The 144179-nt window shown below is 42.9% G+C and overlaps 6 protein-coding genes and 1 long non-coding RNA gene across 9 annotated transcripts; 3 read left to right on the forward strand and 4 right to left on the reverse strand.

The window, feature by feature from the left end:
* Positions 1-4632: 4632 nt before the first annotated feature.
* LOC134101936 (uncharacterized) lies at positions 4633-5873 on the forward strand. Its single transcript, XR_009941466.1, has 4 exons — positions 4633-4676; positions 4963-5209; positions 5396-5570; positions 5791-5873. It is a non-coding gene; the product is annotated as an uncharacterized LOC134101936 (long non-coding RNA).
* A 26812-nt stretch (positions 5874-32685) lies between these two features.
* On the forward strand, positions 32686-54954 carry cpeb2 (cytoplasmic polyadenylation element binding protein 2). 3 transcript variants are annotated; one of them, XM_062556214.1, is made up of 11 exons: positions 32686-34183; positions 36551-36820; positions 40969-41059; positions 44657-44707; positions 46879-46902; positions 47910-48083; positions 48338-48427; positions 48759-48877; positions 49098-49212; positions 49363-49544; positions 50634-54954. In XM_062556214.1, exons 1-11 carry the CDS (start codon positions 32969-32971, stop codon positions 50859-50861), a joined length of 2559 nt encoding a protein of 852 aa, XP_062412198.1. In that variant the 5' UTR covers positions 32686-32968; the 3' UTR covers positions 50862-54954. The 3 variants fall into 3 exon arrangements, with proteins under 3 accessions (XP_062412198.1, XP_062412199.1, XP_062412200.1); XM_062556215.1 differs by lacking the exon at positions 46879-46902; XM_062556216.1 differs by lacking the exons at positions 44657-44707; positions 46879-46902.
* Positions 54955-56160: 1206 nt separating this feature from the next.
* Positions 56161-68459, reverse strand: fbxl5 (F-box and leucine-rich repeat protein 5). Its single transcript, XM_062556217.1, has 11 exons — positions 68272-68459; positions 66792-67007; positions 65192-65287; positions 64644-64839; positions 63947-64129; positions 62755-62880; positions 62419-62567; positions 61849-61931; positions 60934-61701; positions 58711-58859; positions 56161-57314 (listed from the first exon to the last, which is right to left on the reverse strand). Exons 1-11 carry the CDS (start codon positions 68353-68355, stop codon positions 57238-57240), a joined length of 2127 nt encoding a protein of 708 aa, XP_062412201.1. The 5' UTR covers positions 68356-68459; the 3' UTR covers positions 56161-57237.
* Positions 68460-68556: 97 nt separating this feature from the next.
* On the reverse strand, positions 68557-86345 carry cc2d2a (coiled-coil and C2 domain containing 2A). Its single transcript, XM_062556219.1, has 34 exons — positions 86212-86345; positions 85626-85723; positions 85265-85366; positions 84976-85077; positions 84421-84660; positions 83960-84119; positions 83438-83574; positions 83108-83239; positions 81586-81795; positions 80566-80672; positions 79994-80134; positions 79494-79650; positions 78508-78764; positions 77335-77512; positions 76607-76760; positions 76380-76527; positions 75923-76061; positions 75263-75466; positions 74981-75073; positions 74747-74838; positions 73351-73518; positions 72966-73071; positions 72719-72828; positions 72388-72484; positions 72162-72263; positions 71889-72065; positions 70843-71046; positions 70650-70739; positions 70405-70518; positions 70119-70253; positions 69890-70012; positions 69678-69736; positions 69266-69443; positions 68557-69155 (listed from the first exon to the last, which is right to left on the reverse strand). Exons 2-34 carry the CDS (start codon positions 85698-85700, stop codon positions 68967-68969), a joined length of 4680 nt encoding a protein of 1559 aa, XP_062412203.1. The 5' UTR covers positions 85701-85723; positions 86212-86345; the 3' UTR covers positions 68557-68966.
* A 3641-nt stretch (positions 86346-89986) lies between these two features.
* On the reverse strand, positions 89987-96796 carry LOC134102083 (complement C1q tumor necrosis factor-related protein 7). The gene is made up of 3 exons (XM_062556065.1): positions 96547-96796; positions 92562-92801; positions 89987-90942 (listed from the first exon to the last, which is right to left on the reverse strand). Exons 2-3 carry the CDS (start codon positions 92791-92793, stop codon positions 90314-90316), a joined length of 861 nt encoding a protein of 286 aa, XP_062412049.1. The 5' UTR covers positions 92794-92801; positions 96547-96796; the 3' UTR covers positions 89987-90313.
* A 2455-nt stretch (positions 96797-99251) lies between these two features.
* Positions 99252-109278, forward strand: LOC134102472 (calcium-activated chloride channel regulator 1-like). The gene is made up of 13 exons (XM_062556579.1): positions 99252-99407; positions 99531-99668; positions 99796-99943; positions 100270-100378; positions 102254-102422; positions 102547-102771; positions 102907-103039; positions 105185-105291; positions 105552-105767; positions 105994-106261; positions 106592-106753; positions 107572-107802; positions 107982-109278. Exons 1-13 carry the CDS (start codon positions 99252-99254, stop codon positions 108335-108337), a joined length of 2418 nt encoding a protein of 805 aa, XP_062412563.1. The 3' UTR covers positions 108338-109278.
* Positions 109279-112253: 2975 nt separating this feature from the next.
* Positions 112254-135733, reverse strand: LOC134102473 (calcium-activated chloride channel regulator 1-like). The gene is made up of 12 exons (XM_062556580.1): positions 135587-135733; positions 135318-135455; positions 135069-135219; positions 134817-134925; positions 134427-134586; positions 133125-133302; positions 132847-132953; positions 131454-131669; positions 130681-130951; positions 130222-130383; positions 113339-113569; positions 112254-113168 (listed from the first exon to the last, which is right to left on the reverse strand). Exons 1-12 carry the CDS (start codon positions 135731-135733, stop codon positions 112819-112821), a joined length of 2220 nt encoding a protein of 739 aa, XP_062412564.1. The 3' UTR covers positions 112254-112818.
* Positions 135734-144179: the final 8446 nt, after the last annotated feature.

The raw sequence follows: 144179 nt of genomic DNA on the forward strand, positions 1-144179 counted from the left end.
AGATTCACAGTCCTCTTTTCCCATTTCACCAGTTCATGTGCGTTTACATCCCATGTGGCCTACCAAGAGTTTCAGGCGTCTCTTTTATGAATAAGTGTAATATCCCCATCTAGTGGTCAATTAAATACCTCAAATCCACAACATCTATCATGCTTCTGATATGAGTCATACAGGAGAAGATGAAACACGTTTCCAGAGAACTGAGATATGTTTTTATAAGTTAAGGTTTTCAATAGAGATTTTCTTCACTTGAAAGTGGGAAAGTTCAGTAGGATTCATTGTAGCAACTGGCATGACATTACTCATGTCACTAGACAGGAAGAGGAAAAGACAAGAATAACACTGCCAAAATAGCCGATGCCAGAGACAATATTAAAGTGTAACAACAAGTCAGATTCACGTTTTGCCGCGGTCAGCTGAACGATGCAAGAAACAAACTTTCAATGCACATAATCACAAATATTGCAGGCCTGCCCTGTATTTACGTATGCATTCATTTATTATGCCTCTTTTATGTTAAGGGTTACTTTACAGTCATCTTGACTACATCATCATAACACGCCTACTTTCAGAAGCATGGGTGGACAAAATGTAAATGTACACATCTTAAGTTTGAGTCCAATGCTTCCATGGTAAGCCGAGATATCATCACTTTGACTCAAGCATTTTACCTTAATTGACTTTGCCTAGAAGTCCGTACGAGCAGAGTATTCTGCAGAGGCTGGCAAAACATCACTTATTTGAAACTATGTTGAGGGAGCTTCCCATTTGCACAAATGGCAGCGAGCATCAGCAGAAAGTTTGCAATGGAAGGCACACACATGAACACATCTCTGAGTTATTTAGTGCACCCACAGATGCCAAAATACACCCACACACACACACACACACACACACACTTACTCTCTCACTCTCTCTCTCTCTCTCTCACACACACACACACATATAAACACACACACACACACACTCAATCACACACAGACACACACGCATGTCCTTCTTCTCTGAGGAAGCTCTTCCTCTCCTCTCTGGACTGCAGCTGAGAGGAGAGGACACCCTCGCTCCTTCTCCGTCCCTCGCGGAACCCGTTAATCATTAACTTCTCGAAAAAAGATCTCGCCATGACAACAAGCCCTTCTGTAAACAGCCCTGGTCATTTATGGTTTCCCTTTCCTGTCCTCTTCTTGTGTGTTTGTGTCAGGAACACAAGGCAGTGAGGACACAATGGGTGACCTTTCACCTCTCACCCCCCAGTGGGCACAGATGCCCCCAGCAGTGATCCAGCTTGCCACCACTGTCCTAGAGAGTGAATTTACATTGAGACCAAATGGAGTAAAGATACATAAGCCTTATTGATAAACAAATGAGAACACACACACACACAAACACACACAAATACAGAGAGAAAACAAAAAGAAGAAAGGAAGAGGTGAATTATCATGATAACATGAAATCAGGAAGTTGGGTGAAAAGAATGACTCTTTTTTTCTGTTTTGTTTTAGTTATTTAACTAAAGATGCATCTCTCTTCCTTTCCCCCTGGTTCTCTGGGCATGGACAAGGATGACCTCCTGAGAAGCAGGCTTGCATCCGGCTACTTTGATGGCCGGCCTCGTCTCCTCCCTATAGCAATCCTCAGCCGTGGCACGCAACGGCAAAGAATTCCGCACCGGGAGACAGGAATTTTCCAATTCACCGTCTTAAATGATTTTAACAGTTTAACAAAAACACGCACACACACACTTAGATAAACATCGCCGAGCCGTCTGTTGACATGAGTGGATTCATCCTTTCTAAAATTAGTTACCTCTCTCTCTCTCTCTCTCAAAGGGGGCTCTTTCCCTCCAGGGGAAAAAAGGGGGGAGTGTGTGTGTGTGGGGGGGGGTTGCGTTGCGGCAAGAGAGAAAAACCTCAACTGAAAGCAGATGAGAGAGAGAGAGGAGACGAGCAAGAAGCAAATGCCAAGTCAGGGTCTTACTTCATCTACTTATCCAATTACAGCATAGCCGGAGTAGAACGCGATGGGGCGCCATCATCCAATAAGAGCGCACCGTAGCAGCCATGACAGACCAGCCAGGGGACAGTAGACATAAACATGAATGAAAGCTCAGAGTTTGGAGGATCACATGCATTCACTACACAACACACACACACACACACACACACACACACACACACACACACACACACACACACACACACACACACACAGACACGCACTATGGTTATCTGTGTGTCAGTTTGCGTGCATGTATACTTCAGCACACGTGGATGCATAAGAGGATTTACATATTTTTAAACATGTTTTCATACACTATCCAATCAAATGCACAATGTGATGCACAGTAATGCCACATTCTCGCTTTATAATTACAAAACGATCTGGATTAATGTAAAGTACAGAATACTGAAGAGCTGCCAGTACTGATTACCATGGGGCACTGATCTTAATGGATCTTCACATGGCCAAAGGGGTAATATTGTATCAAATGTATAACTAGTTGTGAAGGGTTGCTCTAATGTGACACTGTGCAATGACTGTTGACTCAGACAGTCCTTACACTCAGTAATTGCATTCTAGATAAGTTTCCTAAAGGTCATTCCCATTATCTTTTCCCTCCCTTAAAATACATCAAATGTGTTTAGATATAGGGATGTGTTTAGATGTTTTCACATCCTGTCCTGTAACAAAAGATCAAGATAACATTGATATTGGTAATGGTTCAAATCATCATACATGATTAAAGAAAGCTTTAGAGGGAGCTTCCCCTGTTGATAATGATCATTATGTCTTTAAGATAAAGACAATTGATCTTTATTAACCAGAGGATGCATCTAAATGACCTCTACTAGGTCTAGACACATTCTCACATGTGATGGCCCATTTGTTTAATGCCGTCTTGTTAGACATTCTCTGTGCTCTCATTGAAAAGCAATTAATCTGGAAAATAAATACCGTAAATAAATCAAGTAGGCTATTACACAACAGTTAAGTTGAATGCAGCAACATACACTTACACTAGATAGCCTTGTCTGTCTGTATGATGCACTTGAAACACAGAGAAGCACATATTGTCATCCTATAGCAATGTTTATGTCATTAAGACATCAAAGATCCCACAGAGGTCTTTAGGCTCTCTTATAGTTGTTCTGTGTTTATCGGCAGAAACATCAAACGCAACATGTCTGTGTTTCCACGCACATTCTCCTCCATTAGGAAGAACCTCATAAAAGGATCTGTGGAGCAGATCCAATGACAACATCCCAGGCCGGACAGACCTGTCAGCCACTATCTGGATGAAAGTTTTCACCATATAAACACAGACGAACAGGCATAGACACACACAGAGATGATTTCATGAGTGTGTGTGTGTGTGTGTGTGTGTGTGTATGTGTGTGTGTGTGTGTGTGTGTGTGTGTGTGTGTGTATGGGAAAGTGCTCCCTGTCTGCTCACATGTATAAAGGTTGTTATGAAAAATTATAAAAATTGACTGGATGCTGGGCAATACCCTACAGAATTGTCTACAAGGCTATATGCTTCTTCTGCATTCACACTCATTCCTTTGAAATTGAGATCCCTGTCCTTGCATACAGTACATAATAACATAAGAGAAACAGGAAATATTTGTGGCATGATGTGACTCACAATTAAGAGTGTGTCCTCAAGAGATCTAGCCAGTAAGACACCCCAAAGTGGCATATTCCTCATTTTTAAGAGGGGTTTATGCATGGTGTCCTTGAAAAAAACAAAAATGGATTTTTGATTCGAAGCAGCATGAAATAGTGTGATGAAACAAGTAATACATTGATTTCATGATTTACACTCTAAGAATTAGAGGTGCTTCGAGGCACTTTGGGGATTCTCCAGGAACCTTCCCATCTTTGGGGTTCTTTGAGGAACCTGCATGGCCATTGTTTGTCCGCGAGCGTGGAACATTTTGAACTGCCGTGACGGACTTTCCAACGACTTTCCATTCAACGAACAACTCAAAGGTGGGTAACATTAACGTTAGCGAGTCTATACTGCTAAACATTAACTTTTATATCTGTCAATTAATTTTAGACCCAGAAATGTCTAGTGACAACATGTCCGGGGTAGTCAGCGTCGACATGAATATTCCCATAGTCCAGCTGCTAAATCGGTTTTGGTTATCACTTATCATAGCTAGCTAGCAGCTAATCGTTCCCTGAATGCTAGCTTAGTTAACGTCAGTCATAATACACAAACATACATTTAGCCTAGGCTACTATATTCTCCTATTTTTCCCGTTTGACTAAAGATATGTTTAAAGCTGTCGTTGAAAATGACACCACAGTTTGTTTGATACTTGGGATGCCAGCACCAGCTAGCAATGTCGCCACAGTAGTTCGTACAGTCTGCTGCCTCTGCTAGTTGACAGCTACAAGTAACGTTAGCAGCTAAATGGAAACATTGTTATCATGTTGTTACATTGGACTAGTGTTGCGCAGTGTTGTCGCCACTAGGAATCCTGTTAGATTTTAATCCTTTTTTTTTTATCACAATGGATTTATTTGCAAAGTGAATTATAGAATCAAAGGGGTGTAGAAATCTGACCTTTTCTTTACCTTTCATTCATTTCAGAATGAACAAATCTGTGGAAGAAGAAGTGTGTGACTGGCTATCTCCCCCATGGGTCTGCTTTAAGCTGCATGTGGTGAGCTTATTGCCCTTCTATGCTTTTATCAACTATTCCTGTTTGCTTTTGTTTATGTAAAGCACACTGAATGACCTCTGTGTATGAAATGCGCAATATAAATAAAGTTGACTTGACTTGCCTTGACTTATACAACAGGACTATGGGTCAATTTACGCCAGACTTACACTTTAACATCCAGGATCGTCATGAGTCCAATATTGCTTCTAAGCAGCCGTTCTCCTTGCATAGGACCTCTCAGAACCAATCGTACTTTGCATTAAACGTGTTTTTTTATCATTTGCAGACTGGACCGAGTAATCAGACAGCCAATGTGCAAGGAGAGGATGCAGCCAGCGTGCAAGGAGAGGATGCAGCCAGCCTCAGGTGTCACCAGGAAAAAAATGCAGGCCGAATGCCTTAAGAAACATCCCAATCTATCCATCCTGCAAGACAAAATGATCCGCACACGAGTAGAGAGGAGAAAATACTTGCAAACTCATTCAACTATGGAGGCCCTTGAAGAATATCCTGGGCTAAGATTCCCAGTTATAGTAAGTACTATAACTAACTATTCCCTCATCAGCTCTAAAATCAAATGTATCTCACATAGTATTTAATATTTGTTTTCTCTCTCTCTGTGGCTGTCTCTCTCTGTCTATCTGTGTGTGTGTGTGTGTGTGTGTGTGTGTGTGTGTGTGTGTGTGTGTGTGTGTGTGTGTGTGTGTGTGTGATTACAGCTCCTCACAGAATCACAAAGCCAGCTAGATGTTGACATAGACCGCAGCATCATGACAGGAATGGGTCAAATCACAAAGAAGGTCATAGAGGAATGTCAGCGGCGAGCTACTGGACAGGACCTCTTTTGCATGTATGAGGAGGCCAAATCAATGCAACATGAGGAGTGTCACAGAGGTGAGAGTTCAGGGTATCCTCTCTATTATATTAAATGCATGTGCCATGTCATCTAAGTTAATCTTATTAGTCATTCTTAAATATAATTCAATTTTACATTTGCAAATGTAAAACATACAACAATACACTGTATACATGCAAGCACTAGTGAATGAATGTACATGTGGGAAAGTTCTTTCTCTAATATATTTTGAATTTCTATTTCTCTTTTAAACAAAAGGTCTGCAAGTCATCCTGGGCACCTTGCTCCTTCCATACCTGTTCAGAGAGAACCCCAAAGCACTTTATGTGATCAATAGAAAGGTAAGGTTTGTCAATTAGCCAAAATTATGTTTGTTGCTTGTTATTGATTTCCCATTTGTAACATCTCATTGTCATTTGTATGTGTTAATGTATGCATTTATGTATGTATGTATGTATGTATGTATGTATTTATTTATTTACTTATTTATTTATTTGGTTGCTAGGATCCAGAAGTTCCAACGCCGGTACTGGTCATTACAGGGAACCCCTTCATGGAGGCTTCTTTTGCTGTTCAACTCGACTTTCAGGATGTCCTTACCCAAGAAGTTGATGAGGTCACCCAGGCTTTGGCCACCCTAATGTCTATTTATTTTGTTTTTAATATTGAATACCATAAGAGTGTAAAAAACACCCTCTGTTTCATACAAAAATACCTAATGTCAAACACACCAGAGGGAAAGATCAGCCCCACTGTAATTAAAATGGCCAATTATTTATTTTCTTAATTTGTTTTGTATTGGTCGAAATATATATATCTTTGAGGATATAATGCAAAAAAAAAAGAGTCTCACACACACACACACACACACACACACTCAGAGTTTGACTCTTTGCTCCGCTGTCTCCTTTAGGTAGTAGGTAGTGTTTATTATTAATCATTTATTTATTTTGTTTGTTTATTTTGTAATTATTATTATTATTGTAGGCTATGTATTTATTAATGTATTAACTTTATTCATTCATTCATTCATTCAATTATTTATTCATTCATTTATGTATTTATGTGCCAGGATCCAGAGAATACTTGTTAAATTATTTAATAAAAGCTGTGGAAAACATTCCTTTGTTGTCAGTATTGTCAATAATAATAATAATTAAAGCTGCGAGCAGCAATGTGGGGGCCAAGCTTTGGAAATTTGGAAAGACAAACTCCCCTCTGCCCCTCCCCCTGTGACCACCATAGAGGAGTATTTGTGTGCTTTTGTCTGGGCTTGAGAGAGAGAGAGAGATGAAAGCGTTACTGAAAAATGAGCTGACTTCCTGTGATTATAGCACCCCCCTAGTGGTCAAAAGACATGACATGGGAGAGTGGGCGTGTGCAAATGGAACGCCCCCCCCCCCCCCCACGACCACCATAGAGGAGGGTGTGTGTGCTTGTGTCTGGGTTAGAGAGCGAGAGAGATGAAAGCATTAATGAAAAATGAGCTGACTTCCTGTGATTATAGCGCCCCCCTAGTGGTCAAAAGACATGAAATGGGAGAGTGGGCGTGTGCAAATGGAACCCCCCACCCTACGACCACCATAGAGGAGGTTGTGTGTGCTTGTGTCTGGGTTAGAGAGAGAGAGAGATGAAAGCATTAATGAAAAATGAGCTGACTTCCTGTGATTATAGCGCCCCCCTAGTGGTCAAAAGACATGACATGGGAGAGTGGGCATGTGCAAATGGAACCCCCCCACGACCACCATAGAGGAGGGTGTGTGTGCTTGTGTCTGGGTTTGAGACAGAGAGAGAGTAGATGTGAAGAAAATAGCCAAAATTAATTTCAATTTTTTTTTTGTGTGTGTGTGTCCTTGGGATGTGTTCCTAAGTCCACTTACCAAGTTTTGTTTCGATAGGTGAAAGTGTTGTTTATTATAGCGCCCCTAGTGTTCAAACGTCACCAAATTTAGTGTAGGTCCTCAGGATGTGCTCACAAGTCCACATACCAAATTTGGTGTTGATACGAGAAAGTTTTGCTAATTATAGCGCCCCTAGTGTTCAAACGTCACCAAATTTAGTGTAGGTCCTCAGGATGTGCCCACAAGTCCACGTGCCAAGTTTGGTGTTGATCCGAGAAAGTTTTGCTAATTATAGCGCCCCTAGTGGTCAGAGTACTCCAAATGTATTGTGCGTCCTCAGGGTGGGGTCCCAAGTCCATATACCAAGTTTGGTTTTGATACTTGAAACCGTTGCTGAGATATGAGCCTACTTCCTGTTACTATAGCGCCCCCACAGTTGTCAAAGGGCACCAAAGTTATTGAGGCCTCTCTTAATAGGGTTCTGAGCCCATGTTCTAAGTTTGGTCTTGGTACATGAAAGCCTTGCTGAGATATAGGTTCACTTCCTGTGTGGCGGCTTCGCCGCCAATTTGGATTGGCTGTTAGAGGCCAGCACTTCCGTCAATTGTTCCACAAAGCAAGGCAATAAGAAAGCATGGTCTGAAGATGATGTGTGCAAATTTTGGTGAGAATCGGATGAAATTTGAGACCTGTGAAACTTTTTGGAAGTTTTGACCTTGGTCTGTTGGTGGCGCTACAGCAATCATGGAAAAGTCTTGTTAATTGGTGGGTGGGGCCTTGACTTTTGCCTTAATACACTGAGCAAGTTTCAGCTTGATAGGTTCAAGCATAGCAGAGATATTTGCATTAATGTTGTTGCTTGGCTCCCAATAAACTCTTTGGGAGGGATTTACCCACAATGCTCTGCTCCAAATCGTCCAAATTTTCACCCACCGTCGCAGAGAAAACTGTGGCGAGAGTGGGCTATATATAGAGAATGAACCAGCAGGATGTTTAACAGTGAGTAAGTCCCTCTATCCCTTTCGAGGCTGTGGCATTGCTAAGATTCACATGGCCTCCGGCTGAGGCACAGCAGTGGAAAATCCCAGGTGTCTTACCACCCAGTAGGTGGACAGACGTAGTGGTCATCCAGGAAGTTCATGGGAAAATGTGGGAAAGCTAACCCCCCCCCCCCCATGACCACCATAGAGGAAGGTGTATGTGCTTGTGTCTGGGTTTCAGAGCGTGAGATGAAAGCATTAATGACAAATGAGCTAACTTCCGATGAAAGCATTAATGAAAAATGAGCTGAGTTACTGTGAATATAATGCCCCCCTAGTGGTCAAAACACATGAAATGGAAGAGTGGGCGTGTGCAAATGGAACCCCCGCCCCCCACAACCACCATAGAGGAGAGTGTGTGTGCTTTTGTCTGGGTTTGGGACAGAGAGAGAGTGGATGTTAAGAAAATAGCCCAAATTAGTTTCTAATTTTTTTTTTTTTGTGTGTGTGTGTGTCCTTGGGATGTGTTCCCAAGTCTTGATACGTGAAAGCCTTGCTGAGATGTAGGTTCACTTCCTGTGTGGCGGCTTCGCCGCCAAATTGGATTGGCTGTTACAGGCGAGCACTTCCGTCAATTGTTCCATAAAGCAATGCAATGATAAGTCATGGTCTGAAGATTGTCTGTGCAAATTTTGGTGAGAATCGGATGAAATCTCTGACCTGTGAAACTTTTTGAAAGTTTTGATCTTGGTCTATTGGTGGCGCTACAGCGTTTGTGGAAAAGTCTTGTTAATTGGTGGGTGGGGCTATACCTATTGCGTTAATGTACTGAGCAAGTTTCAGCTTGATAGGTCTAAGCATTTTTGAGTTATTTGCATTAATGTTGTTGAAAAATTGATGAATTTTGACCTGTTGGTGGCGCTGGAGTTTTGGGCTCTGGGGTCTGAAAATTGAGGTATGTGGTCATTGGCTTAGGGAGAATAAGTGTACCAAATATCCCAACTTTTTACTGTATGGTTCTTTGGTTACATAGAGAATAGGTTCACATGCTGTTTTTTGGTGCGTCACCAACTTTGATTGGCTGTGACAGGCAAACGCTTATGAATGTTTATTAACAAAGTGATAAGTCTTGAGTGGCCTTGTCTGAAGGTCATGTGTGACAAGTTTGGTGAGAATCGGATGAAATCTCTGACCTGTGAAACTTTTTGAAAGTTTTGACCTTGGTCTATTGGTGGCGCTACAGCGTTTGTGGAAAAGTCTTGTTAATTGGTGGGTGGGGCTATACCTATTGCGTTAATGTACTGAGCAAGTTTCAGCTTGATAGGTCTAAGCATTTTAGAGTTATTTGCATTAATGTTGTTGAAAAATTGATGAATTTTGACCTGTTGGTGGCGCTGGAGTTTTGGGCTCTGGGGTCTGGAAATTGAGGTAAGTGGTCATTGGCTCAGGGAGAATAAGTGTACCAAATTATCCAACTTTTTACTGTATGGTTCTTTGGTTACATAGAGTATAGGTTCACATGCTGTTTTTTGGTGCGTTGCCAACTTTGATTGGCTGTGACAGGCAAACGCTTTTGAATATTAATTAACAAACTGATAAGTCTTGAGTGGCCTTGTGTGAAGGTCATGTGTGACAAGTTTGGTAAGAAATGGACAAAATTTGAGACCTGGGTAACTTTTAGAAAAATTCAGCCTGACCTGTTGGTGGCGCTGGAGTTTTGGGGTTTGTTGTCTGTAAATTTAATAGATTCGGGCAAATTTGAAGTTGAATGAGTGTGCCAAATTTCAGAACTCTGGAGTGTATGGTTGGCTGGGAAATGGGCAATGTGTAATAATAATAATAAATATAGCTGCAAGCAGCAATGTGGGGGCCAAGCTTTGGAAATTTGGAAAGACAACCCCCCCTCCCCCCCTCCCCCTGTGACCTCCATAGAGGAGTATTTGTGTGCTTTTGTCTGGGCTTGAGAGAGAGAGAGATGAAAGCGTTACTGAAAAATGAGCTGACTTCCTGTGATTATAGCGCCCCCCTAGTGGTCAAAAGACATGAAATGGGAGAGTGGGCGTGTGCAAATGGAACCCCTCCCCCACAACCACCATAGAGGAGGGAGTGTGTGCTTGTGTCTGGGTTTGAGAGAGAGAGAGATGAAAGCATTAATGAAAAATGAGCTGACTTCATGTTATTATAGCGCCCCCTAGTGGTCAAAAGACATGGCATGGGAAAGTGGGTGTGTGCAAATGGAACCCCCCCCTACGACCACCATAGAGGAGGGTGTGTGTGCTTGTGTCTGGGTTTGAGAGAGCGAGAGATGAAAGCATTACTGAAAAATGAGCTGACTTCCTGTGATTATAGCGCCCCCCTAGTGGTCAAAAGACATGACATGGGCGTGTGCAAATGGAACCCCCCCCCCCCACGACCACCATAGAGGAGTTTGGGAGTTTTTTGGTGTGTGTGTGTCCTTGGGATGTGTTCCTAAGTCCACTTACCAAGTTTGGTTTTGATAGGTGAGAGTGTTGTTTATTATAGCGCCCCTAGTGGTCAAACGTCACCAAATTTAGTGTAGGTCCTCAGGATGTGCTCACAAGTCCATATACCAAGTTTGGTGTCGATACGAGAAAGTTTTGCTAATTATAGCGCCCCTAGTGGTCAGAGTACACCAAATGTATTGTGCCTCCTCAGGGTGGGGTCCCGAATCCTTATACCAAGTTTGGTTTCGATACGTGAAAGCATTGCTGAGATATGAGCCTACTTCCTGTTACTGTAGCGCCCCCACAGTTGTCAAAGGGCACCAAAGTTGTTGAGGCTTCCCTTAATTGGGTTCTGAACCCATGTTCTAAGTTTGGTCTTGATACGTGAAAGCCTTGCTGAGATACAGGTTCACTTCCTGTGTGGCGGCTTCACCGCCAATTTGGATTGGCTGTTAGAGACGAGCACTTCCGTCAATTGTTCCATAAAGCGATGCAATTATAAGACATGGTCTGAAGATGGTGTGTGCAAATTTTGGTGAGAATCGGATGAAATTTGTGACCTGTGAAACTTTTTGACCGTTTTTGACCTTGTCCTTCTGGTGGCGCTACAGCGTTTGTGGAAAAGTCTTGTTAATTGGTGGGTGGGGCTATACCTTTTGCGTTAATACACTGAGCAAGTTTCAGCTTGATAGGTCTAAGCATTTTAGAGTTATTTGCATTAATGTTGTTGAGAAATTGATGAATTTTGACCTGTTGGTGGCGCTGGAGTTTTGGGCTCTGGGGTCTGAAAATTGAGGTATGTGGTCATTGGCTTAGGGAGAATAAGTGTACCAAATATCCCAACTTTTTACTGTATGGTTCTTTGGTTACATAGAGAATAGGTTCACATGCTGTTTTTTGGTGCGTCACCAACTTTGATTGGCTGTGACAGGCAAACGCTTATGAATATTTATTAACAAAGTGATAAGTCTTGAGTGGCCTTGTCTGAAGGTCATGTGTGACAAGTTTGGTGAGAATCGGATGAAATCTCTGACCTGTGAAACTTTTTGAAAGTTTTGACCTTGGTCTATTGGTGGCGCTACAGCGTTTGTGGAAAAGTCTTGTTAATTGGTGGGTGGGGCTATACCTATTGCGTTAATGTACTGAGCAAGTTTCAGCTTGATAGGTCTAAGCATTTTAGAGTTATTTGCATTAATGTTGTTGAAAAATTGATGAATTTTGACCTGTTGGTGGCGCTGGAGTTTTGGGCTCTGGGGTCTGAAAATTGAGGTATGTGGTCATTGGCTTAGGGAGAATAAGTGTACCAAATATCCCAACTTTTTACTGTATGGTTCTTTGGTTACATAGAGAATAGGTTCACATGCTGTTTTTTGGTGCGTCACCAACTTTGATTGGCTGTGACAGGCAAACGCTTATGAATATTTTTTAACAAAGTGATAAGTCTTGAGTGGCCTTGTCTGAAGGTCATGTGTGACAAGTTTGGTAAGAAATGGACAAAATGTGAGACCTGGGTAACTTTTAGAAAAATTCAGCCTGACCTGTTGGTGGCGCTGGAGTTTTGGGGTTTGTGGTCTGTAAATTTAATAGATTCGGGCAAATTTGAAGTTGAATGAGTGTGCCAAATTTCAGAACTCTGGAGTGTATGGTTGGCTGGGAAATGGGCAATGTGTAATAATAATAATAATAATAATAATAATTAAAGCTGCGAGCAGCAATGTGGGGGCCAAGCTTTGGAAATATGGAAAGGCAACCCCCCCTCCGCCCCTCCCCCTGTGACCACCATAGAGGAGTATTTGTGTGCTTTTGTCTGGGCTTGAGAGAGAGAGAGAGAGAGATGAAAGCGTTACTGAAAAATGAGCTGACTTTCTGTGATTATAGCGCCCCCCTAATGGTCAAAAGACATGACATGGGAGAGTGGGCGTGTGCAAATGGAACCCACCCCCACGACCACCATAGAGGAGGGTGTGCATGCTTGTGTCTGGGTGAGAGAGCGAGAGAGATGAAAGCATTAATGAAAAATGAGCTGACTTCCTGTGATTCTAGCACCCACCTAGTGGTCAAAAGACATGAAATGGGAGAGTGGGCGTGTGCAAATGGAACCCCCCCCCCCACGACCACCATAGAGGAGGGTGTGTGTGCTTGTGTCTGGGTTTGAGAGAGAGAGAGATGAAAGCATTAATGAAAAATGAGCTGACTTCCTGTGATTATAGCGCCCCCCTAGTGGTCAAAAGACATGACATGGGAGAGTGGGCGTGTGCAAATGGAACCCCCCCCCCCTCGACCACCATAGAGGAGAGTGTGTGTGCTTGTGTCTGGGTTTGAGACAGAGAGAGAGTGGATGTGAAGAAAATAGGCAAAATTAATTTCTATTTTTTTTGTTTTTGTGTGTGTGTCCTTGGGATGTGTTCCTAAGTCCACTTACCAAGTTTGGTGTCGATAGGTGAAAGTGTTGTTTATTATAGCGCCCCTAGTGTTCAAACGTCACCAAATTTAGTGTAGGTCCTCCGGATGTGCTCACAAGTCCACATACCAAGTTTGGTGTTGATACGAGAAAGTTTTGCTAATTATAGCGCCCCTAGTGGTCAGAGTGCACCAAATGTATTGTACGTCCTCAGGGTGGGGTCCCAAGTCCATATACCAAGTTTGGTTTCGATACGTGTAAGCATCGCTGAGATATGAGCCTACTTCCTGTTACTATAGCGCCCCCACAGTTGTCAATGGGCACCAAAGTTGTTGAGGCTTCTCTTAATTGGGTTCTGAGCCCATGTTCTAAGTTTGGTCTTGATACGTGAAAGCCTTGCAGAGATATAGGTTCACTTCCTGTGTGGCGGCTTCGCCGCCAATTTGGATTGGCTGTTACAGACGAGCACTTCCGTCAATTGTTCCATAAAGCAATGCAATGATAAGTCATGGTCTGAAGATGGTCTGTGCAAATTTTGGTGAGAATCGGATGAAATCTCCGACCTGTGAAACTTTTTGAAAGTTTTGATCTTGGTCTGTTGGTGGCGCTACAGCGTTTGTGGAAAAATCTTGTTAATTGGTGGGTGGGGCTATGCCTTCTGCGTTAATACACTGAACAAGTTTCAGCTTGATAGGTCTAAGCATTTGAGAGTTATTTGCATTAATGTTGTTAAGAAATTGATGAATTTTGACCTGTTGGTGGCGCTAGAGGTTTGAGGTTAAGAGTCTGTAAATTGGGGAAAGTGGTAATTGGCCATAGAGGAATATGTGTGATAAATTTCAAAACTTTTCACTGTATGGTTCTATGGCTTCCATAGAGATGTAGGTTTAATGTCAGTGTGGCGGCTTCGCCGCCGATTTTGATTGGCTGTTAAGGGCAAATAATTTTGTCAATTCTTCCAGAAAGCAATCAGATTAGAAGGCATGGTCTGAAGATGGTGTGTGCAAATTTTGGTGAGAATCGAATGAAATCTCTGACCTGTGAAACTTTTTGAAAGTTTTGACCTTGGTCTATTGGTGGCGCTACAGCGTTTGTGGAAAAGTCTTGTTAATTGGTGGGTGGGGCTATACCTATTGCGTTAATGTACTGAGCAAGTTTCAGCTTGATAGGTCTAAGCATTTTAGAGTTATTTGCATTAATGTTGTTGAAAAATTGATGAATTTTGACCTGTTGGTGGCGCTGGAGTTTTGGGCTCTGGGGTCTGAAAATTGAGGTATGTGGTCATTGGCTTAGGGAGAATAAGTGTACCAAATATCCCAACTTTTTACTGTATGGTTCTTTGGTTACATAGAGAATAGGTTCACATGCTGTTTTTTGGTGCGTCACCAACTTTGATTGGCTGTGACAGGCAAACGCTTATGAATATTTATTAACAAAGTGATAAGTCTTGAGTGGCCTTGTCTGAAGGTCATGTGTGACAAGTTTGGTGAGAATCGGATGAAATCTCTGACCTGTGAAACTTTTTGAAAGTTTTGACCTTGGTCTATTGGTGGCGCTACAGCGTTTGTGGAAAAGTCTTGTTAATTGGTGGGTGGGGCTATACCTATTGCGTTAATGTACTGAGCAAGTTTCAGCTTGATAGGTCTAAGCATTTTAGAGTTATTTGCATTAATGTTGTTGAAAAATTGATGAATTTTGACCTGTTGGTGGCGCTGGAGTTTTGGGCTCTGGGGTCTGAAAATTGAGGTATGTGGTCATTGGCTTAGGGAGAATAAGTGTACCAAAAAATCCCAACTTTTTACTGTATGGTTCTTTGGTTACATAGATAATAGGTTCACATGCTGTTTTTTGGTGCGTCACCAACTTTGATTGGCTGTGACAGGCAAACGCTTTTGAATATTTATTAACAAAATGATAAGTCTTGAGTGGCCTTGTCTGAAGGTCATGTGTGACAAGTTTGGTAAGAAATGGACAAAATTTGAGACCTGGGTAACTTTTAGAAAAATTCAGCCTGACCTGTTGGTGGCGCTGGAGTTTTGGGGTTTGTTGTCTGTAAATGTAATAGATTCGGGCAAATTTGAAGTTGAATGAGTGTGCCAAATTTCAGAACTCTGGAGTGTATGGTTGGCTGGGAAATGGGCAATGTGTAATAATAATAATAATAAGAATACGTACAATCACTAGGGGTTGCCTCGCAGCTTCGCTGCTTGGCCCCCAATAAGAATACGTACAATCACTATGGGTTGCCTCGCAGCTTCGCTGCTTGGCCCCCAAATATAGCTGCAAGCAGCAATGTGGGGGCCAAGCTTTGGAAATTTGGAAAGACAACCCCCCCTCCCCCCCTCCCCCTGTGACCTCCATAGAGGAGTATTTGTGTGCTTTTGTCTGGGCTTGAGAGAGAGAGAGATGAAAGCGTTACTGAAAAATGAGCTGACTTCCTGTGATTATAGCGCCCCCCTAGTGGTCAAAAGACATGAAATGGGAGAGTGGGCGTGTGCAAATGGAACCCCTCCCCCACAACCACCATAGAGGAGGGAGTGTGTGCTTGTGTCTGGGTTTGAGAGAGAGAGAGATGAAAGCATTAATGAAAAATGAGCTGACTTCATGTTATTATAGCGCCCCCTAGTGGTCAAAAGACATGGCATGGGAAAGTGGGTGTGTGCAAATGGAACCCCCCCCTACGACCACCATAGAGGAGGGTGTGTGTGCTTGTGTCTGGGTTTGAGAGAGCGAGAGATGAAAGCATTACTGAAAAATGAGCTGACTTCCTGTGATTATAGCGCCCCCCTAGTGGTCAAAAGACATGACATGGGCGTGTGCAAATGGAACCCCCCCCCCCCACGACCACCATAGAGGAGTTTGGGAGTTTTTTGGTGTGTGTGTGTCCTTGGGATGTGTTCCTAAGTCCACTTACCAAGTTTGGTTTTGATAGGTGAGAGTGTTGTTTATTATAGCGCCCCTAGTGGTCAAACGTCACCAAATTTAGTGTAGGTCCTCAGGATGTGCTCACAAGTCCATATACCAAGTTTGGTGTCGATACGAGAAAGTTTTGCTAATTATAGCGCCCCTAGTGGTCAGAGTACACCAAATGTATTGTGCCTCCTCAGGGTGGGGTCCCGAATCCTTATACCAAGTTTGGTTTCGATACGTGAAAGCATTGCTGAGATATGAGCCTACTTCCTGTTACTGTAGCGCCCCCACAGTTGTCAAAGGGCACCAAAGTTGTTGAGGCTTCCCTTAATTGGGTTCTGAACCCATGTTCTAAGTTTGGTCTTGATACGTGAAAGCCTTGCTGAGATACAGGTTCACTTCCTGTGTGGCGGCTTCACCGCCAATTTGGATTGGCTGTTAGAGACGAGCACTTCCGTCAATTGTTCCATAAAGCGATGCAATTATAAGACATGGTCTGAAGATGGTGTGTGCAAATTTTGGTGAGAATCGGATGAAATTTGTGACCTGTGAAACTTTTTGACCGTTTTTGACCTTGTCCTTCTGGTGGCGCTACAGCGTTTGTGGAAAAGTCTTGTTAATTGGTGGGTGGGGCTATACCTTTTGCGTTAATACACTGAGCAAGTTTCAGCTTGATAGGTCTAAGCATTTTAGAGTTATTTGCATTAATGTTGTTGAGAAATTGATGAATTTTGACCTGTTGGTGGCGCTGGAGTTTTGGGCTCTGGGGTCTGAAAATTGAGGTATGTGGTCATTGGCTTAGGGAGAATAAGTGTACCAAATATCCCAACTTTTTACTGTATGGTTCTTTGGTTACATAGAGAATAGGTTCACATGCTGTTTTTTGGTGCGTCACCAACTTTGATTGGCTGTGACAGGCAAACGCTTATGAATATTTATTAACAAAGTGATAAGTCTTGAGTGGCCTTGTCTGAAGGTCATGTGTGACAAGTTTGGTGAGAATCGGATGAAATCTCTGACCTGTGAAACTTTTTGAAAGTTTTGACCTTGGTCTATTGGTGGCGCTACAGCGTTTGTGGAAAAGTCTTGTTAATTGGTGGGTGGGGCTATACCTATTGCGTTAATGTACTGAGCAAGTTTCAGCTTGATAGGTCTAAGCATTTTAGAGTTATTTGCATTAATGTTGTTGAAAAATTGATGAATTTTGACCTGTTGGTGGCGCTGGAGTTTTGGGCTCTGGGGTCTGAAAATTGAGGTATGTGGTCATTGGCTTAGGGAGAATAAGTGTACCAAATATCCCAACTTTTTACTGTATGGTTCTTTGGTTACATAGAGAATAGGTTCACATGCTGTTTTTTGGTGCGTCACCAACTTTGATTGGCTGTGACAGGCAAACGCTTATGAATATTTTTTAACAAAGTGATAAGTCTTGAGTGGCCTTGTCTGAAGGTCATGTGTGACAAGTTTGGTAAGAAATGGACAAAATGTGAGACCTGGGTAACTTTTAGAAAAATTCAGCCTGACCTGTTGGTGGCGCTGGAGTTTTGGGGTTTGTGGTCTGTAAATTTAATAGATTCGGGCAAATTTGAAGTTGAATGAGTGTGCCAAATTTCAGAACTCTGGAGTGTATGGTTGGCTGGGAAATGGGCAATGTGTAATAATAATAATAATAATAATAATAATAAGAATACGTACAATCACTATGGGTTGCCTCGCAGCTTCGCTGCTTGGCCCCCAATAATAAGAATACGTACAATCACTATGGGTTGCCTCGCAGCTTCGCTGCTTGGCCCCCAATAATAATAATAATAAACATAAACATGCATGATAACAACATGCATGATAAAAGGCCTAGTAGTAATAATAAGGCCTAATAATTGAAGGGTTCCTTGAAGAACCTTTCATGAAGGATCCCTGAGGAACCCCTGTGAGCTGAAAAGGTTCCCCCACAGTGGCAATGGTGAGGAACCCCAAAAGGTTCCTCGAGGTTCCTCTAATTCTTAGAGTGTATTTAAAAGAGAAAACGCCTCTCTGTCCTCACATGACCGATCTCTTTTAAGGCATTTCTTACGAGAGTGAATAAATGGAATGACAATATAATTGTTACAGAGCGCTTTGGAGACATACAGAGGAAATCAGCCAAGACCTTCCATGAAAAAACACTTACAGAAGAAGGAAACTGCCTTTTTCTTCTTGCCTTTGCCTCAGCCACTTCATATTCAGGATTGCTGTTTGCTCAAGCTGTAAAAATGATATCAGTTCACACTTACCATAGACAGCCACTCAGAGCTATGAGTGCCATAACCTCATAGAACATCAGAATCAGAATCAGCTTTATTGGCCAGAATTTGCGTAAACAAACAAGGAATTTGACTCCTGTTAATCTTTGCTCTCAAGTACAACACTCAACAATAACATAAAAAAACCCCACTAAGACTAAGAATACGAATAAGAATAAATACTGTATGTACATTTAAAAATAAATAGATGCTATGGGTGGGGTGGGGTAATGCGTTTGTCCGGAGGGGGAGAGCAGCCTTGTTGTCCCTGTCAAGGTTGTATCAGTCATATTCATGTAACGGTGAGTTGTTTCATTTCATTACATTGAAATAGCATTTGTATGTATTGATATGGATATATGGAAGGTGTCCATTAGGCTGATCCACAAACAGTATTCCTGTAGCCAAAGAACAGTCATTCTCTGTAGCTTATTTCTTAGTTAACCCTTTATATCAATATGCATGATCATGTCTAGATTCAAGATTCAATACTTTAATTGCCATACAACAGAAGTTGTTTGGGATTTTCTGCGGTGTGCTCCACAACAGACAAGACAACACCACACAAAAAACAGGAAGCCTGAGACGCAGACATAGACATAAGACAAAGTACATACAGTGCATGATACATACGCTCCTACATGGATCGTCCCTACATAGGCAAGTATAAAGTGGCTGCGGAAGTTTACCTAAAGGGCAAATTTTAGGTACACAACCAGAAGAATAATTAATTAAAAAAAACACTATCCAAGACCTGTGCTGGATTGATCTACCTCCATGAGGTATTGGTGCAGGGATGGAGAGCTATTTAAAAATCTAATTGCACTACAGTATGTGCTATTTAAAAAGCGAGAGGTCTTTGTACTAATAGCCCTAAGCCTTTTGCCTGATGGGAGGATGCTAAAGAGATGGTTGGCAGGGTAAGTTACATCCATCAGGATTTTCATGCCCTTTCGTTGCATGTGGGCCTTGTAGATTTCTGGTAAGGGGGTAACTTTGCAGCCTATGATCCTCTCGGCCATATGAACTCTCCTGTCTAGCTGTAGCCTGTTCTGGACAGTGATGTTTCCATACCAGACAGTGATAGAGAAGGAGGGAATACTCTCGATAGTGGCACGATAGAATTGCAGCATCTCCTTGCAGGCCACCACAAATTTCCTCAGCTGCCGGAGAAAGAAGAGCCTCTGGTGGGCTTTTTCAGTAATACAGCTCAGGTTGTCAGGTTGTCACCCCATTTCATTGAGGATGAAACTGTGGTCTATTATAATTATAATGTCCAAAATGTATTATATTATGTCATGTATATGGTACCGGTAATTGTTCCACCTTTCTTTATATTAGAATGATCAAATAAATATTGTTTTGTTTAACCTTGATGATATTGTGTGTGTCTGAATAATGCAATAATTAAATCTGCAAGTGTGGCTGTACTTATCTCCATCAGCTGGTCCTGGGTAATTGGAGGCTACAGGGGCCAGGAGCACTTCAGGATGATCTTGTCTGTTCAGCACGCATCCCCAGCATGATGACCTGAAAGAAACCTGAACTTGAAAGAGAACTTGGTAAAAAAAAAAAAGCAGTGCCTTTGCAAGAGAGTGACATTTAAATCTGCTTTACCAAGACAATTGGATAGCCCTGTTTTCCTCTAAGTTGATGCTTGCTGATTTGATTTTCTTCTGTGAGCACTGTTTTCATGACATTATAATGTAAAGCTCATCACCTGTTCATTTGTACTGTCAAGATGACGAGCGTCAACTCGATGGTGTGAACTGAAAGGAGACATCTTATCCATGTTTGGCTGTCTGCCTGGTCTTGCTTTGGTGACCATATGCAATGGTCAAAAGTTCTTATCATTGTTATTTGTATGACAGGATTTTACTTATTTCTAGGTTACTTTTGCCTACTGTATGTCTATATCGATGAGTACGCAACAGCTTACTGTAATGTGAGGATTCATAAACATATGCTTGTGATTAGCTATGCAGTTGATGATGAAATGGAAATACGGAATTTTCATCAAAAACGAACTATCTAAATATTGAAAGGCATGCCAAACAACAACAATAGCTAATAGTAGCCTACAGTTGATATGGATGCTAGTAACTCATATTTGAGTGATATGGCATTGTCATCCTGTGAATGCTCTTCTTCTTTTGAAAGCCGGGAGGTGTCATTGCAAGATATAATTTCTATATCGAGACAGGGGGCGCAGTTAGAAAATGTGCCCCCTGTCATTGCTGGGCCGATAGAATCTGGGCGCATGTTCTCTTGATATACAAAATTAATCTGGCAAAGGCACCTTCCGGGCTCCATGCATTTCTATAAGGTGTTCCACAAGATCACATACTGCCTTGGCAACTGAGCAGTTCTTATTGCTTGCAGTTCTTATTACTGTAATAATGTTGGACACTGTCTCTTCATTTGCATTGACATGAAAGCAAAGTTTACTTTTGACCAAACCTAATAATGATCAAGTAAGTGTTTGAGGATCAAATCAATGGTCCTCTCTGTCATAGCTAAATCAACTGAAATGGGTTAGCCAAAAGAAGCATCCCTTTTCAAGTGAAGTCTGTGGAAACTCTCTAATTTGGTGTGTGATGGTTTGCCGTAGCAACGAGTTCAACTTCAAGTTTATTGTCACATACTTCATAAGGTTGTCACATTCATACCACTAATGACATTTTTAGACTCTGAGACAGAAATGATAAAAATAGAAATAAAGGTAACAGTGCAGTGTGTGGTAAACAGTGCAGGCAGTAAGTCACTCACTGTAAACACTAAAGAGGTCTGCAGGGAATGTGTATGCTTTTAATAGTTAAATGTTGTCAGCCAGTGTTACTGTAATGACTGAATAATGGATAACAGGATCAGTCAATATGGATCAGTCATACAGGACACCGCTTTTGTAGTGAGGTGTGCCTTTTTACTGTAATGTTGTTTCGTATTGGCAGTAAGTGTTTTGTGGGCCCAGAGCATCTCACTGTTGTGTGGATGCAGCCTGAGCACCTCGAATGGGAAAAAGCTCAACTCCAAGTGGATAAGCGCCTGCGTTTTTACAAAAACATCACGCACCTCACATTGTATAAGCGGTAAAGTGTGACCTGCCTGATCGATCTCACCCTTAGAGGCTTTGAGACCCGGGTTGGAGGCTGGGTGGAGTGACTGCTCTCTCTCTCTCTCTCTCTCTCTCTTCACTAGGCTACATACAGTGTCATAAGTGGTATGGCTTGTCGTGAGGCCAAGTGTATCCGATGTGTGAGCTGCGTGAACTGAAGGACCCTCAGTATAGGATGACCCCTGTGTGAGGGACTAGTGTGATGGGCACCCTTGAGTGGGCAAAGTGTGGCTGGTGGATGTGAGAGGCACCAGTGTATGCAAAGCACATGGGTGTAGCCTACTTCCCTGGCTCTTGTCGTTGTCTTCAAACCGGTTTGTAATACATTGGAGACTTGGGTTTGTGGCCGGGTGTGTGGTGACTGCTTCACTGTATGGTGCATTATTAAATATATCACCGTCTTTGTTAAGAATTGGCCCCAAAAGCAGTCACATTTATATACTTTTCATTCACACTTCCACAGAAAAAGGGCACAGGCTCCCTATTTCCCTTTCATCTCCACTGTATTGTAGCAGTCCACAGCTTTTACAGTAATCTATGTAAAATTCTCGGATAGAATATTGGCAACTAGTCTTTGCAGAAAATTCTCGGGTAAAATATTGGCAACTGCAGCCTTTGCAGGCAACACAATGGCAAATAGTTACAGTTGGCTATGTGTAGGAGCAGCCAGCCCATGTGTGTGGGTGTGTGTTTGTGTGCATGATACATATATGTTTCTGTTCATGGGTGTGTCTGTGTGAATTCCTCTGTGTGTGTGTGTGTGTGTGTGTGTGTGTGTGCACACATGCGTGTGCGTGTGTGTGTGTGTGTGTGTGTGTGTGTGTGTCACTGAGTGTGAATTCCTATGGCTAGATGGGTGTGGGCAACTGGGCATGTATTTGTGGTTAGGTGCTGACTTTGCATGTTTTATATATGTATGTATACATGTGTGTGTGTGTGTGTGTGTGTGTGTGTGTGTGTGTATACGCGTGTGTTTTGACTGGGAGAGGTCCAGTGTATATGTTTTATTGCTGTGGGTGTGTCTACCCATGGTTGGCATCTGCATGTGGGCGAAGACCTTGGAATTAGTCTGTATACGATCATCTAGAGATGTTGTGACCTGAAATGAATTGTTGCTTGGACAGAAAAGTACACACTCACACAAACACACACACACACACACACACACACACACACACACTGAAGATTGCATCCATATGACTGGAAGAATAGTTAAGAAGACAGTTCAGGCACTTGGTAAACAGTAATAGACTCCAATCCAAATCCAAAATGCATCCATATGACCATATACACACGGTAAATAGTATCAGACTACAATCTAAATCCAAAAATACTATCCAATCCAAAAGACACACAAGGTATGTGACGTGAGCTTATGAAAAAAATGTCTTCAAATTTCTAGTTGAATCGACTTTTTAAACTCACCCTTGACACAAGAACATTTTTCATCTCACAACATGATTATTACACAGTAATTAAATGTGTAATTCATTAGTTTCATTGCTGGGAGTGAAGTCATTGTATTTTCTTTTAATCAAACACTAGCATAAAATGTCAAGATTATAAAACATGCTTACTCACTGCTACATGCAGTTCAGTATGTCTAACTTCCCTCCAGTAACGTATTAACAGGATTCACCAGCAGATGGAGACAAAGTCTGGATAGAATGCCATCACTGTGCAAATCAGACCAGATTGAAGAGAAGGTTCTAGTCTCACTTCACCTGACCTCACTTGAGGCCTGTGTAAGTAGATTTAGTTTGCCACATCATGATAGATAACACATATAGTGAAGTTCTATATCTAATGATAAAACTGATTTCATGTAGAAGTATGAAACATAAGGGCTTTGAAACCTTAAAGGTCCGCTTGAATGGAGAGGTGAGGGTATTCGGACATAATGTTCTCTAAAATTCTCTTAAATCTTTTGCGGATAGGTTTCCCTTCTCACCTTAGATATGGATCTTTGCTAGAGCTGCGTAAGACTGGTCATATAAAAATGGTGTGGACTGCAGTATTTCAACACGAATCTCATTGCTACCAGTTGTTGGCAAGTGAACGGCAACAGAAGCCATGAAAGAACAGAGACATTTCCACCATGTTGCAGAAATGGCACATGCACATGCTCTGCAACTATTTGACTGTGCAATATGAAAAGAGAACCCTGATTAGCACCCACTTGGGATGTGATCATTGTGGAGCGCGGGAGGTGGGGTGGGGAGGGGATGTTACATTGAGGAGACTGTAACTCTAGACAGTGACTAATTTCAGACTTCATAGCTCTTGGATTTCATGGCCCTGTGTTATAATTTAAATGCAAATGTGTTTTTTTTTCTCCATTCCCCATTCCCCACAGCAAGGGTACTGGCTTTGAGTGTGCAAATTGTAATTATGCGGATGTGTGTTAGTGTTTGCTTTTTATGTGCTTGTGTGTGTTTGCCTGTGCCACACAAATACATTAACAACGCACCAGACCAGAGGCCAAACTCATTTTATTCACGGCCAAGATGGAAAAACTCTATCTGAACCGATGTGTTTGAGGAATATGCTTGAGGAAACAATCCATAGCGATATTGCTATATTAGTGCACTTTAATTGCGACCTATTAATCTTGATTATTCTCAAATGCTACATGACACTTTGTTAAATTTGAACACATATTGTTATTGTATGCAGTTGTACTCCCAAGGCTTATACCAGACTTTTTTGTTGATCTGCAGTTTTTGATTTCAAAGGATTTTTTTGTTTTGTTTTTTTGTACCAATCTTAAACAATGACAGCTCACAGAGCCAGAACTCCAGTGTCGTCTGTGACGCTAATGGAAAAGTTCAATCAGGGTTTCCACCAGAGAGTCTAAAACTGAGTCATACCTCTGTCCTTATCCAACTCTTTCCCATGCATCAATTATAGAGGACCTTCCACCTTCATCTCTATGCCCTGCTCACTAAATGGAAGCAATTCCCCGGTGTGGTGTCAGTACATTTGGGTCGCTTTGGAGCATTTGGCAAAGGCTGGCTCTTCTGTGTTTGTGTGTTTATGCATCTGTGTGTGTATGTGTTTCTGTTTCATTGTAGATTTTATGTGTCTATTTGTTTGTTTGTGTGTGTGTGTGTGTGTGTGTGTGTGTGTGTGTGTGTGTGTGTGTGTGTGTGTGTGTGTGTGTGTGTGTGTGTGTGTGTGTGTGTGTGTGTCTGTGTGTCTGTGTGTCTGTGAGTGTGTGTGGCCAAATATGCATTATTCACTGCAAGAGGCTTGAGTTACACAATACATTATTCAAAGAGTAGGTCTCCAATGCTGATAGATGTAGTTCAAGCGTTTTCTCTGCCTTCCATGCCCAAGATACCTTCCATTTTGATCCATACTTTTTAGAGCGTGACTTGAGTTCCATCTTTTGCCAGTGGTGTTATATGTGAAAAGAGAGAAACATAAATATTATGTAATTTGAAAAGTAAAAAATCCCTTTGCACAGGCAATTGTGTCCTGAAGGCAGGTACTGGTGAGTTGCAGGTTCACAATTTGTCGACAAGAAAGGATGTCCATCGCACACCGGTAAATGTGCTTGTCTTCACAGCAATGCATTTCGAATTGTCCTTTAACAGGCTCTTATTTTGTTACCCTACTTTTTACATGGATGATGAGAGAAAGCAAACTTAAATGGAGCAAGCATATTGTTTCTAGGTTGAGTTGATAAATGGTAAGACATTAAAGGCGATGTCATAAAAATCTGATAATCTATGAAAAGAATGTCTTGTGCCAATATGGAGCACTTTTACTAATGCTTTAGCAATACATCAGATTATCTAATTTACTAAATGGTATAGGCTTCTGTTTTATTTCATAAATGGCCACTGACACAGCAAAGGCTATCTGGCATCATTGTTTTTCTCTTATATCATTAAGACAAAAGCAGTGGCCTTTGCTCACAATGCTGTTAACAGCACCTGCTGACCCCCGATGTGCATCTGGAGCTCCTGGACACCTGTCATGCTTGACCTCTGACCCCCAGCTGGAGCTCGGAACTGAACATGTAAAGGCCACTGACAGTGATAATTAGACATATATCTAATAAGGCACCCATACTGAAGACACATTGTAAAACAAGGATCCTTTTCAATAGAAGAAATACATTTACATATTCAGTTTTTTTTTTTTCAGGTCAAATAACCTCAGTGCGGAGGATAGATGCACAGATGTATATGTGTCTTCTAGGGAATAAAACCATAAGGTCAGTGCTTCTAGACCCTCAATTCATCATTTTAGCTGAGATACGAACACTAGATTTTTAAGAAGAAAGCGTTAAAGTTAAAAAAATAAAAATAAAAACCCACACCATAAACAACCAGGTCCTATTACAAATGTAGGGAAAAGGAAACACATTGACATCCATATGAACACAGGCTGTGAATTTGAGCCAGTGTTATTCTTCAGGGTTGGGTGGGGGTGTAGGAGAGTAGCAACAGGACTTCTGCTTAATTAGCCAGAGGTCTTAGAGGAGGGGTGTTGTGTGTCAGTGGTCTCCACAACAGTCATGTAAGAAGAAAAGCCCATCAAGTAGGTGTTTGCATTGACTGAGCTCTGAGTAAATCTGTCAGCTCTGTATTAACATGTATCTAGGAAACACTAACGTGAAAGGGTCCTTTTGGCCAGCAGAGAAAAGCTGTCGAATCAGTTATTCAGCAACTAAGACATGGGCAAACATTATTACATCTATAGAGGCTTGATATCTATCTATAATATATATATTATATATATATATATATATATATTATAATGGCATACAACGTATGTAGGTGATGGTTCTTTACACTGACGCATGCAATGCATGGTACAATAGCTTGAAAATAGAAGTAAATATATCGACAACAAAATACAAATAGAGATAGGTATAAAGACGTATTAAAGGGATAAACATCTATACCACAGCCTATTACAATATAATAAACACCAGTAGTGTACTAGTAATGATTATCACTGGTACATTTCACTATTGTCCAGCATCATACTGATGTTTGAGAGTATTGATGGAATAATATATCTAGTCAAGGATAACAATGTCCTATTGTGTATGTGTGTGTGTGTGTGTGTGTGTGGGCGTGTGTGTGTGTGTGTGTGTGTGTGTGTGTGTGTGTGTGTGTGTGTGTGTGTGTGTGTGTGCGGGCGTTGCCTTTGTTTGTTGTTTAAACAGCGCTACTCTCCCAGGTGTGCATGCCTTACATCAAAACCAGCCATGTTAATGTCATACTGTTTTGTTTGTCCTCAATGTGTGGTGTGTGCGTGTGTCGGTGTGTGTGTCTGTGCGTGTCTGTGTGTGTGTATGTGTGTGTGTGTGTGTGTGTGTGTGTGTGTGTGTGTGTGTGTGTGTGTGTGTGCTCCTCTGGTGTGCTCTCTATAAATACAGTAGACGGAGACCTGTTGGCCCTTCCCACGTTTGTTTGCACTGGTAACAATGTCTGGTCTGGGTATATGGTGAGGAAATTTACTCTGGAAAAATACTACAGCAATTGGAAGTCAACTGAGGAAAACCCCAATCAATCTAAGTGTCCCCTGTTCAGGCCTATACTACAATGTTGTGTTATCATCGTTACTATCATACAGCAATTATGTCCTTGTTGACTAGCTGCATTAAGCAAGATTAAAAAAAAATGCAGGAAGACTTAATCAGTGTCATGAGATAAGCACTACCTTGTCCGAACATGTGAGCACAGATGCTATGTCCTGTCATTGTTTAACATGACAATCAATGCCCAAATATATCACAGCTTCACTATACCACCACTGGTAATGGTCACCATAGCTGTTGCCATTTTACAGTCCATCTATATGCTATTAATCAGTGATAAAAATGATGAGCTTTCATGATAGTCCAGGATGATGGCATCATAGCTATTGGAATACTATAACATTAGACTGAATGTCATTAGAACTAATATACCTTGCTAACCTTTCAAGATAGCATTGCATGTAAGCCTTGTCTTTGGATGGAAGGTTCACGCATAGTGCTGTAACACAACCTTATAATGAACCTTTGGATCATGGTTGTTTATATTTTAAAGCCTATATTAATTGCAATAGTCATGCTTAGGCTACAGTAATTGTGTGTAATCAAAGACTTATTGAACGTATAGAAATTGAAATGGAGAGCCTGGCTGTTCCTCAAGTGTGCGTGAAGAATGCTCATTCATTCATCTTCATTTTAGTCGGATGACGGTGCATGCCACTTCTGATGCTCTCTCCTTCATTATCACCCCGCCCCCCTTTTTTTGCTGATGGTGCAGGGCAGAGGAGAAGATGGGGGCGACAGATTGCGCCTCCACCCCACTTCCTGTGGCGTCCTGGTGCTGGAGGCCAGTCGGTCTCACAAGCCTCTCCGCCACCGGGCCATAAAATGCTAATGCGTTCCACTCTGATTGCGACAGAGCAAGATGAGGCCGAGACCAATAATTGAAAGCTGTGTAATATGTGTGTGTGTGTGTGTGTGTGTGTGTGTGTGTGTGTGTGTGTGTGTGTGTGTGTGTGTGTGTGTGTGTGTGTGTGTGTGTGTGTGTGTGTGTCTGTGTGTGTGTGTGTGTGTGTGTGTGTGTGTGTCTGTGTGTGTGTGTGTGTGTGTGTGTGTGTGTGTGTGTATTTGCAACAACCATTGGGGAGGAGACATAACAAAAGGGCAGTTTGCAGGAACCAAGCCAACGCCGCCAATAGACCAAGGCAAAACAAAACAAAACAAAACACAGAGGGAGAAAATCTAACCCATCAGCATCAAACCCATAACACAATCACTCCACAGTCATTGTGATGTATGAAAGCTACCTGCCTACTGTGACTATATGCTCCTCACTAACCAACAGACGGGCTAGCTGGACCTGAAGATGGTGGCTGAAAGTGGCTATAGCAGTAACCGAACCTGATAAGCAGGTTTTGATTTGAAAATGAACTGATCAAAAGTAGGTCTTTCCAATCAGTCTGCTTAATGGTCACCGAATAGCACAGTCATTAACACTCACACTCATGTAAACACACACCCACGAACACCTCTCCCAAATTACGCAATCACACAGACAATGGGGAGGATAGATTATCTGTTGCTGTGGAAACATCTGAAGATGAACAGGAGCAGAATCACACATTCAGACAAGAGAAGACACACACACACACACACACAAAGTCATAGAAAGAAAGAGAGAAAGAGAGAGAGAGACAGAAAAGAAGAGAGAGACAGAAAAACAGACAGACCGACAGACAGACAGACAGACACAGAGAGAAACATAAACCCTCACAAAGACTTCCATTTCTGCTCTTATACTATACTGTAGCATGGCCTCTCTCCTCAGGGGACACAGAATAAGCTTGTTTGCGTTCATGTTCACAGAGGCTGTAATCTGATATCAGGCCAGATCAGAGAGGCAGGTGCACACTGGGCCTAATAGGTAACACTGTGTCCATGAAACCTAGTTAACATCTCCAGCTGGGAGTGTATCTACAACACACGCATGATTATCTCTTACTCTGTGTGTCTGTGTCTCATCTGTCACAGAAGCAGACATGGTGGATGCTTTCTATCTTTCAGTGGACGAAAATCACCCAATTCCCTTATATGAGAGAGCCAAAATAACATTAATTTAAAAAAACATTACTGATATAGGTCACTTATATAATCGAAAAAAGCAAAACAGCAGGTGGAGAGACTAGTGAGTTTTAAATTCAGATTCTTTGCTCGGTGTGTAGAGAGGACTGTGAATGTGCCCCCACTGTGGGCCCTAAATATGGAGAGGGAAATAGGTTACGCGCAGGTGCTAAAATTACTTCTGTGAGCACATGTGTGCTGGGGGAGGATATCTGTGACTATATTTATTTGTGTGAGTGTGGGTGGGGTGGGCAGGGGTGTGTGTGTGTGTGTATATGAGTCAGGGTGAGTGTATTGTATATATTTATGTGGGTCAGGTGATTGACGATGTATATGTGTATACATTCATGGATAGGTGAGCAACAGCATGTGTATAAGTGTCAACAGGACTGTGTGTATGAGCGTCCATGCGTCTGTGTGTGTGTGTGTGTGTGTGTGTGTGTGTGTGAGAGTGGCAGTGTGTGCGCGTGCGCAGAGTTGTCAAACTGGGATTGAGGTGTCATGTTCAGGCTGTGCCAGGGGCAGAGCAGCTGGGAGTGGAGAGCTCTTAAAACCCCCACCCTCCTTTCTTAACCCCCCCACACACACAAACCCCGACCCCCCCATCAAGGCAAAAAATCCCTTTCCTTCCCTAGTATGTCCAAAGACCCCCATCCCCCGTGCCTTCTCCTACTAATCAGTGTGTGTGTGTAGAGTAGGATGGGCGGCAGCTGGCAGCCTGCCCCATTATGACAACGCCCCCCACCCCCCCAACCTTTCACACACACAGACACACACACACACACACACACACACACACACACACACACACACACACACACACTCAAACACACACACACACACACTGCACCCCACCCTTAATGCAGTCAGCCCAATCTTAGGCAGTGATTCCTCGGTTCCGTCCAGGGCTCCCACACCTGCCCCCCGTGCTGGTGGGACTGTCCCATATGGGACACAGGAGATGGGGCAGGGGTGTGGGTACGAGTGTCTGTTTACAGGACTAACAGCTGAAGAGAATGGACCAGGGAAGGAGAAGAGGAGCACCCCCCTGGGACACGGATGGTGCGTGAGATATCACCGAATGGAGAGATGTTTTGCAGTTAAGACATCAAGATGAATGCGTGACGCGACGGAGGACATTTACATTTACGCTCGATGCGGCACCGGCATCTCTTCTCATGTTTAATCATCAGTGTGCTTCCACTGAAGGAAATTCAAATGTTGACATTTGGGATGACCTCGTCAGGCTCGTCTTAAATCACTCCCTACAGAAAAAAATATTATGTTCAACGGCTTCAAAATGTATGGAAACCTAATTATTCTCAAGAAGTCAAGTAATGTGTGGTTCGAAATGACTCGACGTGTAGGCCAAATTAAGTTATGAATGTTTGCATTTTACAGTCATGACATTGTTCCATGACATCAGTATTGTCACTTGTTCCACACTTTGGCAACAGCAAATGTGCTGCAATGGAGAATGAATTACAGGACATCATAAGTGAATGAGATTATGGTGCACTCTTGGGGTGCTATATCGAACCATGCAGGCTTTAAAGAACCATTAGGAGTTCCTTTGATGGACCCTTCCAACAAGGTTTAAAGAACCATTTAAGGGTACCATATGGTTTTTAGGTTCTATTGTATATAGCACCTATTTTTTGAGTGTACATTCTGTATTTTGCAGTACAGCACCAGCTGAAAAAAAGTAAATTGAGTTCATGATGATTCCTGGTGGCATCCTGGTTCATCACAGATAATATATACACATGCATAATATGCTATATTCAGTGATTTAAACCAAACTCATTAACATGATATATGAACTCTACAAAAAACAAGCACAGTTAGACTATTTCTCTTGCAGTACCCAGAAATGATGGCCTTCAACCATGCCCTGTCATGTGGAAGTATACAATGGCTTAGATATTCACACCGAGTGACTATGGGGGGAAAAAAGAATAAAAGGTTAAAAATTGCACTGTGAAATTGCTTAAAATGTTCAGTCATTAGGCACACCCAATCCCCGTAGAGCTTTGGGCTTTATCAGGGCCTTTCTTGCCCGCTTTGCTCATATGTTGCCTTCATTTTGGTACACTCCCCTTGTTCTAGTCAAAATTAATATGAAATTGACCAATTAACTTATAGAAATTCCACATCTATTGTGCATGAACTTACAATCCGTCACCTATCAAAAACCTGTGTTTTTCAATGCTGCATTCAATAAATGAATGTTTGGGCTCTTCTTCACATAAGTGCTGTCTGGGGTCTGGTGGAATAGCTTTTATCAAAATATGAACAAAAGCAGTCTTTGACTTTTTACTAGGATAGGCTGCACTAGAAATGTTCACTCATTTTCAAATTGAAAACAGATAATTTAGGAATGTTTCTAGGCTATGCTGTTAAACATAGTGGTGGAACATTATGACTTGTAGATTTACCAAACAAATGTGTGTCCATATATTTGAATGTAAAGCAGCAACACAAATTTGATGTTTTATCTTATCTAAAGTTATGGGTTGACGTAATAAATCCCTGTGGAAGCCTATGAGGTGTCAATGAAGGACTAACGTAATTACTTTATTTACAGATAACCACTGTTCTCCCTGAATCCAATCAAAATAGGACTCTACTCTACTCTGAAATCTCTCTCACGCACCGCACACATGAGATACACTGGACATAGTATATGCTATCTCTGTGTATATGGATCCCTTTGGTGTAAGAGAAAAATACACATTTATACCACTGTGAGACGTGCTCTTTTAAATCCGAATTGCACTTTGGGCTTGCATATGCATGAAGAATAAATCTCTTTGACATGCAGCTGCATTTTAATATGCTATTTTTAGAAGCAAGCGTCACTGCTCATTGTGACGCGTCGGCACAAGCTGGACAGAAGTCTCCAATGTCGACTTAGTAGTGGTGGGGATGTGTTCAACGCCATATGGTCACAAGTAGCTACCTAAAAGTGAATACGGAATAAGCCATGCTATATCCAGCCAACGCCTCAACCAAAAAATAAAGCAACTGTTGTTAATATTAAACACTTTGGATTATTTATTCTATCAGATACATTAAGCGGCCAAACAATGATAGGCACTAAACTAGAATAGCAGGCTAGGCCTACCCTTAATTTTGAGCAAAGAGGGATTGGTTGTTAGGGAGATGTTAGGCTGCGTTCCCTTAAATTACGCCTGGACATGAACTAGTTAATTACTGGCTTATTACGAGTTTCTTATTATGCTATCCTTTAAGGGAAATGCATTACTTCAGCCAACGCGTGAGTCCCGGGAACAGAGGGGTGCTTTTTAGTGTGATGCAGGTGTCCTCTGCTGGCTCCAGAAATCCTGCGGCGGTACAAATGTTCAGCCAAAATATTTCTGTTCAATATTCAGAAATCCTGACGCTGTACCGCACCTTCTGAATAATTAATTAAATGACGTAACCAATGCAGTGTCAGCTGTAGCCCAAACTGGAGGAGAGGCGGGGCCAGAATAAATCATGATGCAGTCGTGACGTCCATTCGGGAGTTTTAATCCTTTGCCGCAGCATATCAGCAGGTAATGAGAGGAGGGGGACGTTCGGTCGGTCGGAACGAATTTACGACGATACGACCAAATTAAACCGGATGCTGGACAAAAATCATTAACACGTTAAACGTAGGAATACTCAGGTCGAGGCTACTACAAGGAAAAACGACCGTCTCGACCTTGGCCCCTCCTCTTTCGTTATAGGAAGCTGAGCTGTATTATCTAACACTACTGTACATAGCCTATTCTTATTGTCCTAACTGAAAAGACGCAACTTTTTTTATAGTGATCAAATAAATGGGGGATTACGGATTTGGCTTGCTTCAGACAGTAAGTATAAACAACAGCAGCACTACACTCTTGGGCGGAGGCGCTTTCAGGTCCTACTCGACCCCCTCTCCGGTGTCCACCGGCCAGCTATCCCCCAACTCGACTCCTGTTTCTGGCAACACCGTCCCCGGCGTGTCCTCTCTATTCCTGTCAGCTGCTGCGCATCAGCAAAACATGCAGGATGAGCCTGTGGGGGTGACAACCTCGCAGCAACCCCCTTCAATCGAACAAACCAACGGCAACAGCAGCAAACACGGGTATCTGCAATCTAACAGCAGCAACAACAACCACCACAACCAGCTGGGCTTTAACACACAGGACTACAACGCCTTGAGTCAGAACCAACAGCAGTTCGACGATTTTAAAGCCACTGTAGGTCACGAACAGTTCTGTCCGACGCAGTCGATCTGTGACCTTCAGCACGACCGGAAAATACATCAGCAGTTAAGTCAGCAGGCTGAGTTCGGCTGTTCGGAGCCACCCCCACCCCAAGGAGAATTTAGTCACCTGCCTCAGAAGCAGCCTTACACCACTGCCGGCTCGAACGAATCCGATCCAAACACGGAATCGAGCCACGATCAAATTCGCAGCTTATCGGTGGAGAAGGCAGAAGCCGATGTGGTTGCTGCCGCGTCGCCATCGCCCACTTCCGTGAATCCAAACAAGGTAAAGATCCAAATGGACTCCCCTAACTCCCATCACATAAACAACGGCAATGGCACCGGTACCGGCAATAACATACTGCCCGGAGGTATCGGAGCCGGCTTCTCCAACCTCCCACATCAAGAAATGCAGAATGCGGGAGGTGGCTCGGCTTCGCCGACTCTCCCCGGTTTCGGAACTCCCTGGTCCGTTCAGACGAGCTCCCCACCACCACCTCTCTCCAACTCAGCCAACCCCAGCCACGCAAACGCGATGAACCCGATACCTAACGCAGAACACGAGAACAATTTCTACCCGGGGATTCCCTCCTCCATCAACCCGGCCTTCTTCCAGAGCTTTTCGTCGGTGTCTACTAATCCTTGCGCCGGGATTAACGTGCAGGGCTTCAGCAGCCCTTTCTCGCCCCAGATCAACATCCCCCAGCAGCAGCCCCAGAGCCGCCGGTCCCCGGTCAGTCCCCAGATGCATCCGCAACAGGGAGCCTTTCTGCAGCAGAGGAACAATTACAACCATCACCAGGTGAGGCTACAGTTTACATTCAACCGCAGTGTTTTACTGTGCGATATCAACCCTTAACCTGGCATCATTAGTCGCATTACAAAATACCAGTTGCATCTCTTGGACAATGGGCGTAACAGAATGTATTCTCTCACCCTGATTATAATATGCTTATTACAAATATACGTTTATGCTCAAGGTGGAATTTGATGAGTGAACAATTTAATGTATCCACTGCCAAGATAATAGAGCATAGACAATGCACCATTCCTCCCCTGCCACGCTCAAACCCCAAGCCATTGTCAGTCCTATGTGATGAATACAAATGCGGCCTTGTCTGTGCGAAACAGCGCACTCCAGAGTAGCATTAGACAATCGACTGCTATGCGCTAGTTTCTCTAGCTTGCATTCCACATTTATATCGCCATTCTATATGGCAAATGCAACGTTGAACCATTGAGCTGATACATAGACTGCATTTTATTCGTTTATGTATCAACATGAGAGCTCTGCCACTGCGAGCAGTCGTGACATTGTAAGAGACACTCACGTGACATTCCAGAGATAACATGGCCTCAAGGACGCCTGTGTGCATGTGTGTGTATGTATGTGTGAGATAGATAGATAGAGAGATAGATAGAGAGAGAAATATTAAACGCGTTGTAAACGATGTAAGAAGTATGTTAGTGTTATTATGATTGTTATTTGATCTTACGCACGCATTGCGCACGGGAGAACTCTACTCATATTAATGACATGGGTAAAAGGAGATAAAAAACGGCCACATGAAGAACAGAGGTCACTTCATTAGTACTAGATTAGTACTAGATTAGTTTTGGTTTAATAAAGAACACTGGTTGGACGTGCCATGACCTCTCTCCATTGTGGCATGTGGGGTTCACAGGGGGTCTGTGTAGAGGAGGCAAGGTGGAGGAGAGGTGGAGGAGAGATGGGGAGGGAGGAAGAGAGTCAGTCACATGACAATGTCAGGGAGTGGTCCTTTGTGTATAGACGTGTAGACATATTGAGACATCACAGGCCCCAGTTGCAAAATCACTCTGTGGTGAAGTTATAGGCCCAGTACCAGTAGAGTGTTGAGGATGACCTTAGTTGCTTAGGTCAGTAGGCTATCTCAAGTCTTGAAGGACCTGAGTGGTGTGTGTGTGTGTGTGTGTGTGTGTGTGTGTGTGTGTGTGTGTGTGTGTGTGTGTGTGTGTGTGTGTGTGAGTGTGTGTGTGTGTGTGTGTGTGTGTGTGTGTGAGAGAGAGAGAGAGAGAGAGATATGAGTCTTGTGTTTTTGTCTACTGTCTCTGTTTAACATTAACTGTAAGGATTATGAAACAGCCAGTTAATAATAACTTTCATTTTGCACGTATTAATCTCTCTGTGTGAGTGTGTGTTGGACTAAACTCAGCAAATCTAAGCACTTCTGCAATCTTGCCCTCAGTCTAGACGTTGTCACACGGAAATAGACAGTATTGAATGACAAACACGGCCTAACTTACATTTTATCTCCTAAATCACAGAAGCAGCCAGCTGCAAATGGTATTGCTACAAAATACATTTATTTTGTCCCATTACAGGCGAGGGCTCTGTAGGCAGTAGGCTTCAGTGATGACAATGATCTTAAGTGAAGTCATACGTTATTAGTTTACATTATATGCATAACGTAATGTCATCTTTACCATATTTACTCAAGAATGACAATGTGAGTCTGACACAAGTGTATGTTTTATAGAATACAGCAAGGGTGTGTGCAGGCCATCTCAGGGCGTGTGGTGCATTGCGCATCGCGAGTCGGCCCGTGTGTGTGTATGTACGAGCGAGTGGGAGAGTGCTTTGCTGGAGTTCGAGTGCACAGGACACACTGTATTAGACCTAAAGCCCTAAAGCCTCTTAGCCCTGTCGTCACTGCAGGGCCGGGTATGCAAGGCCACTGTTGCTGGAGAAAATGTGTTGTGGGAGCGATTAGGGCAGTGGAGACAGCGCACCCAGCCAGCTGCACACACACACACACATATATATATATATATATATATATATATATATATATATATATATATATATATGCCAAAACAAATACAGAACACAAATGCTGTGCACTCACATGTATGCAGTATATAATTGTGTCTAGGGCGTGTGCGTTTTATGAGTGTTTCTGCACATGGATGTTTTTTTTGTCCTTCTTTCTTTCTCTCTCTCTCTCTCTGTCTCTCTTTCTTCCCTAAGCACACAGATGTTCATGCATGCACGCAGCACCGAGGCACACACACACACACACACACACACACACACACACACACACACACACAACACACACACACACACACAATTGTCCTGAAATGACACATTCAGTGTTATTAAATGGTCCCCTTTGCATTCCTGCAGCCCATGATGAAGCAGTCTCCCTGGGGGGGCAGCCACCAGGGCAGCGGCTGGACCTCTGGAGGGATGTCCTGGGGAAGGGACCACCGCCGCGTTGGCATGGGGGTTCCCGGCTCCATGAGCCAGGTGTCCCCCATGAAGAAGCCCTTCTCCAGCAATGTCATCGCCCCTCCCAAGTTCCCCCGCACGGGCGGCTCCCTGGGGCCCAAGTCCTGGATCGAGGAGAACGTTTTCCGCACAGATAACAACAGCAATACCCTGTTGCCCATGCAGGTATGGTGTATGCTTCTGTAGGTCTATGTCTGTGTGAGTCAGTGTGTGTGTGTGTGTGTGTGTGTGTGTGGACATGGATAGCCAGATGTGTGTGTGGGCATAGTCTTGTGCCTGTATGGGTTTGTGTTAATGCTCACAGGTGAGTGCAGTATTTCAGGAGCTTGCTCATGTGCTCTGTGGCAAGAATGTCTCACTTCCCCTAATGCCTCCTGATCTCAGTCATATGCAAACTATAGACCTCAGAGTATCAACCGAAACACCGTCATATGAATTCTATACCCTTCACACATGGCCATATAGGGAGGGGTTTGGTGAGAAAATCATCTTATCCAATCAGGGATGACTATTGAATTTTCTCTGGAAATGAAGCACAGGTCATGTGATCCATCACTCTCAGTCTGAACAGGGCCAGGTCCCAATTAAGACAAGCACAGTGACAGAGCTGAATTGACTAAACCTAAGAGATAGGCGGAGGGCTCACCATTATCCACACTGATATTCAAAAGAGTTGGAAGTGTGTATGGTCGTCTTCTACTGTATTTTGTTTTAAAGACGTAGTCTGTGCATTGCATTCCTGTCTGCAGTGGCTTCCGTGCTTGTCATATTTTCTTGAGAGGAACATTAAATGTATTAAATGTAAACAGGAAGACCATATGGCCCTGGATGTTACATGCAGAGCTGTGTGTGTGTGTGTGTGTGTGTGTGTGTGTGTGTGTGTGTGTGTGTGTGTGTGTGTGTGTGTGTGTGTGTGTGTGTGTGTATGTGTACGTGTTTGTTGGAAGGAGGTTGGACAGCCTTTCACTCTAAGTGGAAAAATGCTGGACTCAAAGGATTACAGAATAATTTCCTGAATTATAAGCTGGAGCCCGATCCAGGGAGCAGGAGAGGAATTGAAAGGGATTGAGAGCGAGTGAGAGGGAGAGAGAGAGAGAGAGGTGGGGCAGGGGGGGTGAAGGACTTTGAGCCTGGTTTCAACATATGGGTTTCGGAGCCAAAAAAAGCAAAAAGGGAAGGCAACAAAATATCAGACATCAAACAGAGGGGTAGGGACGTAGTAGAGACATGCAAAAACACCTCCAAGGACGTCTCGGCCAAGCCCAGTAACCCTGAGAGAATGGGGGCCATTTGCATCTCAATCAAACCTTGTCACATTCGTTTATTCTCAGTCAACAATGGCGAAGGTGTTGGCTGGTTTGAGGGGTGTTGGGGACGTTACTCAATTCAAGTCTGCCGTTACCACCTCATTGCTGTCGCTACCTTGGAAACAAGATGAAGGTTGATGTCTTCACCAGAGGCTTGGAGCTGTGTCCAATAATGTGGATGGAACGTTATGGCATATGAACCTTTGGAAACCTTTTGGCCTGCATGTAGAGGGGCTTCCGCTGGAGTTGTTGGTCATATCCACATAGGGGCACAGTGTCTTCACTAGTCCCTTTAAAGGGTACTTACTTGCCTGGTGAAGCCCAGCATACCTCTCCAGGACATGGGCTGGACGAACATGCTGGTTTTCCCTGACGTGATGTTTTCAGTAGCTGGCCCTCGTCACTCTCTCCCTCACTCCCTCCCTCCCTCCTTCTCCCTCTCTCTCTCAGTCTTCCTCTCTCTCTCTCTCAAGCGCTCTCTCTCTCTCTGTCATTCCTTCTCCCTTTCCAGGAAGCTGGCGCGGCGCGGCGTTATTGTTCATTTCCATAAACAGTGTCCCACTCGGAATTCCTCGCATTCCACGCATGTCTCCTCTCCTTTCCTGTCCTTTCCTGTGGTTTCCTTCCTTCCTTCCTTCTCGGCGCTGTCGGAACATACGCTGCTGCCGCCGCGTTCCAGCTCCGGCTCCAAAAATCCACTCCGTCATCAGCTCCGGGAGTAAAAGGGAGAAAGTGAAAGACAAGAGGAAGTGCGGCCTAGGAGTCCAGAACTGTTTGCTTCACATCACTCAGCCGCACTCTGGCTGGGTGGCTCGGACTGGGAAGAGGGGGGAGGGGAGGGGGGGGGGGGGGCTCCATGTTGACCAGACACGCAACCTGCTCGCTCGTGCTCCCAGCTCCCAGGTTCCCATTTTCAGGACCGGCTTTATTTTTGGCCCTCCTGGAGCGGTCGCTATCGCTATCTTTAGCCAGCGCCTCCGACACCTTGAAAGCGGCGCAGCGGGTTAAGCTCTCATAGCGTGAGGCAGGGCGGCACACGGCCCGAACCCGTCACCCGTCCCGTCCCCTCCGCTCAACCCCTCCCCTCCCACCCACCCCCCGCCTCTGGCCCCAGGAGTGACAGCACGGATGGCTAAGCTCTTCTTTAAACAGCAGCGCCCGGGCTAAAGCAGACAGGCTCACCGGGCGGAGCACATGGCACTGACAGATTGAGCTCCTCGGCTGTCCGGCGCATGACGCAGGAGCGGCCAGGACGAAAGGCTCGCCACGGGAGACGCCGCTCACCAAATCTGTCAGCCTCCGATTTTTAGAAGAGAGAGGGACAGAGTGAGAGAGAGAGAGAGAGAGAGAGAGAGAGAGAGAGAGTCCAATGCTGACATCTGTGTGTGCTGATTCATTCCAACAAGGCTCTTCATTGGCGAGGCTGATGAATGAGCACAGATGCACACTCTGATCGCAGTTTAAGGCGCCATTCTCCCTCTAAAGCTTTCAAAACCATACATCAAAAATGACACCAACATGTGACAAATGTCTTCCCGGTTATAAATGAAACGTTATATTTGGAAGACTTGATTAAATGTGGGATGTTAATCTCTTATCATGCTCTTTCAGACGAGTACTCATTGTTGTCTCTCTCTCTTTGGGTTTTGTGATACAAACCTGTGCGTCACCGCCGGTCCCCTTTGTTGAATGAATTGACAGTCTTTGTCTCGTTTAATTGGTGTTTTTGTCCCTTGGATGCCCCTAAAGCCGGGCTTGGCTAATAACAGGCTTGGAGAGAAGGACTCTGCCTGCATTTGAGGTAATCTGGTATTATCCCAGAGACTATTTCCCAGGCCTTCTGCCACTGTGTCGGACTTTGAGAGTGGCCCATTCACGCCCAGTTTCTGGATGAGAACCAACACAATGACTGACACGTGTTTAGTTTCACTTTTCTAATACTTTGTGCTCCGGCCCAGAGCAATCAGATGTTTGAGGCTGTGGCCAGCGCTGTGGATTGGGCCTGGGTTTTGGATTAGAGGTTAGAGGATTGGAAGACCTGTGGGGTTTCGTAGGTTTTATGTCCTTGTGGTGTGTGTTCGAAAGTATTAAGCGTGGCATATTGTGGCTTTATATATTACATTTAAGGCATGGAAAAAAAGATAAATATAAAGGAACGTTCCAACAACCTCCCCCTCCCCTCCACCTCACATAGAAAACCAAACCTTCGTACCTTTGGAATGTTTTACTGCTATGCTGCAATGCAGTGCTGGGATGCCCCTCTTGTCTAAATATCGCATGCCAGAGAGAAATGCTGCCCCCCCCCACACACACACCTCTTAGCCACCGTCCCGCCACATAACAATGGTGAGGTCATCGGCTCTCATCCCAGTTCTCCCCAAAGAATGCGGCTCCTGGTTTCTGGCCGGGTTCCCTGGAGGGCTGCGGCGGCGAACCTCTGCGGGCCGGCGGGGGGAATCTGTTGTGGAGGTGGCGCGCGTGGGCGCAGGCACACGCTATTGTGGCCGAGGTGAATAAACACGGAAAGAATTTTCATCCGCATACGCTCAGCACACACGCACGCACGCACGCACATACACACACACGCCCGAACGTCCCCGCCAGCAAATAGTAATCCTGTAATACTCCTGCTCCTGAAAACAGTTGTTTGTGTGTGTGCGTGTGTGTGTGTGTGTGTGTGTGTGTGTGTGTGTGTGTGTGTGTGTGTGTGTGTGTGTGTGTGTGTGTGTGTGTGTGTGTGTGTGTGTGTGTGTGTGTTTCTCTGTGTGTATGTGTGTGTGTTTCTCTGTGTGTGTGTGTTTCTCTCTGTGTGTGTGTGTGTGTGTGGAAGAGAGAGACAAAGAAAAAAAGAGAAAGAGGGACAGTAAAAGTGTCAGCTATAAGGTGTGTTCGTTCGTTTTGAACCTGCTAATGAAATCTCTGAAGCCCATTTGTATAGTCTGCACATTGACTTGTGAAAGCCTCCTATCTAACTTCTCTCTGTTTGTGTGTCTGTCTGTCCTTTAGGATCGCCCCAGAATGTATGACAGTCTAAATATGCACTCTCTGGAAAGCTCCCTGATTGATATCATGAGGGCTGAGCAGGACCCCATGAAGGGTGAGTTTCACATCAGTCGTCCACCTGCCACTCTTGTGTTGGGGGAGGGGAGGTCTTTCAGGCAGGCTACGCCAGGCTCAGAACTGAAGTGTTCTCGGTTCTCGGGAGCATTAAAAATAGTCTTAGAAGACTTGTCTAATTTTTCAGAATGAACGCAACGTCTGGTCTGACATCCTGCCTGGTGGTGTTGCCGGTTGCATTGATTAGGGAGGAAGCTAATTATTGCAGCAGATGCTCTCTGAACGGAATGCATCAGTGACATGCTTGGTGTAGCCTGCCTGTTAACGAAGGCCAGCCTGTTGGAAACAGGGCTGTTGTCGTCACATGTGTGGATGTTAATAGAAAGAGAAAAAATACTTTCCACTCCCCTCGCCTGGACTGCACCACTGATCTTGCAGACTATCTATTCAGACAAGGGACACGACTAAATAAATGCATCAGGAACATGTCCTGCATACATACAGTCCATTCATATTCTACATGAATATGCTCATGTAGAGGCCGTGTTAAGACCAAACTAGCACTGTTCTCCTGCAGTCTCTCAAATTTGGAAATGTGCTGGTTGAAACATGCCAGTGAGAATGTAGGGATTTCATAACGCTTGCACTGCAGCAGCTTAGTATCTGACTCCAAATCCCATTAGCCAGGCTCTCAAAGTGCTGAGAATAACAGAAAAATTCTTACAATCAGGCTTACAATAGCACAGGCTTACAATAGCACAGTATGGCCTTCAGTTGGCATTCATTTCTTTTCAAAGTTAGCGCTCTTAAGACTGTGCATGGCTTTTAACGGTCAGGTTCAATAAGCTCAGTCTACACCATATGTGTGCTGCACAGTGGGATTGTACAGTGAGTTTTGTACAGTGGTAGAATGAACTCTATGTGTGTGTGTGTGTGTGTGTGTGTGAGTGCGCTGTGCGTTCTGCTGACAAGTTTGAACACAGTTTAAGTGAAATGTGTTCTGTGTGTGTGTGTGTGTACGTACAGTATGTGTGTGTGTGTGTGTGTGTGTGTGTGTGTGTGTGTGTGTGTGTGTGTGTGTACGTACAGTATGTGTGTGTGTGTGTGTGTGTGTGTGTGCCTATCTCAGTGCAGAGACCAGGGATCCATACATCCTGCTCTGCTGTGCTCTGCTGGGCTCTGGGCGTGGCCCTGCAGAATACAGCAGAGCAGGCACACAGAGCAGCATTCACCGCTCAGAGAGAGAGAGAGAGGGAGAGAGAGAGGGAGAGAGCAATCCCTTCCGTATAAATAGAGAAAGACTGCATGTGTGTGTATGGAGGTGTGAGTGTGAGGTAGAGAGCGCAATCTTTAGTGCATAAAGGCAGAGAGAGAGAGACAGGGAGAGAGAGGGAGAGAGAGAGAGAGGTAGAGAGAGAGAGAGAGATAGAGAGAGGGAGAGAGAGAGAGAGAGGCTAAATTTAGAGCTGGGTGCACTCAAATATACTGTGTGTGACAGCCAAGCGGGGGCAGGGTGAGGCAAGAAGAGCCATTTCAACCACCTCACAGCTGAAATAGCTAGGTGAGCCATGTAGTGCTAGTTTCAACACACACCTAAAGCACACCACAAGCTGAAAAAGCTGGTTGAGTTTCATTAAGCTTTCAAGCTAAGTAGTGATAGCTTCAACAAGCACTTACAGTAAAGAACACCACAAGGTGAACTAGCTAGGTGAGCTTCATAAAGCTCTGAGCCATGTAGCTCTAGCTTCAACACACCTTAAGACCACCACAAGTTGAAATAGCTAGGTGAAGCTTCATAAAGCTTCAAGCCAAATAGCGATAGCTTCAACAAGCACCTGAAGAGCACCACAATCTTTCATCAGGGTGTCAGTGTGCCAATGTTACAATTCACCCAAGAGCTCTGTACCAATGCAAATTAATCAGGAAAAACACTGAATAAGCATTGAGCTGATGCATACAATATGTGTAACTGTTGGGAACATGCCCAGACTAGATAACCTACGCATATTGGCAGTGGTATAGACAGGCATGGCACTGGAATCTGCTGACAGATGATTTGAGATGTGCTGAGTTGATAAGAGTTTAAGGAATGGGATGTAAACAACTCTTAGGGAGGGCAGAAATGGGTGCTAAATCATTGTAAATGCCTTATAATCTATGGCCACTGGAAGTGTGATGACACACACACAAACACTCTCTCTCTCTCTCTCTCTCTCTCTCTCTCACACACACACACATAACATGTTGTTGAGGTCATATCTGATGTTCTGTGCCTGAGAGCAAAAAACAAAGCTGCAATATGCATGACCTGCTAATCGCTGGTGCAAGAAGAAAACACTCCTCTTTCCTATTCCTCTCTCTGCCCCAGCCAGCCAACCACAGGCACCCACACATTTAACGGACATCTTGGAAGTCCAATCCATGACTATGAGCTTCCCTGAGCTTCTTATTGGTTTAAGGCAAAGGCTTGGTGAGAAAATTCTGAAGGAAACATTTGTGCAGCGCTGTCCCGTCTGTTCAATGAGCTTGACGCACCAAAGCCCTTGAGGCATTCTGTAACCATACGTTTTGAGGACCTTTTAAAAAAAATCATATAAGATAGCTCTAAAGTATTGAGTGAAAGAACTGACTGTTATTTTTCTCCTCATGTCCTCATTCTGTGGTACATCATAAGTCAAACATTGACTATATTTGCCAGCCTTTGAAAAAGAGAAACACATTTGTTGAATTTGTTACATATTTGTTAATGTTGAAGTGTCATGTCCGCTGTTCCTACAGCTTGGCGGAGACCTTTAGCAATGCTACAGTGGACCCGATAATGAAAATGTTTTGTGTAAAGCTGCAACACACGCAGTGTTTCAGGTTTAGACAACCAAGTGGCACAGATCGCTGAATACGACATGAAGACGAGGTTGCAGTGAAAAAGTCGTGGAAGAGGACCTGGTCTATAGGCCATGTGTACGGCTCTTGGTATCCGTGCTAATGAAGTCAGCAAGAGGGGGGTTTTATGAGGGCTTTGGTGTCAGAAGTGGGATGGTAAACACATCTGGCGTCTCATGTGACGGCCGATCCTCAGACAGGTGACTCAGACGGCGATGTCTGCCCCGGCCACTCCAGCTCAGCTGGGGCACATGGGTCCGGGGTGGCTTGTTTTGTATTCCGTCAGCACAGGAGATGGCTTTGTGCGTCGTCTGCAGCCCGAAAACAGAGGAGCCGTTGTCGGCGGTGTTCTTTGCCCTGGTTTTTTTGGGGGCCTGGAACAAGTCACATGACCGCAGAGCGAGCTGCCTCTCTCTCTTCTCTCTCTCTCTCTCTTCTCTCTCTTCTCTCTCTCTCTCTTCTCTCTCTTCTCTCTCTCTCTTCTCTCTCTTCTCTCTCTCTCTCTTCTCTCTCTTCTCTCTCTTCTCTCTCTCTTCTCTCTTCTCTCTCTTCTCTCTCTCGCTCTCTCTCTGCTGGGCCCATGGTGGCACCCCCTGGAGGTCTTGTCTTGTGTTGTCCATCTGTCCCATACGTGCCTCTCATCCTGCTCTCTGTCTGTCTGTCTCTCTCCCTGTGTGTGTGTGTATGAATGTGTGTGTGTGTGTGTGTGTGTGTGTGTGTGTGTGTGTGTGTGTGTGTGTGTGTCTCTGGTGTTCAGGCCGTGTGGGATGCCCTCACCCCGGGGCAGATGGTCTGCTCATGCTCAATGGTAATTATCTTCCTCCTTCTCATTGCTATTGTGACTAATGGCTCAGGCGCGGCTCTCCCCTCCTCTTCATCCTTGCCTGTTTTCTCTGCATCAATCTGCATGCAATCTGACATGGGTTTGCACTGTGTGTGTGTGTGTGTGTGTGTGTGTGTGTGTGTGTGTGTGTGTGTGTGTGTGTGTGTGTGTGTGTGTGTGTGTGTGTGTGTGTGTGTGTGTGTGTGTGTGTGTACATCTGTATATGTTAATCTCTGCGAGCGGCTTCTTCATGCTGGAGATTATAGCTTTGCGTTAACTACAGGCTATGGGATGGGGTTTATCCTGAATCTGACATGAACTGGATAACAACCATTGGTTGACCAAGTGCTTTACACAGTAAAGGAAAGAGAAAAGAATATGCTAATGGGTCAAAATCCTTTGATCAAGGTCTTAGATGACTATTTTTTTTAAAACAAATTGATAGAGAACCATTATTCTGTAAACAGGGAGAGTAACCAGGCCAGCCGTTGTTGTTGCCAGTGCTGTAACTGAGGAGTAGGTTGGTAGACATGTTCAGCAATATTGACCCAAGGTGGTGAGCTAAGATTTTGAGGACTCAGATGAGATTACATTAGTATTAGTATAAGTTCTGTATCTGACATATGGCTAGGTGACTGACAATGGCTGACAATTGCTGTTGGTTTAGCGGGGCTTTTTTCTAGAACTGGGCTAGCTGCTTTGCCAAGCTATTCTGCTTTTCTGTCCACTTAGTTTCCCCCTTTATCTTGCTTGAATGTGCTTTCTCAGAACTGGTTTTGTGCACTGTTGTTCTGTTGAACAGGTGGCTACACATTCAGTTGTTGGTTACTGAAATAGGACTGTCTGAACTCTGAGACCTTAAAGATGACCTCTACCACCAGGGCATACATGAATTCACATATGGCATAATGGTTTCATATTATACCATCAGCCCATGTCCAAATTGAATAAATTGTAAATAAAGTGCTGGGCAGTCGTCACCGTCAGTGTTGTGCGTCATGGCCAACATCTAAATCCTTGAGCCATCACACTTTCACAGTCTCTGAGTTTGCGATGGCAAGCACAGTTAGGTCAGTGACATTTCCATGCTGTCCCTTGTGTGTGATTCTGTTTGTTCGTTTGCTGTGTTTATTTTGAAGGCAAGATGGGTGCCACGTGTCTTGTATTTACACACACACACATACACACACACACACACACACACACACACACACACACACACACACACACAATTATCTATCTCAGAAGGAATGCTGAGTACACTTGAATAACGAGTGTGAAACTGCTGTCAAGTGACTTCCTTCCTTCTGTGTAACTTCTACAAAAAAATGACTCATTTGCGCTTGTTCTTCCAAGCCGAGCTGAGCCACTGGCGAACGCTCAGTCTCTCCCCGAGGAGAGGCGAACTAGTTCAGCTTGTGGGTCATGTCGTGCTATAGGGTCACAAAAACAAGCTGGGGTTGTTTGTCTCTGGCTCAGCTGGAGCGGGGTGGGGAGGGTGGGGGGGGGGTGTTCAAACGCACCGTCACATGATCCAGGGCACTAGTCCCTTTGCCTGGAAGTTACTGATCACATGGGACGTTCGGCGACGTAGATCACATGATCATCTGGAACGCCTGATGAGTCACATGATAAGTGTGGAGTGGATGTGTTACAACTTTATCCTCAAAGGATCAGAGACTCGTCAGGTTGCTCACAATGTCACATGTAAGACTTTTCCCATGAATAGATGACAAGCCAGGAGAATCTACCCCTTGCTTGGTCAAAGAGAAACTGTGATGTTTGATAGTACACTTAGTGCATATTTCTATAAGTATACTGGGTATCAAGAGTTGGAATGGAAAATGGAAAATAACATAGCAGACAGTCAACGTTGAATGTGATTGGCCTCATGACCCACTGTTGAAAAAAGAGAAAGTATAAAAAGGTCAGTCATATTTTTACCAGGGGAGGCCTCACACCCACTGAGTCTCCTTTGGTAAACTGACCCTGTGTGTTCCTACAAGAGGAAGGGCCTCCAATGAGCGAGCGAGAGGCCTAAAGAGCCCAGAGAAACCTCCGCGCCATCCATCCATCCATCCATCCATCAGCACGTTCTCTATCTCGTTTCCACTCTCCTCTCTGCTAAAACTCTACTCTGCTTTGTTTACACGCAGCACGGAGCTATGGGAGACGACGAGGTAACGCCCCGCTCACTGTGATGTGCTGTGTGTGTGTGTGTGTGTGTGTCCGCATGGCTCACAATGTGTGTCCTACATACATGCATTCACATGCAGACACAACACGCCGATCATGTAACCGCCTCCGTCATTAACTCCTCTGTCGCGTAACCAGCGCCGCCTCCGGCCCGTATACGGTGAAAGGCAGCTTTGTTAGTGGTCAATACCTGCAGCCACTCTCCCACGTGCCTAACACTCCGATACGGACTAAGATTCTGCTTCACTGTGTATAATTCTGATTAATCACGACCAGTCCAATCACATGTTGATTATAGTAATCGGCAATGTTGGGATGTGGTGGGGTTCTCAACTCTATTTCACATTGCTTTTGATATTCTTCACAGGATGGCAAAAGCTATTTATTTACGAGGGAATATTTATTAGTCAATATCTTTTGCATTTCTGTTGTATAACAGCAGAATTTCATTTGCATGTACTTCAGTGCACCACTCCAAGGTAGCTCTTTCTTTCTCGCAGAAGATTATTTCGATACAGGAAGTTAGTTCCCTTGATTACATGTACCACAATGTTTCCCAGGGAAATGGGTTGAATTAATTGTGGGCGCGCCATTCTCATCAATCTCTCAGTGTGTATTTCCCCTTGGAGTGGCCCTGCTCTGCTGTAATGCACACCGCTCCACACCAAGCCATCCAATCAGCTTTCACTCTCGTAGCCACGGAGAGTAGTGTCTTCACATGCCTACGTATGAAAGCACAGGTTAGATTGGACACGCACTTGACGGCAAACTGATTCGGTGCTATTACGAGCCATTTGGGAGCTGGTGATGATGATTCACTTCACGACCAAATTCCACTAGGAGTTCACCCAGTTTGACTTGCTTGCTTGACGGGCGTGTTCAATTTAAGAGCATTGCTGCCACCCACACTGCTGGTTTGTTGACGAGGGTCTGGTTTTTGTACTCCTTGGGGTTTCCCGACAATCCGGTCTGACGCATCCTCTCCCAACAGGGCGCTCCTCCTTGTTTCCGATCGACGACGTTCTCCTTGACGACGGCCATGGCAACCAGGGCGTCCCTGGAGTTCTAGGCTCTCCTAACTGCTACCCTCACCAGAACGGGGAGCGTATCGAGCGCTTCTCTCGCAAGGTGTTTGTGGGAGGCCTGCCTCCAGACATTGATGAAGGTCAGTGCAGTGACTGGTGAAGTAAAAGTGTGCTTAGGTTCTTAAGCGATGTTGTATTTTTTTTCTCATATAGGTTTTGGCTAATTTCTGTTATTTACAAATTGTAAAAAAGTGTTGAGCAACATTCTGGTTAAGGATTCCAGCAATATAAACTCTGTTAATAATAGAACTTCTGAATGTACATGTTATAAGACATAAAGGCTAAAAAGTCATCACACACACTCACACAACATTTGTTCTTTTTCTCCACACAGATGAGATCACCTCCAGCTTCCGCCGCTTTGGCCATCTGGTGGTGGATTGGCCTCACAAGGCCGAGAGCAAATCCTACTTCCCCCCTAAAGGTAACATCAACGGACAGCTGCCCAGTCCTCAGCCCCGGCCATGGCATCAGAAACAGCTCTAACTTCAGCATTACACAACAGATCTTTCCATACTACCTGTACATGTGCCAAGTTGGTTTTCAACCGGTTTCGTTTTATGCAGAATACAGGGTGTTGGTATTTTTCGGTAGAGGATGCTGTGTTTAGTGGGTATCATTACTGCATACTGGTTGCCTAAGTTACAGGCTTGAACTGATTCAGTGCCTTGTCCAGCTGATAAGAGGAAATTGTGTGTGTGTGTGTGTGTGTGTGTGTGTGTGTGTGTGTGTGTGTGTGTGTGTGTGTGGTCTAGGTTACGCCTTTCTACTGTTCCAAGAGGAGACTTCTGTTCAGGCTCTGATCGAGGCCTGCTTGGAGGAGGATGGCAAGCTGTACCTGTGTGTCTCCAGTCCCACCATCAAGGACAAGCCAGTGAGTCTAGCGGCCAGCTTGTCACAGCCAATTTATCCAGCGCCAAAGCCTCTTGTACAAGACACGCACGCCCGCCAACAAAATGTTCCAACTCAACAGAATCAATTAGAGTGAAGTCGAAGCCAGATTTTTAATGTGATGCCTCAGACAGTGTTCGTTTAATTGTGATAATGCGCTATAAGCATTTTTTTTTTCTTAATGTCTTTTCTCTATCCCTTAGGTCCAGATTCGCCCGTGGAATCTGAGTGACAGCGACTTTGTGATGGACGGCTCTCAGCCCCTTGACCCGCGCAAGACCATCTTTGTGGGTGGTGTCCCTCGCCCCCTCCGTGCAGGTCAGCGCGCTTCAGCCGTTCACTAAAATCTCCACTCATTCCGGTCCATTTCTCAACCGCTCGCTCTCTCTCTCTCTCTCTCTCTCCCTCTCTCTCTCTTGCCACCATTGCCCTGATTAACCCTCTGTTGTGGTGCTGTCCTCTCTGCAGTGGAGCTGGCTATGATCATGGATCGTTTGTACGGTGGCGTCTGCTATGCTGGCATCGATACTGACCCAGAACTCAAGTACCCCAAGGGGGCGGGCCGAGTGGCCTTCTCCAATCAGCAGAGCTACATCGCTGCCATCAGCGCTCGATTCGTTCAGCTGCAGCATGGGGACATTGACAAACGGGTATGGAGCTTCTTCATCTAACTAATGGGGGCTTATTGGTGGAATATGTTTTTTTTTCTTTTGGAAATAAAATACCAGTTTTATTTCCATTTGTTTTATTTTATTTGTTATTATGTTATCATTTTATTTTTGTAATTTTTTAAGCGTTGATCAATGTAAAGAATTGCCGCAGCAAGGCTGAAACACACGATCAGGACACAAAACCTAGTCTAATATTTATATTTAGAAACATGTTTTATGCAACAAAAACTGCACATTGTGAGTTTGAAGAATTATGCTTCAGCTGTGAATGCCAGCCTGAACAGTCAGCAATAGAACAGCAATGCTATCGGCAAGGGAGAGACTGAATCTGGAAATAAAATTGTTTCAGCAAGTGAGATACTGAATCTTAGACAAATAGGTGAGTGAGGGCTAACTGAGATAAGTCGTGGAAAGAAAGACACATTCTTAGGCTTGTGTGGTGTTTTTGTTATTTAAAGGGGTAGAAACAGATAAGAGCGTAATATTGTAGAATAGCAGGCGACTGTCTCCATGGTGAGGAGCAAGCTTGTTTGAATTGAATTAGTCCAGGGACCACACTGTCTAGGACTGGGCCTGTTTTCTCTTCCAGAACACCAACCAGGCTCAAGGCATTCAACTTCATCATAGTCATAGTCATCGACATAGTCATAGTGTCTAGTTTTAGGACTTCACCTGCTTTGAAATCAGTGACAAGTAATCACTTTTAGTTATAACCGTCATGAGGAGGACTATCTTCCAGGACTGAGCTTTTACCTATATTCCAATACATTCCGCTGCACCAGATTCAGTATGATTTCTTTCCAATTGGTTGTGGACTTGCATGTAGTCACTGGTGAGACATTCAAGAGTCATGTGCACTCTCTGACAGACTGTCATAATGATCAAATGTTGTTTTGGCATACTCAATAATTATATACGATACACAAGTATAATAGCAAGTCTTTGCACATATTTAATCTCTCTACTCAGCTGGTGGCACTGCCTGAGCCAGTGGAAAACAGCCATTAGTGTGACCCCGACTGCTTTCTCACACCCGTGTGTGTGTGTGTTCATGTCTGCCCCCTGCAGGTGGAGGTGAAGCCCTACGTCCTGGACGACCAGCTGTGTGACGAGTGCCAGGGGGCGCGCTGCGGGGGCAAGTTCGCGCCCTTCTTCTGCGCCAACGTCACCTGCCTGCAGTACTACTGCGAGTTCTGCTGGGCCAACATCCACTCGCGCGCCGGCCGTGAGTTCCACAAGCCCCTGGTCAAAGAGGGAGCGGACCGCCCCCGCCAGATCCACTTCCGCTGGAACTAAGCGTCACCAAGAGAACAAGAGAGAGAGAGAGTGGAGAGACGACGTCACAGCACGAGGCAGGAAAAGTGCACTGTTCTGTCCCCTCACCCCCAAGCTATCAGTATAGAGTATGTAACAGTATACATTATAAGCAGATATAAATATATATGAAAATATATCTATATAAAATATAAATATGTATCTTTTGTAGCAGCCAAAACACTACAAGCCTCAGTTTTTCACCAAACCACCCGCCATCTCAGGCTTTGATGACTTTTTTGTGGTACTTTCATGTTTTTTTAAAAAAAGGAGATTAACAGAAGAGAGATTGATTTTTTGTAGTTTTTTCAAATTATTTTTATATGTGAGATTTAAAGTAGATATGAGAATGTTTTTGCATGGGAGGGGGCAGCCCGTCTGTCTGTCTGTCTGTCTGTCTGTCTGTCTGTCTGCTGCTAGACCCCCCCTCCTCAGCTGGTGGGCTAAGTGCACACTTGCTTCTGGAAAAACCCTTGATATTAAAATCTCTGACGCCTGCCCCAGGTCATTAACCAAAGGTAGCAACTAAGATATAGGAAGCATGAAAGTGAAACATTTCTGCCACAAATGAAGTGAAAGAAAGCGGAAGGAAATAACTAACAAACAAAAACAAAACGACAAAGCCTATCTCCTGGTGTTTCGATGTGCTCCTTATACTTATAAATGAATAATTCTAAAAGAAGATAGGTTGAATATTTGCTCTCAATTTAGACCTGCAAAAAAAGATAATACCTCAAAGTAACTAATCTGGTTTGTAGTTAGCTCTATCTACCATTGTTAATCACACAAGCTATGTAAGAAGCTTTGCTGCTATATATAATATATGAACAGATGTATAGTTGTTATATTAAATGCCATCTACTAGAAAGGAATCGTTATAAATTCAAATGCAGTCCACACGCTCACTCAGATATGGCAACCCTTGTTGCTCATGAAGACTAGAATGTGAAATCTTAAGTGCATGTTTGTGTATACAGCATCTGCATGTAGTGTAGAGGTTACTGACAACATATAGAGAAAGAAAACAAGTAACAAAACTCATATTACAGAAAAAAAAGCTGAACACTATGTAGCATGAACAAAAGAAACCTGTCAACGACCTTGGTGTCAAAATGTTAATTAAGTTGAGAAGTTATTACAAAAAGAAACATGCATGCATTGATGTGATGATTGGTTTACATGGTTATTCTATCAGAAACATTAGTTTTAGACTAGTTCGTCTGGCCATCTTTGTGTATTTGGTGATTTGTGAGGATTTCGACACAAAAAGATGAAAAAAAAAACTGAGTGGTGTTTGTGGTTAGTGTACATGGTGTCTGTGTAATGTGTGGCTGTAGTTAGTGTGGATTGAGGTTTTCGTTAAGTTTCAACGTAGATAAGGAGGACAAAAATATTAGGACGACATTTTGCCTTGACCCTACTTCTTGTTACCTCCCTATACTCATATGCTCACCAGTGTTTCTCGATGTAGCATAGACCGTAGCTGACAAAAGGTTATTAGCCAGATATGAAACGATTATCCAGTGTAAAATGGGTAGGCGTTTTACAGGAACACGTTAGGTAGCCAATACAGGTTACAATACACAGGCAGTTGGTCAGAAGACACTTGTGTTTTTAGACAGAGCATATACTCCTGTAGAGTTAGTTATGATGTCCATTGATGTAGGCAACTTTAAAAGGAGTAAAAAAAAAAAGTCTTTTCTCAAATCGGAGTGAAAAAAAAGTGGTTATCACACTAGTGTCATTGGGGAAGAATTATCACTTGAGAGAGAGAAAAAAAATAAATCCCAATCATTTATTTTCCTTTCCTCTTCCTTCAAATTCAGTTATGATCACAGAAAAAGAGCAAAGATATTGCAAAATTTGTGCCGTTATAATTCATCCCCTCCCTGTGATCCTGTGCGGTTATAACACTTAATTCATTTACTCCTAGGGACAATCTCTCTAATAGCCGTGGATGCCAGCTCTACTGGTGGCTGGCTGGTACTGTACTGTATATTTGTGTGTGTTGATCTTATTTTATTTTCTGTGCTGTGTGCTTCTGTGTTTGTTTGTTTTGTTTGTTTGTTTGTTTGTGAGCACCACACCCAAGTGTTGCTGTCTTTTTCGGTGTTTGTGATTCAAGCTTTTAAGTGTCTCTACTGTTACTACTTCAAGATGAGATTGTAAGGTTTATTTATTGAGTTGTGTGTTTTTTTTTTGTTTTTTTTTAAATAGAGTATTTATTTGTCAATATGATACACATTTTGCATTTGCCCCCTCGACCTCTCTAATCACTTTTGATAATATATATAGTGCACTACATGTTCTGAATTTCCTACTCTTTGATTACAGTCCTTTGTTGCTCTTACCATTACGGTGATCAACAAGCTGGCTAACCCTGAAGTTATGAAAAATGAAAAGCTGTCCGTTTTATTTACCTGTATGTCATCATTTTATAAATGATTTCACTTCCCTTGGACATCTACCTATTTTTTAACCAGATGATTTTAATATTCCTTATTTTTTCATAAGTTATTTAATATTTTTTTGCAAGTGGGCTTAGGTTTTTTATGTGAATGCAGAGCAGTAATCGAAAATGTGTGTTCTAATGGAGGTCAGGGGGAATTTTAGGCAGTGCTTCCTTGCAGGCATTGCTTGCTCTGCCTGGTCAAATCAAAATGGAGGATGAATCATGCATATGAGATTTGCTGAGCTATGCCTCAAAGATGGATTTAAATATGAAGGAACCGTTCACCTTTCCTTAAGTGTCATGGTCCTTGTGACTGTCGACACTCCCAACACAGCTATGTTAGAACTGGGATGAAATGGTTGAAAGAGTGACACTAGCAAAAGCCTCGGCACTAGCCACACCACTTTCCCCTGACACTGGCCTCTTTGTGTTGTGAGTACCGTGTCCGGTTTTCTGTGTTGAACACTGTTGCTTTGTACGCTTGTGTGTGTATGCGTATGTGTATACTTGTGTGGTTATTTTTGTTTTTGTAAAAATCATATTTATTTCACTATTTTTGTAGACGAATAACTATTTGATTTGGATTGTATTTTTCTATTTCAATAGACTTATTTTACACATTTTATTTCCCCTAATATTTATAGTTCTGTCCAGAAGCAGGATTCTGTTTAAGACGAAAAAGAAACGGAGACAGTTTCAAGAAACACCCATGCAATTATGTATATATTGATATATTAATATATAAACTCTTTTAATATATTAATATGATTAATATATGAAAACATCACATGTTTTATTTGAAGGAAACACACATTGAGGGTTCTATTATGTTCATGGAAGACACTTGAGATTTTCCCCCGTTGCATCGAGACTCTCGTAGCCTCTCCTCATTGATGCTCCGAAACTTGAATATAACACATTTTGAAAGGCTGACTAACCTCAAATCTGTGTTGTGACGTGCAATACTGTTTCTAATGTTTGTATAAAAAAAAGTAAGAATAACAGTGTAAACCTTTTTAATGCAGATTTATTTTTTTCATTGCATATTTTGCAAATTTCTGATTCACAGTGTCATTTTTTACTGTCAGAAAATAAACCCCTTTTTTTCATTGCAACTATTTTTAAATCCAGATATCTTTGTACTGATGTAAATGATTGTAGTTATTTTGGATAGTGTTTTGCTAACAAAAGGAGAGACTTTTTCATGCATATTTCTATTTCTTTTCATTTTGGTTTATTCTTTTTTTATTTCATTTAAATAGACTAGTAGCAAAATACTTGGAATAATTTTTCATATTATGTGTCATTAATATTATTTTGTATTTTTATGTGGAATATATATAAATATATAATTTTATGATGCTAATTGCTAAAATATTATTTTACGTTGAATTATTTTTAAAGCTAAAATCTTTGTAATATTGTCAAAGTTACTAGTTTCTAAATCAGAGTTTGTGTAGATTCACACAAGTGGTTTATGAAGTGTTCGGATTGTAATTATTACTGAATGGTTCTTTGATATGCAAATGAATATCGTGGATTTTTATTTTGGTTTGTTTTGTATTTAAATGGGGTGTTGATTACAATCTTTCATTTCCTGAATAAAGACCCATTCTGTTCGGACACAGCTTGCGTTCTGTCGTGGTTGATTTTCTCCCTATTACTGAGCTCAGGTTAATCGAATTAAGGGGTCTTCACACAAATTATTTTATAACTGGACCTCACAGGAGACTCTCATGGGAGGAAATGGATCCAGGTACTTGAAAAGCCAATAACCCTACACAATAAGTACATTACTTAATCTACTGCTTAATTGATGACTTGAAGCAAGTTATGTCCTGCATGAATATGAATATAGTTTCTCAGAATGTGTTTAATCCATAATACCATATTATCTAAGGTGTAACTGCTCTAATCATGCCTGGAATTGACATTGTACGTAACGTTCCTCTGGGGTTTCATGAGGTGATCTTGGAATATTACCAATGTTACATTTATATATGCCTACCATAGACTCGTAGCCTGTTCCCACCCACTAGATCTTCTTTCAAGGAGATCTAGTCTGGAATGCCGTACAGTTCATAACAGTTTCCCCATTTTCATTAAATGTCATTCTAATCAGTGACAAGAGGGGAAGACACAACTTTTTGTGATAAACAAAAGAGGCAACACCTGCAAATGTGTTGGTAAAATGCAGAAATGTATTTACAGGAAAGGTAGAGCTGCATACATTGTTTCCCGACTGCTGATGATGTTTATTGTCAGTTTGTAAAGTTTAGGCAGAGTAGAAAGTAACGTTAGGAATCTCTGACCAATGTGTCTGGTAAGAACCAATGATTTCAAAGTTAGTACCCATCGTTAGGAAAGTGTTAGATTGGGAAACGTTTCCCAATCGAGAGTCACCAGACTCTCTTCACTTTGTGAATGAGTTTGGATTTTTCCAGGCTAATATGGCTAGGCTAATTAAAAATAATAGGCTAGACTTGATCTTCTATAACTAGAATCAATAGTTATAGTTCTTAAAAATAATAGGCTACACTTGATCTTCTATAACTAGAATCACTGATTAACATTCTTATGTAGACTACTATACCAATAAGTCAATAGACTACTACACTTTGACCATCTAGAAGGTTTCTGTTTAAGTCCCAACTTCCCAACTGTAGAAAATTATGGAGAAAAAGAGTATTTTTTAAATTCCATTTTAGGTCAGTATATGTTCTTTATGTACCATTACATACAGTATGTCTAATAACATATAATCAGTTATGTACAGAAAATATACTAATATGAAATCTGTATGTAGATCATCTTCATTGTCACAAAGTCAACCAAGACATTATGTTGTTCAGCTTTAAAATGGTTTATTAACAGGTTTTTCTCCATGCATAAGCTGAGTGATAGGCTTATGTTAGGTATTTCCAATTCTGAACCCATGAATGGTGCTTCACAAATGATTACATTTACTTGCCCTGAAACAGGAAATCAACTTTTGTTAAATCACACATTCCAATTTTGAATGCTGCCCAATTCAGTTGAAATCAACACACTGCTTTAGAGCCAGATGTGCAATTTAATCATTCAAAATGTACAAATGATTGGATGATTAGATCATCCAAAACCAGATAATGGAGTGAGGAAAACAATTAGGTTGACTCCAACAACTGAGCCTATGACATTAAAGCACACCAATGGGCGTGCTGGTAATTTGAAATTACTTGATGGCAGAATTTAGACTACTACCCTATTTGTTAAGACAGCACAAATTCCTTGATGTCCCATCTATCCCAGTGTAACCTACAGTATATTGAGCTGAAGGGGAATGGTTTGTGTGTATCTAATAGGGGGCTTCACAATCGCATCTCAGTAGGGTGTTGACTATCTGTGTGACAGATGACGGAAGGTATTAAATGGTCACCTACTGCATACTCATCTATGAACTCTGAGAAAATACAAGCTACGCTGTGAGTTAATAAGTGAACGTAGGACTACAAAAAAAAGAGATGGAAAGGATCCCTAAAGGACAAAACAGAACTCAGTGGTGTTAAGTGATGAGTTACTTTTAAACAGAAAGGCCCCAAACTATAGGATGATATCACTATCTCATCCCCACCATTAACGAGAACAGAGGGAGCCGGTTATTACACCTTCAATATCTTACAAACGATCTGTACATACAGATACTCCCTCCCTCCGCTTAGAAAGGAAACTTCTCAAGAGATACAAGTGGAAATGCCATATCAGGAATTTTTAGCAGATTGGGAAAACCATTTTCTTCAAAGAAAGGGAGCACAGCCGATTGGTGTTCCTTGGATTAAAGTGCACGTACAAGTAGAAGGGGTGCGAGAGTGATCTACGGGAGAGCACACACACACACGGGGGGGAGAGAGGAAGAGGGCGCAGACTCTACTCTCCAGAGCGGCAACAAGCCCTGAAGCCACACTGCAGGTTCTGGCAGCCGCTGGCCGTGTCCGCGTGGGGACCTGCAGAGAGATGTGGCAACACACAGCCGTTAGGGGGCGCCAAAGAGACATAAAAAGGCCCCTTTCTCAACAGGAACAAATTGCACACGGCTGACCTCTTAAGTTCAATGCGTGTTCTACAACAACAACCACCACAATAAAAAAAAAGAAGAAGAAAAAAAAAAAAATAAAACATTCTGACACCATGTAGAGAGGACAGAAAGAGTCCTCCTTTGAAGCTACAACTTCATCTTGTGTGGAATGTGCATCTGCATGTAACAGAGTTCTAGAAATGAAAGCATTAGGTCACTCAAGTCACTACTTTACCTTAAACATGACCTTAAAGTGTCTATGTCAGATGTCACAGAGTAACTATAAGAATGCACAGGCATGTGTACAGAGTTCAATGTAAATAATTTCCATTAACTTACCTTTCACTGACAGGAACTCTACAAATGAGCATGCTGGCAATTAAGGGCAAAGTTAGACAATACCAGCTACTTCTAACAGCCATTTCAAAACAACACATGGTCTGATTCAATGACTCACCGTTACCAACCCACAAAGTAACATTTAAAATATACCGTGCAAATTGCAATTTTCCCAAATGGGATAAACTAGCAAAACATAATTTATTTTAGTGACCATTTGGATCAGAATGATGCAATCACTTAGGCGTTGAGCACAGCATACACGAAAGAGGATCATTTCCAAATCCAAGACTGCAAGAGGAAATTACTGCGATCAGGTAGACTAAACAGTAAGTGCTGCTCTACTTCTAATAGTTTGTAACTATTCTTATTGCAAGAATGTGTGTATGTGATATTTCTAAAATAACCTCAAATAGTAACACTTGGCAATTTTGATCACTGTACATACACTACTCAAAAAAAGTAAGGAATATCTGGCTTTCAGGTGACATTTACAGAAAGCACTGAAACTTGTAACTGTTGAACACGCACATTCAAAAGTTTAGAGAAGGTCACACTAAGTTCACTTGAAGAGGTTATAGTGGATTTTAGGTTCATCCTGAAATTTCACCGGGAATCCGAATACCCCTGAGTCACACAACTGGTTCATACTAGCAAATCTGGCAGTGGCAGATTAAAATGAAGCCTGCGTGACGAGTCCTTATGTACACACTTCTTATAGAGCATGTTTTGATGCTCTACAAAAGCTTTACAGCACCAAAGTCTCATGTATGCTTTATTTTTTATAATGTTCTGTGTACATCAATCTTCTATGGCCTCTAAGCCAAAATTGGTGAATAATAGTGATATCGTTTTCAGCACACTCATTCAGGCCAGACACAAATTTGGACCTGCATGACCACCCTGCAGAGCGGAACATGTGGTGTGTGAGTAGGTGTGTATAAGTCTGTCTGTGTGTGTGTGTGTGTGTGTGCGTGATGAGTTACCGTTGATGTTGTCACAGTAGTAGAAGTGTTCGTCGTTGAGTGCTGGACAGGCCGACACCAGCTCTTGCAGTCCCACCTCAGTGATGAAGAGGCAGCCCGACAGGTTCAGGTGTTCCAGGACCGGGAGGCCTCCACGCTGAGACAGAGCCCTGGTGGCAACACACACACACACACACACACACACACACACACACACACACACACACACACAGTCAGCTACAGGTATAACGTTTTAAGCATGCCAAATGTTTATAGCATGTTCAGAGCAGATCAATTACATATTTAAGCAGCAGAGCAAGCAGTCTGAGGAACATCCCTGCATTACCAATGTTTCCTTGCCCAACTTTCTCTTTTTTGGGGAAAAAAAAGACCTCTCACCTCTCCTCACATTTCCAAACTGGTATCCTGATCACCCAGGTACATAGCATACCTCTATTAACACATAAACTATTGCAAGCTTCTATAATAAGTTGAAATGAACAAGGCTGGCAATGAATAACTAAATAATCCATTTAAATGAGGTTAATGAGTTCTAAGTCATTTTGTATTTTGCATTATGCAGATAACACACTCATAAATCTATACTTAAGTCAGTGATGATCATCTGTTGGGCAGCAAAGCTCAGAATGTGAAATAATGACAATGCTGTTTTGGCAGTATTAAAGAGTGGATTTTTTTTGGCATTTTCAGCCAATATCCCCTTCCATTCACCCACCAATAAATCCATGTTTCTGTTTCCAAGGTTTTGTCAACAGAAAGATTGAGACATTTCAGGGAAATTAGCCCATTTCACAATTTCCAAATCTCCAGCTTTGTTGAAGTGAGGTTAATGGTCAAGACTATTTCCGTTCCTGTCCTCCCCGTAGATCGTGCTGTAGAAGAGTGACTTTCTACAACTATTTTCACATCTTTGAACCTAAACCTCGCCAAATCTGATTTGATGTTTGTCAGATTTCTGACATGCGGACAAAGTACTGTATTTTTAACTGATTTGTTTACAGCGGAAGTTGAAGTAGTAAGGCACTGTGTAAGAGGCCCATAATATGTATGCTCTCAAAGGAAACATTGTATCAAAAGCCTGGAAGTAAAAAGGCATTGCCATGCAGAGATCCCTTAGACTGGGTAGACCAGCCTGATCTGCCAGCGATTTGATTTTACCCTGCAGCTCAAACTGGAAACCTGCACATTTATCTCTCTGAAACCTGCACATTTCTCTCTCCACTTTTGCTGGAACCAATCACAAACTGGCTTATCCACCAGGCGCATTCGAATCATTAGTCTGATTGGTTGAAGAATTATCCAAGCGTACAGTCATTGGAACTATGCCCATTGATCACGACTCTTCTTGTGCAGTAGAATTATAGCGCAGACTCCCCAGACTAAGTTTCAATCTCAAAAGATTGAGCTTGGTTTGGTGATAGCCAGGCTAGAGATCACTGATAGAATCAAGTTGACATGATCGTCTACCGTAAAGAGATTCCAATTCCTACTTGACAATTCATCAAAACTATAACTGGTCCCAAGGGAGACTACAGCACTAGATGTTGATATGTAGAATTCAGTTGAAATGAAAAGAAACCCATTTAAAAGCATGTGACTGCTTCAACAAACAATAGCCACTATTTCCAGTTCATTTTGATGGCTTTCTCAGAAGGACAGATGCACACACTGACTTGCAAATAACAAACGTCAAAATAAACAGTGCTACATATGTTCAACATCGCCACATAGCCTGTAACATCAAATGTGAGCTTTTTTGCTGGATTGTTTTGAATATCTTTTCAGTATTGCGCACGCAAGCCTAAGATGTGACAAAAAATAAGCAGCAGGTCTCTGAAAATAAGCCCTAAAGAAGCGACCCAAAACCAAAAAGATGGCATCCACTCCCCAAACCCAATTACAATTCTGTGGTGGGTCATGTTAGAAGAGCCTCCAGTTACAGCGTACAGTTGACACAAGGGGCATAGGTTCAAAATGCCCTCTGTGGACTGTATGTGTGGGTGCTGTGTGGATTCTACGCAGAAACAACAAACACGATGCAAGCCCAAAAGAAGCGACTGCATAAAAACAAACACCTCTAAAACTGCAACTTCACAAAAAACAAGCCCAAGTCGCTTATAATAAGCAGACTATGACAACTCTGCTTAAGACACAAATTCTATATGGCTGCTTTGAAAAACGAAAAACAACTGAACCGTAACACAAGTGTAAAAGGTACATTACCTCAAGCCCAGGTCTGTGATCTGATAGCACCCGGACAGACTGAGGAACCTGAGAAAGCGGAAGGTGTCTGATTTGTCAGTCTGTTTGCCACGCCCGGGGCAAGTTTGGCCCTCTGCAGGGCACTTAGTCCGAAACCCAGCGCTGCCCCCTGTGGCCGGAGGACTGCACTGGGCCCCTTTAGAAGTCCTTAGGGCGGTGTCTCCGCCACAGCATGTGGAGTGGCCACATTGTGCATCTCTGTAGGATGCATGCTGCAGCGGCTGCTGCTGCTGCCAGTAGGGGGAGCCACTGCTGCTGCCTTTACCAGTTCTGAAGCCTCGCTTTCGGCTCCTCCTGCAGCAGCACTGCTCCCCGACGACCTGCATCTCCGGGGGCCTGGTGGGGCCCTCCAACGCCGGGTCGCCGCTGCCGCCCCCGCGCCGGCTCCACTCGGCCGCGTCCTCGATGTCGACCAGCTCGGACGGATCCAGCACCCACACGTGCGCCGGTCCGAAGCCGTTGCCTCGGCCGCCAGGTCTCCTCTTGAAGATGAGCGCCTGCCTGCCCCTGCCGTTGGAGCAGTCGGGGGGGACCTCGTGCTGGAGCTTGATGGGAGAGGGGAGACCGGCCAGCAGCTTGGCCTTGCGATCGGGACTCCTGATGGGAAGGGAGCAGGAGGTCAGGTCGCCCAGGCCCAGGGAAAGCCTCTTCAGGGTGTGGTCTGTGATCTTCTCACAGCCAGACAGGTCCAGGTGTTCCAGAGAGCTGCATGCACCCAGAGAAGCCCAACTGGAGACAGCAGAAATAGGGCCAGAACACAGAAATTAAACCAGATATCAGAAGTAATCGTTTACATTTAACAGCACATCCAATAACATCCATCCAACATGTTCCTTGCAGTGAGCAAGATATTAACGAGAACAGAAGAAGAATTACCTGTCGAATGCAGAGTCGGTGACATCAGTCTGGGTTAGGTCCAGGTAGGTGAGTTGGGGGCAAAGGGTGAGGATCTGGCGAACCTGTGAGAATTGAGAAAGTATTAATTCAGCATACAGTATACAAAAATCCTAATGGAACTGCGGTGTGGAAACTGAATGGACGTAATGGAATTGAAACCAAGGCTTTGAACCGGTTCATGAACGAAAACCAGACACTATTAATAGACATCGATATTTGATATTTGATATTGATTTAAATATTTTAATAAATCAATAGCTTGATCACTGGTGCAGAGTCTGGATGGTGGACTTACTGGCTGAAGGCAGCGAATGGTGAAATATCTCTATAAAATTAACCTTAAAGTGAAATGTGACTCCCGCCCCTATTTGCAACCAGAGGAGGTATTTATTGTGCTGTGGCCTTCAACATCAACTTAATTTGAACTTAATTTAGCTAAGTCTATCATGTAAACTAGAGCTAAACAGAATCCAAGATTATTCTGGATTGAAGCCCTGACTGAATCAGTGCTGAATCAGTGCTCTGAAGGCAACAAAATGGTCTACATACCATTTTACTGGAGACGGCAAAGCTGTATGCCAGGACGATGGACCTGACGGAAGGCCCCACGATGGGCAGAAGGTTCTGAATCATCCCATTCAACAGCTTCTTCTCTCGCTGGACTGCATTAATAGCTGGACTCTCCTCTGAGGCCTCTTCTGCATGGATAACACACAGCAACATCACTATCTCCACTGTGAGATGGTAGCCAATTGTTCCTCTAGTAGGAATCCAACTGAAAGCCATCCCAGCCATGACTTAATATGCTAGGCACTGGTTACATAACCAGGGTGCTTTGATATTGCCAAAATAACAGACTAGTAAAAAACACAGCTGAGGACTCACCAGACTCGTCCACGTCTGCATCTTCATCAAACTCCTGATAAGCGCGGCCCTCGTCTTTAAGGTTCTTCACCCACTCCTCATCGGGATCCTGATCCTGCTCGCCGGGGGGGCCGTGGTAGTAGTCGCCTAGGAGACATGCCGTTAGGTACGCGGTACGTGGGTGTGTGAGTGCAGTGAGAACTTAGCCGTCTGGATAAAAATAGCTGGGACACAAGTTTAGGCTGGCCAGCTGCACAGATGAGTAACATGGATCCAATACGGGCCCAAGCAAAGCCCAGCTCAGAGGGGAGGAAACTCTCAATTTATTATGTGAGCACAATGCAACACTGACTAACATTTCTAAATAAGGCTCGGAATTTGGGCTTATTTACTTCAAAGTAAAAGTAGCTCAAGGGAAAAAAGTAATTAGGACAAAAAAAACATAGCAAGCCCTTAGACACACTGGGTGTGTTGCATGGCATCTACTTTCCCTGCTGATTTTCATTTTGGCCAATGCGTGTAGTTACATTTACATTTATTAATTTAGCAGACACTTTTATCCAAAGCGACTTATAAAATCTGGATCAACGTTCAAGCTTTTTGTTTGGCAGGGAGGATCAGCAGTTCAGTCTTTTAGAGGTTTAGTTGGAGGTGGTGACTCTTCATCCCTGGGGAAATGTCAGAGACAATCAGAGATCCGCACCAAGACCGTTGGGTCGTCAGGCAGGAATGACAGATAAGAGTTGGGCATCAGTGATATAACAAGCCATGTGAGCAGATAATCGAGCCCAGCAAGGATATGGCAAAGAGAAGTGGCCCCAGCACCGAGCCTTGGGGGACCCTGTATCGAGATGGACATTTGGGCTGGAGATATGGACATTTGTCCTAGCCATGACATAGGCACGAGTTAAAGCAGGCACACACATCTCTGAGGTTAAGTTACAGGTACTAATTGTATGCAAGCTTCTGTTCTATTTTGCATTTACTAGTCTAGTTAAACTTGTTTGTTGAGCCATAGTAGCTCAATGCAGCCATCATGTACACACCCACACACACAACACAGTGTGTCCCAGGGCTAACACCGTACATTCAGTAAACAGTTTGTATTCACCCATTTCAGTCAAATGTAAGCACATACTGTAGTTTATATATGACTAAAAATGACTAAATATTAAATATGTATTACTATAAAAAAGCAGGCGACTCTCCTTACCTCTCGCCCAGCGGACTGGGTACAAGTGCCTCCAGAGGGAGCCAGTTTTGGCAACACTTGACCAGGTGGTGCAAACCTGCCCGCAGCGACACAGGTCTTCTGGGCCGAGGTATCTAAACAGCTTTAGCAGAACCTCCACGGGAAGCTGGGAGATGTGGGCCGATCCGGACCCCTTCTCCAACTCTGCCCAGCCAGGTGGACGAGAGAGAACACACATAGTCAGCTGTGAGGCTATGTACAGCTGTGAAAGCAAACTCACTCTTCATGGGGCAAGAAGGACATTTCACAAGCCGTTTCAACACCAGTTCAAAGCTCCCTGACGGTCAGAGATGATGCTAGAGCACTTCAGGGAAATATTCTCATTTGCATAACACATCCAAAGAGGAAGTTTTTTTTAAGAAACATTTTAATTTTCTTAATCAGCATGATGCCATGTACCCATGCTATCCCCTATCAAACTGGTTATGGGCAGTATATTCTAGAGCAATTTATGTAATGAATAACATTCTTCTGTTTTACACACTCAACCTTCTTCTGTGTACTTATTTTTAACTACACTGTTATCTTTCCACTTATGTAAACATTAATTGCCTTGGAGTATAATATCTGCTTCAATATAAACTTGCCTTGCCTAAATATTAGTTTCACTCGGTGAGTTATTGAGTAACTCATTTAAGCAACAGAAAGCCCAACTCACCATCATCCGTCTTCTCGTGGTCCAAGTACTTGAAGGCCTTGTGCAGCTCCTCGGCTTGGTTGAGCAGGCTGAAGCCTTTGAGCACCTCGGCCGCACAATCCCAGCGCTGCTGGCGACAGTGCTGGGCAATCACCTGCTTCTTGATGTCCTTCAGCTCCTCATAGGTAAAGTATTCCATCAACATGGGCTGGAACACCTACAGGAGCAGGCAGGGAAGTGACCACGTCAGCACAGCTATAACTCAAACTGGCATTGCTTGATAATATATATGGACACTACACGAGACTCTCAACGCTGTTCACACGTGTGAGTGTGTGTGTGCTTGAATCAGATTTCACACTCACATGGAAAAAGTAATAGCTCACACAGAAATTTGGAGTGTTTTAAACCAATGTGTGACTATAATTCAGGCAAGATGGGAACTCCATGATCTTCAGCTCCATTTCCCTTTCACATCCATACAATTATAAATGACCATTTTCAAAAAAAGACATCCAATCTATTAGGCTAAATGTCCCCAGGTTTCAGTGACAAACAATTTGTCATACCTCCTCCTCCTCCTTCATGTGGGGAAGGAAGTCCTGAGTGAAAGCCTCCAGTCTCTCCTTCAGCTGTCGGGCATAGTTCAGCTGCTCGTACTCGCTCTGGGGGAACAAACACACCATCGATCATACACAATAAATCTTGTCGACACATTTTGCTGATTCAGTGTGCCCATTATGCAACTACGAAAGACACTTCTTCTCAGACAAGTGCCTTTTGTTCCGATGTCCAAGCTTCCACATGTTCAATGTTGAAACAACAACTGGAAGCTGCATGCATCTGTTGTGTGTATGCTCAGAGGTGGTGCCCTGCAAATGTTGCAGTCAGTTCAAAACCTTAATAGGAAACAAACTAGAGAGCTCCGACTTAGGCGGGCAGGTTAGACACCACCACCACACTGAATTCTATTTGAACTCTGCCATGCAGGCCATAGCAACGCCTTTCTACAAACCTAATTTGGAGCCCAAACTGCCTCAAAAACAAACATGTGAGTTTCTGACTGGCTTCCTGTGCGCATTCAAGTTGCTAGCAGAAGATTTAAACAAAAATAAACTGAAAACAATTTAATAAAGCTGCTTATTCATGTTGAAGTTATTTCTGCCTTCCTGTTTCAAAACAGAGACTCACAGGATGTGCCGAGTTTGGCTTGGCCAACCACAAGTTGGGAAATTACCCCGCTGGAAGGGGGGTGGCAATTCCCACAATTGCAATGTTCAGATGCTTTTAGATAACTCAACAACATAAAAATTGCAATGGCAAGACAAAATATTAAGATTGAAGACTCCTACACACAGTACATCCCTATATCTGACCAATGTGATAAAATTCCAAAGGATTACATGTATAGCCTACTAATTCATCCTTTGCATATCATGACATGGTATCATGGTGAAGCACAACACAGTCACCATACAGCCATAAATGCATCTTAACGTTCACATATCTTGAATTCTTAGATACGGCCACCATAATACTGGTTATGAACAAAAACTGTGAAACCCATGATGCCACTAGAATTTTGGGAACCCCTAGAAAATAATGTAACCTTTATTACACTCCCGGATCATAAACATCACAGAACCCTCAACGATCTTGTGGGAAAAAAAGGTGCCAAGTGCACGGATTAAACTGGATTGACACAGACTGGCTGCAGGCTTGATTTCGCTTAGTCATGGTGACAGTCCCATGAAATAGAAGTGTAGAAATAGAGGTGAAGTGAAACATTAAAAGCGAACTACCACCAATGTCTTGCCCTTCCCCGATGACTTTGGTGGACCACAATAAAATGAAAACTCGTAAACAAATGTTAAACTCTTACTTTATACATAAGACAACATTCATTAGACAAATGGTTCTCCTTTTTATGCAAACCAACCCACTAAAAATATGGGAAGAAAATATAAACACTCACTGACACACCCTGTCTTCTTTAGACAGTTGCATAACAGAAAGACTGGCACTACCAGCAAACTGTGCTGCTCTCAAACCCAGCCAACAAACATCATGTGAGAAATGTTACTGCCAAAATAACTCAGTAAGGTGCTCTGATAAGATTGGGCCTGAAAACATAATACCAGCAGCATGATTCGAATGGCAAAGACTCACCTTGACACTCTTGAGTCCTTTCTCAAAGAGCGACAACATCTCGGAAAGCTTGTTGTCCGAGTGCACATCGTAGACTGTGTGGCTGCGTTGCTGCAGCAGTCCAATGATGTACTCGTTCTCGATCTGTTCGTGCATCTTGAACTCTTTGAAGGTAGCACAGAGTGACTGCAGAAACGATCTGAAATCATTGTTGTTGGAGAAGTTGGTTTTCGAGAGCTGCAACAGAGGAAATGTTAGATTCTTACTTTAGGTGTCAACACCAAGCCACCCTAACTTTTATTTTTAGTGTAATATACTTAACACACTTAGGTTTAACGTTAGAGGGACGTTCACGAGGAATAAACTCAGTCTGTTGCCCATCACGTCAATTAACTGGGCACACAAAACGTGTATTGTTGGTAAAACGTAACTAGGCGTGCATGCACCAAATTCACGATCAAAGGTCCTTTTCAGATGAGACGGTTAACCTAAACAGCTGACTCAAATGGAACTCATAAGAAGCCACCTGACAGACTGAGCAAAAATGGTTAGCTTGCTTTAACAACAAACTACATGTTTACATTGCCTCGACGTTAAGGTAGTCAAATAACTGACACATGCAGTGTATGCATTACGATCTTTCATCCAATGAAAGACCAACTATTCATTGCATTCAACTATTTGAATGTCTTCCACTTGCTTCAAGTTAGTACTTAAAAGTTATCCCATCTAACGTTAGATAACTTAATGGACGTGGCTAACGTGTCCATCTGCAAGTTGTTGCTTACAAAATACCCACCAGACGTACTCATAAGCAAACAAATACGAGAGTGCTTTAAAAACAAGACAGTAGACTAACCACTGTAGCAAAGCAAAAATGTAAATTCACAATTTACCTAACAAGCTATTTGCGCAACCATTTGAATGGTGACTGCAGTGTTCAGGCTGGCTAGCAGGCTGTTGCTATCGACTGACATTTCAGGTTAGGTCGCTGAATTAGGTAACTGTGATAGCCTCATCACGTTAGGTGGCTAAGCTGTACACAAGTCCAAACTTCTAAATTAAGATAGTAACGTTACCACCACCAAGAACCCACCAATTCAATCTTGACTATATTCGTAACGATTTGTTTGGCTTATGTCATCTTCACTTTCCTGACTAGCCATTTGGCTGTTGGTTAGCTTGGTTGTTAGCTAACGTACGCATGTTTACATTAGGGTTCAATTACAATAGTAACGTTAGAAGCTACAGACTGTGAAAGCCATAATTTGTCAGGCAATACATACAAATGGCCAGTAAACCTAAATTGATAACTTGGTTATTTGACAAACGGCGTCCCACCTTTAACATTACACCCATCATCATAATGCTAGTTTAAGTTAGCTAACATAAGCGAGTTTCCTGATGGCGTGAACGGGTAGCTAACGTTAGACAACAATTATTTGGCATTCGTTTTCTTAAGCCTTGCGCATATTTTGATGCTAAGCAATGCAATCCATACCTTTTCGCAATACAGACCCACCAACTGTTTCATACGCCAGTGTGGGCCTGTGAAAACGTCCACTTCGTCGGGAAAAGGAGCCATCTTCACTCCATACCACAACAAACGAAGAACTCCACTACGGTATGGTCCCGACGGCGGCGAAGACTTCTGCGATGGAAAACTTGCTAGCTTAGCTGCCTGTCTACGTGTTTGCTCAAGGTAAAAATAGATTCTTGTGACGTGCAACTTGGCGCGTCTGAGATGTCACACGAAAGGTAAACTTATTAATGAATAACTTTCAATTGGGTAAACTTTATTATAAAAAATGTGAATGTTCTCATATGTAGCCTACACATTATACATTGTTTTGTAAGATAAATTAAGGAACATAAGACAAGTAGCCATAACTTTCAGTCATGATTAAATGAGTCATTAAAACTGAGAGGGTATGAAAATGAGAGCAACATCAAAAGGTAAAATGTTGATCAAAGTAACACAACAATATCTATAATTAATTTATAATATATAGCCTACAGTGAAATAAAATTGGCTACACCTACACACACACCTACACACCTACACACACACACACACACACACACACACACACACACACACACACACACACACACACACACACACAGCTCTCAACCTTGTGCAAATTAGCATGTAGAGAAATTATTCAAGTAAACATTTTGGGGGAATTCTCAGACCTAACGTGTCCTTATAAGTGAGGCCAAGTACACCCACACAGACAACACATTATTGGGGTACGGGTGAACATAAACAGCCAGTGCAAACTCCACATTAGACATTTCCACTTTATGAACTCCAGTGCTGTACACAGCTTCAATGATTGGCTGGATCTCTGAAAATGGCAGATGTAGGGGAAAGCCCGATATCTGTGAGGGGGAAATAATAAAGAAAACAAGATAAGTTAGGTCAGCCGAAACATCCCTGTTTGGGTCTCCAGTGTATCTGATTACGCCACAATGACTAAATCCTGGCGCACCCTGTATTCTCCCAGCAAGCTTTGCAGCTCCAGGCGGTGCTCCTCGGCAACGTCCCGTCCTCCGCTGAGCTCAAGTTTGGGCAGGAAGTGGCGTAGGGTGGAGGAACAATATCGGTTCCAGCGGGTGGGATGCCGTGGACGCCACTCCATGATCTTTTCTCGCAGTATTTTCTCAATCCTACAGAGACACCCGTTGGACATGACATACAATTAAACACGGGGGGAAAAACAGCCCATAAATCAATCAAACTACTGACAGAAGGTTTACAGTTGAGATGAAAAAGTACAGCAAAGTAATGGTAATGTTTTGGACAAAAAAACATATTTGAAAATAATAAATGCACTTCAGCAAAGGGACAGAATAACAAGTAACAGTGCAGCAAGAAACAGCAAACACAAGAGAATAACTTACCTGTCCTGAAGCTCTGTGGCAGCTGCCTTGTCTGTGCGTCGATAAACCAACTCCTCAGGCTGCGAGAAAACAGTAGGGACGCATGGAGTTCATTTTAACGAGGCAAATAAAAACAACCACCTTCGATCTAAATATGTCAACAATGTAAGTATGTTACAAGAGGCAGCAGAGGGAGATGACTGGACTCTCCAAAGAAATGTCTTCTTGCTCACCTGTACGCTAGAGAGCCCTGGATAAGAGAAAGCCCGAGAGAAGAAAGGCTTCCAGAACTTGCTTTTAGTGACATCAAAGCTAATCCTCATAGGGGCATCATACATCTGAATGTTGAACCAAACCTAAAAGGTACAAGACAGAGACAGAAGGGGGGTGGCAGCAATCAGTTATACAGGCAATGCAAATGTGTTATATTCATTCTCTTACGGTACAATAACTGTCACTCACATTGTCAGCATCTATCAGGCATCCAACGGTCTGGAGTGGGCAGAAAGTGTCATACTGTCCATAATATTGACCATTGCTGGGGTTCCAGATGAGGTAGCGACTTTGCTCATATGTCAACACATAAGCTGTGAGCCCCTGTCATGAATCAAAAAATAGATGTCAGCAATTAGCAAAAGAGGAAACAGGAAATGAATTAAATGCTTGCTTGAATGTTTCTCTTTTATTTGTTGTCACTTCCACTGTGAAAGACTTGGTTCAGTCAGGAACCTGACTTGATATGCAATACCTCAGGGATGGCAGTGCCAATGATAAGCCAAGCTTTTTTGCCCATGTAGAGGAAGTAATTACAGAGCAGGACAGCGTGTTCTTCTTCGTCCCCTGCCAGCAGTGTCAGGAATTGCTAGAGTGTCAGGAATAAGACGACAATGTGCTGCATTTAGTTATGTGGAGAAGTCATTCGTACAAAAAGGGGCCATCAAGTGAGCTACATGAATAGCTGGTAATAAGACTAAATGAGTAATGTCTCCTCACATTACAAGTGCTCCAAAGGTCACAGACTCCAGCAAAAGAGACACTGTCGGGGAGGGAAGGAATAAGGGAAACGTAGCGAGCCACCAACTCCTAAAACAGAGAGAGAGAGAGAGAGGATAAAAACAGGATGAGGATGGTGTCATGCGGTGGGATATCTTTTTTTCCAGGAAGGTCTTGACGTCCTTCAACAGACCATGGTCTCCTGCGGGTTGTTGGGCGAAGCATCCAGCAGCTCCTGAGGTGGGTTAAGCGGATGGATGTAGCGCGTGATGAACACCGTCTTGCCGTTGATGTCAATGACGGTGGTGAGGCAAGGCCGGTCAGGGAAGCGCTGCATGGCGTCCTTCTCGAAGAACTCGGACGTCAGGAGCACACGCTCATCTTCCTCCGTGTCAAACTGGTAGGGATACGTCAAAAGGTCAAAGGTCAATCAAATGAGAATTGATACTGCCAGCCGTACACTGGAAGGTTCTCTTGTTCTTCGAAAAAGCTCTGTAGGTCAAAGTCCTGGCACTGACCTGGGGCCATGGTCATGCATTAACAGATAGTACAGTAGCTGAAGTGAATGCATTTAGTATTATGCAAGCCAAACTAAGAATCTGAAAGCAGAGGGGTTATTTGAGGGACAGGATATGACACTATAAAGCCATGTCAACATCTCAAGGATGTTGCTCAACTATGATAGGGCACTAAAATGTGGAAGTGGTTCATAAATGCCACATAACACTTTTTTTTAGCATTATTTCCAAGGTTGCCATAAAAATCTATCTGTAACAGACTTCCAGTGTTTGAAAGTATGTTTTGATTAGTGGGTGAAGCGAAGCCCAGCTAGTCAAAAGCACATGCTGAACCTGCAGAACACCAAGACTATGCCATCAAGTTCCTGTGGACATGAAACCACAGTAAACTTTACCTTTACATCCTTCATCTAACAAATGCAGCGAAAACACAGACAAATGGGACAGAACACCAGAGGAGTTAAAGGAACACCGATCAATCAAAAGACAAAATTACAAAATGACGGGCACAATTTAATATAAACATAAAATGAAACATCGTTGTTGCTTTATCAATATGCAACAACAGCAGAAAGATTAACAAAGTGACTACCTTTTCACTGTGCACCTAGTAAGCAGTCGTAGTAATACAATGAACAGAAAGAGAGACAGAAAACGAGGGGTAGGAGATTGAAGTTGTTGTTGTTGCTGTTGTTGTTGTTCTTCTTCTTTTTCTTCTTACCTTTTCTCTTATGGTCTCGCCAGGCACCAGTTGAGGCTCAATGGTGATGAAGAGTGTGATGAAGGCTCCCTCAGTCAGGTTGCGCACAATGTCATAGCCGCCATCACTCGCCAGATGGTTCTCTTTGGTGTACCCCAACAGCACCGGGGGCATTTCCACTTTGAACGTTCCGTCAATCTGACAGACACAACAGTCAGTCAGTGGGAATTGTGACCTGCCCAGTTACTGGCAACATATTAACACAAGTTTACTTTTCTTGATACACAGTCTTACCCTGGACTGACGGTAAATAGTACTGAAGGGGATCTTCACACAGCCGAGCCAGTGTCTCTCAACATGGGCGTAAAGGCCTCCTCTTTCTCTTTCTCGTTCAGCCTGATTGAGCAAAGCAGGGAATAAGAGAGCGCAGAATGGTACACTCGCTAGTTAGTCCCATAGTAGTGTGTGAGGATACTGGCTGTGTGCAAATTACAGATATTATCAACTGTATTATACTCACTTCACTTATCTCATAAACAACCTCGTCAAAGATGTTGATGAAGACTTCATCTTTCACAGACTGTAAACTGGATGTACTATAATCTCCATTAGGAGCACTGAAACAAGACACACATCAATACAATTACATCCCTAATTGGCCATCAGAAAACCCAGGTTCGACCCCCGAACCTGCCATTGCGAGTGTGTGTTACATTGTATAAAAGCGTTTGCTAGATATCATTTACATTTACATATGCAGATGCATATGAGGTAGCTGCAACAAGACGATCAAGTCCACACCATGAATCTAGAGGGATTGTGAAATTCGAGTTCTGAAACTACTTCTTCACCTAAAAGAGAGGAGGAGCTCCTCGTTCCAGCAGGGGTTAGGGCCATCGGCAGTGGACGTCTGGAGCACTGTGCGCTGGAACGTCACTTCCACAAAGGGCCTGACAAGCACCTAATGGAAACGTGACAGTGAATGTGTAACAACCAAGAAGTTATACATCAAACAGATTGTCAAAGAAACTTGCATTGGGGACAGTGGTGGTTTACCATTGCCAGCGTTAGCAACAGGACATGGCCAGTTTACCATACCTGGTTGAGAGGCCAATCAGTGCCTTGCATGGCTGTCTGTGAGGAGTGTCCAGCAGTGAATGTTTCTGTGACTGAACGGGTCGACTTCGACGCAACTGAAGGTTTGCTGCAATAACAACACATGATTACTTCATCTAACAGCGCCTGCCTTGTTCAAGGATAATGATAGTGGTCATTGTGCTGCCCAAACAGCCAAGGCCTACAGCCAGACAAATAATATCTATTTGCACCACAAGGCTATTGCTTTGTCCTCACTTACACATTGATGCTCTTGTCTGTTTCATACAATTTTTATCATAATAAGGGGTTATTCAATACTGTAAGTGCCATGAGAGCTTATTTAATAAGATGAGTCTAGCACAACCATAGTGAGACAGTGAGATACCTGGCTTGGGGTTTTCGCATGGGAATGTCATAGGCTCTGATGATGTTGAGCAGGAGTTTGATGTCTCCGTCTGACAGGTTCTGTGCAGTCACCTTCTTTCTCTCTTTCCTCCGTGGTTTCAAGGGACGTTTGGGTTCAGCCAGTTTAAACAGGTTCAGTCCAAGGACCCTGAGAGCGATGACAATCAGACTCAGTACATCATTGGCAACTGGTCATTTAACTACTTTCAACATGGTTTTCAATAACTACAACATGGACTTCACTATGAACACAGACCAAAATATAACTTTGTATTCAGTTCCTGACATTCATATCCCGTTCCAGATATCAGATATCAATTTCTAGTGTCAAGCTGGGACTTCAACTTACCGTGTTTCCAGCAGAACTGGCATCAATCATGCTTAAAACACTAAATTACTTGTCAAAGCCATTATGTCAAAACCAGGAGGACATAGGGACTAAACTCCATTTAATAACTTTCTATAGTGACATAATGTACAGTTGAACTGGTACTTCCCAAGATTCTGTGTTACCGATGAGGTGATGACTACATACAAAGAACCCACTGATGAGCTTTGCTAAAACAGTCACATACACTATGACTACAGGGTAGGTAGGGACAAACTAAAATGGATACACAAAAGTGAATAAAAGATCCTAAAACATACCCAGGGCCAGGACCACTGAATAAACACATGCAAAGCAAAATAAGGAGATGGAACATAAAAAAGGGTTAACAAATAGAAAGTGGTGACTGGATGAATAAACTGACAAATTTATCTTGAAAAAAGGGTTCAGTGTTGTAGTTGGTTATGTGTGTTTGGCACATGAAAATGGATGATGTAATAGAGTGTATAATGTCGGAGTCTAATCTAATTAAATGTGGTTAAGAAGTGGAAAAAAAATGTCGTCTAGCAGAAGGCCCAACAAACAACTATATTCAGATTGTCCAAGAGTGCTTTTCCAGATTGGGAAAACACATTGTACCAGTGGAGTATACTGCGAGTGCACCAGATCCAGATTCAAAGGAAAAACCACCCAGTTTCCCACTGATCATCACTCTCAGTGCTGGCACTGAGTGGACACATGATTTATCGGAGACCTCTACACACAAGTTATTTAAGAGCAGCTACATCAGCCATTCCAAATGACGGCATGTGTCACTGAAACACTGCATGCTACATTGGGAAAGAAAGTAATGACCTCAGCCAGAGTGAGAGAAAAATGTAGCAGAATTGCTTTAAAATGGCTTCATCGGAGCTTAAAGGACAGTCATGTTACAAAGACTATGTAGAGACGATCCTGGATGCATTTGAATAACGCAGGGTGATCAATATTCGACTAAAATGTGGTTAAACTCTTTCATGCATCTTCTTAATGAATAGTGCATAATTACCCAATAGTGGGCACCTCCTCCTCCAGCACAACATCAGACAAGAGGAAATGATGCTTGGCAATGAGGAATCGATTGACCACAGACTCTCGTACCTAGGAGAGAAAAGAAGACAATCAAAACGTCTGGGCAGAACTGAATGGTAGCCAACACAGTCTATTCGTATTTCTCTTCACCACATGCGTTTAAAATGTGAGAGGCTTTCATCTTTCATCATGTGTAAAGAGGCAAACTCACTTTCTGTAGGTATTTGGCCACTAGTGCTCTATGGGCATCCAAGTGTTCCTTGGTATCAACAATCTCGCCATCCCTTAGTCTCTTCTCATAGTCCTAAAAATGGCAAAATCACTATTAGACATTTTCCTTTGATGCAATACACTAAATTTGTTTATAATGCTGAATGATTTTTATCTATCCACGTGGAATAAATCTGAGGTAAAGATAATGTCATAAACAGATCTAATGAAAATAGACTGTTTAAAAACAATGAAGAGAGGCTGGGAGGCATTTCACCCTGACCTGGAAGACCTTCTCAGAGACCTCGCGCTCGCGAGTGGGCACAAACTTGTAGCCGCGGAACTCGGCCACTTCCTGAGCCCTAAGCCGGAGCAGGCGGAACCGCCGCGACCGGTCCAGTTCCTCATCAGACAGGAAGTTGAACTCCTCCTGCAGCTGCTCCAGGCGAAAATAATCAGGAACTGTGACCTCTCCGCCACTGACCACCTACATGAAGGGTGGACGAGCCAATAAACAGAGACACAGAGAAAAAGGGCTGACACAGACAGACAGACAGACATTTGGTAACAGTGTGCAAGTTTACAAGTTTGGACAATAACAAGCTGACACTCCACAATTTTTTTAAATGTTATCTTCTGAGATCTGATACAGGGAGATTTATTACAGTGATTCATGTTTGACAGAAGCTTGTCCAAAACATGGCTAAAAGTGCTTTCAGATGTGGTTTTATACCAAGCTGAGGGACCACTATCATATCATCAGCAACGAGACCGTATCATGACTTTAGACTTGCTTGGAGGACCAAATAATGTGCACATGCCTTATAAAATAACCCAGACAATCAATGGCATACTTTGAGAAATGTCTGTCATTTTACACAGTGAAATTCAAGGAACCATGTTTTGGAATAATCCGCCAAGCTTTCATCATCCTGTTACTCACGGAGAGGAGCTGCATGATGGAGGCGTTATTGGGATCGTTGGGGTCCAGCCGAGACTCTGCAGCCCATTTTCCCAACTTCTTCATGTCATTCAGACCTGAGGCTCCGATGCATGCAATCGCATCCATCTGCATTATCCCACTGGGAACATAAAACAGACAAAGTCCATTGAAGTCCATTTCAAATCGATTGATATTAAGTGCTTCATTATACAATTTATTTGAATAATTTCTGGCATCAATCTCCAACATTACAGATAAAACAGATTAACACCAACATGGATGCAAAAGTGTCAATATTGTGTTGTATGTCGCTTTTGGACAAAAGCGTCTGCTAAGCACCATAACCATAACCATAACCATAACCATAACCAGAGGCTAGCCCATTATTAGCACATAGACTAGTTTGTGTTTTCCTCTCTGGTCTCTGAGATCACTATTGAGTACATAGTTGGCTCACCTGTTTATGCCCGCGCTGGCATGAGTCATAGGGGGAGCGAGAGGGATGTCATCCTCTCCGATGGCCCAAGACACACAGCAGGACAGCTTCCCTGAGGTCAGCAGGGTCAATCTATTGCTACCGTCCGCCTCAAAGGAGAAGGGCACATCTGCAAGACAAACAGCAAGTGTAAGGTGTGTGTGTGTGTGTGTGTGTGTGTGTGTGTGTGTGTGTGTTTGCGTGTTTACCACTGCCGACTCCCTCATGATTGAACGTGACTCGCTGGTTACTGCTAAACTCCAGTTGTTCAGAGGTTGCGCTGCCTGTAAGAATGGACGGTTCAGGGACAGGCACAAACACCTCTGCCAGCTGGGTTGTTGAAGATCCAACTGTTTCATACACCTATGGAAAAAGAAGCAGTTACACGGTTACGTATCATAACTAGATGGACTGCATAGCGGTACAAAGTATGACCGCCGCTCAGTCCTGCACAGTCCTGCTCCGCAAAAATAAATCATAAAGAGAGCCTTGTAAAAATGTAATAAGTACATTTTATCATCCTCCTCCTCCTGTACAGGCAACCCTTTGCTCAACACCACCACCTACAGGCAGATGGGTGAGATGGGTGTACAGTCACTAAATGTACACCTAAAATTCATTTATTGTATGGTCCCCCCACGGAGACCAAACTAAATTAGTTGGCCTGGTGTTTCAGTGTCCCGAGAATCGTTGACCAAAAATTAATGAAGTTGATGACGAAAAAAAATGTCAGTTCCTAGCCATGCTAGCAGCGGTCATAATAATAATAAACATTATGTTGTATATTTCAATTAACAATTTAACCATATCTTAAACCATATCATTATTCTAGTACAATCTAGAAGCCTACAATGCAGTTGCACAGAAGTTGCATTAGTAAAGTATCAAGTACTGTAGCCATTTTCACTGTTGATGCATGGCCATCTTGCTGAAGTACCTGAAGCTTGATGCTCTCAGGCCAGTTGATGATCTTCAGGTTAAATATCTGGCCAAAGTGGACTCTGAAATCTGCGGTGAGGGCACGGCTATCTGTGCGGGAGACCTCTTTGTCGTTGTACAGAACTTTCACAAATAGAGAGCGCTTCAACACATCCTGCCTTCTCCCAAATTCAGCCCTGGGGACATTTTTGGAAAGACGAATCATACAGTCAGTTTATACTGAACAAAACACATTCTTAGACAAATAAACTATGCCACAGAAGTAGAGTGCATATATAAAAGAAGTATTCACCCCACTTGGATATTTCCTCTTCATTGCTTAAAATGGAATCTCTGTCAACTTAATTGGCAATTTTTTTACACTAATTTACAAAAATCCCCTCTTCAATGTCAAAGTGAAGTAAAGCCAATTAACTGGCATTAAATTGGACTTAGGAAGATAGATGTAGTTGCATGTAATTTCCTGAGGGAGTTCAATGAACACGGTTCTCTTAGACTAGAGCATCCTACTTGCAGTAGCAAACACTCTGTTCTCTACCAACGAGACTTTCCTCCTGTGAAAGCGTTTAAAAGAGAACCCGGTTTTAAAAGACATAATAACAAAAACTCACTCAAAAAGTATAAGGTTGATTATTTACATGTAGCTACTCTTGCGTTTACTATCTACTAGGAAATCAGCTTTGAGTGCAAAAGAAAAGTTTGTGTCGAGTTTGCAGTAAATTGGAATTCCAGTGAGTGAAGCACGGTTTTTCTACTTTCTTGCTAACAAACTTGGGAAAACGTTTAGTATTAGAAGTCCATGTTCAGCGGAAGGTGGAGGCATCCTTGTGAATAATCAGTGAAAGGTGGCGATTTCCATATTTGGGTCTGAATTAAAGCGTGCTGTTTACGGTTTACTGTGAGGATACAATTCCCAAGGACTGAACTATAAAAACTATTTAATTAAATTAAATTAAATTTATCAAAGCTGTATATCCAAGGGGGTGAATACTTTTTATGTGCACTAAATACAGCACACTCTGTCAGTACTTTATTACCGCTATTAGCTATTAAAAGTAGATAACAAATGTTTAATGATTTCAAAATCTTATCTTCATCTGAACCTGTAAATGATCTGGTTGCACTAAGCTCTTGATATAAACTGAAGTGCTGTGCTCTGTTCTTGTCCTACCTGGGACACTGCTCATTGGGAGTGACATTGCTTGAGGCGGTCAACTCTGGCACCAGGATGGGCTCTCCGGGCTTCCGGCGGATTCTGGCGGCTTTCTCCCGCACCTGCCGCTCTACAGCATCTAGGTCCGGCTCTTCAGGTGGGTCTGGGTTGAGGGGCTCCTCGCCCAGCTCTGCTTCGCTTTCCTCCTCATCTTCTTCCTCCTCCTCCTCATCCTTAGACTGCTTCTTCTTCTTCTTCTTTTTCTTCAGGTCTTTCTGCACACAGTGAATTATGGTCAGCAGTGTGTTTGACAGGTGTTTTGTCTGTGTGCATATATGCAAGGGATAATGTATGGAACACCGGCCATTATTAGGAAAATAAGTCCCGACAGGGCGAACTGACCCCCATGGGAACACCCAGGCTAGGTGTTCCATACATTATCCAACTTCTTATACGGCTACTTGCCAAAACGAAAAAATAAACTGCACATGATATGTCTCTTTACATTTATTTGTTACCGTTTCATCATGCTTTTGCTGACAGAAACAAATAGTTCGCAACACACGCTGAACTTTAGAACACGGCTGATCAACCGTCTCCTTTCACTTTTGAATGAAGTTCCATTGCAAGAAGTGATCGGACTACTTGCAGAGTGACCAGCACAAAGCACAGAAGCGCAAAACCTGTTGGCACTGATGAGGGTAATTGTATGTTTGTTTGCAGCGGTAATTACATGAATTTATTTTACCATAGAGCGTTGGACAATCCCATTCAAACCAATGGAGTATTCTACTAGCATTGTGAAGAGCTGTATAATAACATGCTTTTAATCATCTGGCATGAGACTACCACTTAACTTGACCATTTTGAAATGATCTTAGACTTCTTATGTTACTATCTCAGGCTCACAGGTGACCCATCCATACTCTGAATGAAAAGATGAATAATGTCCTCTTGTCCAGTGGTCATAAGAGATAGGTTTACAACTGTAAAAAGGAACATACCTGCTTCTTTTTCCAGGTCTTCCATTCCTCGTGTTGTTGCTTGTACTCAGTCACCTTCCTCTCGTACTCCTCCTGGCTCTCGGCTTGAAGTTCGGACACCTCTGCCAGAATCTCAGCCTCGTGCTCTTGCTCGTCTGAGACTCTGTCAACCTCCTCCCTGCAACAACAACGGTCATGCCAGAGACTTCCAGCTCAAGCAAATAACACAAGCAGCGACACATCCATAGAAAACTAGGATCTCAACTCATTCTTTTGTGAGAAGTCAATTTTTTTTTTTATGCACCCATTCAAAAAGTGTTTATACAAATGTTTTGTAAAAATGTGTGTATACACAATGTCTCTCAAAATGTGTTTATAGAATATGTTTATTTAGCTGTAACCTAACGGAGTCCATTTGATGACTCTGGCACAGGTTTTTGGCAGTAGTCAAAATGAAATGCAGCCTTCATAAATGCAAAACCATAATCACCATGTTACATTATGCTACGATGGCTAGTTACCTCCTTAGATAGAGCTTGAAGGGTGTGTTGGTGAACCTCTGGAATTCCCTCAGAGCTTTGATCTCTTTCCACACCTTCACAGTGTTCTTCAGCAGAGCCCGATCCTTCTCCTGCTCGGCATCTCGCATCTGACGGGTGATCCTGCCACACAGGCCAACATCACAACCCACAATCCCACAGGGCTAACACACCCAAAAACATATTCACAATGTTTGACACTTCTGGTTAAGAAAAGTATGTGGAATATTTTTATTTTATTTTTTTCCCCCCATCTTTTTCAATTGATTTATTATTTTATTTTACAACACTTCAATTTAAACACTGTGAATTTTAACCCCAATTAGTTTGTTTTCATGATGTCACGTTGTGTTTTACTGATTTCTCAATTTTATCATGTCCTGTTTCTGCCAGGTCTTGCATTTACACGGTTTTGTTTTTACATCTCTTCATACTTTGGAAAGCACCTTGTCTTGCAACATTGCACAACAGGCGCTAAGCAAATAAATACTGATTTGTTTTGATCTGATCTGATTTGATTTGTGTGTGTGTGTGAGACCTTTCAGGTTACTCACTTTACTTCCTGCTTGTATTCCGCTATCCTCTGCTGTGTGATCTCGCTTAAGCCTTGTCCACCATGAAGTTCCAGCATGTTCCGTATGGTGTTCCGCAAGCCACTCAGCTGCAACACACATCAGCATCAGAAATGACTCTTTGTGTATTTACTTAGTAACTGCACTTTGTTGTCTTTGTACTTGTACTCTGCACAATGACAATAAAGTTGAATCTAATCTAATTTTGCCATAAACACAAAGGTTGTACCACCTAATCTACATTTACATTTATTAATTTAGCAGACAATTTTATCCAAAGCAACTTACATGTGTCAGTTATATTACAAGGACTAATGTCTCCAGTTGGGGTTAAGTGCCTTGCTCAAGGGCACACAACAGTGCAAGCCGGGAATTGAACCCACAACCTTTCAACATACTACATGCTAGCCCAGCTCCTGACCATTATGCTACCCTATCTATAATCTATAATCTATATTCTAACTATGTTCTATATAACTATGTTCTGTTCTATATAATAGAACAGTAGATTGTAACTGATCAACAGTGTGAGGAAAATATACTTTATGACAGATCAGTGATGGTTTATACAGCGAGACGATTCATAAGATGGTAAACTCTGGCATCATTGTGATGTGGGGTTCGCAACAGCCACACCCCTTTAAGAGTCAATTGGGGGTCCAGTGTCTATGTACTCCGATGGGAGAAATAAACATTATCTCAGATTATGACTAATCCCTTAGCCCCAAGTTACGAACCTATATTGTACAAGCCACACATCTTTCTAACATTCCCACATTCAAATTGTATTCTCCGGTGAGATAAATAAATAGAAAAACAACTTTGCTCATGATCGGCCTCTGTCTCAGCTAAATGCAGGCCGCCTGTTCTCAACGGCACACTGCTTTTTTCAGCAACCAACACTGACCCCACCCCTTTAGGAGGCAGGAAGCCATTTCGTTACATTGGAAAATCCCTTTACTGTATGATTCATCTTAGTAACTAGACAATCTTTGATTGTACCTTATCAGTGAGCAGCCGGGTGAGGTTTTTATGCTGTCTGCTGAGGTGCTGGTCGTACAGCTGAGCCAGACGCGCCCCCAGCACGTGCTCGCGGCTGAAGAGGCCGTGGTGGGAGAAGATGAGGCCGGCGACGTCCACGTCCAGCTGGTAGTCCCCCTGGGTGTCGCCCACCCCGGGCATGTAGCGCTTGGCGTACTTGGACTTAATTGCCTGTGTGTGTGTGTGTGTGTGTGTGTGTGTGTGTGTGTGTTGCAAAAACAGCACTGCGTCAGTGAAGGAATGAGGAAATGCATGAGCTCATCATCCTCATGATTCATTAGACGTCTTTCTCATCTCTCTGGCCAAGAGATGAGAAAATGAGAGTTTCAGTCACAAGGAAATGTCAAACGTTCAAAGACTCTACACATCTTCTTGATATTATTGTACACCATAAATTAGGCATAATTAGTAAAAAAAACTCTGAGCACTGTCACTTTTAATGTGTTATTATTGGAATGTCATACTACAACTACGCATGCATGGATTGTGCTTCATAATCTAGCCTTTTTTCTCTTAACACAGTTAAATTTTGTCTGGAGCCATTGTTGGACTGTATTCACAGCTTACATGAACACTGGCGTGGGAGCAGTATGTGAGGAATTGTGTAGGTGTGTTTTGCACGGGGTGTTTCCCTCGCGCCAGAGCCCAGTGCAATGGATCTCTGGGGATGAGTGCTTATGGTGACTAATCAAGCGTGACACGCCTGTTCTCACCCTAAATAGCCACGTATGAACTCTTTGCCTCTTTGCCTCTCTCTCTCTCTCTCTCTCTCTCTCTCTCCTTTCTCTCTCTCTCTCTCTCTCTCCTCTCTCTCTCTCTCTCTACAATGGAGGGCCTGTTTGCACCATGACCTCATCGGACAGCTGGGCCCTGAGCTGGGCCCTGAGCCCCTTGGTTCTCCTGCCGGTAAATATTGTCGGCCATTCACCTTGCCTAGCAACCGTCGCTCTGTGTTTCTGCGCTTTACGACACATTATCATGACTGTAATGTTGACGGTTGGCTTCACTTGTCCATCACCATCACAAAAAGCAACAGAACATCCAGAGAAAGAAAACATGACTAAAGAAGCAAGACAGTCCAAATGACACATCAATGTGCCTACACAAATTGTGTCCCAATAATATAATGTACAACATTATGATGGTTTATGTTAAACACATCCAATTCTAAAACTCTATTGTTTGTTGGTTTCTGAATTGATCTCTAGAGGATGAGCAGGAGGCTTAACTTAACTGCCTCTGCGTGAAATATGCTTGTTCTCCGTGGCTCTGCTTTTATCTCAGGCCAGTGTAAACAGACAGCTCTCCAGTTGACATAAAACTCTTGGACTTACATTACAATCCCAAGTCAATTTCAGCTTCCCTCAATTCCTGCAGATTGTGAGCACATGGGGAAAGCCCACATAGCTCTGTGGTGACACCCCCCTGATGACAAACCCATTGAATGTGATGCTCGAAGTCAGTGGCTCCACTCTGCACGTACCTTCCTATAAACAGTCTGAAGAGAGGGATCCAAATCACCCTCCATATGGAACAGAGGAGGTCGGGTCGAGGACTCTTTGATCGGGTCAGGCAGAACAATGATCCTTCCATCATCGCCAAACCATTTTCTGGCCTTGGAACATGTCAATTTCATATCATTACCACACTGAAATCTTTCCAAAGTAATGATCACACAGCCCAGACACTATGCGTGTGCACTAAAACTGTTGACAGTATTGGAGCCAGATGAAGTAAACTAAATGCCATCTGGCGATGCAAGGCAAGGCAGATTTCCTTCAGGCATTTGTATACTAATGATGCATTGAATTACCTGGTCTTGTCTTAGTATGCGGTTTTCCAGAATGTTCTCATTGGTAAGGGAAACTACTGGCCTCTCGCCAACGTAGAGGCCTTCTTCTTCCAGGTATCGCGGCTGCATGTTGTCAGGCAACTTGTTGGAAGCAGGCACTAAAGTATGCAAATGCAAATGAAGCGCTGGTCAGCTCATGCACCCCTTGTCAGGTCAGTGCCAGTGGAGTCATTTGTTTGTGTGTGTGTGTGTGTGTGTGTGTGTGTGTGTGTGTGTGTGTGTGTGTGTGTGTGTGTGTGTGTGTGTGTCTGTCTGTCTGTATGTCTGTGTGTGTGTCTCTGTTTGTGTCTGTTTGCGCGTCTGTCTGTGCATGTGTATGTGTATGTGTATGTGTATGTGCATGTGCATGTGTCTGGCTGTGTGTGTGTGTGTGTGTGTGTGCGTCTGTTTGCATGTGTACAGTGTGTGTGTGTGTGTGTGTGTGTGTGTGTGTGCACATCTGTTTGTGTGCTGGTGTGTCTGTGTGTGTGTGGTCCAACGTACCTGTTCGCACACTGGGAGTGAAGAGCAGCTCATTCTCGCGCTGGACTCGTCTGTTGTACCCAATGTACTCTGCTTTCCTCACCTCCAGGAAGTCCTGAGAGGTCTGCTCAATGAGGAACAGGTCCTCCTCACCATCTCCGACGAGAGCAGCTTCTTCGTCCTGAGAACACACACAAACACACACACACACACACACACACACATACTCAATCATCCAAGCAATTCTCTCAAAGATCATCTGTTTACATAGAGAAATCAGAGAAAGAAGCTTTCCAGAAGACATCAGAAGCTTACATGATATTGAGGTCATGGCACAGAAGTGGACTGTAAAATTGACTTGACTTACGACAAGACACACATACAATACACAACTCTGATTACTAAGGGCACAGCTATTTCATTTCCTTGTTGTGAAATAAATGTACACAGAGATGTTGGTATTCATCAAGGGATCACTTTACCCTATCCTCTTCATCGCCATCATCCTCATCTCTGGCTGGCTCCCTCTCGACCTCCCTCTCCTGGTCCTCAGGTTCCTCCTCTCCTTCCCCCTCTCCTTCCTCCTCCTGGCCTCCTTCCGCCTGCTCCCTCCTGGCTCTCCTCTTCTTGCGACGTTTGCTGGGCTCTTCTTCAGGCTCGGGGTCAAAGTTGAAGGTGAAGAAGTTATAGGCCTCTTCGGCTGTGGGTATGCCAGTCTCTCTCTGTATACAACAGCATAAGGGAGGCAGGCAAATCAGGCTTAATGGCATATGTGAGAGCCTATGGCTACATTCATGGCATGGAAACACCGCAAGGTCACGTTATATATCTAAACATCATAAATATAAGGGAATTACTAACTGAGAACACAGTATCACAAAATAAGTCTTTTGGGTAACCTGTGAATGTCTAGTTTTGCTTTTTAAAGTTTTTAAAGATATTTGAACTCCTCCAAGTCACATAATTAATGGCATTCACAGATTTCTCCATTCTCACATTACCAAACACACTCACAGACATTCTAGGGATGCTCTAACCTGGGCGTCTATTCTCACTCTGCGTGCTGCCTCACGAAACTTCACTTTCCCTGCAATCTCCGATGAATCTTCGTCTGGTATTTGTCTGAGTTCAGGCTCTGTCTGAAATACATAAAATATAGAACATGTATTTAGCAGTTTTGTGTCACCCATTTCAGATAATATTCAGTAGATTAGGTTACAACACAACACACATCCATTGCAGAAAAAAAAACATTAATCACTCTCATTTGGACGGTTCTCACGGAGTACCTCATACTATGACAGTACACCAGGCACTGAGGCTTACCTTTCGGTCAAACCTGGTGAGAGTGTCTCGGTCTCGGAGACTCTGAAGGCGACTGGCAGGCTCCACAGGTACTTCCTGCTGCAGGAGGCTCTCTGCTTTAGACTGGCATAAACATAAGGTGTCAATGGCAAGCCCAATAGATAAGTCTGCATACAGTATGTGAGTATGTCAACAGCAGAGGGCAGAGTAGTGTAGTGTAGTACTGGTGTAATAACAAACTAGTGGTGAGAGCGGGTATTATCTGTGGGGCAACAGTCTTGTGGCAGTTAAACGTCACTCCATAGGCCAAAAAACCCAAGCACCCTTCAGGCTACAGGAAAGCTGTGAGGGTGTAGATTAGGTGGTAGAAATTGAGGCATACTCTGGCAGCTCTCAGCTTCTCCCGCATCCGCTGTCGCATCGAGCTCTCTGAAATGCTGGAGCTGGGTCTTGACATGGGTCTTTGCAAGGGAGGCAGGTCTATAGAGAAAACAATCCAAAAGAAATGGCTGAAAACGTTATAGGACAACAGGATTAAATGGTATTTGCCAATGATATGCAGCTGTGTTCACCGAAAAGCAACACTTTTAAAAACAGTATTTCAGGTACTGTAGATGTTTTTACAAGCTGGAAACTTTCAGCAAAAGTATATTTCCTGGGCTTAATAATGAAATACTAAAGTGTCTATACTGTAACAACTAATCCTGTAACTTCTCGAGAAAGGCATCCCTGCCTACCCAATATCTCCCATGTACACTACACCGGACCACATGCAGGGTCATGGGGGACTTTTACAGTAGCAGAATTTAGCAAGACATTTTTACATTGCGGAAAGCAGCTTTACGCATTGCCACTCACTTTCCTGTAAAACAGCCCCAAATGCTAAATGTTTGTCATGAAAACAGACACAGCTGCGCACAGCAAGGTAAATGTAGCATGACTGTGACCAGCGTGCAAAGCTCTCGAACCTCTAGAGGAGCGTGTGAAGGACCTGGCCGCTGCCTCGGACTCAGTCTCTGGCTCCGGCTCGGTTTCCGATCTCCCCCTCGACTGCTGGATGGACTGGACTTCGCTGACCTCCTCCACGGCTGAGGTCTCCACATCCTCTTCTTCTTGCTCCTCCTCCTCCTCCTCCTCCTCGCCATCCTCCCTCTCCTCCTCCACCCCGGTCTGAGACTCCTCCACGGCCATCTCCTCCAGCAGCTGAGAGATGTCAGGTCAAGAGGGAAGCAGGTGACTAAACGATCCCCTGACAGTATAGTGATCTCTAATCCATCTCTCCACTGTAAGTATGCATCTCCAGTATCTCTAATGAATACCCATCTCTCCACTGTACACTTCATCTACACAATCCAGGCCAAGAAACAAAAAAAGAAAATGTCAGAGCCTGAAGTCATCAGACATTCCTGAAGCAGCTATTTATGATTGATGTATTTTCAAATCTTACATAACCTGACTGACATCTGACTTCTGGTATAATGACTGAGAATTTTAAATCCTGCCAAACTAGTCAAGGCAAGATTATTTATGTAGCACATTTGCATAACAAAATGTATAATCAATTATTGCACAACTTGCTCATTGGAATTAGGAATTAGGGCCCAATCCCATGCTTGTGTACCTTCTTCTTCCTCCTCTGCCTCTGAGCTTTGAGCGAACGCCTCAGAGTCTCTGCCGGCTCCTCTTGTCCAGCGAGATCCTGGTGCAACCGGCAAACATGAGAAGAGAACGCTCGAAACAAGCTCGACAACTCGCTCCCACTGCCAATTAGACTCCATTTTTTACTTTCTACAAAATCATATTGCAAAAACAGCAATGTATGTGAAGGGGAGAGAGTTTTTAGAAATGAGCATCATAAAAGGCCAAAGCGAAAACATAGGAACACGCAAGGAAGGATTTCAGAGAAGAAGACAACCTACCTCACAGGGACTGGGAAATCTTAGTAATGGCATGAGGAACAAACTCAAGAGCACACACAAAGTACAGCAGTGTCTAAGAATCTAAGAAGGTATAGCAGCTTTGGAAAGCAAAAGCTGCGGAACTACAAGGTGTAGGTCTACAGGCTATTCTAGCATAGGAAACAGGACAGGGGGCACAGCACTCAAGATAAGTCAAGCTGCAGAAAGACCACACCAACCTCCGAAGCAGAGTCTCTACTGACGTCCATGGCCATGGAGACCAAAGCCTAGCAGGCAGAGTACAACACTAAGTTCCACAGCCCCATTTTGTAAACATGCTCTGTGTAACACAGACCTACATGCTATTATATGCACCTCCCTGCAAGAGGGCTTGTTCAGTCATGTTAAACACCTGCTTTCCCCACTACAGCTTAATAGGCTACTGAATTTAAACAAAGGTTAGACATACAGTATGTTATTGACAACACGGCAAGGTAAATATAGACGATGGCTGACATGACACAGTGTTAGGGAAGGTCACCTGAGTGTCATCGCGGACTCTCACTAGAGACTCCTGAAAAGCACGGCGCTTCCGCCGCAGTTTGTCTCGGATGTCACTGAAACGGAGTAGGAACAAAACACAAGGAGTCAAAAAAACAGGTAAACATACTATAGGCATAATAAAGACATCAATGCTATTGTTATTCATAAACAAAATGTAAAAAGTTGTTGCTATATGCCTTTATGAAAAAGAACCATAGTAATACAGTAAGATATGGTAGCTCTAGTGTTTTCTACTTCTGTGATATTCTGCAATAGGCTCTTCAATATCCTTTATCTCTATAGTGTTCCTACCTTATACTAAGGTAGGAACACCAGGAGCAAAACAGAGGAGCAAAACACGGTCTGTTACTTCACTAAATTACTGCATCATTCCAAACAGATTAATGCAAACAACATGCATAATGCACCCTCTACTAATCTGCAATCTGAAATGTACTTTTACGGAGATACGATGGCAACAGAAAAGGGTCTTAAGTAAACGTGAATGAAAACTGATCGAAAAGTCTGTATAACCACCCCTAATAATAGCATGCTTACCTGGTGGAGGCCATTGTAGTGGTGTGCAGCAGATTAGTGTTATCTTTGGCTAATGCACTTCCGCCATATGGATTCCAGGCGATCCTTTTCAAATCAGTGTGGAGTTGGGGATTTGAGGAAACATTGTAACAGAGTGTCTGTCGCAGCGCAACTGGACACAGACAATAATAGGAATGTAACAACCGCTTGTTGTTACAATAGCCTATCGAATTGACTGAAGTGGCAGACAGAGGTCCTGGAGAAAATAGAAAGAAATACAAAGCATGTATGTACACCCGATATCTTAATTGTAGTAGCAGTTACTACTTTCAAAACGTTGAGGTCTAGGCAACCATAACAATACCCTACTTGTCACAAAGTGACATTCGATACGACCTAGAAGTTGCTCGAGTGGTTGATAAGAGGAGTGGGCTATATGTTTGCGCTGTTTGCATGTAGTTAGTTTTTCCGTTAGTACATTTTGAAATTGTGCTAACTAGCCTTCTTACCGCCATCACACTGCTGCTGCCTGGTAACGGGAGAAAACTATCCTGCAACCAACCTTGCCTAATGTTTGCATAGCACGGCTGGTTTTAAATCGCTGTCCCATTGAACCAGACATCTGCCAGTCAATGACGTAGGTCGTACGCAGTTGGGCTTGGTAGAGAGCTCGCGCTTTCAGACCTCAGGCAGTCCGATGGATAGATAGCCTAAATGCGATTTGTCATTTTGGGTTTTAGAGAAAATGTATTACACGTACAACATTTTTCTTAGGTGATTAAAATAATTAATTCTCGACCAACTATAATATGTGCAGAGAGACAGCCCATAAAGGAGCTGCACAGTGAAGAATGTGTTTGTATCTCATGCCAGAAAGCAGAATTCATTGGCAGGCTTTTAGGTTCCCACGAGAAGAGGTCCAAACAGCCAGAGCAACAAAATCCAGAAACTCTTTCTTTGTTCCTCCCTATTTCCCTATCTCTCTGTCTTACACATGCATGGACAGCATACAGAAACATTAACCATCTAGGAAAGCACACACATACACACACACACACACACACACACACACACACACACACACACACACACACACACACACACACACACACACACACACACACACACACACACACACACACACACACACACACACACACACACACACACATGCAGTGACCCCAAAGCCGTCCCCTGATGTTTTGTTCATGCTCATTCTATAATTAATACATTGTGTGCAGTTGATTAGCCATGATTTCCCATTTGGGTCATAAATCATATCACAAACTGTTCATGATTAGGCTACCCTCTGATCCATAAAAAGATTATTCTTTCGAACCTTTACAATCTCTCTCTCTCTCTCTCTCTCTCTGTGTGTGTGTGTGTGTGTGTGTGTGTGAGGGGGAGAGAGAGAGAGAAAGTGAGTGGTTATCGCATGCTTTCACCATAAAGCTGAGTCATCAAATTCCCAATCATTTCCAGGCCTTCAGCATGGACTCAACATTTCAAGGGTCCATAATGCATACACACCCAAGGGTCTTCTTGGCTTCCAGGACAGTCCCCTGCGTAATAAGTAATAAAATATACGATCCGCAATAAACTTCATCCAGTATATCCAATGTAAAATATGAGATTTTGAAATAGTCTGGCATTTGGTATCCGTGATGGAGTACAGTGGCAAATATGAGATCAGTAGCTGGATTTTTCTCCATAATAATGTTGATATACACAGTGAAATGAAAGGTAGGTGAAGAGAGAAAGCGATAAATACACCTTTATTAAAACATTTATGATAGTTCCTGTACAAATGGACAATACTTGATGGATGTACAGTTGGTAATAGCAATAGATCCAATACATCCATAAGATATTGTCATCAACATACACTCAACTAAAATAAATTATCTTAATATACAGTATAAAAACATAGTTTACCCTGAATAATATGCTATATCAAATGAATACAATCACTATATCAGTACAATTACAATAAATAATTCTTTACTTGAAACCTTGGATGGTTTTGAGGTTATATTTCCATTTTACAATAGACAGTTTCCCCCTCCAATTGCAGTTCAGTATGAGGTGAAAGCTACGCATAATCCTCTGCCAAGGAGTCCAAGTAGTTTGTGTCAGCATAGAGCAGGAAGCCAGAGAAGAGGCTATCTGCCCAGCCAGGATCAGAGAACAACCCATTTTGGTCTTTGTAAAAGATCTCCAACCACACCTCATCCTCTGGACTGAGATACATCAAGGTAGAACCCGAGGCCACGTCATGGTTTCCTGTGTTCGCGTCGAAGGTCTTGATCCGATATTCCCCATTCTTCACCAGACCTATCGCCAAGTGCTTGTTGGCCAGTGTAATGTCATAGGAAAAATAATAGACGCCCGGGTAAGCTCCGATGAATTTGCCCGTCTGTGGGTTATAGTGATCGCCCTCGTTGAAGAGGACCTTGTTGAATTTTATGGGAATCTTCTCGGCAGGGTAGCTGCTAGTGATGCCAACGGAGAAGGCTGACTTGGGCACCAGGCTTCCACACTTGCAGATGCCTGCCGTCCCCGGGGGACCCCGTTGGCCCCTGTCCCCCTTTACACCCAGAGGCCCCAGGGGGCCGTCAGGACCCAGGTTTCCACAATCGCCAGCTGGGCCCCTTTTGCCTTGGGGGCCCCTTTCTCCACGCTCCCCCATCTTACCAGTAGGGCCGACTCGTCCTTTTGTCCCTGGAACATAAATGGAAAAGGTGTATGCATGGACTTGTTACTTTGTCAGAATTAATTTGCTTAATAATAATAATAATAATAATAATAATACATTTTATTTATATTGCACTTTACTTCAAATCAATGATCTCAAAGTGCTACAATGCACGCGCACAAAAAAAAGAAGATAAAAGTAACATCATAAAAGAATGTAAAACTAGCATGTAAAATAACCTAAAACTAGCTTATTACTTGAAAGCCTACTTTCTACACATGATAACTGAGTTAGCAGATAAAGAAAGCATGGTAAACAAATGGACATAATATTTAAATATTCTTGTTCCACTTATCAGTATAACTCTATGGAATTCTAAAACTTTTGTCAGAACTACCCACGACACAGATATAGCCTTATAATTACAATGGAAAGAAATGAACAAATGAACTCTAGTGTGAAAGTTCTTCATTCAAAATGATATCATGACATTTTCCACCTAAACATAAAGTAATATTATTGTTTCCACCAACTTCAAGTCCTAGCATGTTTGGACCATGGAAGGAATGAATACAATGAATGGAATGAATGAATAGTGTGTGTGTGTGTGTGTGTGTGTGTGAGAGAGAGAGGGAGAGAGAGAGAGAGATTCTCTCAAGAGATTCAGTGTTGTCCCAGAAACCAAAAGCATCAGTCTCTGCAAAATGCAATTCAAATAAGGTGTTAGTTACTGTACGTTCACACCGCCGCCGACCTGAGCTTCCAAAGATACGGGAAGTAATTAATTTTCAATGGAAGCCGGCTTCTCTCAGCTGCAAGCAGTGGCAAGTCGCGTTTTGGGCATCTTGAGCAACTGGAGCGCCAACCAAAAAGTTGAAATGTATGGTAATGAGCAATGACGTGGTTCAAACGACCAGCAACGAACATGATCGAACATAGAATGCTGCCACGAGCGGCCAAAGCGTCCAAAGCTTCCCACGGCGTCCTTGGCAGGGCGTCCAGAGCTTCTTGGAAGCTCAAGTCGGCGGCGGTGTGTACAGTGTACAGTATGAATGCATCACTTTTGTCTTTTTTCAATCTATGTCCATCAGAACTGTTGCTCATAAAATGAATGTAAAGGTCAAATACTCATTCGATCCCTGTTTTGGTAGAATGGTAGAAAATGTGGACGGGGGGGGTGTCTTGAGTAAGGCTCGTTAAGGGCATGTTCTGACATAGACCAGTATCACCTGGATACTCCTGCTATGGAATAACATTAAAACTGATTAATAGTCTAGTGTTTAACTACAATCGGCAATCTGTTTTTTTTTTTTTTTTAAATAGTAATCCTGTGTGAGTATTTAGATGTACAGTAGGCCTAGTGTGAGTGTTGAGACTGACCAAATTGTGCATTATGATGATTGCTTTCTTATTCATTTCGCTACCATATGACAACTTACATAAATCAGTTATTACAAGGGCCAGTCTACCTGGAGCAATTCAGGGTGAAGTGCCTTGCTCAAGGGCACAACGGTAGTAGCCATGGAAAACAAACTCACAACCAAGCCCAGTTCCTTATCCACTATGCTACCACACACCACCTATAATGCTTGTGCTAAGCTAACCAGAGGTTGCACTGACTGACGTATGGTTGATGATGCCATACCTACTTCCCCCTTCTGTCCTTTCTCCCCCCTCCGGCCGTCCCTGCCGTCTCTGCCCGGGATCCCGTTGAAGCCGTCGTCCCCCGGCGGGCCCGGAAGGCCAGGTTTACCTGGCGCTCCAGGTAAGCCGGGGACACTGCAGATGTAACGGGGTGAGGTCACCCGAGGTTTGGTGTTCAGCAGCTGCCCAGTCACGCACTGAAACAAACAGACCACACCCACAAGGACCCACATCCTTAGGCCTGCAACGGGGGAAGAGAGAGAAAAGTCACATGGCGCTCCATCCACAAGACCACTAAGAATTTGATAAGGTTTTAACTGTTTAACTGTTTTAAGTGGCGGCCACAGCGCTTCCAGCCAAGTAAGTGCTGCAGAGGCAGAGAGGGTAAAAGCGGAACATAGTGATGAAGGATCTTTGGTAGATGCCTGTAAGCCACCAGGGCCTTCTACCCTCATGTTATCCTCGGGGTAGTCAAAAAGTGAAGCAACAGCGAGCCTTTGGGCTGCTGACACTGGATGGGCAATATTGCCAGCCAGGGGTCCAGGGTTCATAAAGGGGTGTGGGGGGTGGGATTGTTTTGTAGGGCTTTTGATGATGGTTATTACACTCTTGTTAAGTACCATGCCACAAACAAACTGGGAAACAATGTGAATTATAATCATTTTCTGAGAGTTTATTTAGCTGGGGTCAAATTGACCCCAAGGATAACGATCAGTAAGATTTGTAGGTAACATAAGGGTTAAGCAGGGTTAGAGAAGAGGGGAGTTTTTTGTTTTTCATACCGGTGAAAAAGTGTTTTATGATTTAGATTGAGGTCCATGTTGAATTCCAATTTGTACTTACAAATGTTTTTATCCCTTGAGGTTTTTTGACTTTCTAAACGTGTTAAAAATGTGCTAAACAAACTTTTGTTTGAATTGGATGGACTACACTGTCAGCTTGATGGATATTTGTGAGCCAAAAGAACATTTCAGAGCTCACACACAAATGATAAGAACAGTATCTGAAATGACAAGTCTGCTTGCTTCTGGATATTTCAAAATTCCAGACAAAAATAAGGTGAACATAAAAACTAATGTAGCTTTATATGCTGTTGCTTTGGAACTGATATGTCATACATGGTAATGCTATTAATGTCATTCTAATACATTAATCTGTCATTCTAATACCTAAACTGTCTAGGAGTACACATAAGATTTGTGATATTGACAAGACGCCATGTTTTCTCACTCACAAAAACACACTTTGTCCTGAGCAAGGGAAGCAACGCATCTTTAAAAACATATGAAATCCAGACTCAGAGCTCCTAAGGACATCTCCCAGTGTTCATAAACAAGATGCCTCACTCGGGCCGACAAAGGAGACAGTCTGCTCATAAAAAAACATGTGCCGGGATGACGTCCCACGTCTCAGTGCTCACCAAAGACATTCAGTGTGGAGGACAGATGGAAGATTCGCATCCTAATTCAGGAGAGCTGGATATACCGCTGGGAAATGTTTTTCACAACACAAGCTCAGGGTATGCAAGCAATTAACAGTCTCTGATCTATACCACCCCCACCCCCAAACACACACGCATGCATGCACACACACACACACACACACACACACACACACACACACACACACACCGACCCCTCAAATTCCCTCTTCCCTGGATGTGCTCATGTAATAGCCTTTAAACTGCAATAACTTACAGTCCCTCTGTCTTTTGTCAGTCAGGTCTACCTCTTTATATAACAGTGAGGAAACAAGGCACCCCTCATGCTGACCCCTGTGTTAATGTGCGTTCTGTGCGCACACGTCCAGGGAGAATAGCCAACACTGGGCTCTTGCAGTCTGCCTCCCGATGCATTCCACAGTCATGATGTAACAGCCAAATAATTGTGTCAGAGACAAACTTGGTCGTGAGATCTGCCTCTACAGATCCAGGGGCTCAAACATGGAAATATGAACGTCAGCTCACTCACATGTAGAGGCACACAGAGACACACACACACACACACACACACACACACACACACACACACACACACACACACACACGACACACACACACACACACACACACACACACACACACACACACACACAAACACACACACACACACACACACACACACACACACACACAGATCAAGGGACTGAAACCTGGAAATGTATGGAAACAAACACAAAAACAAGCACAAGCACATATGCACGCACGCATGCATACACGTACCCACACACACATACACAGACACACACACAGCTATGAGACTGTGGTGGGGGTTGTAATTATCCATTTAAGAATGGATGTTTTGCAAGTTTTCAACCCCTGCACTTTCTGGACCTTTAATAGTCCAGTTCAAATGGCACTTTAAGATGACCTCATGAACAATAAACTCTAGAATGTCACCTCTGAGAGAAGCAGATGAAGCTGAAAGATTTCACAACCTTACACTAGCCTAATTAATTCCATATGGTCGTTCTTGTTAAAGAATGGTGATGATGATGAACAAGTTGTGACATTGTCTTATTTTTCAAAGGGTACGAATTAATGCTTAAAACAACTAGGCAATGCATGTAAAGTGTTGTAGACAGACAGGGATGATTATGTGATCAAAAACTGAAAAAGATTTGCGATGTGCGATCCGAATGAGCTGACTGCTAATTTTATGTGTTTATTATAGTTTGTTATAGTATTTGGCAGATGCTAAGATACCCTGTTGAAAGAACTTGACTGAACTGACTTCTTGAAAAGTTGCCAAAAATATAACCTTGATGATTATTCATTTCACAAGAGTGTTTACAAGCCCAACCAGAAGAAACTGATTTTCTTGAACAAAAATACCAGCATTGTTTTGTATTTTCTGGCTTTGACATTTCTTACAAATAACAAATACTTAAATCCCCGAGGAATTATGTCAGATTCAGACATATTTTAGTACATAGGTTGTTTAGATACCCAAGCAGCGGCAAAATGAGAAACAGAGAGAAATAGCAGGGCAGGGTTTGGGGTGTCTGGGAAACTTCTGTCAGTAATGTGAATGCATCCCTCTGTGCATATTCTGTTTCCATGACTACACAGAAATGTTTTGACGAGTAGAGTGGGGAAGATGTCACAGATGCTGTCTAAATAGGGCCTAGATGTTTTTGGACTGACAATAGATGGCACACACACACAGGCATGAACGTACATATGGACACACAAACACACACACACACACACACTCAGAATTAATGGGTTGCATCTGCTTAAGTGATTTTCACAAGGGACACATGTTCCTGATTTAAAGACTGTAAACATTAATAAGCTGTGTTTTCAGACCATTTGATTTTAATTCACAGTGTGTGACCTTCTGTCATATCTGTCATTAGACAGTTATGTTAAAAAATATGTTTATAAAGTTACTCTCTACATATTTTGCAGAGTTTAGATATACAACCACTAAAAAAACTTAAAGAAAGCCTTCACCTAATTGTACTTACTTACTTATTACTTATTAGCTATGAAGAAATAAAATCATGCTTTAGTTATGGTCATACAAATCACTTCATAAAGAGTTATAAGTAAACATGTAGAGTAACATGCAGGTGATGTCTTGTTATGAGAATCATTTCACAATAGCATTATTTTAAAACAAGGGGAATATTGATCAATTGAACAAATTAAATATTGAACAACTAGAACAAATGCAACTGTTGTTGTTGTAGTTTATATTTTATATTTTATGTTCTCATGATTTGCAGGAGCTGCAATGTTGAACATTTTGTACTGTAAATATTTTGTGTGTGGCTTAATGAATGTCTTGGTTGTACACAGTAGTATGATAACAAAATCCTTTAAAGGTTTTCCTGAGGCTCTGGTAAATAAACATACAGGGGAAGACAGAATACACATAGTACAGATAGTCTTGCCCTTTACCCCTACAAAGTGCTGTATCCCTACACACACCAGTTGCAAGCACATTTTTAAAGAATGTCAGAAAATCCATCCGTCTTACCTTGTTAAAAGTGTGCTGTCTGCAATCAGTCGCTGATGATGCTGTTGCTGTCTTGATTGTTTTGATGTCTGTTTTCAGTCTTCTGACATGTAATTTCCATGGCAATAAGATATATGAGTCCCTTTACTCGTCCTGCTCAGTCCATCAGTCCCTCTTCTTTCCCACTGTCTGTCTCTGTGCGCTTAACATCTGTGCTTATGTGGCTGGGTGTCTGTGAGCACAGATCTGCTAGTGCACTATGCACTGTGTGTGCGTATGTGTGTGTGTGTGTGTGTGTGTGTGTGTGTGTGTGTGTGTGTGTGAGACTGTATTGTAAAGTCACCGCCACAGAGCCTTCTCATCCCTCACTCCTCTCTCTCTCTCTCTCCTTCAGCCCCTCACTCTCTCATTCACTCTCTCCCTCCCTTCTCTAGCTCTCCCACTCTCTCTCTCCCTCCCTCTTCATTCACGCTCGTTCCCATGCAGACGATAAGAGGCAGAACAAATGTATAGCAGGAAACCATTGTTTGACCAAATCTCTGTTTGAAAACCTCTGAAGTATGAATAGTCTAACATTATAACAGTACATACTAGATACATTCTCCACTTCATAACAAAGCATTCCAATGGTTACTGATAGACCTCTGTGTATCATGCAGCGCTGGCAGCTCCACATGTGTGCACCTTAAGCCTTTTTCAGGGAAGCATAGAGATATCCATTTAAAAATAAATAAATAAATAAATAAATCAATAATAATACAAAAAAAAACCTTGGATGTGGTTTGTTCTCTCAGATCTGATACTCCAGACAGACAGACATACATAACAGACAGACATAATTAGACTGGATCGTATTGATAGTACTTCAAATCTGTTTCCGTTCACATTTGTGTCAACATAATGTTCATAGGCATCATTTAGTATTAGTCAAGTATTACGTACAACACTTATCTTTGCTGCCCTCTTGTGGTCACAGAGAGAAATGCTACTGATCAGGGTTATGCAATATATGGACAGCTCAGACTGGGTCCAATTTCCTTCCTGAACATATCATAAGCCCAAGGAGTTTGGAAAGTCCCTTTTACGAGTGTTTAATGATTTTCGGAGCATTTCCCAAAACCCTTGTTGATCCAGAATGGACTTCAGTAAGTCAGCATTTTCAATTGCAATGGCAAAGAAGACACAAGTGCCGTTGGAGGTATAAGGAGATATTTCAGTTGTATGGGGGAGTGTGTGTGTGTGTGTGTGTGTGTGTGTGTGTGTGTGTGTGTGTGTAAAGTTATTATGATAGCTTTATTAAATAGTGGCCTAATACTGCATGCAGCAACTGTTTTTTTTTAGCTTAAATGAATGCAGCAAAAACATCAGCTACCAAGCACAGAAAGGATAACCTCATAAATATGATTTTATACAGCAAAAATATGTATATGTATTTCTAACTTTCTATATAACTTTTCATTTTAGCAGCTTTACTTTGTATCCCATTGTTATGATTTATCTCATAATTGTGTTGCTATATTGTCTGTTATACAGCCTATACTTCACATGAAACATAAACATATAACCTTTTCATATTTCATCAAGCTTTAGTTTGTATTATTAAAACATTCCTTGCAGATTTGTCTGAAAAGTGTAAACATGTTTGGTACTGCCCAACCAAGTGTCTCTAAAGGCAAAGATCTTGGTTGAAGCATTGAGATGATCATCATTAAAACATTAAAAAAATGTTTGTCATGTACAATTTGTAATGTGAATTGATATGCCCCCTCAGCAGTGACAGGCCACTCAAACCAGAAAGCTGCTGATGTCACTGCAACTCTGGTGGTTTACGCAGCCGCCACTCAGAGGGGATCATCTGTTATAGCGGCCGATGTTACTGCCACGTCTGTCTGAGTCTGAAACTGGGCATGGATGGGTATGATAACAAACTGCTGTTGGAGTAGATTATATCTCAATAAGGAAGAAAATCTATACAATGAGTCATTTTGCATGTACAGTATATAGATAGATAGATAGATAGATAGATAGATAGATAGATAGATACTTTATTGATCCCCAAGGGGAAATTCAAGTATATGGCTTTATGACATAATGGCATCTAACTGGAGAATGATTGCGATAACGGTTATGGTTACCTAGCACATGCTGCTAGGTGACTCACAAATATAACATAATGACATCTAACTGGAAAATGTTGTGTTTGGTTGTAGGTGACAACATCCTGTCTCAGTGTATGTAGGCTAATCCTCTTTTCAACAAGTGCTGATACTTTGAAGATGATGATCAAGATAGACAGTGAATCAATTGTGCAAGTGATGAAGAAAAGAAATACACATGAATTAAAAGCAAAAACAAAACAAAAACATCTTATTGTGGAAGGAATGCTTGTATTATTCAAATAACTCATGAAAAAGATATATCGCTCCCAACTAAAAACATAGCACCCCTATGTGTGTTATACAGTCTGCATCAGTGCATGTTTGATTAATAAGGCTTGTATATCTGTAAAGCTGTACTGTAGACAAATAGTTAATTTAGGTAAATCATTTCTAATGATTCATAGGTAGGTGTGACCATACAAGTACGGGAAACACATAAGGAGGGGAAAAGAACCTTTACGAGAAACATAGTGCACTTTGGACGGTGTTATTTCCGATGAACCTTGTACATTTGATGAACCTTAAATACTCAACATTTTGAACATTGCTTACAGACGTGTGATAGCCATGGATCTGCAAACATCAGGATTGTTCTTTGTCATCTTCTTCTCTTGCACGTTGGGAATACAGTTGGATGAACATGGGTACAGAGGTGTTCTCATTGCCATCAACCCAGCTGTCCCTGAAAAACCAGATGGTGAAAAACTCCTTTTGAATATTGAGGTGACCATCTTTGATGCAATAGCAAATAATATTTGTTTCATGTGAATTAATGTAATATTTGAATATCAGTATTAGTCTATCTGAATATCCTTGTTGGGGTTTTCCTCCCTTTGTCTATTTCAGGATATGATAAAAGATGCATCTATGGTTTTAAGCAAAACTGCTGGGGGCAGGTTTCATTTCAAGGAAGTGACCATATTAGTTCCTTCAAACTGGGAAAACAAAGGCTACAAAAATGCCAGAACTGAGAGGTATGACAAGGTATGGTGGAAAACATTAATCTCTACATATTCATTTTTGTTCAGTGGAGCAGATATCTTTACTTACAGTAATTGTCAAACATCCAAAGAACCCATATCAGTGTTGATGTAAAGTCATGTTGTTTCAGGCCCATGTCATTATTGATGAGCCAAACCCTGCATATGGAGATGAGCCCTACACTCTCCAGTACGGCCAATGTGGAGATGAGGGCCAGTACATCCATCTCACCCCAGACTTCCTGCTAGACAAGCTTGTCGACGTGTATGGAGGAAAAAGTAAGTTCAATGGCTGTGCTGATGGGGGTTGATGGGGGGGGGGGGGGTCATTTATAAGCTCCTTGCTTCTCCTAGTTATCGTCATCCTGGTGGGTAGAGGGTATTATCGGGTCTATCTCTCTCTCTCTCTCTCTCTCTCTGTGTGTGTGTGTGTGTGTGTGTGTGTGTGTGTGTGTGTGTGTGTGTGTGTGTGTGTGTGTGTGCCCATTGTCATAGCTAGGAAAATTCTGATTCCAAATTAGTTTTCATTCATTTCACATTTTCCTACAGGTTAGAGGGTCATCGTACCTGATATAATGTCTGTTCCTTATTGTGCCAACTTACAGGTAAAGTGTTTGTGCATGAATGGGCACATCTGCGATGGGGTTTGTATGACGAGTATAGTGATGAGGAGCCATTCTATCTGTCTGGAAAGGGTAACGTTGAGGCAACAAGGTAACAGATATTTTAAGACTGCATCATCTGTTTCACTTTCACTGTTTCACTGTCAAAAAATATGAAGACGACAGTCAAAATTGTGTCATAGAGGTTTTTCTCATCCTATTCTGTGATTAGTCAACATGAATATTTTTTTCAAACAACCTAAAGTACCTAAAGTAGAGCATCTTTAGAATTATATTCTTCAGTTTTTTTACTGTGTTTGTTACATGTTTGGCACTGTATATTTGTAAAGAAATATTTGTTTGTGAGAAGCAGTTGGATATAGGCCCTTAAATGGAGTACTATGAAAGAGTGAAGAGGGATGGGCACATTATTGCTGCATGGTTATACATACATGGTTATATAGGTTGTTGACCTATATAAGTTGACAATATGTTGGACACCAGTGCACATGTACTCCACGACTTGGTGTGCTTATTGCTGATAAAGTATAAGGGTATTTGCCCCCGGGAGAAGTCTATGGAATCAGAATTGACTCATATGATATCTATTCTACGGCTACAGATTGGTTTTATAGCTACAATTGAATCCTTCAGTTACAATTATTCTACCATCATAAAAATATTTCACACTTCCACATTAATGCTCTACGCACAAAAAGCTGACCTACAGTTAAAAATCTTTTCTGCGGGTACACAGACTTTTGTGCCCCCTTGGGGCAGTTACAAATTCTTATTTTAATTTCTGTGGAAAGTAACTACTCATCCCATCAGCCATTTACTTTTACTGTTGTTGTTTTACCTTAACTTATCTTATCCTAAAACTTATCTTGATAATACTGCCTGACGATAAGGAAAATGGAGGTGCTGGTGTTGCCACTGCACACCTGGAATGCCTGGTATTGCACAATATAAGATTGTTGTCAGGGTAGGACGTCTAGAGAATCAAGAGCAAGAGACTCAAGAAAGTATAAAGTTTGTTCCCTAAATGGGACAAAAACAGAGCAATTTACTCATAGAAGTAGGCCTATCTGGATATTTGGCTATAATTTAACTAGCCTGGGTGCCAGCCGAATGTAGCCTCGTCCACAACATTATAGGTCAGGAAGTTCGGTCTGGCATTGCTCCGTTGTGACGCAACTACTGTATGCTCGAACCAAAGCTTTATACGATGATGGACAGATGATCAACAGTAACATAATCAACCACATCACCAAAGAGCGCTTGGGTTGAATTCATGCTGCTCTGATTGGTTGTAGGTCTCCAATTGAGTGAAGAGGCATTTTTTTCCTGGTTCGGTTGACTATCATTTAAAAACAAATGTGCTTGAACTCACAAAGGGGTGAAAATTAAACTGGGAGCACTTCATAGGTTCAGGTCTGACTGAAACAAAGTGACCATCATTCAATCAACTATGTCAGTCCTAGACTGGTGTGGTACATGCATGCAGCCCCTTCCACACTGAAATCACTAGACACAGTTTACAAGGTAGTTATCCATGCTTTATTACTGGGGCATGGTTTTAGAGCGCACACTTGTAAACTTCATCAGATTATGGGATTGTATTCTCTTTATGGTAGGAGGGAAAGTCACTCCTTTTTATTTAAGTCATTACTAGGCAAGTAAAGACAAAAATAATCCAAATCTGTCATAATAAACAGGGATTTCAATCTCCTGAAACTCCTTAGATCAAGTTCGAACAAATTACAAGCAGTATTAAAATTAGACCAGTTTGTGTCAGTAGACCAATATAAGGGTATACAACATGGCTGTTGTGAAGTGTTCTCGTTTTGACTTTGTTTTTTGTTTTGTTTTTTTATTTATCTGTGAGAAAGTGTCAGACATTAGCTACAGTTCACACACTTTATTGCCCATCTGCATAGAAAGATCTACCTTCATAATATTTATTATAAATTATTATTCTCTTCAGGTGTAGCATCGACATTACTGGACAACAGTGTGACACATCTAAAGGTGTGTGTAAAACACCTTGTGACAAAGACCCACAAACTGGATTGCCCACCGGTGACTGCATATTTATACCCGATGCACATATATCTACACAAGAGTCAATAATGGCTTATCCCAGCTTGCATTCTGTAAGTTGACACGACATGTCTTCAAAATAAATCACCTATTGTTTAATATTTTAATGATATCAATGCACTTTGCTATTTATTGTGGTCTGTCATAAAGGGATATCACACTCTTTTCATGGTTCAGGTGGTAGATTTTTGCTCAACGGAGACTCACAATGCTGAAGCCCCAAACAGACAGAATCAGATGTGTGGTAACAGAGCAGCTCTGGACGTGATCCTCAACAGCTCTGTGGATCGTGGAACTCCAGAACCATCTTCCCCCTTCCCCAATGTGTTCCCAACTGTGTGGATCGTACAGAGGAGGGCCAGGGTTGTGTGCCTCGTCCTGGATGTATCAGGAAGCATGTCTGTAAGTGTTGTATTAATGTTTTTAGGGGTTTGGATCAGGAATTCAGGATGCATTTGATGAAGTTGTCTGTTTCCAGTGATATGTATGATATTGGAAATACAAATGCAGGCGAAAAAAGATTTGCTCTCATTTCAGGGGAAAAGGATATCGCTTTTACGACAGGCTGCAACACTGTTTCTTAAAGAGATCATTGAGGATAGAGCTCAAGTGGGAATTGTGCAGTTTCATAGTGCCGCTTTAGCTCTGAAAGGCCTGACTCTGATTGATGGTGAACAATCCAGAGAGACACTTGTCAGGGCACTTCCAACTAATGCAGGCGGTGGAACACACATTTGCCAGGGTATTAACAAAGGCCTTGAGGTAAAAAAAAAAAGTGCTTCAAAATCTTCAATATGACCCACCCATCATTATTTGACAATATCAGAATCCCCTCTTCTCTGAGGATCCAAATAATCAGTATCTTTTGCAGGTAGTTAGGGGGGATGATCAACACGCAGAGGGAGATGAGCTCATTCTTCTCACGGACGGACAAGCAAGTGACACACAGAGTTGTTTGGGGACAGTTGAAAGTAGTGGCATTATTGTGCACACTATTGCTCTGGGCCCAAGTGCAGACAAGTTACTGCAAGTTATGGCAAATAAAACAGGTAAGATGGTCAAAGTATAGCATTTAATAGCGTTCTAGCACATTTCATCCACCAATTATTATTATTATTATTATTATTATTAATATTATTATGTATTGAGTTAAAGGAATACGCCACCCAAAAATGAAATTAAGCCAGTCTCGGTTAGCCTGGTCCTAACCATCCCATAATACTACCATTTCATTTCGTATTATGGTCTGGAATTTCTTTGCTCTGAATCGCTTGCAGGAAGCGGGAAGTAACGCCCAGTTCTGGTTTGAATTGATTGGACAGCTCTCACCCAATCGGCGATAGTTACTCATAACAACATAGCGCAGGCGTTTAACGTCATCGTCACGAGCGCCCTCCCCCTTTCGCCCCCACCAACCCGTCTCTTCGTTTATTGGCTGCTTTCTGGAGGGGGGCCGTTCTGTTACAATTCTACCGAGCAGAATGCTCCACAGAGGAGCACGGCCAGACTCGTAGTGGAGGCAATCCTTGGCCGGAAGTACGTGGATGGCTCGCGAGGCTAAGTCTCGGTCACCCCCAGAGTTAGAACAGTGAAAAAAACCCGGTTAAAATCTGTCCGGGCATTGTCCTGCTTTGGGAGCAGCGTTTTTAGCTTTAGCTTAGCACAGTTGCTGTAAATGAAGGGTGTCAGTTAGCACGTCCTTCAAAAAAAGTGACCGAGACATCTACGTTTTTTTCTAAATATATCTTGGAAGCCATGTGTTAAAAACGAGTGCACATCATAATGCAAAATCAAACGAGGCTATTATCTAGGCAGATATTTACTCGGAACTATATTCGGCCTCATCACAGGCGAAGCACTGCTAGATAGGCACAAGGTTCTCATGCAGCAGCACTTGAATCCCATTCCGTGAAGTTCCAGTCGGAAGTTAGGAGTTTTCAAGTGCTACGTGAGACTAGCGGTGCTTCACCTGTGATGAGGCTGAATATAGTTCCAAGTAAATATCTGCCCAGGTAATAGCCTCGTTCGATTTTGCATTATGATTTGTACTTGTTCTGAACACACGTCTCCCAAGATATATTTAGAAAAAAAATTAGATGTCTCGGTCACTTTTTTGGAGGACGTGCTAACTGACACCCTTCATTTACAGCAACTGTGCTAAGCTAAAGCTAAAAACGCTGCTCCCAAAGCAGGACAATGCCCGGACAGATTTTAACCGGGTTTTTTTCACTATTCTAACTCTGGGGGTGACCGAGACTGGCTTAATTTCATTTTTGGGTGGCGTATTCCTTTAAGTCAAAATTAGATTTCACAAGAGATAGATACAACAACACATACATTACAATTAATGCAGTGGAAATAAGAAGACCCTGTAAATGGCAGCAATAAAGGTAATCAGTAAAATGTTCATTGATGTGAGGAAATAGGTGTGCACGCACGGCAGAATACAAACTGTTTATACTGTTTTGGCACACAGTGTCACACCTTTTCAGACTGTATACTGTAAATGTGGTCAGGAGAAATATAAACCTCTGCCCCATAAAATGCATCAAATAAAAAGTGTGCAAATAATAATTGATTTTTAGTTGTCAGGATTGTATCATATGTTGCTACAGTAATAGGATCATAAACAGCCACAGCAACGAAGAAGATTGACTAAAGAATTTGTTGGTATTTGTTGGAACCTATATCATGAGTGTGGAGGGGGGTGGGTCTGGGATGCCAAACACCACTGTTGAATGTTCTTAAATGAATGGAATGTTTTGTTGAGCTGCTGATATGATTTTGAGTCATTCTTTCTTTGTTTTTCTCAAAGGGGGGATTTTTCATCAGACATCAGACAGCATTGACTCCAATGCCTTAATAGATGCCTTTGCCTCTCTTACAACATCTGATGGAAATTTAACACAGCAAGCAATTCAGGTGAGGAAAATCAATATTTGGAAGGAGAGGTGCAAACGCACTCCAAAGTCAAGGTGCAGGCATCTAGGTTTAAAGCTTATGGAGTGAGAGAGAGATGCCACACACTGCGGGTTATGAGTCAGTTTTTTTTTTTTTTTTTTAATAAAGCGGTAACATTTCGGCCTTTGGCCTTCTTCAGATTGCATGACCGAAACATTACAGTTTTTTTCATCATGAACAAGGTTTGACATCTTTACTGTATGTCTTATGTCTCTTTACAGCTTGAAAGTAATGGGACAACAACACTTGATTGGTTTAATGGAACATTTTCAGTGGACTTTACAGTTGGAAATGGTACAGTTATAACCATTATCTATCAAGCTTTCCTTCCCAGAATATCCATCAAAAGTCCAAGTGGGGGCTTGTTCAGTGGTTCACACTTCACCCATGACAGTTCCACAAGGACCTTATCTTTGAAAATACCAGGAACTGCAGAGGTAATGCATCTTTGAACAGCTATGATAGAGTATGCATGATTGATCAACAAACACCATATACGCTTTTGATCACTTTACTCATCAGCAATCTAAACTAATTCTATATAACTATATTTGATCAAACAACAATGATGGAAATCTAGATATACAGTAGATCAAAGAGAAAAGCACATAGCCTACTGTAGTTTTCTGTCAAGCACCAACAATTTGTCTCAATTTTCCTCAGCTTGGAGAATGGCATTACAGTCTACTTAATGATGGTAGCAGTGCACAGGCAATGGCAATCACTGTAACCAGCCGTGCTGCCAGTGCTGATGTGCCCCCTATCATAGTGAAAGCCCACATGGACCAGAAGTCATCTGATGGTAGCAAAGCCATGGTGGTCTATGCATCTGTCACTCAGAAGGGATTACCAGTTATAAAGGCAGATGTCATAGCCACATTAGAGTCTAACACAGAGAAGATACCGCTACAGTTGGAAGATAAAGGCACAGGTAACTGCAGGGGAATATGAAACCATAGTAGCCCTACTTTTATACCAGGGGATACTGTATAGTAACATTGTGTTAACTAATAATATGTAAAGAAGGAGGAACACCAGAGCAACACAGAATGTTTAAGAATTCTTAGTAAACATCTGTGTAGCTCCGGCGTTCCTCCTTCATTAGTTTAAGCTCGTCCCTTCCAGTTGATTCACTAGTTGTTTGCAGAAGCGCATATAGTCTACCTTTTTTTTTAATAATATGCAAATTACTTGTCAAATATTGGGAGATATTGTGGGTGTTCATCATCTCTTACGGTGCATTTATCTCCTTACACTATAGGTGCTGATGCCTTCAGGCATGATGGCATTTATTCAGCATATTTCACTGAGATGAAGACAGGAAGGTACAGCCTGAAAGTGAGAGTAACCAACCAGGAAAAAGCCAGGATCTCTACTCACAGATACAATGGAGCACCTTACATCCCTGGATATGTGGTCAACGGTAAGGAGTGAAAAAAAGGGATTAACCGAGATAGATAGATAGATAGATAGATAGATAGATAGATAGATATTCCTTATTTATCATATACTGCATATACTGTATATGTGTATACATAAATAGCAAAAATAAAAAATAAAAAATAAAAAAACTTGAAGAACTTCATAGAAAATGATCAAATTAATTTGAAAAATAATATTAGTTAAATAAATGGGCAAGAAAATAAAGCTTGTATCAGTTAAGTTTATCAAATGAAACATTAAAATGTTTACCATTTTGAATTTTTTCGTACCTTAATAGGGCAACGTATCCTGGGAGATACAACTCCAAAATACACAAAATATTTTAAAAATGAGTATGGGAATGATTTCCTTAGGTGCAAAAGAGACAAATAATAACATGAAATTATTATTTTTTTCAACTAATTTTTCACCTCTGCCTGTTTAAGGGTTAAGCAATAAGCCCCAAGAGGCCGTAGTTTACACTGATTTTAGAACAGCTAGGGGCGTTGTTAGACACGATGCGAAAGCGGAGTGCCTAAAAACCCCCTTGGCTGTTCTAAAATCAGTGTAAACTACGGTCTCAAGTGGCTTATTGCTTTTCTAAAACGGTTGCAACATCAAGACGCATCTACTCTCACTTTTGTGTAAGTTGTGTTAGGGCAGTACTAGAACTATAGAACGAAATAATGTGGTCAAGGCGTATGTTTGTGTTGAGTTTTACAACGGCATTGAACGCGATTCAGCCAATCATAATCAAGGACCGGAACTATCCTTTTAGAAAATACATCATACTAAAGTCTGTTTGATATCGCTCATCAGGCCAAGTGGTGATGAATCCCCCAAAGCCTCCTGTCAATCATGAACCAGTGGAGGTGGGGAGCTTCAGCAGGACAGCCACAGGAGAGAGTTTTGTGGTGGCGTTACCCTCAGGATCTACAGGCCCTCCACCATTTCCTCCCTGTAAGATCACAGACCTGAAGGCCAATCTGGAGGGAGACAACGTCACTCTTACCTGGACTGCTCCTGGGGCGAGCTATGACCAGGGAACAGGTGAGAGTACTCTCTCATTTTTATATATTACACTCCCTTCCCACGAATACAGTGTGCACACTAAATCATTGAGAAATTCAGTGACATTTTACAACTGGGAATCACCTTGGCATGTGAAGTAATTGAATGAATCTAGAGCCCATCCTTTATAGTTGAACGAAACACTGATATTTCTACAGCCTCGCTCTACCATATCCACTGGAGTGAAGACCTGCAGTTGCTGAGAGGGGACTTTAATGAATCTCAAGTTGTCAACACATCAGCACTGTCACCACAAGAAGCCGGCTCCATGGAGGAATACACATTCAGCTCATATCATTTCAATATCACCAATGGCACTATTGTCTTCTTTGCCATTGCAGCTGAAAATGCTAAATTTGTGCCATCCGAAATGTCAAACATTGCCCGTGTGGTCAAATTTGAACCTCCAGTACCCCAACCAACTAAGAGCATAGATATGATAGCAATTGCAGTATGTGGCACAGTGGCTGTCATTGTAGTAATGATTGCAGGAATTGTGATTGTTCATGTTTAACAGCTTTAGCAAAGTTCACAAGGTCTGTCATAAGTAAGTAGATGCAAAAAATAAATTGTAGAGCAATAAGGAATGTCTTACTCTCTGATTGAAAAGCTCTTTTTGTTTATGCATGAAAAATGTGCTACATGTATATAATTTGATGCAGTAACTGACTGTTCAAGAATGACAGTGAAGATGCACCATATCATTGTGATCACAATCACAGTGAGTGGCACATGGTGGCTGCCATTGTAGTAATAATTGCAGTTATACAGCATATTAATAGCTTTCCAGCAAAATGTAGCTTGACTTCATCAGAGTATGGCTACTCACAATTGGGAAATATTTCCTACCCGTAACAGGTGTAGATTTTGTGTTAACTTAAAATCACTGGTCCAGCTTAACCAATCACATTGATCAAGGATTCCTGTGTCATGTCTGACTTTGAGCAGTCAGGAAACAATGTATTTACCTTTGTTATATAAATGTATGTACACATTCTTCCAGCTGCAATTTTTTATGTTTACAGGCAATGTTACTATATCGTTCACCATAGCTGAAACGTAAAGGCATTATCAGAAGCCAGACTAGTATCTCGGTGAAATTAAAAGATCGGAGATAGGTGCCAGCAGCAAAAATGCACATTAGTAAAAAACTTCATGCATAGCACACACAAAGAAAAACATGTGAAACACAACACAAATGTGTGAGAATTGGACATGTGAAATAACATTGTTCACTTCCCTTGATTATAAGGCAATAATTTGACTCAGGAGTATCAATTATTTGGGTGGCTTTTCCCCTTAGATATCTCCACATAAATATCAATCTGAATATCTTTACTGTCAAAGTACAGTATTTTCTGATGTAATAGTTTGTTGTTGATGATGTTGAGGTGATTGAGCATGTTGTCTGATGTATATGCTGTGTCCATATATTAAAATGCTTTGAATTTTTCATTAGACTCTGACCATAAAGTTGTATTCATCTCTCATAGTACCTCATCTTTTATTTGAACGATTTGTTTGATTATGTTTAAATCAGGACAGAAACCAATGAGGTCAATGTGACAATGTGTAACATTTCACAACTTTTAAAGGGTGCCTTATCAAGATAGTGAAGTTCTTCTGATCACATTATTCTTTGTACTTTGTATCATAGCAATGTATGTATTCCTTATGTAAGAATATGCAGTACACCCAGTCTGAGAACATGAGATTATTGTTGAGATCTTATCAACATAACAAACTAAGGTCCATGCTGTGGCTTCACCCAGAGCCAGGAAGCAAACTGTAGTGCAAATGATACCAACCAATTGTAGAATGGGCTTTGGGTAAGCCACTGAGAACCATCCCAGGCAAGGGGGAGAGATAATTATCATACAGAACTGCCTTAAGGGCAATTCCATATCAGTTGGAACAGGTCCGACACCATGGTCCTCAGTTTTTCCTGATTTTTGGTGCACATGTTCCTCCATGTCTCATTAGAAGAAAACCAAAATTTTAGCTTGTTATCTTGTTTGGTTTCTGAAATATGGCTCTTCAAATGTGGATAGACGCATCCTAAAAAAAGGCTGAACATTCCTGTATTTAATGAGCACCACTTTTTTTTAAACCCCTCTCCTCTCTTAAGGCTACCATATTATTTTCTAAAAATTTGAACACTGGGGCAGTACCCTGTGTTGTTGTCCAAAATCACAAAGGAATTACAGTCCTTCCCACCATTGGAGACTTATTCATCGAAACAAACCCATATTTTTTTGAAAGCAATGAAAAAAAAAACCTGTTTTTGTTCTTATGGTCATGAATGGCTAGCACTCAGTTTTAAAACTCTACATAAATATAGTCCATGAGTAAGAAAACATGTTGACAAAAAATTGAGAATGTCAGTTTTCGTATTTCGAGGCTATGAGCCTTCAAAGTTGGCCAAAATGGCGTTTTTTCCTAAAAATGCCACTTTTATTGCCTTTTTCCAAGGACAAGATGAAATGCAAATCACAATGCATGCTGCATCCAACGGTAACTCCAACAGCAACCAGGAGACAATATGCTTAATGCAGAAGAAATTTGTTTAATAAGAATGAACCTCAGTTAAGGACACAGTGGGTTCAAAGGCCATCATAGCAGGGGTTATACATTTCACAGTGTTCTCCCTCAGTATCTCATCTGTCTTATATTACATTTGTAGCCTTGTGTGTGACTTGATCCACTTGGCCATTTAAGCCCCTCAATTTAGTTGCCTTTTTCATTTTTGACAACTTTTGGACATATAATGGGATACAACATTTTTATCCTATTTACAGGATGGCATTCTGATCCCTCAAACAGAAAAAAATGGGTTTACACCCCATATTGTCCTTCTAAGAGGTTCATACAAATCAAACCAACACCTCCTTCAGCAGACATTTTTTCATTTTTTCTAACTTCAGACATGTGCTGTGGGGATATTAAAATGGACAGGTAGGATCTACCACATTCACATGATCTACAAAGTGCCACACTATTGCAGAAAAAAAGAAATGTTGGATTTGCATTTCATCTTGTCCTTGGAAAAAGGCAATAAAAGTGGCATTTTTAGGAAAAAATGCCTTTTTGGCCAACTTTGAAGGCTCATAGCCTCGAAATACGAAAACTAACATTCTCATTTTTTTGTCAACATGTTTTCTTACTCATGGACTATATATATGTAGAGTTTTACAACTGTGAGTGCTAGCCATTCATGACCATAACAGAACAAAAACAACTACTGCCCCAGTGTTCAAATTTTTAGAAAATAATATGGTAGCCTTAAGAGAGGAGAGGTTTTTTTTTTAAAAAAGTGGTGCTCATTAAATATAGGAATTTTCAGCCTTTTTTTAGGACGCGTCTAACCACATTTGAAGAGCCATATCTCAGAAACTAAACAAGATACCCAGCTAAAATTTTGGTTTTCTTCTAATGAGACATGGAGGAACATTTGGACCAAAAATCAGGAACAACTGAGGACCATGGTGTCGGACCTGTTCCAACTGATATGGAATTGCCCTTAACAAGGTTGCCAGACCTGTTGGCATTAGAAACCTATTTAATTTACATTTAGAGTGATGGAGGTACTTTGAAACAATAGACTATATATGGCAAGCGTTTGAGAAGGTCTTGGTTCACTCTGAACCGTCTTTACCTGGAGTGTTTCACATGCTTCCTTACTGCTTTTACTGGAATAAACCAAGGAATCTTTTTTCCAACAGACATCCATACAGTATGTTTTTCTTACACATATTACAATGTCCATGGAGGTCTTTCCGTTTCCTGCCTGCCTTAACCAGATCAGTTTCCTTTGCGTATTCTTTCTTACTATTTGCCAAGTCTGCCATGGCAATCTGTCAAAATGACTTTCTTTCTTCTTCAAAATCTTTCTTTTTAGTAAACTCTGTGCATACAATGTTCAAGTTCTTGTGTAGAAACCCTGGTGATACGTTGAACAAAGTTACGTTGAGCAAAGTTTCATGTTGTGTGATTTTGATGCGATCATAGTGCTTCATAGCCCCTAGCACTCTATTCAAAAGGCCATTTGACCCGAAAATAAGATCAATCTTTAAGGTAACACTAATGTTGTGATTATGCTTTTAAACAACAGTTTGACTCGTACATTCACAAAAAAACCCTAGGTTGCATTTTGGTGAGAGTTTTGTGTAAAGGTAGAACCAATACATGGATGGATGTTTAGTTGTTTACTTTTCTGAAACTCAGAAAGATTATGTTGCCGCACACCCAAGTTCTCAAATTACTCAAATTTATGAAACCTTGAAAAAGGCCAACTGGCCGAAACATTGGTGTCAATAAATTACTGAGTGTGCGGCAACATAATCTTTTTCTATAACTTGCCAAAAGGGAAAAATAAACTCAACGAAACATGTCTCTTTACATTTATTTGTAATCATTTTGACGTGGCTTTAGCTGAGAAACAAATAGTTTGCAACACACACTGAACTTCAGTCAAACATTCTTTAGAACACAGCTGATCAAATGTCTGCTTTCATTTTTGAATGAAATTACATTTTGAAGAGCTGTATAATAATATTAATTATCTCCCTTAACAATGGGATTCTCTTCTCTGATTGGCTGATGAGGTGGCCATTAACTTCGTTTAACAGGCTATACCTTTGAAGCAGTTCCAATGTGTTGCCCGTATCACACTGGAATATTAATTCGCCAAACTCGTTGCAAAATTTAAATGAACTGTCACGTTGCATCCAAGCTAAAATACAGACGTTCAGAATATAGTGACATTGTAGCATACGACGGAGGTGGATTGTAATATGGTGCATCTTCACTGTCTTTCTTGAACAGTCAGTTATCATCAAATCAAATTATAGTAATACATATAGCACATTTTTCATGCATAAAGCGAAACAAAAAGATCTCTACAAACATAGAGTAAGACATTGCTTATTGCGCTAAAACGTCTTTTTTTGCATCTAGTTATCTCTGACACGCCTTGTGATTTTTGCTTAAAAGTTATTACATATGAACAATTACAATCCCTGCAATCATTACTACAATGACAGCGACTGTGCCACTTACTGCAACTGCTATCATATCTATGCTCTTATGTGGTACTGGAGGTTCAAATTTGACCACACGGGCAATGTTTGACATTTCGGATTGCAAAGGTTCAGCATTTTCAGCTGCAATGGCAAAGTAGACACTAGTGCCATTGGTGATATTGAAATGATATGAGCTGAATGTGTATTCCTCAACGGAGCCAGCCTCTTGTGGTGACAGTGCTGATGTGTTGACAACTTCAGACTTGTCAAACTGCCCTCTCAGCAACCCCAAGTCTTCACTCCAGTGGATATGATAGAGCGATGCTGTAGAAATGTCAGTATTTAAGTCAAGCATAAAGGATGGGCTGCTCTAGATTCATTCAAATTACTTCATGTGTTAAGGTGATCCCCAGCTTGTCACATCACTATTTCTTCATGATTTATTGCACACTGGAATTGATTATCACCTGTTTTATTTGGGAATGAAATCTCACCTGTTCCCTGGTCATAGCTTGCCCCAGGAGCAGTCCAGGTAAGAGTGACGTTGTCTCCCTCCAGATTGGCCTTCAGGTCTGTGATCTTACAGGGAGGAAATGGTGGAGGGCCTGTAGATCCTGGGGGTAACGCCACCACAAAACTCTCTCCTGTGGCTGTCCTGCTGAAGCTCCCCACCTCCACTGGTTCATGATTGACAGGAGGCTTTGGGGGATTCATCACCACTTGGCCTATACAGTGTGATACAGCGTAAACATTAGCCTGATTTTCCAGTGTTATAATGTACATTTGGTCCATTTCAAGAAGAATTTCTGGCGGGTAACATTAGAAATGCACATCAATACACTGAGGGGCGGGGGGGGGGGGGGGGGTATTGTTTGTTGCACTTCTGTAGCCTGGGTGCCAATACCGAACTTTAGCACCACAACATTTAAGGGCGGAAGTTCGGTCTGGCATTTCTCCATTGTGCCGCTACTACACTCTGTACAGATCAATCAAATTGTCAGGGCAGGCTATACATGTGGACAGGTGAGCAACAGTTGCATAGTTTTCTTTCTCGTATGCCTCATATGATGTGCTAGGGAAAATGTACAACAAAGGTAGATGCAGCTGTAATGTTTTTTGTAAACAGAAGCTTAGCTAGATTATTACATTATTAAAGCAATAGTTCGGAATTTTGGACATAGGACCTCATTTCCAACTTAGTCGGGATGATATAGGTCGGTGAAGACCATTTTCAGTGAATTTCTGCCCTTCCTTGAGTTGCAGCGTTCATCTCGTGCTAACCTAGGTGCCGAGATAACGCAAGTCAACGGTAACATCCAGCCTGCCACTGAAAACACTCCACAGAACACCCGAAACAAATAATTTATAATTTCAGACTATCGATGCACATGCCTGTGTTGATAGAACAATGTTAGAAATAAAACTAACCTTGCATCGCATTGCAATAGCCTACTTTGTTCCCTGTATGGCAGTGGCGGATTGATATTGAGAAACTAGTCCCTCAAAATGTAATAAATCATTGAGTTGCAAGGTTAGTTTTATTTCTAAAATTATTCTATCAACACGGACATGTATATCGATAGTCTGACGTTTTAATTGACTTGTCTCGGGTGTGCGGTGGAGTGAGCAAGACTGTTGTTGATGTCAGACTGATGTTACCGTAGAAATGCGTTAGCTCAAAACCAGCGTTAGCAGAGGGGGACGCTGCAACTGAAGGAAGGGGCTAAACGCGATAAAAACGGTCTCCACCGACCTATATCACCTCGGTAAAGTTGGAAATCAGGTCCTATGTCCAAAATTCCGAACTATTCCTTTAAGTTTAAATAGTGTAAAGAAGATTATTGGAAAATAACCAAAATCGGCCATATTGTCAAACTGAAGGTGCATTGTGGTACCCCTAGATCATTATCAATCTTCACCAAACTTCATTGTTTATTCATCAAATGGCATATTATCCACCATAGAAGAGTTTCTTAGAGAGAAAGAGGGGCATTTGATGCACCCTAGTGGGCGTCCAAACTTTCATTTTCAATCCACTTGTTCGCTCGCAAGCTGTGCTCGCTGACGTTTCCTTTTTGTCATTGTCCTTACCTAACCTACAGCGAGCGCACACATCAACATTAATAATAAAAGTATTCTCGTTGGCGGAAATGGAAGAAAATCTGTGATTTTTGTTTGACATGGCAACGAAGGTAAAGTTACGGAATCAAGTAAAGTTAGAGTCAAGTGAGGTGGAAAGTTAAAGTTTTCTGTTCACTGTTTAGCCTTAACTGATTAGCCTTCTACTGGGCCTAGGCTTATCCCTAGATTGCAAGTTGTTCATAGTGGTTGCGTTCCATGTAACGATTTATCGGTCCTTCCTTCCTCCCTCGATCCTCGCCCCGGTCATAGCCCCTCCTACTAATGAATTTTGCGAAGGAAACGACGAAGGAATGAGCGGAGGATGGAGGAACGAAGCTTGATGAACTGCGCAAATGAGACGTCCTCGACTGCATACACACCATTTAGCACGTGCGACGTCAGTGTAATAGGGCGGATCCAAAAGACGCGCCGACATCTGTGTGCATGCAACTGGTCAGCTCTTCTGCTGATAAAAAGGACATTTACAACATTGTGTTTTGAACTCAACACATAACGCATAATTTAAAATCACTAGGTCCGACATGATGCTGTTTTGTGTAGATACACAAAATGTTTCAATGGCAAATGTTGATAAGGACGTTCAAATAATGAACTTATTGTTCGTTTGGCTACATTTATGTTTCTTCATGAGCCCCTAACATAATCCCACTATAGCTTTTAGCATCAACTTCACACGCCATAAATAACAGACAACATTTCTATATTTCTATATTTTTAAACGTTATACAGGATACGTCATCCATGCGTAGCCACAGAACGCCCATCTCCGAAATAACAGTTCCGCGTGGGATGGTCTTATGTTTCCTCTCGTATCGGGATTGCCACCTCCCTCCTCTGTCCTCGGTCTTGCCTCCTCTGGTTGCAATTACATGAATGAGATGTCCTCGTGCCCTCGACTGTGAGCGATTTCCGGTGAACGAGGATCGAGGGAGGAAGGAAGCCAGATAAATCGTTACATGGAAGGCACCCAGTGAAAAAACATGACATTGATTACTTTTAAAGGTGTTAGTTTCAAAGGGTGTATAATGAATCGATTTCACAAGTGAACTTTTAAATTTTCTATTAGCACCTTTAAGTTTTCTTTTTGATTGCGAATTGAAAGGAGATAAATATTTGTACATGTAATTTCAATGATATTTTTACAAAGTAAAATGAATATACAGTACATGTTAAAGTGTTGATATGCTCTTTCACTGCCTCTCAAAATCCAACCCTAACGTCCCCGTCGTGAGAGGTGGAAACAGGTAAAGCTGGCCAATAGGGCAATGGTAAAACACATGGGCCAATCATCCGTGAAGTGGATTAAACTGATTACAGAAACATTGATGAAGACAAAGAAACCCCACAACCTAGGAGATGAAGACTCTTCGGGCATGCAAGCTAAAGAGACAATGAAGACGCACACTGAAAACCATATGGAGAGGGTGCGTCGGAATCTTCTATCCCCTAGGCAACCTACCAACATCGCAACCTGGAACATCAGGACCATGTTCACAGCAGGGAAGACGGCAGTCACTGCAGAGGAGATGAGGACATACAGGGTTTCTATCCTCGGCCTATGCGAAACTAGATGTCTCCAGTCAGGAGAAGTCAAACTGGCCAGGTGTGAGTCCATACTCTACTCTGGACACACGTATGAAAAAGCACCGCACACGGAGGGAGTGGCATTTATGCTCTCCAAAGAAGAGCATAGGGATCAGCTGGGAGCCCACAATTCAAGAATCATCACTGCAAGATTCCAAACCACCCAAAAAAGAATCAACCTTCAAATCATAGTGCTATGCACCCACCAACAATACTGATGAGGAACTAAAAGACAACTTCTACAACCAGTTACAACATCTACTCCAGACTAGAAAAGAAAAAGACCTACTCTTACTCATGGGCGACATGAATGCGAAGGTGGGAAATAACAACAATAGATACCAACTGGCTATGGAAAAGCATGGACTTGGCACCATGAACGGAAATGGGGAGACATTTGCAGACGTATGTGCTGAAAACAATCTGGTCATAGGAGGGACTGTTTTCCCCCATAAACCCATCCACAAAGCCACCTGGATATCACCTGACCACAGCACCGAAAACCAAATAGGCTGCATATGTATAAACAGGAAGTTCAGGCATTCTCTCCTGGATGTACGAGTGAAGAGGGGGGAAGATGCCGGGACAGACCACTACCTGCTGGTGGCAAAACTCCAACTCAAGCTCAAGCGCTGCAACAACCTCTCTGACAGCAGAACAAAATTCAACCTACAGCTCTTCCAGGACATTGGAACAACTGAACTGTATCAAACCACCCTACAGAACAGGTTTCAAGCCCTGCAAGAACTCTAACACTCAGTGGAAGAGTACTGGAACAGCCTGAAAAACATATGGAAGGACACATGCCTAAGAAGTGGTGGGGAAAAAGACAACGAAACACAAACCCTGGCTGTCAACAGAAACACTGAAAAGAATAGAAGAGAGGAGGGCAAAAAAAGGACACACTAAACAAATGCAAAACCCGAGCAAGAAAGGCAGCAGCCCACAAAGACTATGAGTTAGCAAACAAGATGATGAAGAAAAGTGCTAAATGTGACAAACAGAATTACACCAGGCAAAGTGCTAATCACATCATTTTAGAGAGACTGCGAAAGGCGGTTGATGATGAACTGAGAGAGAAAACCAAGCTGGTTTCAGAAATGGAAGATCATGCAGTGACCAAATTGCTACCCTCAGGATCATCATCGAACAATCTATAGAATGGAACACACCAGAGGTGTCAAAAGTATTCACATTCACTACTCAAGTAGAAGTAAAGATACTAGGTTTTAAAAATACTTTTGTAGAAGTGGAAGTATCAACTCTAGCTTTGTACTTAAGTAAAAGTATAAAAGTACTGGTTTCAAAACTACTTAAAGTATAAAAGTAAAAGTAATGTAAGGGAAAAAATGCCATTAAAAACAAAGGTTTAGGCCACGCCACAGGGGCCTATTGTGCACTACCCTAGTCTGGTTTTAACCATACTAAGCTCAGTCTTTTAAGATTGAACATTAGTCTGGCGAGGCTGCGCTTTGTTTCTACTGCACTTCACCTCGCTTAAGTTTCGCTATCGTCACGTCACCGGCCAATAGCGTGCCAGGACTAGAGTATAGCCGTTTCTGATTGGAGCCAAAGGTTCTGGCAGTGAACAGAGGAAAAAGATCTGCTGGTTTCCAGCCTGAGCTGCCGGGCGAAATTCTAATTCCCCGGAAGTTCAGGCAGGTTCACCCAGCCTACATTACACCACTTCCCCCCAAAAAAACATTTTCTAAAGGCCATAATGACTATAATGATATTAAAATGTTAATGTTGAAAAATGTGGGATCCATAGCTACCTGTTTCAGCCGCATACTATTCCCATTGAACATGAACACATTCTAGTAGCAATGCAGATACATAAAAAAAAAGGACCATGTGCATGTGTTTCATGGAGCGGAAGATATGATGACTAGTTCCTTATGAGTATTAATGGTGCAAAAAGTCAAACTTCAGAGGCATGTTATTTATCAATAACATTTATTAGAATGTAAATGTACATCCAAGCTTAGCTGCAGGAATTTGTGAGTGCAACGGATGTAAGAACAAAACTGGACAAGACAACTGGACAAATTGGTGTACCCAGGGCAGGCTTAGTGGCAGTTACCCTGGTTTGGTTATAGTATACAGTATACATCAAAATGTATGATTAATCCAGGTGATTCATCAAAAAAATAAAATAATAAATACTTGTTTGTAAGGTGGGGCAACAGAACCTTCAGTGGATGACGTCCTTTTGAGGGCTGCTGAAGTAAGTTGCGTGTAGCCTATGTAGCCTACCTCTCTAGACGAGTTGGGTGTTTCTCCTGTGGAAAAAAAAAATGAAAGCACAGGCACAGATTGAGATTCATGTTATGCTTTGTCAACTACTAGAATATATCTTTACACAATTAACTTACAAATATCCCATATAGCAGTAAGCTCAGATAACATTTGGCTAAAGTGTACTTTGGGGTTAACTGTAACCATTTTCTGAGGCTGTTGAAAACGCACCAAATCACACAATGTGGTCGTTTTGGGTGTCGTGGGTTGTAATAAAGGTTGTCGACGATCAAACTGACTACTTTTTTTCATTCGTTTTAAGAGTTTAAAAGAAGAATTTCTAGTTGTTGTCTTGCCAATCGCGCTCATAGTAGCCTATCCGCTGACGTCGAGTCCCGTAGCAACACAGTAGGCTACAGTATGAGGCTGCTGAGCCTGTCTTGTTGGCGGTGGCCTGTTGGAGGGATTGTAAGAAAAGTTGTAATTGTCAAATCGACTCGTTCTTTTTTATTTCTTCATCTGAAGAGGAGGAGAAGAAGGATTGGCAGCGATTGCGGCCGGGGCAAAAGTGTGGAGAAACCAGGTCCGCAGAGGTACGGCTCGCCAGCACCTGGGCTACCTTGTTGAGTTTATTATGTGGTGTCAAAACCGCAAGGATGTTTTTTTCCCCCCACAGTATTTTGGCAGCAGCTGCCGCCAAATTCGCCAAATTCTACCCTCCTGCTTGAATCAGACCGTCATCCGCACACAAGGATGTTTTTGACAGTAGGCTAGCCTATGTTGGCAGCAATTGCTAAATTCTATCCTCCTGCTTACCCAAGCTAGAAGAAAACCAAAAACTCTCCTCTTAAACTCTTCAAATTAATTTTCAAAGTAGTCAATTTGATTGTTGAGGACCTTTATTACACGCTACGACACCCAAAACGACCAAATTGTGTGATTTGATGCACGTTTTAAACGGCCTCAAAAATGGTTACAGTTAACCCCAAAGTACCTTAAAATCTCACACAGTGCCCACCAAACAAACTTGCAACGTTAAATCATAGCCTACCGCTAGCAAGCAAACCATGTACCAAGCAATTAGCAAGCCATAGCAAATCACACACAGTGCCCCCAAACGAACTGGCAACATTGAATCATAGTATAGGCTACAGTATCTAGCCATAGCAAACATTCAAAATGTACCATTCGGCTATAGGCTACGTTAATAGGTTAGGTTAGGCTAGGCCTACTACAATATTGTGCCAATAATCAACTGATAATAACAAACTCTCAGCTTACCTCAAGATGCTTTTTCAAATTAGACGGCGAGTTTATGAAAGGCCTTAAGTGCAGAACTTGCAGCAGTGCATCTGAAAGTAGTTGTTTTTGCATCCAACCATTTCGAAAATTCTTCCGGGGATGAGGGATATGTTGGCTGGTGTTCCTGGTGTGATGGATCGCGTACAAACCAATAGGGTGTCGGAATGGTAGGCTATATGTTTACACTTCTCGTCCATGCGCAATTTATTTGGATAGGTTTTTTTTTTTTTTTTTTTAACGGTGACAAGCCAAAATGAAATTGGAGTAACGAGGCTATTTTTAAAATGTAACGAGTAGAAAGTACAGATACTTGCGTGAAAATGTAACGAGTAGAAGTAAAAAGTAGGCTGAAAAAGAATTACTCAAGTAAAGTATAGATACCCAAAATTTCTACTTAAGTAAGGTAACGAAGTATTTGTAGGCTACTTCGTTACTTGACACCTCTGGAACACACCTGTTTATGTCAATTTCATCGACTTCGAAAAAGCATTTGACAGTGTATACCGAAAGCTGCTATGGAATTTAATGGCACACTACGGAATCCCCCCCAAATACATAAACATCATCAAGAACACATACCAGGACATGCAATGCCAAGTGCTCCACCAGGGACAGGCACAAGAAACATTCACTGTGGGGTGAAACAGGGCTGCCTACTTTCCCCTAAAACTAAAAACATCTCACTCAATACGAAGCTCAAAATCTTCAACTCCAACGTCAGATCCGTACTGTTGTATGGATCAGAAACTTGGAGGACCACCAATGCCATCACCAATAAACTACAGACTTTCATCAACCACTGCCTTAGGCTGCGTTTAGACTGCCAGTTTGAAGTGACCCAAATCCGTTTTTTTGCTCTCATGTGGCACGTATCCGATCTGTGCCACGACAGTGTAAACAGAAAAAAACCACATTCCGATCTCCTCAGATCGGATACAGGCCCCTTTCGTATGTGGTTTTAAATCAGATATGGATCGGATTTGTGTGCATGTGTCTACAGTCTAAACAGACAAATCGGATATTTCAGTGCAATGCGTCCCACACGTCATTAATCTGCGCCAGTAATTAGGAATAACTCACAGCCGAGAGAGTGTGGGTAGTCGGCACAACTTTACTGAAGGAATGAACTCGCGGGAGAATACACACAGGAAGAGCGCCTGGGCGCGCATGCGCCAAAGTACAACAATAATACCAGGCAGTAGACTGGCGTGACCACCTTTCTTCCCCACACCCACCCCCCCAAACAGGGAAAACATAGTAGAGCAATCTAGCAATACACAGATATCATCAGAACGCATAAGCAACAATGTGGAACACATAACTGCAGTGATAAACACGCAACAGGACATTATGCAAAAAGGATACGTGAGGAGTCCATCATTAGTCCAACACATAGTCACTGAGATGGGATGGCTGGCGACGCAGCCTGGTGCCACGCCGGGGTGGGGAGTTCGCGCCGTCAGGGGTAGTGCAGGAGGACTCCGGGTCCTCTGGCGGGTCGCCTGGCACGGCAGCGGCAGGTACCGATGCGATCTCCAGGGGAATGGCAGGTGTTGGGGGAGGTACCACCTGGGGCACCTTCAGGAATGGAGGGCAGTCCTCCTCAGAAGCGTCGTCATCCCCAGAGGGACGGTTGATGTCCAGGGTGGAGACTGGGACCTTGTAGCAGTCCGTCAACTTGACCCGATAGGTAAAGTCCCTGAGTTGCGAGCCTGCAAACTTGCGCAGGCCACACCAGAGACCTTCGACAGACACGACCAGGTATCTGTCACGGCTGCATGTCTTGTTCCGGTCAGTGTGGAGGTAGACAAGGTCACCCACCTCAAGCAACGAGGGGGATAGAGTCTTACCCCGAGGGGCCTTGGACTTCTCGCTGTGAGCATGGTTCCTCACCCTTTCTTCATGCTGTGTACGTATGAGTTCTTCATCGGCAAGGGGCAGCTGGGCGGAGGTGAACTGGTCTCTCTGAGTCCACATCTCCCGGGCAGACAGGCCACGGGATCGCAGTCTGGAATTGAGGCAGGCAGTCGCCACTGCCAGGAGCCTCGGCGATATGGGACCGCCTCGAGGCTGCTGTCGCAGCAATTCCTCACCTAACTCTCGTACGGCCTTTTCTGCGACAGGGTTCTTGTTCAGGTTCTTCGCCCGCCCCAGCTCCAGTGAGATTCTATGCTGGGCGAGGAGTGGGTCAGAAGCCAGGGCCTTGAAAGCAGGGGCCGGGTCGGTCCGCATGACAGCGAATGGACCGTCGAGGGGCCGTAGTTCTATGCAAAGCCTGATGAGTCCATCTCGCAGGGTCTGGCTACCCTCGTCGTCCACCAGCATCGAGACAGTGTAGGATGTCACACACTCTCGTACCACCAGCACCAGTTGCCGTGCACGTTTCATGACATCAGCAGCAAAGGCGGCACCTACTGTAGCCGGGGGCGCAGATGACGACTGTTCGTTGACGACTTGGGGTGTATGACGGAGGGCCACACACGGATGACAGCCATCTGTGGCCCGGTGCACGGCTTTATCAAGGTCAAGGGCAAAGAAGTACCTGTCAAGTGTTTTTCTTAGCTGGTTGGCGGTGGGGTGGCTGAGCTGTAAGTGCAATGCAGTCACGAGGCCATCCAGGACCTGTCTGGGAACAATGATGCACTCCCGGCACGGAGAGAGGGGTTCTTCACGTTTTACGATTAGTAGGCCGTCCCCAGCTATCGATGCCACGCTGAGGTACCTTTTGACATCCCTGACGTCCGTCATTTTCCTAGATGGTCGGGTCCCCTGGGTAAGATGGGCATGGGTCCGGCGTAAATCAGGGCATTCGGACTGGAGGGATCGCCACGCCGTTCTGCTTGTGAACGGCAGTCTCGTACGACCTGCCAGAATGTCATCAGTGGACAGCAGTCTGACGACTGAATCCTGGGTGCGCTGCACAAAGGTGCACACCTGGCATGCCATGTCCGTACAGTCAGGAGGGTTACGGCTAGCGAAGTCGGACGGAAGGATCGCTGCGCCAGCTACATGCCGTATTGACACTTGGAATCTGCACGCCGTGGAGAGGAACGTAGAGACACGGGGACTAGCAGAAAACTCGCCCCTGCATAGTTTTTCGTAGGCCTGAACGCACGGCTTGCTGTCTGTGAGGAGGCATGCCTTAGTTGTCGACTGAATAATGTAGGGGCCATAATGTTTGACGGCTGCTGCGATAGCGAGAGCCTCCACCTCACAGGGCAGCCATGTTAGCTGGTGGGCACGTAACTTGGCACTAAAGAAACCAGCCAGAGCAAGCTTGTCGTTGCGCATCACATATAGTGTGGCAGCAATGCCAGGTCTCCTGACAGCACCATCAGTGACGATCCACAGTTGGTCATCCGGGCGTGGTAGGATGACCGAACGACTGGAGGAGAGGCACTCTTTCACTCTATTAAAGGCACAGTGCAACTCTTCAGTCCACGCAATGTTGTCTTGCGAAGCCTTCCCTGCTATGGCGTCGTCCAAGGGGGCAAGGAGGGCAGAGCAATGTTTGATGACGCGGGCCATTACCTTGACTGCTCCAATGAACGATCTCATACCTCCCACTGATTTTGGCGGCTCACATGCAGCCAGGGTAGACACGCGGTGGGGGCTAGGCCTAAGTGTGCCCTGGGTCCACACCCACCCAAGGACGGTAGTGGAGTGTGGGTTGATGACCGTCTTAGATGCGGAGAGGCGCAGGTTGCATCGACTCAGAGCATGTAGGACACGGGTCCAGTTGTCGAACAGCTCCTCAGGTGAGTTGCCCCCGCAATACAGGTCATCGGCAAGCTTTGCCACGACGCCCGCCTGTAGCAGATCACCCAACACGCAGCACATTAGTTCCTCGAGTGCAGTCTCTGAACCGGGCATGCCCATAGCCGAACGTGCATAGACGCGAACTCCGCGAAAGGGGGTGACCACGCCACAATACTTCATGGAGTCGCGTGACAGTGGTATTTGGTAGAATGCGTTCGTCAAGTCTGTGGCTATGAGGTGTCTCCATTGGGCAACTTGGCGTAGGGTGCTGTCGACATCGGGCATGAGGGATGGTTGGGGCTTTGAGTAGCGGCCGACATCAGCGAAGGCGGTCACTAGGCGATAACCACCACTCTGCTTTCTGATGAGGAAGGAGGGGTTGAGATATTCCACGGAAACACCTACATCCTCAGGGCGATGGAATACACCCAGGTGCTCTAGCTCGTCAAATTTCTGTTGTAACTCAGTGAGTTTGTCCCTGCCGTACAAGGGTAAGCGACCTTTGCGTTGTGGTGGCTCGACTGGGCCCATATTCACCTTGGCCTCGAATGGGCCCTCAGCGCCGTTGTAGCCAGAGATAGCAGGGTCGAATACCTCGTCATATTGGTCCAGCAAGGAGTGAAACCTATCCTTGAAGCCAGGAGGGAGTAGGTTGTCTGGGTCTACTTGGACGCCCTTGGAATGCTGAACAGTTGCAGGTCGGACTGGGAGGTGTCGGGCCATTGGCACGGTGGTGTGAGTGTCAGGTGCGGGGCTCGGGACAGTGACTGTGGAGAGGGGGTCCACTTGGCAGAAATGTTGGTGGCGCCTCAGGACATGCGGCTCACCTGACAAGTTTGGGATCCGGATCCTTCCTGCGACGCTGGATACCACTGCAGGGCGGGGCCAGTTGTGTGTGGTCTCGCATTTGGCCGTGTGAGTGTCCAGGCGGGGCTCCATGGCGTAGGCTGTGTCCGCTGGAGCGTCAGGTGGGAGGGGAATTTCAAGAAATTCACCTGGCCATATTGTGGTCGACACGGGAGGGGCACGCAATGTGATGGTGCGGCGAACCGCGTTCTCTGTGAGAGCCGTGTTCGCGGAGCCGTAGGGGAACACAGCGCCATTAGCTAGGGTAATCAGTCTCTTGGCAGGGCGCACTGAAATGTCATTTGAGGACATGAAGGGAGTGCCTGCGAGTATGTCCACATCCAAATTTTCCACAACTAGGCCGTCGAAGTGGAACTTATTGGCACCCCGGTTGAATGTGAGGCGGGTCTCGCCCACAACCTTCATGGGAGAGGAACCATCGGCTTGGTGGGCAGACTGGGAGCTGGGGGTCATGTGAGCTCCGAGGCGGTGCGCAGCAGACAGTCTGATCATGTTGCAGGTGGCGCCGGTGTCGAGGATAATGCGTGCATGGTGGTGTTTGTGGAAGGTATCGATATATGGTGATTGTCTGACCTGGACGGCACGGGCAGTATGGGACTGAGTTGGCTCAGGGCATATAGGAGGAAGTGCCTCGTCATCAGAGCACTCCTGGTATGTGACTGGGTCCATGGGGTCTTCATCGAGCACAGAGACAATCTGTCTGGCTTTGAGCATGAATTTTCTGTCTTGTTCGGGTAGATATTTGCATGAGCTGAGAAAGTGTGCATTATTTTGGCGGCCTGCTTGGGTGCACAGGGGGCATGACTTTTCACGCGGGCTTGGCCGCATTGGCATTTTAGGGGCAGCAAAGGGGAACTGACGGGGTACTGTGCCACTGTATGTGCGGTTAGAGGCAGCTGCACGCATAATTTTGGCATCGTCGGCTGCACGGATTTCAGAGAGTAGGGAATCAAGTGCTTGGGAAATCTCTGGTTTGATAGATGCCAATGTGCGAGTGCGCAGCTCAGTGCCATATCTTTGCTTGACAAGTTTTGGTAGATCAGCATGAATTAAACGCAGCCAAGTCATGACTACAAAATTTTCAAGGGAAGGGGACAGCTCTTCATCCTCAGCTAGGGCAACGTCATGATGGGTTAAGCCAGCTGCTTTAAGGAGGCTATCCTCTGTGAAGGCCATAAGTCGCTGGTATAAATCTTCAGCACGTTCATCAGCTTCTAAATGAATATCTACAAAGTCAATGAGCTGAGCCCCTGTGGTTTGGAAGCCGTAATGTAAACGAATGGCTTGCCATATGCTCTCAATGGACGTGGAATTTTTGACAATGGTGTTACGGGAGATCACAGGGCAATAATTAGCAACTTGACCTAGCATGAGTTCTAACTGGCGGACTTTATGTTGAGCAGTCCGCCTGCGAGCTGCAGGAATTGCCTCACCATCGTCCTGAAATCCTCTGAGAGGGGTATCACGGCTCTTCTTACCCCATGCTGTGCCATCGATGAGGAAAGGAGCGAACACCGGATCCAGTGAGAGTGTGTATAGAAGGTTTTGTTTCCAGTTTTCGAATGAGTTCAGAGTCTCGTGCTTGGTCAGACACCACTGTTTCGGTGCGCGGTTGATATTAGCCATCACGTAAGTGTACTCAAACTACCTTCTCGGCCGTTGACACGTTCGTCGGAGTCGGAGAAACTGAAGCTGAAAGGCTGGGTTCGGTAACTTTGCGCTGCCACCACGCCAGTAATTAGGAATAACTCACAGCCGAGAGAGTGTGGGTAGTCGGCACAACTTTACTGAAGGAATGAACTCGCGGGAGAATACACACAGGAAGAGCGCCTGGGCGCGCATGCGCCAAAGTACAACAATAATACCAGGCAGTAGACTGGCGCTGTGACAATTTTGCGCCTGGTGACGTTAGGTTACAATTCCAAGTGGGCGCGCTGGCGGAGCGTGTTAAAAGTTGCCGTATTGATACTTTGATAGACTATTACGTTTCCGTAGACCATGTACTGAGAATAAAACATTTGTAGCCTACCTAATTAGGCCTATCTACAATCGTAGGCCTATAGCCATCCAAATATGAATGGTCTACTGTAAATAGCCTACAACCAGAGATATTAAGCAAAAAAGTGCCAAATTCAAGCATCGCGATTTGCAGGCTATTAGCCTATTTTTAAAACTGCAACTGCAGTTCTGTTTGTTTAACTTTGCTTCGTGAAATTTGAATGTGTAGACTTCAATCACATGTCATTCATTTCGTCAGTCCCTCGATCTGTTTTAAGTTAACATGAGTGCCATTTGATTTATATAGTCACAGCAAATGCAATTAAATGAAAATAAAAAACATGACCTAGACCTGTGCGGGTTAGTTGCATAGACAGTAAAAGAGTAGTTGTAACACCCGTCTCTGGCAAAATTAACTGATTTTATCGCGCATGTGCGAGCAATTATGATTGCGAGTTATGGATTATTTTTTATGTGCCGCGAATACACCCAATGAAAGTTAACACAGCAACTTCAAATATCAGTGTTGGACCAATTGCTTCAGACATGTAAGAAATAAGCAGTTCATCAACTATATTAACAGGTTTTATCAAGTCGATATGACCAAAATAAGCCTATGTAAAGGTTATTGTGAGCTAGCATAATACCGTATGGTTTGCAATGGCTAATCACTCATAGGCCTACAACTAGCTTTAACCAGGCGCGTAGGAACGAAGTAAGCATTGGGGGGGACAATAATGAGGTCTGTTGCGCGCGCTCAGCGTGCGCCGAAATTTTTCTATATTAATAAATAAAGGGGGGCGATTCGGGCGAATTATAAGTCACACAAGAGATAAAAAAAAACCCTATTGCTGAAGTTTTAATGGCCCTTTGTAAGATGCCGCTTTGAAAATATGTATTTCAGTCTTTTTCTTAACCTATTTTTGGAACTGGGAAGAACATCTGCACATAGGCTAGGCCTATTCAGAACACATTTCTTCCCTGAAAACGCACACAGCTATGTCTGTAGGACAACGTAAACTGACTCCCCCAATGCTTCCCTTTACATGGTTGCATAAACGTTGCTTAAATGAAAATATGTTTCTTCTTCTTGACTTTTCATATGCCATCTAAGTAAATGTTATGTCAGCTGACAGATGGATGCGCGTTTTGGGCACAATGAATGGCTTTGCCTTTATAGTAGTTTAAATGGAGACGCAGGGAGAGCGCGCTGTGGCTATTGTTACCTGTATGCAGCCATCTCAACAAAGTTACGTGGTTAGAAGATTCCTGTATGCTGCATTGCCGTGACCATTTCCTTGTGGATTTTTCTCATTGGAATACATCTAACGAACGCGAAAGCTGAGATTACGTTGCACATCAGTGTTGGAACGACTAGGCTACTCAACAAACTGTGAGATAAACATTGTTTTTCGTGTCTGGGAGATCTCGTTGTCGTTTTGGACTGTCGGATTCTTATGGTTATTGTTTGGACTTATGGACACTGAACGTTTTGGGGGGGGGGGGGGGGGGGCGGGGTTGTTTGTGCATTATGAAGCTTTGTGTTAATTAGTATGTCGGGGCTTCACCTCGGCGCATAAGTTGCGCGCTAGGTGGCCACAAACTCATTGCTTAATTTGTGACACAATACAGTGTGTAGCCTATTCATAATTAATTTGTGTTTTTTCATTTGTTAGATTACTGCATGTTTGACGTAGTCTGTAAACAGGCATTCTGCCCATTTATCTTAAGTCAACCGAGGCCTTCAATGCTCATATCCGCCCGTAACCTTATGCTAGGCCTATATGTGCGTCGTGACAGTGTCTAGATTATAATAAGAGGCAAATTGTTATACATATCATTTTAAAAGCATATAATAGGATGAACAAAGTGTATGGACTTGCTAAATCAAGGTAAGCAGATAATTAGGCAATGTGCCACGTCCGATTTCGCAAGTGCCTACATTTAAAAATTGACAGCCGTCTGTAAGACTATATATGGCCAAAACTTATTTAGGCTATCGTAGACTACTGTATTCACCCACAATATCCCACAATATCCTCTTAACTATTTCGAAAAGAATGAAAGAAGGCCGTAGACTAAATATATGGACTGCGAGAGTAGCCTACAGCAGCTTTCAGACACTCAAGGTGAGGAAGTGCTGCATGCTGCATTATTGAGACGGGCTTTGTTTCGGGAAACAAAAAACACAATGTGAAAGACCTCCGATGCGTACTGATAGCTATAGTTATGGGGCCGTAACTCAGGAGGATGTAATTGATTTGAGCCTAAGAAATCAACAACATCTGTACTTTTCAGCGTTTTTCTTTCGGGAGGGGGTCAACATTGCGGGTGTCCCGACCCCCCCGGTTCCTACGCGCCTGGCTTTAACAGTCATACCTTTTTTTGTTGATTATATATGAAAACAGATGTTCTTTTAAGCCAGCAGTGTTTTGTGTTAAAATATGTTATAGGATTCACGATTTTTTAACACTGTTACAACCATAACACTATACTGTTACAACTGTAGGCCTAGCCTACCGCACTTTTTTATGGCTGCGTAGGTTGGAACAAAGGTAGCCTACATGTCACTGTTAAGTTAAGTTATTAACAAACTGCAACATATTTGTTACATTCTGTTTCAACTTTCATGGAGTAGAGATGTATGACTCTGTTCTGGTCAAGTTTCACTGCTCTCAAGTCTATCGTCTTTGTGTAAAGCTAGTTTGAACTAAAATAAAAAAGTGTTACGATTGTGCTGGTTCTCCCCTTAAAGAAACTTTGAGCCCATGCGCATGCGGGCCATTTCAAGTGTCTGGCAAATGTAAACACACATGATCGGATTTGGGTCACTGGCGAAAGTAGATGTAAACATGCAATCAAAAAAATCGGATATGAGCACAAAATCGGAATTGAGCATATCCGATCTGCAGTCTAAACGCAGCCTTAGATGCATCCATCCTCCTTCTGGCCAAACCGTACCAGTAACACTGTGGGAACGCACCAATCAAGAGCCAATAGAGATACAGCTGATAAGGAGAAAGTGGAGCTGGATAGGTCACACACTAAGAAAAAGCAAAACGGCAATAACCAAACAGGCACTAACATGGAACCCACAAGGCATCGGAGCAAAGGGAGGCCCAAAAACACCTGGAGAAGGAGCACAGAGCTAGATGTGAAAAAGAAGGGACTGACGTGGAAACATCTGGAGAGGATGGCACAAGACAGACGGGGGTGGAAACTATTCATCAATGGCCTATGTTCCGAAAGGAATACAAAGGCCTAAGTAAGTAAGTATTCTTAGTTAATTACAAAAAAAGCAGTTTACAAGTTCATAGCAGCTGAAAAAGAAAACTAAAGAATACGATCATTATTTCTAAGTTAAAAGAAATCAGGGCGTCTAAAAGAGTGCCATTTAATATATTAATGTGATATACCTATCACTGCGGCATTGGGGTTCTACATTGTGTAATGAACTTTGATCATCTCACAGTATTGTGTGCTTTACCATTCACCACATATCCTGGGATGTACATTGCTCCACTGTTTCTGTGCATTGAGATCCTGGCTTTGTCCGTGTTTTTCACTCTTACTTTCAGGCTGTACCTTCCTGACATCAGATCACTAAAATATGCTGAATAGATGCCATCATGTTTGAAGGCATCAGCACCTGGTGAGAAGGGGAAACATGCACTCTAAGACAGGTTGTTGCAGGATGAACAGCAAAAAAACAACCATTTAGTTCATTAACTGTCCTAAAAGAAATCCTCAGAAAGTAAAGTAAAATGTGTTTGTTCTGCCTGAGCAGTGTACACTTTCAGGTAATTTCACTAACCAGCTGATCTACCTCGCTGAGTAGTTGTGCTAATTAGAATCAGCTGATTTTGTGAATTGTTGGAAAAAATAACTATGTAGTAGGATTTACTTTCTGGACTTTCTACACTTCTACCTGTAGCTGACACGTTACCTGCTCCACTATCCACCAACTGTAGTGATGCTTTATGATTAGTATCAGACTCAAGTGTGGCTGTGACATCTGCCATTATAACAGGTAATCCCTTCTGAGTGACTGCTGCATAGACCACCATGGCTTTGCTTCCATCAGATGACTTCTGGTCCATGTGGGCTTTCACTACGATAGGGGCCACATCAGCACTGGCAGCACGGGTGATTACAGTGATAGCCATCGCCTCTTCACTGTCACGCTCATTAAGTAGACTATAATGCCATTCTCCAACCTATAAACAATTGAGACACAAGTCCACTGAACAGGTGCTGGTAATGTGTTATTGTGTTTGCCAAACTGCTAGCAGTGCAGCATGACGTCTTTGATTATGATCAAAGTGCTGTTGTAAAACCCTGCATAACCCTTTAAATTGACAGCATATTCTAGTTCTACAGTATATTGCTGCACTTCCCAAAATTGAAACAAAAATTAGAGTTGCTGTATCTTGATGTTGCTTGGCAACCATTCTGATAGAAGAGATATTTCTTAGCGGAAGAATTACTACCTCTGAATAAATCATTACATCTCTCATTGCTGTACGGTGCTTTGTGCCTTAGAACACCCCTTAACTGCTGTAAAATCACAGAAAGCACTTTTGCTGTTTGCCCAGATGTACTGTAGTTTTAATTCATTTTTGATTGCAGATTGCAGTCAACAGCTTATGGTGTTCTGTTTGATTTGTTTTGCTCTGCTGATGAATAATGTCCTATGATAGCTGTTCAGTGAAATGTTACCTCTGCAGTTCCTGGTATTTTCAAAGATAAGGTCTTTGTTGTAACATCATGACTGAAGTGTGACCCATTGAAAATGTCCCCATTTGGACTTCTGATGAATATACTGGGAAGGTGTGCTTCGTAGACAATGGTTATAACCGTGCCATTTCCAACAGTCCAGTCCACAGCAAATGTTCCATTAAACCAATCAGTAGTTGTAGTGCCAGAGCTTTCAAGCTGTAGGGAATCATAGAATGTACCAGGGCAACACATTAGATGAGTTATTTAAAATACATCAGATGGAAAGTTACCTAGCTTGCATTGCTGCAGCCACCAGCTGATGCTGCATTTTGGGGCATGACCATGGGGTCTCTTCAACATGCAGAGTCTAGCTCTGTAGCTGCCTTGCTGCTCTTAGAGAAACCATCAGAGCTTTTTAGATTATATTCAACGTTAATGTTGGAAGAGAGGAAGAGAGGGGGGGGGGGGGGTCCCACGACAATGAAAAGCTTCAACAATCAAGCTGTATAATATTTATATAATAGGTGCAATGATCCAGTCTGACACCTTTAGCCTAGCTTGGAATAATTCACTGAAAGTGGGTTACACCAGTTTCTAAATAGTTCTGGTTATTGATTGTGATTGTCTGAATCAAATCCAACACATACATATACCTTGACCACATTTCGTTCTATAGTAATGCATTACCACTATAGACTGTATGGCTTCCACAACTTACACGAAAGTTAGAGTTATTACATGGCAACAATTCAGATGGGGGAAATATATTTATTCGCGGAAGAATGATTATATATATTTACGTTACATTTTTCGTTGCTGTGCCTTTGTTTCATGAAATCTTGCCAGATAGATGTAGTAACCGTTTTGGAAAAGCAATAAGCCACTCGAGTGCTTCGCTTGCGCATCGTGCCTAACAACCCCCTTCTAAAATCAGTGTAAACTACGGCCTCTCAGGGCCTATACACAATATTCTCAAGCCAACAATCTTATGGGCATCGCCATGACACCTCAGTATTCAGAAATCCATTTTTCATGTGGTATTGATTTTAATGTGGTGGTAGACAGTGCTTGACATATCCTGAACCATGTAAAAGCAAACCTTTAACTTATATATTTTCATTTGTCAGTCAAAGAATATCCATATTGAGTGTAGAATTGTCAACATTTCAAAAGAAATATAAGTTAAAACACATTATAGTTAGCCTGCTGAGACTGCACTAAGTTATAATATAAACAGATCGAAGATGAAAACCGGACAGAGGGGTGAGGTGGATATCTTTCCTTTAGCTTGGTGTGTTTCTTTGAAGCAACATTATGCAATACTTCAGCACTTTTTGAGGTATGATTTAATATTCAACATCTTTTGGGGAGCATCTTCACCCCATGTCCTTACCTGGATAATCTGATGTGTTAAATTTCCATCCGAGGCTGTAAGAGAGGCAAATGCATCTACTAATTCATTGGAGTCCAAACTCTGTGCTGCATAAAGGAACTGCCCGTCTGCAAAAAAAGCGAATGAATCATCACAATAACCGTAGCACATAATGTGAGTTCTATGCAGACTCTTTACATCACTTTACATAAATGTGGACACATGGAATATAAACTTCAGTGGAAGTTTTTCTGATTCTGAGTAGGCCTATTGTGCATCCTTGATGTGCCATATCTTACATGTTTTAGTCGATATATTCTGTAGCGTTTTGTCTGAATTTGGGCCCAGGGCAATAGTGTGCACCATCACTTTACTGCCGATAACGGCGTCCTCACAATCTTTTATTACGTCTGTTGCTTCACCATCAGTGAGAATAACAATCTCATCTCCCAATGTATCCTTGTCTTGTGTAATAACCTGCAAAATGAGGACTAAAATTGTTCTTGGATGGGATAAAGAATATACAGTTTGTGTAACGTTATCCTTTCACAGAATCCTGTTCTCTTGGCTTTTACCTTCAATGCGAGTAATAATCCTTTGCATACACTCGTTTTGCCACCCGTCTGAGTTGGGAGAGCACTGACAAGATCCTCTCTGGACTGGCTATTGGTAATCTTCGTCAAGGGTATTTTAATTGAGGCTCCATCGCTGAACTCAACGATACCCACATACGATGTGGCATCAATGATCTCTCGAAGAAAAAAGGTAGCAGCTTGCTGTAAGCGGTTTATTCTTCCTTCTTGCTAAAATGAACACAAATTTATGTTTTTTTAATCCAACTTTTTATCCACAAAATCTGATCAGAACCGATCTGAACAGAAAGTGAAAAAATGCCGTCATTGGTAATGGACAACAGAAATGAATTGCAGTCTTACTCCCATGCTCCATGACACATCCAGAGTCAGACACACAACCCTGGCCTTCCTTTGTACAATCTTCACAGATGGCGGTGGGCTGAGTTGGATGGACGATTCTGGAGCTCCAGCATCCACAGAGAGGTTGAGGATCACGTCCAGAGCTGCTCTGTTAGCACACATGTTATTCTGTGTGTTTGGGGCTTCAGCATTGTGAGTCTCCGTTGTGCAAAACTCACTCACCTGAAGAATAGAAGAAAGTTTTCACCCAAACCATGAATTTGAGGGCTACAATAACAGTTTCTAGGAACTCAGCATTCAAGAAACATTATGAATACAGTCGTGGTTTGTTAAGCATAATGATTAATAAGTCTATAATCATTTGCACATAGCACTTGTGACTGCATTACAAAGCTTATTTAACCCCTGTAATGTAATCATTATAATTGTTGCAAGTTAAAAAGAGATTTAGAATACATAGTGACAAGTGCAGTCATAAAGATTTTGAATGATTACAGACTTGTGACATTATTATAGAATATTGATACTTTTATTTATATTTATTCATGAATGCATTTCAAGTCCCAAACACAATGTACAATTAAATAATAGTTGCATAATAATGTATAATAGATATGTTAATATAACTTATATTAATACAAGTTGAGCCATGTTCTTTTAACTTACAATGTCTAAGCCTTGAATAGCCATAATTGACTCTTTTGCAGATGATGAATTATTTACTACAAACATGCAGTCACTAGTGGGTAATCCAGTTGTAATGTTAGTTTCACATGGTTTACAGTCTCCAGGCATGCATTGTTGACCAGTAATGTTTATGCTACACCTGAAAGGAGGAATACAATTACAAGTCAAAATGGAAAATTGCCATTTTCCTTAATTTAGTTTGTCAGTAACAAAATGTACTTAACCCAGCAATCTGAGGAGCACAGGTCTAAAGGCATTTGAAGCTGTAGGGACTGTTACTGATAGGCTAGGTAGGTATACATTGTCATAGCATTGTAAATCAATTTGTGACAGAGGGATTTAGTGGTCGTGAAACTGATGATCTGTTACCTTGTCGCCTCAACTTTACCCTCTCCAGACAGGTAGAATGGCTCTTCCTCACTATACTCATCATATAATCCCCACCGTAGGTGAGCCCATTCATGTACAAAAACTCTACCTGTAGTTGAAACACAACCAGTTTACTACTTTGCTCATATTAATGCTAGGAGCAGAGAAATATGACCATATTACTTCAGCATTGTCAAAATGTCGTCCCCATCAACAAATCATACTGTAGGTTTGCATGGGCATCTAGCTCACCTCTCTCTCCATACACGTCAGTGAGCTGGTCATCTAGCAGGAAGTTTGGGGTGAGATGGATGTACTGGCTCTCATTTCCACACTGGCCGTACTGGAGGGTGTAGGGCTCATCTCCATACGCAGGGTTTGGCTCATCAATAAAGACATGCGCCTGAATGAGAAGGGGGAAAAAAACGGTATCTTCAAATTATTTCTTTGCGCTCAAATTAAGATGAATGTTTAAACATTTACAGATGTTTTCTTCCATACCTTGATATACCTCTCAGTTGTAGCCTTTTTATAGCTGGTTGCATTCCAGTTTGCAGGAACCGTTATCGTCACTTCCTTGAAATAAAACCTGTTCCCAACAGCATTGTACAAGTAGTCTGATGCATTTTTCAACATGTCCTGAAAGAGTAAAGTGAGACAATCCAGACAGCAGTAATAACAGAGTAACTAATTGTCAAAGAATTCTCATTTATATTCAGATTTTGTGAAATAAACATTAGTATTTGCAATACTTCAATAGCAGCCATCACCTTAATGTTTTCAAGGAGTGCTGGATCTTCAGGGACATTTGGGTTGATGGCAATCAGAACACCGGTGTACCCATGATCAATCAGCTCTATTCCAAATGTACTAGACAAGAGGATGACAAAGACCAGTCCTGATGTCTGCAGATCCATGGCTATGACACTTCTGCAAGGAACTTTACCATGTTGAACATTTAAGGTTCATCATAATATCCAAGGTCCAGAATCAAAAATGTCCAAGGTACACTGTGATTGTCAAATCGCCGTATTTATTGTATCTCAACATTATAACAAAAGATAATAAAACATATCTGTCCCTCCCCAACCAGCATGTGTGAGAAGTCAACCATATCAGAGGTGAAGACGTGTGATTGCGCAAACAAACCAAGAAAAGAAACGCTATCCATTGCCAAGCAAATGACATTACAGCATGTATTATAGAGGTAGATGGTAGAGGTAAGATAAGCATCAAAGATGCTTTGCTCTTAACAGGAACTGCGCAAACACAAACTTCGATGAAAGTGCATCTAAAGTTTTTGTACCCTCATCCTGGTATAAATTACAGAATCATCTTAAACTAGACTGCCTACCAACGTTGACATGGTTTAAAACTAAAGAACTACAGTATTTGAGTACTACATGCACATGTGCTGTTACTGAGCACTGCTGGTGGTCATGCAGGTGTAGCAGGGTGATCTGATTGACATGATTGTGTATGTTAATTGACTCATCCCCCTTGCTAAAGTGTCCAAACCTGAACTTCCTGCCTTTTCTTCCAGAGTGTCCGTAAGAGTTTGGCTAACCTCTTAGCAGTGGGCACTTTTTAAGATCTTGAACATTGTGTCTGATGGTCCTGGAGTGGATCCTCCTTGAGTTTTTTGACAACTGACCTCACTTCATCCATGGTGAAGTCTGCCATGCTACAGTAAATGGAAAGTATGGCATGGCCCTTGGCAGCTGGAACCGGCTGAGGTGGACATCCCAGGTTCAGAAAGTAAAAGTCTTGCAAAGTACTTGGTCCAACTATTTACAGTAGTAAACCAGCTCATCCTAACTAGCAGGCAGCTAGGTAGATCAGATAATTAGTGATATCACCGGTGTTAAGTGCACAGGTAGAAGGAATATATGGCAGGTCTTTTACTCTTTGGAACCGGATGTCCGCCTCTGGGATTCCTCCCACTGGAGTGTCTCTGCAGAGGTCACCATCTGCTGCTGCCATGCTCTCCTCCACTTCCTCCTTGGAACACCTAAGTTGCCCACTCTTGGGCTTTCCTAGAAGGTCAGCTGTAAACAGGTAGGGGATGTTAAAAGAAGGCATTCCTCTTGCAACACTTTTCTCTCTGGTACTTCTGGAGTGACTGTAATAATGATGTTTTTCCGCACCTCCATTTGTATCTGGTTTAGAACTGTTTTTAACTCATCATTCAGTTTCTGCCAACTTTTCCGGAGTGCTTTCAGTCACTTCCGTACTTTTTTTTTTATCTGATGCTGCCTCCTGCTTGGACCAGCAGGTGGCTTTACACCAAAGGTGTCCAGACAGACGTGAAAGACCATTTTTACCATGGTTTTGATCGTCTTGGTTACATCTCCCTTGAGGGTGTTGTCCAGGGTGATGTCCAGGTCTCTATCCAGCTGGGTCTATCTGCGGTCTGTTGCTGATGGTAAATTCAAGCATGGCTTCCTCTCAAAGTCCTCTAGACTTTCATATTTAACCCCTTTCCTTGTGCTCTGACCAGGTTGAGCAAAGAGGTCCAGTATGGTGTACCTCCTAGCTCTGGTCCTCCTTCAAATGACAAACAATGGTGATATACTCAGATGTCTCTCCAAGTATTGCCATGCTTTGCATTGCTGCAACTGTTTTGACTTGCCTTTGTGAATTTTAATTCTTATTCTTGAATACTCTGCCACAGATGTTGTATCTTATCTATCCTCATCATCTGACTAAACTGACTAACTGGGCAAATCATTTAACAGTAAAAGGCTGGTTTGAAGAGGTACTGTAGACTTTGAAGGCTTGCGCAAAAAATGATAGGGTATTTGACTGTCTGATGTGGTTGGGGACGTTCCTGGGGGGAGAATAGCTCGATGGTGTTTTTTTGAGCCCCCAACGTCGTCTTCCAGGCAGTGCTGCCACTGTTGACTTGACTTAAAGGCACTTAATCCTAACCCTAACCCTAACCTTAACCCATGCCTAACCCTAGCGCCTTCCAGGCAGCGCTGCAACAGCGTTGGGGGCTCAAAACACCAAGAAAAGGGAGAATATGGCAGTTATGAAAGCCCCATCACAGCAGGTCCGGAGCTTGGTCCTTGTGGTGTTTGCGTCCAAAGACCAGCAGCGACTGGTGGGAGTGTGGCAGATGGAGAAGGCAGAGAGGGATGAAGGGGAAAGGTTATTGAGGGCTTTGTACATGAGGAGCTGTACTGTACATAACCTAGACAGACCGATATCTTACTGTCTGCCTTTTTTTTCATCAAGTTCACAGTGTGAGATGTTAAAAAGCTCAAGTTTTACAAAATTATATCCATGCACTGTTCTGTCCCTAGAATTTATAGTAAATGTTTCCTGTTTCTTGGTAAATGCTGCCACCTAGTGGTGTTATTTGATAGTGAATTTGAGCACGCAAGTCAATGTGGTCATTGTTGTTAGTGCCTTCGAAGTTAGAGACACGGTGAAATGCATGTGCCCTCGACACGGGACAATCTGTAAGTTTGAATGTTATAATTTAGTTAAGCTATGTACTTAGCCTTTATTTGCTTGTATTTTGTGTTTGGTAATGCTATATGTAAGCAGAAATCTTTAACTAACGTCCTGGCTAGTTTATAGCTAACTTCACCGCTCAGAAATAGCTAACACTGTTTTATCCGTAGTAGCGGTATATTGTGTTTGTCATTTGCATGTATGCAGAAAAGAATAGCTTTATTCATTGAAATCTTCTTTATTTTTGTAGGCCCTACTTTCAGTTTTACAAATGTGGTTTCCTAGTAAACAATCTCAAACGGCATCAGTGTCTTGAGCACTTACTGGACCTCTGTTTAGCTCGCTGTCTAGGCTGTGTAGAGCCGCATAGCTGGCCAGTTCAAACACAAGATCCGCGACGAGACGAGCTGCAACATTCTAAAAACCAGCAACGTTCTAAAACTCTGCAACTAAGATTTGACATGTTGAATGTTTAGCGACGGCTTGCTTGCAACTTTTGATTCACACCGCCGCAACTGCTGTCTGCAACCGTCTCAGACCGTCGCGAATCTTCGGTTTGAACTGGCCTTAAAAGACAGTAAAAGAATGTTGCCGTTCTGCAACAATGGAATTGGAACACATCGCCGCCATTATGGGACCACTCGGGACAGTTCCATTGGCTTCATTGTTGATGGGTCTGCAACAATGAGATAGTCTATCCAGGTATTCTTTATAGATCAGTGGCAGCGTCACGCCGTTCAAAAGGCTCCAATGCAAGTCAGGCTGCAGCACAAGCACGAGCTAACGCCGAGGCTGCCCGTACCAGAGCGGAGTTCGCCAAACGGCAAATTGACATTGAGGTAGAGAGGGCACGCGTCGAGGCAAGACTAAATGCTCTAAAGCAGGAGGGTGAAGCTGAAGCAGCTCTCCCTGCAGCGAGGGTTCTAGAGGCGGCAGCTGAAGACCCACCTGAACGTATTGAGTTGCCTATCCCAGGTATTCCAGTCTCAACTCCTGGGACTATAAAACGCATTGAAGAATATATCAAAACCCACTTTAATAGTGAACATGACATAAAAAAGGAGGAGAAAGACATAGGAGAATTTCAATTGAAGTACAAGGATTCACATAATCTGCATCATCGTGTGCCACAACCAACCACACAGTATGCACCCAGGTATGCTACAGAGACTCGCAGACCTTCTTCTCGAGCTACAAGCAGCAAAGAATGAAGGTTATCTACCGGGCCTCAGTTATCTTGATATGTCGAGAGGCATAAACCCCATTGTAGAGAAGCTTCCCCATAACCTCCAAGAGTCATGGATCAAACAAGGAACAAGGTACAAGAATGAACATAATGGTCTTTATCCACCTTTTTCTTACTTTGTCAAGTTTGTTAACTGCCACGTTGAAATGAAAACTGACCCCAGCTTTACATTGCAAGGCTCTAGCATGCTGCCTCTCAAAGCAGAAAAGACACTAGTAAAGCAAACAAAAGTCAGAACCCCCATCATAGCAAACAAAACACCGGTTGTTTGCAACACAACTGACACCAGCTCTGATGCACCTCCTGCTGGTCCAGATAAACAATGTCCCATTCACAAGAAACCGCATTCACTAGCTAAATGTAGGGGCTTTAGAATGAAGACATTGGATGAGAGGAGAAATTTGCTGAAAGAGCACTCAATCTGCTACAAATGCTGCATGTCTACAGAACACAGAGCCAAAGACTGTAAAGCCACGATTCACTGTGTAGAGTGCAACAGCAATGGTCATATTTCAGCGTTGCAAGCTGGACCACCCCCATGGTCAATTAGAGAGCCTAACACATCCACAGGAGGTCAAGGCGGGGAGCAAGACAACCCAGACTCCACTGTGACCACATCCAGCTGTACAGAGGTATGTGGGAAAGGGCTCCAAGGAAAGTCGTGTTCTAAAATCTGCCTGGTCAACATCTATCACAAATCATTCCCTGATAAGAAGAGGAAAATATATGCAATGTTAGATGACCAAAGTAATGTGTCGCTGGCAAGGACGACCCTCCTTGATATCTTTGGTGTACAGAGTGAGACTCTACCGTACACAATGAAGACATGCTCTGGCATAACAAACACTAGTGGGAGAAGAGCCAATGGATTCGTCGTTGAGGGGATAGATGGAAAGGTGTCCATGCCATTACCAACACTCACCGAATGCAACCAGATTCCTGATAATAGGTGGGAGATCCCGACTCCAGAGGCAGCGGCACACCACCCTCATCTTCAGGCCATCGCATCCCAGATACCCCCATTGGATCCTTCAGCAGAAATCCTTCTCCTCCTACTAGGCAGGGACATCATTCGGGCTCACAAGGTACGCGGTCAGCTTAACGGACCACATGACGCTCCTTACGCTCAATGCCTTGACCTGGGGTGGGTGATCATAGGGGATGTTTGCCTCACAGGAGCTCATAAACCCACTGTGAGCTCTTTCAAGACAAACATACTTGAAAATGGGCGACCCAGTTTTCTCTCCCCCTGTGAAAACAGAATCCATGTTAGGGAAAGGATCACAGACACTAGCCCCCTCTTTGGAAAAACACAGTCCAAAGACGATTTAGGCAAACTCATCTTCAAGCAAACAGAGCAGGATGATAAGCTGGCACTCTCTGTAGAAGATGAATTGTTTCTGAAGATCATGAACAAAGAATTCTGCAAAGATGAGGCAAACAGTTGGGTAGCACCACTCCCTTTTCGTTTCCCTCGACAACGCCTGCCCAACGGCTGATGTCTCTCCGTCGCACATTAACTAAGAAGCCTGAGATGAAGGACCATTACGTGGAGTTCATGGAGAAGATGTTGGTCAAGGAACACGCTGAAATTGCCCCTCCCATTACAGCAGGTCGAGAATGCTGGTATCTCCCAAGCTTCGGCCGGGCAAGATCAGGGGCCCGTTGCACAAAAGCAGAATTAAGATATCCGGGATAAGTTACTGAGCTGCGATCACTGAATCCAAAACATGAGCATACCGGCTTAATTGGTTGCACAAAGACCAATCCAGGATAAGCAGACACGGATTCATCAAGCCAGGTGTAAGTTATCCGGTATGTGTGCGCGTTCTCGTTTCTCCCCAAATAACTCACGGTTGGAATAAAAAAGACGCGAAAAATAGCGTCTTGCACACAAAGTGAATAACCGCTTTTGATATAGACTAATAACGAGGTAAAGTTTTACTTTTTTGGATGGGGGATCATGATTATTTCTGTTACATAGCGGGAGTAGGTGTGGCAGATCAACTGAATGCAAATTTACGTATGCACCCACGTGTGTGAGAGCTTCCTTGTCTCGGCACGCAACGTCATTAGGAAGCGCTTTGCCATTGCAAAGATGCACAACGTATCTTAATTTGTCTTAAAAGCCGAATTAGTTCAAAACACCTTCGAAAAATGTCCCCTCCACTTCCAATCAACTACTACAGCAGCCTATTCATCAAACATCTGTCAAAAAAGAAGCAAACAACGAGTAGGCTATGTTATTAATTGTAAGGCCACCATAATTTAAATGACATCCATATGGTATTAGGCAGACATTCTGCTGTGTTTTGCGAGTAAATGCGTGTTGCAAATAATATATAAATTGAATCTACAGCTCTTTAAAAAAAATCACGTGGAGGTCTCCTTTGAATGACAGCTAGCTGGACCAGTCAGATTATGTAATTACCATTAGAATCAACTTATCTTGGCTGTGAGCCTGGTCAGGAGCAGGCTAGCTCCACAGAATAAATCGCCATGGTAACTTATACCATAACATATCCTGCTGCCCCCTATCCCGCTTTTGTGCAACTGGATCACGGATAACCAAGATATCCCGGGTTAATCCCTTATCCTAGTTTTGTGCAATAGGCCCCAGGATAGTCTTTGATTCAAGTGCTCAGTGCAACAATGTCTCTCTCAATGAAGTGCTGCTCAAGGGCCCAGACCTCAACAACACTCTGGTTGGTGTGCTCATCCGTTTCAGACTTGAGCCATATGCTGTAATGGCTGACGTGGAGCAAATGTTCCACAACTTCATCGTTAAAGAAGAGCATCGTGATTACCTTCGGTTCCTGTGGTTTCAGAACCACGACATGGACGGAGAAATTACAGAGTTTCGAATGAGGGTCCATGTGTTCGGAAACTGTCCATCACCATCAGTTGCTATGTATGGGCTAAAAAGAACTGCCATTGAAGCTGAGGAAGAGTACGGTAAAGACACAAGGCTCTTCATTGAACGCCACTTTTATGTGGATGATGGATTGAAATCCTTTTCTTCGTAGACTGAGGCCATTGATGTGCTGCGCAGAACTCAGAAAATGCTCGCACAGTCAAACATACACCTGCACAAGATCTCCTCCAACAGTCCCACCATCACAAACGCCTTCCCTGACGAAGATCTCGCTACCGGCCTGCAGGGCCTTGACCTTGGGCAAAGCTTACCACCTGTACAGCGCACCTTAGGTTTGGGATGGGACCTTTCCACAGACCTGTTCATGTTTCAGGTGACAGTCAGTGAAAAGCCATACACGAAGCGCGGAGTGCTGTCAGTCATCAACAGCCTCTACGACCCCCTTGGCTTTGCGGTGCCTGTAAGCATTGAAGGTCGCTTTGTTTTGAGAGATATCTCCTCTGATGTGTGTGACTGGGATGCTGAACTGCCAAAAGAAAAACAGGCCCAGTGGGAAAGATGGAAAAAATTCCCTGAAGCACTTACAGTAGTTGAACATCCCAAGAATGTACACCTCAATCCCTTCGTCAGCAGCACAAAGGAAAGAGATTAACATTTTCTGTGGTGCATCCACAAAAGCTATAGGGGCTGTTGCCTATCTGAAACTTACAAATGCTGATGGCTATAGTGAAGTGGGCTCCCTTCTCGGTAAAGCAAGGCTTGCTCCAAAACCAGACATCACTATACCGAGACTGGAGCTCTGCGCGGCTGTGCTGGCCGTTGAAGTAGCAGAGTTGGTCCAAGAAGAGCTGGACATCGACGTGGATGATGTGAACTTTTTCACAGACTCAAAGGTGGTGTTAGGTTACATCTTCAATCAGAAGAGACGTTTTTATGTCTACGTTCATAACCGCGTGGAACGTATCAGGCGATCTACGAGGGCAAATCAGTGGCATTATGTGCCCACTCATTTAAATCCAGCTGACCATGCCACAAGAGCTCTGCCTGCCGAGCAGCTGTGTTCCTCCACATGGCTAAGTGGACCTCCTTTCCTCGCTGACTCAAAGCAAAGTGAAGCACAAGAGAAGCCTTTCTGCCTTGTTGACCCTGTGACTGATCCAGAACTGCGGCCAGAGGTCGTGACCTGTGCTACCACCCTGTCAAAAGGTGATCTTGGAAGTAATCGGTTCGAAAGATTCTCCAGCTGGAACCTGCTGTTGAGAGCTGTAGCGAGGCTGCAACACATTGCTAAGTCCTTCAAGCACAGGCCAGAGAGTGCCTGTCATCACTGGCATGTATGTAGTTTGCATCTTGATGAAGACCAGCTTCAACAGGCAAGAGCCACAATCATTCACAGTGTTCAAAGCGAGGTCTTTGCTGAAGATTTCGAACGCGCGGAACAAGGTGAGCCTGTCAAAAGATCAAGCCCACTCAGCAAGCTGTGTCCATTTGTGGACGCAAGTGGACTTCTCAGAGTCGGAGGTAGGCTGACAAGATCACAGTTACCTTCAGAGGAAACACATCCTATCCTCATTCCTGGAAGACAGCACATGACTGAGCTAATAGTCAGACATTTTCATGAAAGAGTGTACCACCAGGGTAGACATTTCACTGAAGGGGCTGTTAGAGCGGCAGGATTTTGGATTGTGGGAGGAAAGAGAGCGGTCAGCAGTATGATCTACAACTGTGTCACTTGTCGCAGGCTGAGAGGCAGACAATAAGAACAGATCATGGCTGACCT

This window comes from Sardina pilchardus, chromosome 15, assembly GCF_963854185.1.
Source record: "Sardina pilchardus chromosome 15, fSarPil1.1, whole genome shotgun sequence".
Lineage (NCBI taxonomy): Eukaryota > Metazoa > Chordata > Actinopteri > Clupeiformes > Clupeidae > Sardina > Sardina pilchardus.

Excerpts from the sequence above, each read along its gene's own strand:
- LOC134102083 (XM_062556065.1), bottom strand. The coding sequence starts at position 92,793 with ATGTGGGTCCTTGTGGGTGTGGTCTGTTTGTTTCAGTGCGTGACTGGG. Across the intron at positions 90,943-92,561 it reads AGGACAGAAGGGGGAAGTAG|GGACAAAAGGACGAGTCGGC; the intron begins GTATGGCATCAT and ends TTTATGTTCCAG.
- cc2d2a (XM_062556219.1), bottom strand. The coding sequence starts at position 85,700 with ATGTCAAGACCCAGCTCCAGCATTTCAGAGAGCTCGATGCGACAGCGG. Across the intron at positions 85,367-85,625 it reads AGAAGCTGAGAGCTGCCAGA|TCTAAAGCAGAGAGCCTCCT; the intron begins GTATGCCTCAAT and ends TGTTTATGCCAG. Across the intron at positions 80,673-81,585 it reads CCCGGCTGCTCACTGATAAG|CTGAGTGGCTTGCGGAACAC; the intron begins GTACAATCAAAG and ends TGTGTGTTGCAG.
- LOC134102472 (XM_062556579.1), top strand. The coding sequence starts at position 99,252 with ATGGATCTGCAAACATCAGGATTGTTCTTTGTCATCTTCTTCTCTTGC. Across the intron at positions 102,772-102,906 it reads ATGTATCAGGAAGCATGTCT|GGGAAAAGGATATCGCTTTT; the intron begins GTAAGTGTTGTA and ends CTCTCATTTCAG. Across the intron at positions 105,292-105,551 it reads TAACACAGCAAGCAATTCAG|CTTGAAAGTAATGGGACAAC; the intron begins GTGAGGAAAATC and ends GTCTCTTTACAG.
- fbxl5 (XM_062556217.1), bottom strand. The coding sequence starts at position 68,355 with ATGGCTCCTTTTCCCGACGAAGTGGACGTTTTCACAGGCCCACACTGG. Across the intron at positions 65,288-66,791 it reads AAGGACTCAAGAGTGTCAAG|AGCGAGTACGAGCAGCTGAA; the intron begins GTGAGTCTTTGC and ends TTGTTCCCCCAG. Across the intron at positions 61,932-62,418 it reads TTGCCGTCTCCAGTAAAATG|GTTCGCCAGATCCTCACCCT; the intron begins GTATGTAGACCA and ends CAATTCTCACAG.
- LOC134102473 (XM_062556580.1), bottom strand. The coding sequence starts at position 135,733 with ATGGATCTGCAGACATCAGGACTGGTCTTTGTCATCCTCTTGTCTAGT. Across the intron at positions 132,954-133,124 it reads GAATATATCGACTAAAACAT|ACGGGCAGTTCCTTTATGCA; the intron begins GTAAGATATGGC and ends CTTTTTTTGCAG. Across the intron at positions 130,952-131,453 it reads AAATACCAGGAACTGCAGAG|GTTGGAGAATGGCATTATAG; the intron begins GTAACATTTCAC and ends AATTGTTTATAG.
- cpeb2 (XM_062556214.1), top strand. The coding sequence starts at position 32,969 with ATGGGGGATTACGGATTTGGCTTGCTTCAGACAGTAAGTATAAACAAC. Across the intron at positions 48,084-48,337 it reads GCCTCCAGACATTGATGAAG|ATGAGATCACCTCCAGCTTC; the intron begins GTCAGTGCAGTG and ends TTCTCCACACAG. Across the intron at positions 48,878-49,097 it reads CCACCATCAAGGACAAGCCA|GTCCAGATTCGCCCGTGGAA; the intron begins GTGAGTCTAGCG and ends TCTATCCCTTAG.